Source organism: Onthophagus taurus, chromosome 7 (genome assembly GCF_036711975.1).
Source record: "Onthophagus taurus isolate NC chromosome 7, IU_Otau_3.0, whole genome shotgun sequence".
NCBI classification, from domain to species: domain Eukaryota; kingdom Metazoa; phylum Arthropoda; class Insecta; order Coleoptera; family Scarabaeidae; genus Onthophagus; species Onthophagus taurus.
In genome coordinates, this window is record NC_091972.1 from 36820213 (window position 1) to 36961780 (window position 141568).

A 141568-nucleotide genomic window follows, 5' to 3' on the forward strand; every position below is an offset into this window, starting at 1 on the left:
TCGACGTAAATTTGAACAGCGAAATGTATCAGGCTTTTTTGGAGAACGATCTACCTCTATTACTTGAGGACATTCCTATTCAAATTAGAAAAACAATGTTCTTTTTACATGATGGTGCTCCCGCCCATTATGCAAGAATTGTCACGAATTTCCTCAATGAACAGTATCCAAATCGATGGATAGGTCGTGGTGGTCCCATTGCTTGGCCACCGCGATCTCCGGATCTCACCCCACTAGATTTTTTCATGTGGGGACATGTGAAGACACTTACGTATTCAACGGGAAAGCCTAATAATAGAGATACAAAACATTCATGCAGCGTTTCGAGAGGTAAAAAACAATATGGAGAACTACAACTGGAAACGAGAGCTTAGACAAAGGATTGAATTATGCATTGCACAAGGCGGTGGTCACATTGAGCAGCTTTAATATTTGCAGTGTCATTAAACTTTTATTAAAATAAACCGCAACTTTTCCATAGCCAACCTAGCAATGTGTTGTACTGTTTAGCATCCTATTCATACGATCTGTCAACTTCAAACCTCGATATCTCAACAACCGTTTGGAATTCGAGAAAAGTGAATAGAATCATTTGTGCTTAAAATTAATTATAGAATTCATATACAAAGTTTCTCGGATACCTCAGCGGACACCCTGTATAAGAAGCTAGAAAATGCCAGAAATGCCTACAAAAAAAGTAAAAGTTATATGCAAGCTTCGAAGCTGGGATATCTCCTAAAACATTACAGAGCCATAATCAAACGGGAAAATTAGAGTACTGTTACTTACAACTTACAAATCTCTCTCCTTCTCCTCGCCACATACACTCATGTCGTAGTGAGTTCATTTTATCCAGCAGTGTATTAGTTTTCAAAGTGATGCATGAAAGCTTCAAGAGTTTAAAGTGTCTAAAGTTTTCAATTTTTTCCTAAATAGATTACAGAGATACATTCTGAAGGATGAACAACGCTCAGTGCATCAGGAAATCTCTTTGTTAGAGATCACTGTTATCTATGATATTCTTCAAGCCTTTTTGTCTATGTTGGTTATATATTTTTTCGGGTGATCTATTCAGCAACTCAATCATAAGATGGTTTTCATCAAAACCTTTTATAATAAACATGGACTAAGGAAGTAATAACAACATAGTTTTTGCAACGGATGGCAACCGATTTGCAAATGTCCTGGAGGAAACAAATATGTATTTCTTCAGTTTCCAATAATCATATCATTATTTAAACCTTGCAAAGCATGTCTAAGTTCCTAAAACATTGGGGCCAACATTTAGTAGCCTTGTTGCATATTAGCGCACTATGATTATCACGCAGAAGACGGCAAGCACGGCTTCACTTGAAAGTTTCTAATTCTAGGACAAGTATTAGTTCTAATAATAGTGCTAGTGTTAGGTCAATGTACCAATATGGTGACATATTGCCTTGGCTATAAGCAACCTCGGCTTAGCTATTACAGAGAAGTATGACACTGTTTTATTAACCCTTAACCGGCATTGTGAAGTCCTTGGTGTTCTAGCAGCTAACGCGCGGTATTCAGTAGCTTACCACGGTAGGGTTAAGCTACAATAGACATCGATTTGGAGGTAAGGCAAGTGTACGAACAAAAATCCTAATTAACAATTATATAAAACAATCAAAAAAGGATTAGACCTACAGATCCTGACTTTGAGGAAACCGTACAAAGATGGTTTGAAGATAGTGATAATGAGAGAACTATTTCTATTGCGAATGCTGTCATATCACGAAACAGTGCGTAAACTTTGTGATAGTAAACGTGATGACCAAAAAGAAAAAATATTCTATGAAAAGAACAGATACAAATGAGCTGTCATTAAACCAAGCCGAAAAGTTAGAACACCACAACATACTGAAACTACCGAGAAAAATTTATTTCTCGGTAGTTTCATTTTGTTACAAATTGAACCACTTGAAGCAAGGGAGCAAATCTTTTTCACCAGATTCGATTGGTTAATTAGTATAACCAATTTGAAAATTCAGGAATTTGGTAATATGTCAATTAAGATCGCATAAAATCTGGGGCTTCTGCTACCTTCAAACCTAATAATGAGGCTATTGAATCGATTTTTTCAATAGATAGGACTGGCCGCGAAATGTTTCGCCTGGTGATGTCAGTGAAAACATTTGCATTTCTTGATTGAGGTTCGATACTCACAAAGAGAGAATGACGAGAATAAAAACAGATCAAGCTACAATCGTCAAGGAGTTAATGTAACTATTGACGGCTTTAGAGGTAGATGCAAATTTAAAATGTATTTACGGAGTAAACCTGTAAAATATTGTTTAAAAGTCTAATGCATTGCTGATGCGAACTCATTGCCTATATAACACATATATTTATTGTGGCAAAGGCACCGACTCATTAGAGAATATCACAGATGAGGAAAAACGGTTTTTTATTCCAACGCAAGCTGCTATTCACCTTTGCAAGTCACTATTTGGAACCAACAGAAATATCATCAGTGATAATTGTTCCTCTTCAATAGAGGTTACAGGCTATCTTCTTAAAAATATACTTACGTTGGAACTATGAAAAGATACTAACGGAAAATATCCAAAGAATTTCTTGGGCTTTACAAATAATTGATTTTTAGAGTGTCGAAGAAAAATAAACCAGTCGTCATTATTTCTTTAATGCATCAGTCGAAACAAGATGAAGACTTGCCTGAAATTTATTAATACAAAGTCTGGTGTAGATGCTGTAGACGAAAGGAGCGGTAAATACTGCTGTAGTAGAAGAACACAACGTTGGCCAATGGCTCTGTTTTATAGAATTGTGGATATGTCGTTAACAAACGCATTCATCAGTCATGTGCTGACGCAGATCATCTAGAGAGAATTGCTTTTTTGAAACGATTGGCCAAACATTTTTAACAACCACTTCTTCGTGACAGATCTGAGAAATCGAATTAACCAAGAGAGATAAGAAGCGGTATTTTCTATTTTCAGAATTTTAAAGATAGCACCTCCTGAGGCACCAGGTGACGGTCAAAACGATTTGCCTAGAAATCAGAGAAAATATTGTTTCGTTTGAATCTTCTAAAATTGTATTGAATCAATGTATTGAAAATACGGAGTCCTAAATATTTTAGGGAATTTTTAAACGATTGTTAGTTTTTTAGTTTCATTTTAGAAGTTAAACTGTGATCATGTTTTGTAGTTCAGATGTTACCAAAGATGTTTTCAATATGAAAATTATTTATTCTATTTATTTTTTTTATTTTTTAATTTAGTTGGTTACTCAGGTGCTTGTAAATACAAAAGCTTATTTTTTATGTATATTTAATTAATGATAGCGGTTACATCAAAAACACAACAATTTATGGGAATAAAATTTCATTAATAATAAAGATGTCTTTGGTAGAAGTACTCATACTGCACAAGAACTTTATGAAATTTGGCGTTTCTTAGAGTTACAAGCACCCTGTGTTTATAACCTGGTAGCACCATGATTGTTCACCCAACACCTAAATTAAGTAGATATAAATTATCTTAATAAAACACTTATTAGTCATCTTATTTATCATCAAAACTTGCAGTACACATGAGATACTTCATTCCGAAACAGTCTTAAAATGTTGCAAAATTGCAGAAACATCAACATAAGCAAGATCATGCTTTAATTTAATACCTTATAAGCATCTGTCGAAGACCAGAAACAAATTGTCTCATAGTTCCGGATTCGTAATGTGACGTAGAGTGAATTTTATATCGAAAAGTTTGTAAATGTGAAAAAGTACAAAAGCATGTAACCTTCTGTCATTCATGATCTCAATCAGAACCGCTGCTGAGATACTACTGAGGTACTTCATGAGTTGCTCGTAAAAGATGTGTCAGAATTCATCAAATGTACTGACAATACTGAGATTGGTCAAAAATTGGTTCTCCTTCCACTGTTCGGGAAGGGAGAAATTGTTACCTGAAAAATTAATTAAACGAGTTAACGGAAGGAAAAACATCAAACTTATCACAATATTACCTTGGAATTAATTAGATCAAAAAATGTCTAAAAATAAGCTGTTTTGTGATACTAACTCTTCCAAAATTGGCTTGAAATCATGACATTTTCAGAAGTTGTAATAAAAAGAATTTGTAAAACTCAGAAATTGAAATAGATGGAGTCTGTAAATAATAAAGTATACGATAAATTAAAAAAATAAGACAAAAGATCTAGCGCGGCACACGAAACAAAATTTTTGTGAAATAAAGAAGATTTCTTGCAGCCCAGTAGCTTATTACTGCTTATTAGTATGCAATGTTCTTATTACAAAATTCTGTTGGGCGAAACTCCACTTACAAAGATGCAAAATTTCACTAACAGTTGTTAGTTCTTAACATACATCAAGTTTGTGTACATCATTATAGCGATTGTGACTAGCAGTTTTTGAAAAAGTAGTTTATGCACCTCGACACTAAAGCTGGGAAGTAACGTTTTATACGATATTCATTTCGTGCAATAATGTTCTTAAAATTGTTATATTTTATCGATGTTGAACAATTTTTGTTTTAACCGCATCATTTTTTTGAAATTTTATCGACAATCCAAAGCAAAAGGCTAATAAACAAAAATTAAAAATTTAATTGTGTTGTGAAATAGGAAAATTTTGTTTTATCAATATTTAACTTGATTTGTGTTTATTTTTTTGAAACGCTTGAAATACACACATAAACTGAAACGAACAAAACATCCCACGTACTACTACTACACGTTTGTTGCGTGCATAAACTGTTCTACATTTTGAATCCCAAAATACATTTCGGTCCATTTCGAAGGTTTCCTTTTATCTTTGAAATCGTGGGACGACGAAAGTGTCCGGTGGTCACGAGCAAAAAGAAATAAAACGACAACGACACAACCACTCTCTGTATAAAGAACAACAAAATCTGAACGCTTTGAAAACTCGCTCACATTAATTGGCAACATTTTCTTTCTGAGATCTCCCCCTTCTTATTTATGTCTATTTATTTTCTTTCGTTCTTTCAGTTTCGTTCTCGTTTTATATCACGAAGAAAACTGCTATTATTAGATTTAAAAGCAAACAAATTTCAGTTGAATTAAGGAAAAACGGTCTAAATAAGTAAACGCAAATGTTTATTCATAATTTATTTGATCTTAAATTGATATACTACCACGATACAGTAAACGGTAATACAGTAAAACGTACATCATAGTAGACGGAAGTTAACACAAATTTCGAGATAACATCAAAAATATTTACATATACGTACAATATGTACAAAATAGTTATTTCCGCTTGCACTATCACGTTCACCTTTTCACGATTAATTCAATAACTGGTTTTAGAAATAGTAAAAAAGATAAGATTATCATTAAAATGTTTGAAGTTGAATTGATTGTAGAAGTGTTGGCGTGTAACATGGCTGCGGGATTCTCTTCTGAAACAATAAAGAAAAGTCAAAAATGATTTTATAAAATAATAATTTCATTTTTAATACATTGGACATAGTGTGATACGAATGTAATTAACTGAATTTGATATATATCCAACGGACCGCTTTGGTAAATTTAATCAACTGTTGCAAAGTTTAGCGCCCCACCAGCTTATTCAGTGTAAATGGAACAACACAAATAAAACAAACTAAACGTACACAAAGCAGCGGGCAATCAACCTCACCACTTAAAATGTAATTCAAGTAGTGACATTTCTGGGATTTCTCTAATAACGAAGGCTATTGTGCGAGGTTCAACAATATCTTTTTGTTAGTTATATAATGAAAGAATTTCCAAACAATGGATTTTCTGTAAATTATACAAATATTTATGCTGGAAATAATTTAATATTTAAAAATTTTGCAACAGGTGCAGTTTATACGAATATAGTACTCATTTTACACAATACTGTTATATTTGTAGTGCCTCGCAGATTTACTTATTATTAAAAATGTTTTATATACTCAATAAATTTTGTTACAAAGATGATATTCTGTATAATAATAATAATAATGTTTATTGCCTCAAAAACAAATATTTACATAAATATATACATTCATAACAAATATAGACATGACAAACGGATCAATTTATCACAATAAGCGAGTTCTTCCAAGAGACCCAACTGGTAATAGTGTATATGTTTTAAATAAATAAATTATGGCTGCCAAAAAAAGTAATACTAAATGATGTGCTAATAAAACTGAGCAAATGACCATATTTGAGTTATGTAACGGATCGACAGTCAGTTACTACAAGGAAGGAAATAGACACAAAAAGAAAGTGCAGTAAAAGATAGATTTAAGGCATTTTTAGAACTTATTAAACTAGCTGCATTGCGAACAACGGCAGGCAAATCGTTTCACAACGCAATCGACTCTACTGTAAAAGATCTCTGGTAGATTTCAGTACTATGGACTGGAAACATGAGTGTAGAGTCCGACATTGATCGAATTGGCAAGTCTTGTGATGCTAAAAAGTGAAAGGCATCAGACAAATAAGCAGGAGAGCAGGTATGGACAATTTTGTACAACATAGTAAGCATACGAAATGATCTACGACTCTGGCAAGTTATCATCTGCAGGTTGTTACGATATGGAGTAATGTGTTGAAACTTTCCTAAATCAAAAATGTACCGTATACAATTGTTCTGAAGTCTTTCCAATTTACCCCGAAGAGCTGCGGACAGATCGGGACACGCAGCATCAGCATAATCAATGTGTGGGTAAATGAGAGAATAGCAAAAACTACGACGTACAACAGGAGGAAGGTAGCAGCGAAGTTTTTTCAAAGTATAGAAACAGAAGTAAAAGCTCCTACAGATTCCTTCAACTTGTGGCCGCCAAGATATCGCCGAATCCATTACCACACCAAGATTTTTGACCGTATTAGAAAACGGAATAACGGTGTCGCCAAGCCTCAGTTGAAGGGTAGTTAAGGAATTAAATTGTGCCAGCAAGGGGAGAGTGCCAAATGCAATGGCTTGCGTTTTACTTGGATTCAGGTTAAGTCCATGACGTCCAGACCAGTCAAGCACGCTAGAGAGATCGTTGTTAAGATGCAACAAAGCATCTGGAAGGTTGTTAACAGTTGACGAAATATAAAGTTGAAGGTCATCTGCATACACATGATAGTTACACGAGATACCATCATTAATACTATTTATGAAAATTGAGAAGAGCAATGGATCCAGCACACTGCCCTGGGGAGCTCCACATTTGATGTCAACAGGAGAAGAGTACAAATTCCACGCCGACATGTACAGACCGATAGGAAAGGTAGGACTGGAACCAAGATACACAAGAAGAGGTAAAACCAATAGCAGAAGGTCTAGTTAACATAGTTAACAGGAGGGCATGGTCCACAGAATCAAAGACCTTAAGTAAATCAAGTAACACTAGTAAGGTAACACAACGCTTATCACAAGCAGATCTAATATCATTGGTGATCTTAATCAGTGCTGTAGTAGTATCATGCCCCTCACGAGAACCAGACTAGAACTTGTTAATCAGATTAAACTCCTCAAGATTTTTTTGAATCGGTAAATAAGCTAAACGTTTAATAGCTTTTGACAACGTAGATAGAAAGATATCTAAAGAGAAATGGGTCTAGAAATGGGTCTAAAGTCACCAACATGGGACGGAGATTTAATTTTTGGGATAGGAATAACATAGGCGATTCGCCAGATTGACGGAAATATAGATTGTTCAAAAGAACAGTTGAAAATATATGTTAGGGGAGTAATAACTATATCCAGAATGGGTAAGACGAATCTGAGTCCAACACCATCCGCTCCGATACTAGTGGACTTGGAGTAAGTTAAAGCATCCCAGACCTCAGCATCTGTAAACCAAGCTGAATGAAAAGGAAAGCACGTTGGTAGATGCAAGAATTTCGTTAATAGTATTCTGCCTAGTTATATTACCATCCACCACAGGAGGATCCGAAAAATACTCCGCTAGAGCAGTAGCATCAAGAGTGGGTAGATCTATGGGAGCCTGTATAACACCAAGTGATCGCATTGTTATCCAAAATGTCTTATGAGTGGCTCCAGACAATCACTGACAGTACTGTAATCTTTTAGCGTTTTTGCATCGATGATTACAACGGTTGCGCAGCACACGATAATGTTCCCGATTGGTAGCAGAAGGGCTACGTTTGAACAATAACTTAGCTCGTGCTCCCGCATGGGAGACCTAATCTCATCATTCAGCCACCTGTCCGAAACGTGCTTGTCATAGAGATCAACAACCCTGGAATTAAAGTACTCCACCTTAGCATCTATGTCAGCCAATCGTTAAAGTGGCTGCCAATCAATTTCGATCGCATCAGACATCAATAATCTGCAATCTATACTTTGAAGATCACGGTAGATCACAGAGCGCCGGGAAGCAACCTGACGTCGGCGGCGTTACTGCAACGCATAGTAAATCAAGTCATAGTTCGAAAATTGAAGTGCAGGCAACTGACCCTGCGTAAGAATATTGTGCGGACGAGACGTGATAATAAGAGCAAGGAGAGTATGAGAGGATGATGAGCGGTGAGTCGGCAGAGAGGGTAAGATCGATAGATTTAGTGACGAAGTTATAAATTGTAGTTTTTCACAACGTGCATCATTTTTTAATAAGCAGGTGTTGAAATAACCCATTAAAAGGATTATATCAAAATGAAGAGAGTGTCTCTAAAGGATCTCCTCCACCTGATCAAAGTAATTGGCGCCAAATAAAACCGCATTGCCTGCACATTTTATCTCCACAAGTAGGAACTCGGCAGCCTGCGTTGACCCGTCCGAGATCTCAACAATGGTGGCATGTAAATTAAATGTAGACATGTATTACTAAATAAGATCTAGATTTAATTTCTCACAGAAAAGATCCAAAAATTATCCGATTACTATTATACGAGAACTTAAAAGTAAGAAATATCATGATCATAAAAGAAAGCAACTTGAGCTTTTATAAACATTTTAACTACCGATCCAATGTCCAGATAAACGTGATCGAATAATGACAGAAACGAAAAATGATCATTATAAGATAATATTCGAAGGATTTCAAGTGCTTATGCAGACGATCTAATGTATTGTTTGTTTCAACACATCCTTTGCAGATGAACGCAGTGTAGGTTAATAATAAATGAACATATAAAGATAATACTGTCGGTCAACATCAATAAGAAGAAATAACTATTCTCCACGAGGAAGCGGAGCATAGACATATTATGGCCACCCTCACAGAGAGTAGACATATTATGTAATGGTAAGTATTGGCCAATCCTCCATCTGTGTAACTTTTACATCTTTAAAATTAAGAATCGGCGAATAACATAGTCGTAACTTTTAATGATAACCTTGTAGTATGCAAGATCTTATTAGAACGACCCCTCAAATCGAATGTCATCAAATCCAAAATCGAATGTCACCAAATTGTCATTCTGCGAAAAGGTTAGAAACTAGAAGAGGAAAGCTTAAACCTTACCTATAAAGTAAGTCTAAAGAAAGAGAGAATATTGGAATATATTCACCAGCGATATGGAGTTTGTACCGACAAACGTGGTGTCAAAGAAAGATTGTCAAAAATATTTTCACTATACTTTACCGCGTAGAGTGCACCTGTAAGCGCAAGAACTGTTAGCAAGATAGAAGTCAAAGACAAATTTGGAAAACTAAAAAACAGAACATCTCTCGGAACCGACATCATACCTAATGAATTGCTCAAATATGGAGGAACAGAGCTAATAGAAAAACTGACCCAGTTATTTAGCAGAGTACGATGACAGTCGGAAATACCAGTGGAATTCCATAACAAAAGGAAATCTGTACAACATACTATGCTGACGTCGCTGGGATAATCTCTAATTCAAAAGATGACCTGCAAAGACAACAAGCGGTTCAATCAAGCGGACGAAGCCCTGAACACATTTATCTTTATTTAAAAAATTAAATGGCCCTATTGCAATGCAAGAGAGCCAACAAGATGTAAGCACTTGTGATAGTCAACAACACCCCCTTCTTAAACGTAATGGAGTTTTCCTATTTGGGTGTACACATTTCATACATTTACGTCCTGCGAAGTCAGACCAACAAAGCGTCCGCATTTCAGACTGCTTATAAAATACTGTTTGATCGAATAAACTCCTGCATATGAATAGTAAAGTATACAAGACCTACATCCTGCCAATAGTGATACAAAGAAAACTAAGACAATGTTAAGACTAGCAGAAATGAAGACTCTGAAGACAATCGACATTAGAGACCAATACGGGGTTGAGGACTTTGTAGGATGAGGAAGCCAGCTCAGGAGATACTCAAAGCCAAGTACAGTTTATTTAAATTGTAAAATGATGTGATAATCATAACAAGTTCGTTAAAACATTCAAAATTTTGCACTCGAATAACATCATCTTTAAATCATTTCTATTTGTACTAATTCTCACTACCACCATCAAACTTCTTAATGAAACTTGGCATCCGCTGCCTGATGATTATTAACACAGATTCCGGTACACAAATTCTCCCACACAATATATCTCGTAGAGTCGCACTTGAACCAACTTTACCTCAAGAGCCACTACATCCAGGACCTGACGACAATGTTCTTAAACTTTCGATAATTAAATTAGGCAGACTTAAGATTAGCAGAACTTCTAAAGGGAAGATGATGGACAGTGTCAACAACAATTACGGTCTGTAATGGCCTACAAGATTAGTTAAAGATTAAGAAGCACTTTACGGAGCACCTTATGATCTAACGAATTCAATTTCATATCTACGTCGTTAATTTTAATCTCACAATCGGATATCTTTCTTCCTTTCATTTATTCTCATATTGGACAACCCTTAGATATCTAGCTCCCCTACAATCCCCTTCGTTGACAAAACCTAATGTTAAGATGATGTCTGCAAAGAACCTAATGACTGTAATCAGCGCAAACTAGAGTGAAGTCTCTGCTCCAGGACAGACAAAGGGGCAAGTAGAAGAAATCTTTTCTTAGAAAATTTTTGCCCGTTCAAAAATTCTCAGAATTTGAAAGATTTCACGAAAATATTTGTAGCAAGCTCAATACGAATTTATATGTATAACCCACGAGTCCATGATAAAAGATATTCAAAAGATTATATCGAATTTTGTGATTATTTCATTGTTAAAGTATGTGACTTCAGAATATCTGCAATTAATTTTATATTATTTAAAAGTGATAGAATTAAAAAGAACTTTTAACAAAATGTTGTGGAAAATATCCCTTTCATAGCCATATTTATCATTAATAAAACAAATTTACGTGATGTCGAGTAATTAACTCGTTCGATTTTGTTGGTTTAAAGTCATGAAACATCTATAGAATTATTAATGATTTATCCATTGTGGCATAACTTACTTGTATATTCAGCTTTTAAAATTCAGAAGGTTCAAACTTGATATTAACTTTATAACTTTACTCCAATGAAATTTTGTAATAAAAAGCTGTTATGAAATAATTATGAAAATGGGGATTTAGGTTTCAGTTTTAAATTCTATAAATAAATTTGATGCTATAATTAATTTAATATAAGTGGGAGGGTTATTCTGAGTCGTCTTTTTTAACTACATCTGAATAATAACATGATAATGATTAACAAGTTACAAGTTTCACTAATTTCCCTGATTTTTCAATGATATTTTAATGTCGGTACAACTGTTTCTCTAATCTTTGTTAACATTGTAAAGATTTTAAATAAGATTAAAAACAACTCAGGTTTTTCATTCCAAGTATTGTTTGAATGTGTTTATTTAACTTTTCAATAAACGGGCACAAAATCAGCAGATATATGTATAAAATAAAGCCTTTCAGTTTGTGGTCCGATATCTGTCCACCATTCGATGACAAAATTTGCGGTAAAGCTTGTAGTAATCACTGATCATTTCAATCGAGTTTCAGGGATGTCATAAATTACTAGAATTTCAACAGGTGATAACTGGATATATTCTAAATGCGAGGTGTATTTCATTTTCTTCATATTTCGTATAGATTCGCGAATTCTCGTGGTTTAGTAGGATGTTGTTCTATCGAAATCGGCTGGGCGGATTTCAACTTGGTTCATGAAGATACTTATCTCACTTTCGATCTTGCAGCTGCAAGTGTTTTCTCTGTCGAATCTTGTACGCGCTGTTTTCGGTGTTTAATTTTTTGTTTAAAAATCAATATCTCTTTTCGTTTCCCCACAATAAAAGGGGAAATGAAAAGCCATATCGATTTTCTCTGTTGCTTACAAGCTAAAATATTAATGGTTACTACAGGAACCATGTTTATATAAGTGTTTATTTTGAAATAAAAAAAAGTTTCAATTTGAATCAATTGGGTGGTTAATATGCTTTCTTCAACATTTTTGCAAGATAGCGCATCCCAATCAGATATATACGTCGAGGCCGCCACATCCACGAGGAAATGGAGAAATTTACGACTCGCCTGCAGATCGTGTTTTAACAAGAGTAAGACATCGCCACCCAGACCGACAAAGCCATCATCCGAAGTATATCACTGACAACATGCGTCACAGCAAGATAAAGACTATTCAAAACACTATGTGGCTGATACTAGTTTTGATGACGATATCGATAAACCGGTCAATCTAAATGATGACATGGAATGAGTCAGATTGCGGAAGGTAGCGGACATTAACAGTCACAACCTCACTCAGCTTGGACTAAAGAAAATCATTTGGCTGGTTGACGTTTTTTCTGAAGATAAAATGTCTCATTTATAGCCAATCTACAGCCCAGGCCACCATCATCATGACGACCGTGAACGATCGTTGGATATTCATAAAGAAATTTACATTCAACGAATACCTGCGTGTGCTATTTCAAACGTCAAAACATGCAGATTCATTGCGTTAGGTTTATATCCATCTCCAATACCTTCATTTGTTTAGGTAAAAACTCAAATGTGCTTCTAAATCCATCGGGAACATTCAGATACCATTGCTAGCGATTCCGTCAACTTTCTTTTGTACTCTCCTAACAGTTTTATTATCTTTGGATATTCTGTTGTATTCTATTGAATAGTTGTTGAATGTGTTCATTTCTAGATTTTTCTAATTCATGTTTTCATTGTCTATAAAATGTGTGAATCTTGAAACATCAAAGGACCTATCCCGTGGAATAGTGTTTGCAAACACTGGCGTATGTATGTTTGTCGAGTTTTTAATTCTTTTATATGCTAGCCCCACTTTTTCTATCAATTTTCTGATATATCTATTTGTTTCTTGTACTATATAATAATAGAGTATTCCAAAAATTTTCAGTAAGAACTTTTTATAGCTTTTTCAAAATTGTGGGATGATACACAGGATTAATTACAGGTGTTGCAGGAAATTATTTCTTATCAGGTTGACTTTCTTCTTTCTCCCAAATCCATCATTCTTGCAAGTTCTTGCTGGTGACATTATTAGATTCACTATCAGATGATAAAGGCACATTTTCGTATTATTTTACTATCCACACTATCATTTTATAATTCATTATACCACTGTCTATACGCCTACTTGTCTCATAGGTTATTATACTCGCCAACACGGCTTCCAAGTAGACTTGAATGTCCTTGATGGGTGTTTCTGAACCAATTTACTGCATGCATTGCAAATAAAGCATTACAAAATTTTTGTACTTACTCGGTAAAGTCAATCCTGTTTATTAAAGCTGCCATTTTGATTACCGGCTCTTTCTAGATATTTCTGTCTGTAGACATTTCCAGTTTATTATCTGAACACCACATTTACGCTACAAATATTGAATTTTCTGTTTTTTTTTCTGCAAAAACTGTGATTGTCAGCCTGTATGACTAAGAATAATGCGTTTGCATATACTAGAACATTCTTTTTGTCGATATCCACGTTTTTAAGCAAGTCCTTCATCAATTCACATTCTGGTTTTGATGTGATCTGCCATTAGCTCTGTTTGATCTTGCAGTCTGTTTCACGTATTTTTTCAGGGACTTATCTGGGAAGACTCAGGTCTTCGTTTTTGTCATCGTATAACGCGAGGTGGTATAGTTGATCATCCCATACTCGTATTAACTTATTGCCCTTGTTCCTACATATATCAACCTCGACAACTTCTAGTCTTAATTCAACGCTCTCTTTTAGTTTATTCTCAGTTTTTATAGTTTTAGACTTATCCTACATGTGGAATATTTGTCATTATCTTGTGTTATTTTTGTTCTTTTTATTTCACATATTTTTTGATGCTCTAAAACGTTAAAAATATACGATGATCTAGCCAATTATCTCGCCAGCGATTAAACTATCAAGTTCAAGAAAGGTATTCCACACATTATGACCTTCATTTCCCAAGTTTCCATAAAGGTTATGATCGTTCCTATTTCCTCCTATTTCAATTTTATCCACACTTTTGAACTTGTTTCTGAATCAGGTCAATGTTGCAACCTTCAATTTTTTCCAATTCATTTCCATTCAAAGATAATCCTTTTATGTTTCACTCTTTTAATAATTTATTAATTGAATAGCTGGAAAAACGATATCATTCCAACAACTTTTGAACTGAGAAAAATGAAAAATAAACAGTTTTACGGAATAAAGATAAAGCAACTTTCTCCCTAAACTTCAAATTTATGCTAGAATCCATTAGTAAGTTATTAATTTTTAAATGTTATTGTTTTCCCAACGAGTCCTCAGAGTCAACACATTAATGAAATATAAGTTATTTGAGAAACTGGTCATTGAAAGATCGTTGCAACAATAACAAAATATAACATGTTGGTTGTAAATTCTACTTACTATACACACAAAATCAGTCAACCTCATTATTTTGCTTTCTATTAGATTGGGATTCGTTACATAAGGTTGTCGTAAAATGACCTACGTTCCTCTAGTATATTATGAAGGATCGTTGCATTCTATAACATCTTGTCATTTATGATAACTTAGTCTTCGTACAATTTCTCTACAGGAAAAGCAATATTATCCTTCTTACTCAACGTGAAGATACCTAATATTAATGCATCTATGAACTCCTTGGCGTGCACACTCTTAAGTTCAGTTTATACATTATAAGGCTACCAGTCTTTAAGTTCATTTTTACTTGGAGCCTCACATACTTTCGAGTTTCATATTATGTCGTCACATTTCTCTCAAAAATAGATTCGATTCAGCCTACAAACACAACGTTTAATAGTTGCGAAATTTCTATCGAAAGTATGATTATGTAACGGAATATATTGATGTTTAACTTAAAATCGACCTGTCATAGTCCATGTGAAAGAAATCTCGATAGATTATCTAGAGGCATGGATATTTGTAAATTGTACCATAGTCTTAATGAAGTTGCTCTGAATGAAGTCTCCTTCTGTATATGTATGTATATAAGATGAAGTTTCCAAAGTCTTTATCATGAATAATAAAAACATAAGATAAATAAGGTCTATGAAACAGGAACAATACAAGCAGAATGGCTTCGATTAATTTGTAGCAATTCCTAAGAAGCAAAATGTTAAAAAGTGTGAAGAACACCGTTCGATAAATCTAATGAGCCACACACTAAAGATTTTTCTCAAAGTGATCCACCGTAGGATCTAAAAGAAGATGGAAGGAGATATGGCTGATACCCAGTTTGAGTTTAAAAATGGTTTCTGGACAAGACAGGCTTTGTTTGTCTACAATGTCTTGATGCAGAGATGTCTTGATGTGAACCAAAATGTATACGTCTGCTTTATTGATTATAATAAAGCATTTGATAAAGTGAGACACATACAGTTGATGGAAGCGCTGGAACAGAAAAACCTCGATACACAGGACATACAAATTGTAGTAAGATTGTACCTAAACCTTTTGGAAACTTTCGAGTTATGGGCCTACCTTGGGATGCTGAGAATATCATGGACAGAACCAACAAGGTGGTTCTGAGAAGAATGAAGAAGGACACGGATATCTTGCAAGAACTGAAAAAATGAAAACGGCAGTATCTCGGCCACATTATGAGAGGTCGCAAAAATTGTGGGAAAAAGATCGATTGGAAGGAGAAGAATATTCTGGAATAGGAACCAGCAAAAATGGTTTAAAGTTAAAATAGCAACTCCGAAATGGAGACGGTACATGAAGAAGGAGAAGAATGGAAACATAATACAACAATTTTCTGAGATAAAACATTTCCTTCACTGGCATAAAAGACAAAGGCAAGTTCTGCATGTAATCAACAAACAATAGCCATCATGCCATCACTCTGTTTACTCTCGCTGTTATTTCTGCAATTTTGTCTATAAAACTTTTTGCTTCAACTTAAGTCAGAGTATTTTTCAATAAAAAGTTGATGCGTTAATGGGAATCGTTTTTTGGAAATAAGCTGATAAGATCTGCTATCTTCACAATGATTTCCGGATGTAGTGTTTGCAACGGCGACTGTTGTTTTAAACACTTTTAGTAAGACGCTGTAAGAACTATTTCGATATTCCATGTAGATTCAACAAAACACTCCGACAGAGTTAATCCCACTTGAACTCTTAAGCCCACATTTCGTGATATACCACAAATTGTACAGAAGGACCCATTGCAGTTATCATTACACAAGATATAGTCGCCTTCGCTGAGACTGTAAATCACGTATTCGAGGTAATCGTCGTAAATATGTCGGATCTTTGGAGAGAGATATAAAAGACAATCCTAAAAATTTTTGGCACTTTGTTAACATGAGTAGAAACAACTCGAACTCCCCAAGTGTTCTGAAATGGAATGGTAAAACCATAACCGATTTACCTACTATAGTAAATTTATTAGCTGACCATTTCGAAACTATGTATAGTCGTACCTCATTCGGTGCCTCCAATAGTCATCATATCAATCCTGTTATGACTGGGGTTTCTTTCGGTATCTTTGAATTTTGCTATGGCGAAATGGTGGAATCCTTCAATAGATTTCATAGTTGTTCACGGTGATTCTTCACTTTATATCCAGACTGATCCCGAATTACCCATATTTTATCAAAATAATGTAAACCCTAGAGTGCAGATAATGAAAGCTTTTATGCCTGTTGATGAACATGAAGTATCTATAATAATTAATAACATTAAAACTGCAGCGGTGGGTTCTGATGGTATATCAATCTGGATGATTGACTTGTGTACCCCTTTTCTCATTCCTTATATTACTCACGTAATAAACGCTGCTATTCATCAATCAGTTTTTCCGGATGCCTGGAATATGGCTGAAGTAATTGCGTTACCTAAAGTATCTTCCCCTTCTGCCCTAAGGGATTTTAGACCGATCAGTATCCTACCAGTAATGTCAAAAATTTTAGAGAGAGTCTTGGAAAAGCAACTTAGAGCACACTGCGAAAGGTATAGTATACTGCCAGATCAACAATCTGGGTTTCGTTCGGGTTTCAGCTGCGCAACAGCTTTATTGAACCTTGCTGATGATGTATTTGCTTCTAGAGAGGCCGGGCAAGCCCCACTTTTGTTATCGTTGGACTTCACCAAAGCATTTGATACAATAAATCATAATATACTTGCATCTAAACTTAATTATTTTGGTCTTGGAAATCAAGCTGCAATTTTGATAAAGTCTTTTTTGTCGGACAGGTCTCAGGTTGTGAAGATTGGTCAAGAATGGTCAAGTGTCGAGCGCTCTGTCTGTTACTCGTGGAGTCCCTCAGGGGTCCATTTTGGGGCCACTATTGTTCTCTATTTATACATCTGATTTTGACCAGGTTCTTGAGCATTTGCAGATTCACTTGTATGCAGACGATACACAGCTTCTGCTGAATTTTAATCCAAATAATTGGGTTGATGCCTGCATAAAATTTAACTAGATATAGCATTATTTTCTGATGTTGCGAAACGCCATGAACTTGTGCTAAATCCATTTAAGTCTTCTGTTCTTCTGTTTTGCGGTAGTGTCACAAGGAGAGCGATTAAGCCTTTGATATCCGGTCAATTTGTGGTGGATGGCGAACCTCTTACTGTTTCTGATGATATAAAAATTTTAGGAGTCACATTGGATCATCAGTTGAGGTTTGAGGAGCATGTGGCCAGGTGCTTGAGGGGTGGGTATGGCGCCCTGCGTCTCTTGTATGCCCATAGGGATGTCTTAAGTAAAAAATTAAAAATTATGCTTTGTCATAGCTTGGTTCTAAGCAAATTAAATCACTGCGACGTTGTTTATGGTCCAAATTTAACGGAGGCGAGTGGGCGTCGTATCCAGAACCTCCAGAACGGTTGTCTGAGGTTTATTTACGGAATTCGTAAATATGACCATATTAGTCATAAGTTGGCAGAGACTGGGTGGTTGAACATGAAGAACAGACGTAAACTGCATGCATCTTGCGTTTATTATAAAATTATTAAAAGTCAGCGGCCTCCTTACTTGCTGCAACGCCTTTCTTTCAGAAGCGATGTCCATAACATTAATATAAGGAGGAAAGATGTATTGACGGTACCACGCCGCGCCTCGCACCGATCCTTTTCCTACCAGATAGCTAAAACGTACAATGATCTACCGAAGAACCTTATAGAATTGAACTGTATTTCGTTCAAGAGTAAATTAAAATCCTCCCTCCTGCTTGAGTCACCATGATTTTTTTTTTATTATATTCTGAGTTACTAATGTATCGCTTTATACTGGCATGTCGTCGTATTTTGTTATTTTGTTTTTTTTTCATTTTGTTATTAGTATTGTTAAAAACATTCTCATTTTTGCTTTATATATACCTATATTTTCTATATATTCTGGATTAAGTGGAAGAGCAGTTGGTTAATAACCAAACTGAACTTCGTCCAGAAAATAAGTCTATTTTCTAAGAGTGTATTATTATTTTCTTTCCTTTTTTTTGCGACTTATTAATAAAGGCATTATTATTATTATTATTATTTAAGGCAAAAAATATAACCGGGCCAGATGGCATTCCTGCATTTATAGTTAAAGACTGTGCACCTGCATTTCTGTGACCACTGCAACATATTTTCAATCTAATTGTAAGGAACTCTGAATTTCCGGAAACCTGGAAATTGAGCAGAATTTGTCCTGTTTTCAAAAAAGGTGATAGATGTTGTGTGATGAACTATCGGCCAATAGCCGTTATAAATAACTTCGCGAAGCTGTTTGAACAAATCATGGCAAACAAGATGGAATTCTACACCAAAGCGCGAATGTCTAAACATCAACATGGTTTCTGCAAAGATAGATCCACAGCCACTAACCTGTTGAGTTTTACCGAATACGTATCTAGGGCACTAGATCGCCGTGGACAGGTGGATGTCATATACACGGATTTCTCACGGGCCTTCGATTGTTTAGATCTCTTCTTGTTGACGGAAAAGTTGGAGAAGTTTGAGTGTGATTGTTCTCTTACACGGCTTCTGTCATCCTATGTGTCAAATAGAAGACAATACGTCGAGTTTGCTGGTATTAAATCGAGAAAAATAAGCGTTACTAGTGGGGTACCTCAAGGATCCATACTTGGCCCTCTACTGTTCAATATTTTTGTAAATGACTTACCAATGAGCTTTAGCACGAATGCCCTATTGTATGCAGATAATCTGAAGTTGTTTACTACTATTGGTAGTGAACAGTGTACTACTATGTACTACTATTGGTAGTGTACTACGAATAGATTGATTCTGAATACTTCCAAATATCAGGTAATGACATATAGCCAGAACGTAACACCATCAATTTTGATTATGAACTTGGGGCTGACTGCCTATCGCGCATTTTTGTGGTGAGGAATCTCGGTGTGTGGTTCGACCCTGGTTTGTCTTTTAATTTACATGTTGACAAGGCGTCGACGAACGCCCTCAGAACACTTGGATTTATAACAAGATTTATAACACAATAATAAATCTCTACTTTACACTCGTAAGAAGCAAACGTGAGTATTGCTGTATTGTTTGGTCACCATCTTATTTAAGGTACATCATCACCATCGAGAGGGTATAACGTAAATTTATTAGATTCATGCATTTCCTGGACTTTGGTCATTATCCGCCTCGAGGGAAATTGAACTATCCATATCTCTTACATCGTTATGGACTCCAGAGCCTTGAAGACAGAAAGAAGTGTATGTCAGCAACGAAGTTTTTACTACCAATCGCGGTCACACAAATATTGGACTGAATTCCCCATTCAACAAATTAATGCGAGCTGCTAATACGACCGAATGTGTATCATTCTTCGATGCTTAACTTAACAGTTTGTTGAATTGTTGTTATTTGTTTTTTCATTGAATGTGTTTTCTTTCTTTTTCTTTTTGTTTGTATACATTTACTTATTGTTATGTCAATTAATGCTTAATTATGTTGTTTATAATATTATCTCTCTTCTTTCTGTTGGGATAATAAAGTTATTATTATCATATACAAAAGATGACGTCGTCTGCTTGCATTTGATGGAAACTACGCGATGTCTGGCAACGTATTTTCTTCTCTTCATTCATTGAATTATACCTTAAATGCTTATAATTAAATTCAGCCCTTAAAACCTTTGTTGAAATTTAATTAACATCCAAGTAATATAAAGTTTATATACTTAAAACCTTGAGATTAAAAAAAATATGTAAACACACATTACCTACTAATAAGAAACTTAAAGAACTTAAATATTTTCGTGTTTCCCACATTCCTCAAAAACACCCCTAAAATATAAAATGCACCCTCCACTACATAAACAAACCTAATCATATTTTAGTGAAACCCTTTTCCCAACTCACTCCCTATATTTTTTTCTTTGCCCCCTCAAAAAAATAGGTCACAGAATATTTTATCTCGAATTTCGACAGCCAGTAAAAGCTGTGTTTTACGAACCTATTCGGTTATAGCTGTTCGTTGCTCGGGGGTTTCCTCCCATTTTTTTTGTATAGATAGGCAACAACTGGCGAGGGCGCAGTTATCCAACACGCGCTAAATTTATGCGTATGCGTAAACAACGTGCAAGAAGTCGTTGTATTTTCGATCGACGATCCCAAAACATACATCCTGCGAGCGCGAATTTAGTCATAAACTCTCCGGTTGTGTTTATTTATTCTCCGGTCGTGTTATTATTGTTTACTTTGGAGTCCGAACGACATAACTCTGCGTGTTATAAAATTACACGTGGTGTATTAGAAAATTTGTGTTATTTTATTGGTCGTTAAAAAGTTTTGAAACGATTTAATATTTTATTACATAATTTACAATTTTTTTTTTAAATTCTTACCTTCAGTTGAATTTAACACATGGACGTTGATTGACGCAGGTAAAGCGTTTGAGGGATTACAAGTGTAGTTTCCATCGTGACTCTTGTCCGCTCCAGACACCTGAAGGATACTCGAGGACTTCTCCAGTAAAACGTAAACACCGGGGTCGTAATTGATCATTTTGTCTTCGTGGTACCAAAACACGTACAAAGGATCTTCTGTAGAATTTTTAAACGTGCAAACAAGACGGAGTTGAGAACCAGCGTTTAAATGAATATCCGGGGATCCTATTATTTCAGCTGTTGCCTCTGTAATTAATAGCAAAATTAAAATAAATATTTTGTTATTACAATTTTTCTTCATTCATACCCGCCACTTTGAGTTCAATAAAAATGCTTGTTGGTGGGTGAGTGGAAACTTGACATTCATAAAGACCAGCGTCGGACCACTGCACCTTTTTGATGTGAAGACCCCAGTTTTGCAAGTGCCTCACGTGCTCCACAAGGATTCGCTCGTCTGCGCTGTAAGTGTTGAGACCGACGGTCAACAACGAAGGAGTCTCTACTTTACGAAGCCAAGAGACCTGGAAAAAGGGAACGTCATACAGAAGTTGGAGTGCACGAGACGATCTCGAATTACAATTCCAAGAAAAGGCAATTTTCAACAGGAGAACTAAATGGAACTAAAGGGAGAATTGAAAAATAAAGGGAGGAGATGAATTTTCAAGATATCTAAGGGACTAATTGACCACTTATGTTTGAATAGCACAGCGTGTATTCGTAATCTATTCAAGTAAACCCATTCTTGGAATATACGAAAATTTAAATTTATTTGTAGAGATCTTTCTTGATACTTACCACACCATTACTGAATTTTTTAACGATGCAAGGTAACGTTGCTGTTCCCCCAAGTTGAACTTCAACTATTGTTGAGTTTTCAGTAGCAAATATGTTGCTTCTATCTACACTAACGACGTTGCCATTTCCTATCCTACCCTTGGAATTTTTTGGCAATTCATAACTACGTTTCAATCGATGATAATTCTCTGAATCTGTAACCAAAAATATAATAATCCTAAAAAATAAATCAAACAAAACAAAATTAATGAAATAGGTCGAAAACTAAGCGGGATCGGAAACAGAATAATGAATGCAGAAGCGCATAGAACAAACTTTCAGTTGCAAATACCAGAAATGGAAAAATTATTCGTTACATTTCTGCTCTACGCAATTTTCACTTCGCTAACAAGCAAAATGAAACATACATGCGATATTTTTAACAACAACGTTACTTTTATTCAAAGAGAACTGTTGTGGTTTTAGTTCAAATTTTACCTGGAAAAAAACAACTTTTAAAAATTATTAATGAGAAATCCCACATTGGGTTTTATATGAATTTCGCGAAAGGCCCCTCCATTAAGAAATGTGGTTATTAGACTTCGATGTAACAGGAGATTCCCGCTAGCAGACGTATAAACATAAGCATTATTATGACTGTTGATGAATGCAAATATCCTGCTATTGTTTTTAGTCAAGAGATATAATGCTTTGTTTTTTAAAATTTGATAGCAAAGTTATGAACCCAGACGAAATGTGACCTTAAAAAATCTTAGTCATAACACCAAGATAACGAAACCAAACAATTTAATGTAAAAAAACCTGCAAACATTTTTTCCGGATGGAAAAATTATTTTTTCTGTTTTTAAATGTAAGAAACAATTTAAAGAAATTTTATTTTCGGAAAAGTACTATGTATATAAACGATCATTTGTATCATGATAAAGTTGATGGGGCGACTAGGGTGCATTAGATGTCGAGAAAGTTTACTGTTGACTCCGTTTGGCAAGATAGCCTGCTAACAAAGATGATCGAGGCCATCCTGTAAGGATCCTAGTCAAAGGCACGACTTCCTTTCTGAAGATTGGGTACTTCCAGGTTAAAATGGGAGAGAAAGTGTCCAGGGTAAAAAAAATGAAAAAAGGTCTGCTGCGGGGATCTTGATGCCATCACAAGCCAGAACTGCACCGACACTTCGAATGCTGAACTGGTGCTGTAAATGATGGCGAAATGCATTGAATACGCAGAAGAAAAGCTACTTGAATGTCTCGAAGAACATATAAATCAAGAAAGAAAGCTGCTAAGAAGCCAAGCATTGTGAAAAGAACGACAAATATGCTATACTTTGTTTTAAGAAGACTTGCAGCAATAACAAATATAAAGATAATAGAGTCATTCAGTACTGAATACTGCTTCAAGACGCAGACATACCGGAAGCAATAAAAAAGAAAGCGGTTTATGAAATGCTAAAAGAAAAATGTCCAATTTAATGAAAAGCGTGAAAGAAAATAAAGATCTGTACATAGTAAGAGTAGGACAGAAAGGAGGACAAGAGGAGCCGGCGATTCAACCTCAATCCGACATTACCCTGCTGTTGATGGCAGAGAGTTTAGTAGCAAATTACCAATTCCCATACCTCAATGTTACCTCAATGTAACCGTCGGCACACTGCAGATAATAAACTAACGTCATAATCGAAATAGTTTTGGTATTAAATGTTTGCCAACATTGGGAATCAAATCAATACCTACCCCCCATTCTTCATTGCATCTTCAAAAGTTGCCGAGATTATTGTCGGCAAGATGGAAATTGATCTGTACATTTTACAGTTGTTGAGGATTACTATAAAACTTATTACCTCAACGTCATCATATTATTCATTATTCAGCATCGATAAAAATAAAAATCATGATTAGAGTCCGAAGAAGATACAAATTGTTAAAAAAATGGTGGGATATTTGTTTCTATCAGTTTTGCACAGATTTGCAGTAACTGTACTTAACATGAAATATGACTCAACAGTTGGAATAATCTGAAGTGTTATTCAGAACTCCTCAATTTCTTTCCATAAACTCCCAAGGATTATGATTACTTAAGCAGCTAAGAATTACGAATACTTAAACCGAAATAAAATTTCCTAAGACACTGAATAGTGTATTGGAGCCACTCGAGATTGAAGATGCCCTGTCCGGAGTGAACGACAGCTAAACAAGAATTTAGAATACAAAAAAAAAGACCACCAAGTGTAATGGCTGGTACGACGAAGAATGTAAAAAGCCACCGTTATAAAGAATAACGCATATTAGTAATGCAGAATACAAAAACGCAAAACATAACACGGAGCTTTTTAAACAAGAGAAGACAAGATAAACTGATTCATAAAAGGAAGAAACAAGAATACGTGAACAAGCATAACAAGGAACAAGAAAGTGTGTAATGTGTCTAAAAACTTTGAGATACATCAAGGCCTAAGACAGGTTGTGTACTTTTCAACCTGACACTCGAGGATGTTACACGAAGCTCTGGCATAACAACGTCTGGTACAATTATTAACAGGAGTGTACATCTAAATCATGTACACAATATGACCTAGATACTCACAGTACGCCCGTAATACGCAGAAAATCTGAACATCATATATCCTAGAGATGTTAGAGATCAACCAAATATTGTTAACTTCGTCAAAGTATGCCACCTGAGATGGGTGGAGAATGAGCGAACAGGAAATAATATGAAAAATAGTAACATAAATACACCAGGAACAGCGAAAAAGGGGACCAAAGAAACTTAAAAATCAGGGGATAAAGACGTATTAATGTTTTTTGACAATATTATCTTTGATCAAATCTTCGTCATCATACAAAAACTGTTTGTTGTACTGTGTAATAAACTCAGAGAACAGCACGCATGTGCGATTAAATTTGCTCAACGTCTTTTATCTCAACTTAATCGTTTTGAAAAGAGAAAAAATTCGGTGAGACATGAATGTGCTACCGACATGTTAAAGTTTTGGGATATCTTGTTAGCGGTGAATTTTTGTCTGAAAGAAGAACCATAAAGTGTAAAGAAAGAGAGTTTCCAAATTTCGATGTGTTACCATTCTCGAGCATATTATTAGCTAAATTATTAAACACATAACTAATATAGAATATAATAGGAAATAAAACGAATTTAATTACTTCTTTTTTGCATTAGAGAAGTAGGTAGTTTCAACTAACAATATCAGACAGGCCACTGTTTGTTAATAAGTAAAAAAATTGTTTGCATTTACTAAGGGGTTCATGGTTAATATTGATTACTTGGCTATGTAATGATACATAAAACTTCCACGGAAACAAGTACGTATAAAAAACTTTTTGCAATAGCTTAATTTGAATTGCGAATTTTCGTCATATTCTATAAGTTTACCTATACACTATAAAAGCAAAGAAAAAAACGGAATTGCCACTTCAAATAAAAATAGATCTAAAAATTCCCGTTTGACCCTCGTCAACCCGATGAACTTTGAATGCAAAGTACATAAAAAAGTATGTGAAAATTGAGCTCAATTTTTAACAACCCCATTCGAAATCTATTTTCATCAGCTTGCGTAAACGACTTTTGAAGCTCAAATTACAAAATTTTAATAATTGGCAGATTATTTTTGGTGGTACAGAATGTAGCTTTTCGCTACTTCATTAGAAATCGAACAAACTTGAGAAGATGTTATATGTATAAATAAGATAATTTTATATAATTTTTAACACTTAAATTAGTTATTTCTAGACACTTTTTTACAACTTTTCATATTTTTAAACAATTTCAACGGTGGTAAGCTTACGGCAGTCGCTGTGGCGTTGTGGTGTGTTAATAATATTTTCTTGTCAGAAATATAAATCCGTTAGGAATGACCTTCATTTTGAAATTTAACAGACACATGGCTAAATCTTTTTGCGGGGTGAATTGGAAGGCAGAGTAGGGTGTAAGTACATAAAATCTCAAAAGTAGTGAGAAGGAGTGAAGGTGCTCCGATTTAGGCCGCGGGGAAGAAAAACGATTGCTACCGATTTACCCATATTAATGGATAAGATGTAATTCGAAAAATTGGTGGCCCTTAGCTCAAGAAGAAAAGAGTGCTTCAGAAGAGAACAGTACGTTAACACCTTTAGGATGATCGAACGGAAATATACAATCGTGATCAGATCCGCCTACCACACAGTGGCAACAGATATGGTCGAGGCAGTTACAGACGGCATCGGTGAATAAAGGAATTGCGAAGACAGATATACACCAGCAGGTTATGGAATGGACATTTGCAGGTAATTTTGCACAAAGCTAGACTATCCCTGTGAACTTGTCGTAGCCTTTGTGGAGAAAATTGGGGTCTTACCCCTGAAAGACTGTACTGGCTCTATGTGACTGTGGTTAGACCTATGATCACACACGGAGCAGCAGCCTGGTATAGGAAAATCCGACAGATTTCAGTTATCAGTAAACTTTCAGGAATTCAACGAGTAGCTGGAATAGTAATCTCTGGTGCGATAAGCACAACGCCAACTCTAGCAATGGATGTTCTGCTTGGTCTATCTCCTTTGCATTTACAAATAGAGAAAGTGGCTAGAACTACCATTTATAGATTTAAGCAATATGCTCTAAACTGTCCTACAAATGGGCTGCGGAAGACATTATAAGCACTGATACTGTGTTATCAAGGCCGTCAGATTTGGCGGGATCACTATCAGTGATTAATGCTCGATACCAGATTGTACTGCCTGAACGGCAGTCCTGGATCGAAAATGAAAATTCTCTAGTGCAGACAGATATTTGCAGAGAGGGGTGAAGAATTGGGCTGTGCGGTGAAATTTGATAGCGATGTCTATCGAGGTACAAGAGATCCTTAGGGTCGCGGTGCAAGGTTGGTTGGTCCGCCTACCCGATATGTAAACTATGTAATGTTATGTAATATAATACACCAGCAGGGCAAGTCTATTTATCAAAAATTTGTCAGTATGGCCGAATAAAAATCTTCCACAGATCAGTCCATAAGACAAGCGAGCATTGGTCATGACAGCTTTGGACATACATACATAAAACTAAGAGACTCAAGCATGACCGGTGCCGGTTTGGTTAACAGAAACGTAGGTTGCTGGTGCGTAATGTATTTTATTCTACTCAGATCCAAGAGTTGGGTTGGGTTAAATTTGGTTGAGTAATCAATAAATAATAGATTATCTGCAACAACGTAACCATTCGAGAATAGTGCTAGTGACGATTGATTCAGAAATATGGGACGCATCTTAGAGGGATAAGCAGCTGGGGTGACTTCTTCTAACCGGACGGTGGTCCTGGTCTTTGTGTTTCTGTCCATTTAGCGATTCGTGTCGAGCTCAAGCAACATGGACCCCGTTGCCAACGTCGACGTAGGTATCGACGTAGGCTCTCAATATGTCCACGTTTCGTACTCTGACTCGAATTGTAATGCCTTGTATACTCCTTAAGGTTCTCAATTCTGTAGTCCTCATTATGACTTTTCTGTGGAATGTCTCGGCTGTGGTCATAGTCACTCATAGGTGAGTACATGTCAGACACAGGTCTCGAATATTCAGACTTTCCATTCTATACCTATGTATTTGTGGTGCCATATTATATCTCTTAGGCAACCTGATGGTCTCGTTGCCTTATTTGCCTGATTCCTCACCATTTCTCATCTATCAACCGTCTGTTGCTCGATGTTTCCACCCTCAGGTAGTTAAACGGCATTACTTTTACTATTATACGATCATTCACAACTAATTTGCGTTTTGTTTTTAGCAATTACCATCGATTTGGTCTTCTCGCACGCTATTTCCATATCAAATTTTTTTTTCTATTCATGTAAATTTGTATAGTATGCGTTGTAGGTCGGCATCGATCTCCGCTGTTAGTATGGCATCATCTACATAACAGGATTCGTAGAAGGCGGTTACCCACTTTGAATCCGGCGTTAAACAAACATGGGCTGAGATTAACGCCTTGCCACATTCACATTTCCTTCTCTCAGTAGGTTGATAATGTTTCCTACCCTTATTCTGTTGAAAGCTTGCTTCAAGTCTACAAAACAGACAAACATAGGTTTGTCGTACTCAATTGACTTTCCTATCAGTTGACTTATAATGAAGGTAGTGCCTAGTTTTTTCGGTAATTTTTTGCGTCAATATTTAATGATTAAGGTTAATAACTTTGCTATTGAGCTCAGTAGGGTAATACCTCTGTAATTCTTTTTCGCCCTTTTTTATATATGAGAATCGTCAATCGTCGTTGGAAGACAAGCATCCAATCTTCTGGTGTTTTTACCACCTTCAGATTCTGATATATTGCCTGAAATTACAATAAAATGTAAATGTTGCAAAATTTTTCGGTTGATCACTAAAGAATCGTTGTGATTTAGTTCAAAACATGAAGAACGCTATATGGGCAAATCTATTTCATTAGAACTCCATGAATTGGGCTGGAAAAATGGGTAAGCAGCCTTGACTCATGGTGCTTTGTCAACGTGCTTCAAATGCCTTATTTAACACAATTATACTATATTGCCAAGTGGTGTTTTGTCAGCTATCAACCCTATTTATGAAAAGCTGTGCTTCTAGAGCGAAGTGTTGGTTTGGCAGCTATCTCGCCAAACAACGAATGATATTTTTGGTTTAAAATCAGAACGTTTTCTATAACATACATTAAAATATTCAATTAATCATCAAATAAAGCCTTAAATCAAAAATTCCATCGTTATAGTAGAAGTTAAAAGGAGAGAGACAAACATTAATTATCTCAAAATCCGTTACTTTAAATACACATTAATAAACATCACTAAACCTTTTTCATAATGACTGTTTATTATATTTAGTATATATTCATTAATATATTTATTTCATATTTTAATAAGAAATATGTGCTCGATTTAAATTAATACATAAACAATTCCTTTATGAACTCGCAAAAAAAATTTTGTTATGAGCACATAGTAAATAACTTCCCTTTTGAAAATCTTATTAAGTCGACTTAATCTTCTAGTCGTGATATTTTATTCAGAAAACACAATAGCAGACAAAAGACCTTGTTAGGCCTGCGCTTGAAAACGGCTTAAAGTATGCAAATAAGTGCAGTACTGTATAGCGGAGCGAGTCGACGTCAAGGAAGAAGAGGTAAGTCTGCCGTTGCAACTGGCGAAGGCCAAATTCGCCTCCTCTGGCAACAAGTAATCCAATTTTCCGAACAACGGACAGCTCCCGAGCTTTCGAAAACGCCTCTCCCGACAAACTTCTTTTTTACTATCCTTTTTATTACCCCTTTATCGGCAATATTAATATCGCATTATGCCCCCTTCCTTGAAGGCTTTTCTTTTGCCCGGGACCAAGCATCAATGGAAGCTTTTTCCCGAGGCCATTATTGGTCGCCAACATAAAAAGAGACCACGGCATGCATACCCAATGGCTTTTTTTTTCCTCTAGGCTTTTACATCTCGAAGGCTCGAGGCAATCTTTTCCTTCTTCTTATTCTTCTTCATCTCGGGGGGAGGGTTTCGTCGCGTTTATGAATAGATAGTATGCTGTCGTTTATCGAAAGGTTCTTAATGTTCTTGGGTGTGACCGCTTTTCAAAAACGACGAGCCGAGACGTGTTAAGTATTAATAAATACCCATGACTATAAAAAATCTCTCTACCTTCTTACAAATTTTAATAAATACTAATTTAGAGTTCATTTTTACGGCGATTTGAAAACGGATGTTCTTAAAAACCCGGAAGACGGTCGTATGCAAATACAAGTTGAGCTAGAAAAGATAAAAGAATCTAAAGTAGACCGTGTAACGCACGCGATTTTCATATTTAACTGTTGCTTTCCGTGTCGGTAGGTTGCATTGTCCGCACGTAACCGCACCATCTGTACATTTTTTTTCTGTGTGTTTCGAGTTACACGACCAAACCGCTGTTTTAAATCGCCGTTAATTGTATTACGACTGTTGGTACAATACTTCATGCGTAGTAATGGTGCATAATGTATAACGTAGTTCGATTCAAATCTGTGGTATCACTTTAGATTTTTTAAAAAAGTCCATTTGCATATTTAATCGAGTCGTTTAGACACGAAAGAAAACCTAAAAGTAAACTGTTTAATTAACCCATTACAACTTTTTTTTAATTATGTTTACATTTATGGTTTCGATTTCACATTATGTGCAAGCTACTCATTAAAACTTTTTCAGTCAATATTTGATAGAGTTTCTATTTACAGATATAAACCATTTAAGGCATAAAATCTTTAATAGGTTCTCAAAACCGAACGCAATCACGTTCTCGTTTTTAAATCGTACCTTTAAAAGCGATCGTATAATATACGATCCTTTAAAAAAACGGGCTGGTTTACTTTAGTAAAACACTTCGGCGGTGAAAAACTGATTTCCACAGTTCGAGAGTAAACTGGCATTTTTATAATTCTTCTCTCGTCTCGCTATTGCCGTAATATCCGCTTTGATGTTTACGCTGATGGAAGCATTTAGGTTGGTGATCATTACCTTATACGCAGACCGTAATAAGGATTCCTAATCCTTTTGGATGCCTGAAGGTTTAATATCGTACCCAACGCTCTTTACTTTTAACAATCTAGAATATCTTCCCATTTTCGCCATCTGGTTTTCATAGCACCTTTTTACGAAAACGTCTTTTACAAAGAATTAATTAATAATTAACGATTTTGTATATGTAATATACAGAGTGAGAAAATTTTATAACGCATAGAAAGATTCATTTCTAAACCTTGAATTTATATCTAATCGTAAGATGACGTGTACGAATTAAAGATGTATGTAAATAGAATCGAAAAGAAAATTCAAGAAAACGTAGATATTTCGAATGCACAATTCATAGAATAAAACGGGCAAAACTGAGAAGGAAAGTTTGGAATCTTCGACACACTTCTGTTCTGAAAGAACAGAAAATTTGTGTAAGTCCCATGAATAGAGTCACGTTACTGTCGAAGTGACTATAAACTCGAAGCTGAACTTCACAGATTGTATACTGCCTGAAATACACTGAAAGACTCATACGGTATATTCTGCAAAACAGTTTTAGAAGTCATCAACTTTTTTACAACCATTACGTATTCTCATCATTAGCTTTGATTGGGAGCAGAATCTTCAATCCAACCCAACGCATCACAAACGTTTCAAGGAATTATTATTATAGGGATAAAACGGACGGTGTGATGGTTGAGTGAGATTACAGACATTACCTAAAGAAAAAAAAACTACGGCGAGTAGGCGATTTTATAGAAAAGAGATAACTAAGTCAATGCGGTTATTTGCAGCGAATGCAAAATGCAAGCAAACGTTATAGTTGGCAAGAAAGCAAGGAAGTGGAAAGAGAGGACCATGTCAAACTTGAGTCAAGGCATTAAATGACATAATTATCAAAATGATCAATTGTGCAGAAAGGAAACAATTTTGCTGGAAACAAAAAGGTTGGGCTAAGTTCATACACGGTAGATTGCGTACTTCAATGTGTCAGCATTTATATTTGGGAACGACACTGAGCTCGGATGGAAGGGAAACCAAAGATATTATTAGAAAAATTACCCTAGCTAACAGAACTTACTTTGCATTGTCCCACATATTGAGATGAAAAATACTCGGACTTCTACGTTATTTTTTTAACGCGCATTTTTTGAAATAAAATTGTAATGTACAGATGTTCCAAAATTGAGATATAGGTGTTATAATTTTTAAATATTTTTGTTGTATTTATGCATTCTACGTAAAATTCTGAGTATTTTTCATGTAGCACGCCCTATGTCGATATCCAGCTATCATCCAGATATTCATACTGCCACAATGTATACCAAAATTTATGGTAAAAAGGGACTGAAGTGATCATGGCACTGAATTACGAGTAACAAGAAGAAATCTCGCAAGCAACTATACCTATTCTGTAACAACTGTTTTCACAAACTAAGAATAAGACGTTGTTTATGAATGAATTCAATGATGAATAAAAAGATGTTTTGTATCAATAGAAAAGCAAAGACTAAAAAATGAAAAAATTTATAACCCTTAATATTATGTTGGGTAAGTAATTAGCCGTATTACCGGGAATGTCTTTCAAGATTTTTCTATCAAAGGCGTTAAACGATAATAATGCTAATCCTAAAAAGAGGATTCAATCTTAACTTATAAAGGGCTATGAACAGAAGAAAAAGCATCAACTTTTTTTTATATACAACAATTAAAACTGGTCTAGTTAGAGCAATCATAGATAATAAACAGGCTGATTCAAAAAATCGCTGACATATTTCTAGGGCAGGTAATACATCAAAAATTAAGATGAAAAGTCTTAATATACATGGGCTTGCAAATGCCACCTGAATGAGATATAATGGTGTCAAAGTTTCTTTAAAATTAAACATTATCTGCAATAAAAAAGGCTTTTTTAAAAATATTTTCAACGCCACTGCTAATTTTGTCAATCAAACAAGTATTTTCGTGTAAAGTGATCAATTATCTATTAATTGGTCTCTTACAAATCTTTGATTAAAGCAACAATTTTTGATTGGATTAACAAATTTTCTACAAGCGTGTTTTTTTTAAACTATTGCTTTGATCAAAGTTTTGTAAGAGACCAATTGATAGATAATTGTTCACTTTACACGAAAATACTGCCCGTTTGACTAAATTAGCAATGGCGTAGAGAATATTTTTAAAAAAGGGCTTTTTATTGCAGATAATGTTTAATTTTAAAGAAAGTTTGTAACTTTGCTTTATCTCATTAAGGAGGCATTTGCGACCACATGTATATTAAGACTATTCATCTTTATTTTTCATGTATTATCTACTCTAGAAGTCTATCAGCGGTTTTTTGAATCTCCCTGTATATATCTGAATTCTTACAACTTACACCAATGAAAGACTCTAAAAAAGTTACCCATATTTTATTCAACACTTCCACATTCTCATGTAGGTGGAGTAGTTCTTTGTGCTTCTTTGCATACCTTTTGATTTCTTCTTTGACCATTGGGATTTTAAAATCTCTGTATATATCCTTATTCCTTATATACAGTGTAAGGAATCATGCGTCTGTATTACTTGGATATGGTTCCCTTTCGCACACCCTTAGAGTTGTATACCATATAACCATACAGGTTTTAAGTTCTAAATGTATACAATAGTTTTGTTATATGTACAATGATGATCTAAATTTAATATTCATTTATTTCTTTTTCTCTCGTACAACAACTTAGTCTTCAATAAACATAGGGTACCTCAAGGTTCTGTATAGGGTCACATATTATTCTTAATCGTTATGCAGACAAAAAGTATTCTTTTTGCTGATAACACCACGACTTTAAATGTATCTGCGTCCTTACAGGAAATGAGACAATGGATAATGCTATCTCTTAATTAAATGAGTCTAAAACACATGTTTTATATTTCTCTCTGAACTTGATTTAAACTATCAATCTGAACTTATTAAATATCTCGGTATCTATTTAGATTCAAAACTAACGTGGGATGCACACGCCTTTAAGATTACAAAAAAAATAAACAAGAGCATATTTGCAATAAGAAATTTAGTCAATATAGTACTACTCGAGGTAGTAATAAAGGCCTATTATGGCTGTTTTTATCTTCACTTATCTTATGCGATCCTGTGCAGGGGGCACTGTGCGCATGCGTTACAAGTATTCCGAACTCAGAGGCGATATGTCAAGGTGATGGCTGGTATAGGTTTTGCTGAGTGTTGTCGACAGAAGTTTATTGATTACAAACTTTTGACACTGCCTTGCCTGTATATACTCACTTGCATGATGCACGTTAGGAAAAATCTGCCTTCTTACTTAAAAAATAATGACTGTCACAATTGCAATACCCGAAATATGAATGATCTTATTACAAATTACAACCGGGCGGCTAGGGCGAGAGATTGTCTATACCTTTTAGTTTATTATCTTGTGTCTGCTAAATTTTCTGCAAAGGTGTCAACTTTCTGTTTGTTTCCTCCTTCCCATTCTTCTAATTCCTTAATAATGCCTCTTGGGTTCACATTCTCTTGCCAGTGGCTTCTTGCTACTCATTTATCTTTGACAAGGTCATGAATACCTGATAACTACTTGTTTCTTTTCGAAATATGTTTTGTTTCTCTGGTATTATGTTAAGCAAAAAGCTATATATTCCCAAATCATATTTCAAGGCAACTTCCACACTACGTGTGCATATCACCCTTAGCTAATCACTGTCCAGCATTAATCTGTCTTCCAATTCCTCATATTCTTCTTCTGCGTTACCAATCTATATCGCGGGATCACCATTCGATCTTCCTCTAAGAAATCTTGTCCAATACTCCATCTTTGTTTCTAGAATTTTCTGGTTACCCGTTTTTCTGCGTCCTCATCTCTTTCACTAGGTCCTTAATGATCTTTTCATGCTGGCTTTCTTCCCCTCTGCACCTCCCTCATTAGTCTCCTACAATCTTTGCCTTGTGCCTATGAAACTCATAAAGTTAACTACTTGGATGAATCCGTCATAGACTTACCAGCCCTAAGAAAAACCCCGAAGGTCTATACGTCATGATGGTGTACACAAATAAAAGGGATGTTTTAGGGGTTAACAAAGAATTAAGAGTAGTTCAGTATAACTTGCACGAATAATTCAATTCTAACAACTTATTTGTGTATGTAAACATGTAGGAGTTATATACTACTCCAATTTAGCACCGATGTTATGACAATTAGGAGAATCTTAACCCTTAAGCGCAAAAAAACCGTAATTATGCTGGATTGAGCACTAACTGGCAGTTACAAAATTATGGTTACGACTTCATTAACTACAATTTTATTTTTATCATATAAAAAGTCTTCCGTAAAGAGGCAGGATGCAGTCATGTCACGAATTTGCAAAATGAAGAACGAAGAACAGGAAGATTTTAATACGGCTAATAAACTCTTCAAAATAAGTCTAAACGGAACTAATACAAGAGTAAGCAGTTGAAATAAAAATAAATCATAAAAAACGTGGGATGCGTAACAGGATGTTTGTGAAGAAATCCAGCAAAGTCTCCCGCTTTAAGAAGGTGCTGGTTTCGAGTGCAGAATGACGTTTTGTCTCATTAAAGAAAAATGATTATTTTTATACCGATACCCCTCAAGAAAGTCTTCTGAGGAGTCTACATTTCTCATGTGTAAACAACTGAAGATGAATTTGGACAAAACTTTTACTTCGATTTTTTATTAAATAAAGAATGAAGTTTGAAACTGTTCAATTCCATGTTTCAGGGTTGAAACTTTGTGAAATTAATGCAGTGTTATCTGCATATGCAAATATGTGGAGATATAACTGTAGAATGTCACTCTTGTATATGTTGAATAAAATAGGGATGCCAACAGCAATATTTTTAATAAATTATTTACACATAACATTAAGAATACCACTGTAGATATCGATATTTCACTAAATTATTAATATCCAACATCATATACGTAGTTGTTAAATTCATTTCACGCTCGTAGTAAAAGCATAATTATGTCGTATCGTATGTAGTTAATTATAGCTATGGATTCTAGCTCAAACGTTCGGTTAAAAACCTGCACGGGCTCGAATTGTCCCTGTTAACATCGCCTGTTATTAGTGAATAATTTATCACATGGAACGTTGACAATGGGAAAGTGTTTAACACGATACAAACGCTATCTGAGCGTATGAAAGCCACGGCTCATGCAACTGGAAGAATCAATTTTTAATGAGGATTAATTGAAATTCACGTAGCTAAGCTTTTTATTCTCTTGTTACGGCCATGCATTAAAAATGGTATAAAGGAACTCTTTTTAATAACATTTTTAATAAATCAATAAAATGTGAAACTTACCGGTAAATTGATATGACGCACTAACAACTAAATTAGCAACAAGCATCAGGCTTATTACGCCACAATTAGTGGTAAAATTAGTCGTCCAACGTTCCCCCCGTTTCCCCATTGCGTTAAAATCTTGATGCCGTCGCCGCCCTATAATTTAGAAGGAAATTCATGTTGTATTGTCGTCAACGTTGTTCCACCAGATAAACGCCTCCAACGTTTATTCTACTCGAAAACAAACCACTCAACTGGCTATTAACGTTCACTTAATGGTTCACGTTTTTAATAACACTCATTTTCTTTTTCCCATCTCGACCTGAAACAAAGAGGAAAAAAGTTATCTCTTATTTCGATTTATTAAGCGTGTCTTCGTTTTTGTTTCGCGTGTTTTGAAATTTTTAAATTTACGTTCGTAGTTTTTAAAGGCGTTTGTTACGGGGATTTTAAGAAGTTGGAAACGGCGACAAACGCCGGAAGTTTTGAAATTTCAAAGCGAGTTAAGTATCATCAAAACTGCGCCCCGTTAGCACAGGTAGTGATAAAAGTTTGAAACGGAGATATCTGGTACTTCGTAACCGGAGAAATCGCTGTAAAGGACCGATTACTACCTCTTCGAATCGTTCCGTGCACTTTTGGGATACCTCTTTGGTATTTAGGATGCGATAAAACCAAGGATAAATCACCTCCTAGGATTTCGATACCGAATAAAACTAATAGTTTTCGTTCAATTTACTATACCCATAAAAAAAGTGTACACATTTTTTGGCTAAGTCTTTATTATCAAATCAAATATGATTTTTTACTAATTCGTTAAATTGATACATTCAAATCACAGCGGCTATGAATATTTAATATCTCATTAAATTAATGTTTAAAGTTCACTAACTTTAATTCATTAGATCAACATTTTTAACGAAACATTTTAGTGTACTTACGTTTCATTACATTAACGATGTGTTCATTAAGGCAACACTTTTTCACATCGTAGGGACATGTCATATTTACGCTAATATCATTAGTACCAATGACATTAGCGTTGTGTTACTGGAAAGTAATAAACATTCCATTTTTGTAATATGTGTTAAATTGATTAAAGAAGCTACCTTTTATAACGAATTCTTCGAAATGTCTGTAATGATTTTAAATAAAATAAGTTTTGTAATTTAGCCGTTACATTACTCAATATGGTGAAATACAATGAGCTAATTTCATGATGGGAGGTATGTCATACCATCTGATGCAAGAACATCAATCAATCAAAATAGCGCAGTACCTCAACTAGAGGTGTTAACCGATACTTGTATCTGTTCCTTTGGAACAAATATTTGTATGTTGTTAAAATTTATTAAACGCAATGATGCATTAGCAATATTTTTATTCATAACATCCTTCTGATATAGAAGGACTTATCACTAGTTTTAGTGCTTACGTTATAGTTGATATTATTCGTCCAATTTTGACATTTTGTAATTTATACTATATCACTAGAAACTGGTGATAGATAAATATGAAATAATTATGGATTATAATTTCTTGGTTCATTAGGAATATTTTTTATTCATAACGTCTTTCTCCATCAGTTTTGATACTTAAATTATAGTTGATTTTATTAAGAAACATCGTCCAATTTTGACATTTTGTTATTTATGCTATATCACTAGAAACTAGTGATAGGTAAATATTAAATAATTATGGATTATGATTTCTTGGTGCATTAGGAATATTTTTTATTCATAACGTCATTCTCCATCAGTTTTAGTACCTACGTTATAGTTGATTTTATTAAGAAACATCATCTAATTTTGACATTTTGTGGTATATGCTATATCACTAGACTGGCGATAGGCAAATATGACATAATTATGGATTATCATTTCTTAATATATTAGGAATATTTTTTATTCATAACGTCTTTCTCCATCAATTCAAGTACCTACATAACGTTATAGTTGATTTTACAAAGAAACATCGTCCAATTTTGACATTTTGTAATTTATGCTATATCATTAGAAACTGGTGATAGATAAATATGGAATAACTATGGATTAGGATTTCTGAACGCGTTAGGAATATTTTTTATTCATAACGTCTTCCTCCATCAGTTTTAATACTTAAATTATAGTTGATTTTATTAACAAACATCGTCCAATTTTGACATTTTGACATTTTGTGACATACATATGCTATATCATTAGAATCTGGTGATAGATAAATATGGAATAACTATGGATTATGATTTCTTGATGCATTAGGAATATTTTTTATTCATAACGTCTTTCTCCATCAGTTTTAATACTTAAGTTATAGTTGATTTTATTAAGAAACATCGTCCAATTTTGACATTTTGTTATTTATGCTATATCATTAGAAACCAGTGATAGGTAAATATGAAATAATTATAGATTATGATTTCTTGGCGCATTAGGAATATCTTTTATTGACTACGTCTTTCTCCATCAATTTTAGTGCTTACGTTATAGTTGATTTTATTAAGAAACATCGTACAATTTTGACATTTTGTGATTTATGCTATATCACTAGAAACTGGTGATAGATAAATATGGAATAACTATGGATTGTGATTTCTTGATGCATTAGGAATATTGTTTAGTCATAACGTCTCTCTCCATCAGATTTAGAACTTAAGTTATAAATGATTTTATTAAAACAAATCATCCCATTTTGACATTTTGTAATTCATGCTATATCACTAGAAACTGGTGATAGATAAATATGAAATAATTATGGATTATGAATTCTTGGTGCATTAGGAATATCTTTTATCCATAACGTCTTTCTCCATCAGTTTTAGTACCTACGTTATAGTTGATTTTATTAAGAAACATCGTCCAATTTTGACATTTTGTGATTTATGCTATATCACTAGAAACTGGTAAACGATAAATAGGGAATAGCGATGGATTATGATTTCTCGATGTATTAGGAATATTTTTTATTCATAACGTCTTTCTCCATCAGTTTTAATATTTAAGTTATAGTTGATTTTATTAAGAAACAGTTCCATTTTTACATTTTGTTATTTATGCAATATCACTAGAAACTGGCGATAGATAAATACAAAATAACTATGGATTATGAGTTCTGGGTGCATTTAGGCATATTTTTTATTCATAACGTCTTTCTCCATCAGTTTTAGTACCTACGTTATAGTTGATTTTATTAAGAAACGTCGTCCAATTTTGGCATTTTGTTATTTATGCTGTATCACTAGAATCTGGTGATAGATAAATATGGAATAGCTATGGATTATGATTTCTCGATGTATTAGGAATATTTTTTATTGATAACGTCTTTCTCCATCAGTTTTAATGCTTAAGTTATAGTTGATTTTATTAAGAAACATAGTTCAATTTTTACATTTTGTTATTTATGCAATATTACTAGAAACTGGCGATAGATAAATACAAAATAACTATGGATTATGAGTTCTGGGTGCATTAGGCATATTTTTTATTCATAACGTCTTTCTCCATCAGTTTTAATACTTAAGTTATAGTTGATTTTATTAAGAAACATCGTCCAATTTTGACATTTTGTTATTTATGCAATATCACTAGAAACTGACGATAGATAAATACAAAATAACTATGGATTATGAGTTCTGGGTGTATTAGGAATATTTTTTATTCGTAACGTCTTTCTCTATCAATTTTAGTACCTACGTTATAGTTGATTTTATTAAAAAACATCGTCCAATTTTGACATTTTGTGATTTATGCTATATCACTAGGATTTGGAACTGTTACTTTTTAGAAATAGGAACATATTATATCAGTTCCCCAAAAATACTAGTTCGTAACATCTCTAATCGCAACCGTAACCCTCTCTAAAACCAAACTAAGGCTTTAGGCAGAACTATTGGTTAAACAGATATATGTTTGCATGCCTGAACACATAGATAAAACATTAATCTACATTAAACTCCTTAATAAGACTGCGAAATTTGTTGGAAATAAGAACAACGATTGCTTCTTTTTAATTGGAAGGAATTATAAACAAAATATTTCTGCCTAAATTAAATGCTACCTATAAGCATTGAATCTCTATTACTTTGCAAGAAAGAGAGCAGCCTTCCTCGAATTATTTTGTTCTGCTTTGTTTAATAGTATGTTATTATATGTAACGGTTTTTGTAAAGTTTTGACGTTTCCTAAATTGGAGAAGCTGATTGAAGACCACCCAAAAATTCGAAGACGAAGAATTGTAAGTATTGTTGGACGAAGCCCAGACTCAAGAGCAGTGTTTTGATAAGATAAAAGTGGCTCGACAAGCTGTTTCTCTCCGTTTGCATGAAATGAACAAGATCCGGAAAAAATGAATATGGATTCCATATCAACTGATTGAACAGCACATAGAAATGTGAAAAACAACATTGGAAATTTTGTTGGAAAGGCAGAAAAGGAAAACTTTTTGCATTGCATAGTATCTAGGCCAACCAACACCGTTTATTGGTACTTATACAGTTTAAAAAAAAATTCTTTTCTTGTTTCAGTTCTTGAAACTTCTTGTCAGCTTCTAAATGGCGCTTGAATTTACTTGGAAGCATAAACTCCGTTGCCAAAACTTTCATATAAGATAATGATGACTATTTGCTGTAGACGCCTCACTGAATTCAGCCGACAACTGTTGCTATTAATCTAGCAGCAAGCTCTTCCAGAACATTCTAAATCCGCCGCGAAGGGTCTACGCAGCTATTCGTATGTAATGGAAGTATATGACATAATCGAGAAGACGTAGCGTTGCCTGTTGGTGGCTTCACGGAGGTCTTATAAAAAGGTTGTGGTTCCCAAAGGTACCTTCGCCTTTTTTAACACATCAGATTCTGACGAAATAAATTAGGGGTGGGTCGTTTACTTGAAGTGTCACGACAACGTTTTACAAGCTTGGTATGGAGATTGATATGGCAATATAACTTTCTGGATAAATGACGCTATATTAGAAAAACGTTTGTGGAAATCGACATTTATGTGTTATACGAAATGTGTTCAAACCGATTTTGAAGTAAATATCAAATTAGAGTATCTTATACTTGGCTGAATTTTATCTTGGTATTTATAACTTTGCAATTGATGATAAAGTAAGTTTCATTACATAGAGTTTCTAAAAAATCAGAGCGTTGATTCGAATTTAGATTGTGCATAAAGTAATTCGCTTTAGTACTTAGTGCTAGAAAGTGTTAGATGTAGTGGTCGAATCAAGTACTTGCAACGCATGTTGGATAGTTCAAGAAGAAAGTGTTAAGTGTAGTGCTTGTTACGCATATCACAAGGATGAATATAGTAATGTACCGATCACAAAGGAAGTTTTGCTAAAATGGAAGTAGATGGCATTCTAGAAATGTTCAAACGATTTGTGGTTTGATTTGGCGTGAAATTTGCGAAGTATATCGGCGATAGCGATTCAAATACTTTTAAAAAAGAGCAGGAAAAAAAACTACAACATAGTTCAATTGTTTGGTGTGACTATCTTAGATTGAAATCCGAAAACAAGGACCCGATTTATGAGATGTTTAAGGTAGAATATACAGAACAACCATGAGTCTCTCAACAGCTATCTGTAGAATTTGGTTCCTAAGTATATTTTTACACACTTCTCATACAGTTTCAGCAAACTCAATGTAATCTAAAGACATTAACAAATAATTTTGATATCAATGTTGATGTCTTGTACCCATATGTATATAAAACATTGAAATTATGTAAATACAATTTGTCACATAACATCCAGGTTTTTAAGTTTAAAAAAATTAATATTTAGTAATAAATCACGTTATCTACGTTAAAAGATTCAGTGTAACATTAAGACTGTTCTATATTTGTTGTGTAGATGAAGAAAGCTTGAATAATTTGCTGCACACAAATCAATACTTGGAAAAATGGAATCTCCTATATCCATTGAAAAGGAAGTAACAAAGCAAGAATGGAGAAAGAAATTATCACGGTCCATTGGATGGGTATTATACATGATACTGTTCGAAATTTCACAAAAGACGGAATCCTTTTTAAAATATTGATACCAGGAAATCGTTTTTTTATTTATAAACAAAGAAAATTTTATATAGTACATAAAAACGAATCAAAATTTATTCATACATAATTATGTCTATCATTCAAAAGTTTCGATATAAAAGAAAATGAAAGCTCTTTGTTCGCTAGTCGAAAAATAGAAGTAAAAGAAAATATGTATTCATCATTTTTGGGAAGAGAGTAACTTTAATCAAGAGATACAGACTTCTTTATATAAACCGGGACGGAAACTGCAATTTTAATTTGTTTGAGTACGCTAACCCCGCTCTGCTAGAACCACGTTCTAAGTACTCGATTTCCGCAAAAAAAAGACCCAAAAAAATTTGGTAAATGACCCCAAGGAAATTTCATAACCACCAATTTTCAGCTTTAATTATCTCCGAGTTTTCTACTTTATTAAAAAATAAAAAATAACCGAAAATATTCTCCGGCTACTACATAAATTATTTCGCCAGAACAAATTAATTAGCATGCAAATGAGATATTCCTTTCAAAATTTACATTGGTTATGTAAATTGGTTATTGGAAACCGATGATTAGACTCGATAGATTAATTTTCATACTAACACTGAACTAATCAAAACGAATTAATGGATGAATGATCGCCCCCTGTTTAAAATAAATCTCTGCCAAACTAAACGAAAATCTATTTTAAGTGAAATACGATCAAAAGTTATTTTAAGATATCTAAAAGCTTTCCACTTAAAAGAACTCGACCATTTATACAAGGAAAATCTATTTTTTTTATAGAAATAATCTCTACAAATTAGCGAGCGACATCTGTTCTGCCAATCTTCTCGAACATGTGAGTCCTCGTATAAGATTACCTTTGATATGTTGGGATCAAGAGCCGAACGGACAACGTCTTGTTTGTCCTCCTTCTTTGTGTCACTCAGAGCAATTAGTGAGATATTTATTTTTAGTAAAAGAAGTTGACGGCTGGGGATTTATTTTCTTACAGATTTATTTTCTTATTTTTAATTAATTAAGATTTGATGAATACTTTTGTAGTCGTATCTCTCACAACACAAATACAAAAGTAAATACATCTGTCAACGTTGTCGTTTTCAGAATTTCATGAACGCAATTCTAAATCCAAGTTGGTTACGGATCGATGGTGTGCCGCACATAAGCGTGGAACTGTGAACTGCTAACCAGAGCGTGTCTCGGGTTCAGTTTTCCATGCACACCACCTCGTCATCCCTTTCTGTACCGCGGCGTTCTCTTTATCCCGTATCCTCCTCATCCCGATCCGAGCTGGCACGTGGATTTTGTGTTCCCTCGTTGTGCATGCACAACACTGATTAATTAACGGCTCCGGTGGCACGTGCGAAAGCTAATTGGGCGTGAATCCAACAGTACACCAGATCCAAACCTAGCTCGCATAGTGACGACGTTTCATTTTGGATTTATAGATAGACAATAACCGAATCAATATGCTAATTAATTAATTAACCATCCGACTGAGGTCATCCTTTCATGCAGTGTGGTAAAAGAAGCCCCTTAGCTTAAGCCCCTGTTCTGTGGGATTTATATCGCATTAAGCTTTGACAATTCATCCGAAACGTTGGAAGCAACATAATATAGCACTTCAAAGCATGACATGAAGAAAATGGATTGATATCTCAATAACTGTGTGCGTACATTTTTTGGGTAAGGTTATAATAATTCTCTTAATTCTGATAAATTGGAACATGTCCAAACGCCTAAAGTTAAGTATAATATACCTACTCCTAAAACCCATATCCTGACGACAGATAAATAGCCCTAATAATAAATAATTCGTACTGGGTGCTACCGGGAAATTTACAACACTTTCTGTTATCCCCAACCCTATAAAAGATGTATTTCCGGAAATATACCTACTCCTAAAACTAAGTAAATAAATAAAGACCAAGGGAATCCCTGAAAATTCACCCTAAATATCTGATCAAATTTCGACCGTCTTTTGCAGCAAAAGCGTGATGATTTTCTTTTAACACGTTATAAATTAGCAAGGGATTCAACCCATTAAACGTAGACATAAACTGCCGTGTAATATTAAGCACATTCGGATTAAACATGTACGTGTTTGTAACATGGTATATATTGGTACTAGAGATGATGCGGTTGTGAAGGGAGTAAAAGGGGAAGCCAAAGTGCACATAATCAATATTTTACGATGTTTTATGTATTCGGCTTCGAGTTCACCGCATTTGGAGTCCCGCCTGTTCCTCTTCCACCCTCTAAGCCGGTTAGAAGGGCGTCGAAATTAAATATTGCCGAGTCTGACGTGTCTTACGGACGGCGTTGCATTATTTACGTCCACGTTTCACCGTACGCGACTCCAGTGGATGTGGAGATATTAGAATATTTTGCCCCCGCGAAAAATTGGATTGCATCTACCGTCGAACAGATAGGGAAATCGATATTGAAAGGAATTCGAATTGCACAAGTTATGCGTACCCTATATCTTCAGTTGAAGTTTAATATAAACCACATTTCAAAACTTTTTAAACATCAATATCTAGGTTCCCTTAGAACTAGAAAATCCCAAAACATATTTAGATTTAAAATAATTTCAAGAGTACTTTTAAATTTTCAAGGTGTTACACAAAAAATTGCAAAACAAGCATTGCTTTCGCAGAATCTGATGACTGGTGATTTTTGTATTCAAAAATCTAGCCCAAGTAGACGAACATGGTATTTGGATTCAAGTCATTCATGATGATAAACCTAAAGATTTGACTCGAAGAATTCTAACCTTACCATAAACACCATGAAGAGGAATCTTATAAAGGAGAATGCTAGATAGAAGATATCACGACCTCGGATTCGATTAATATAGATATGGAGGTAATCGATTACAGACGAGAAAAAAGAAGTAAAGAAAACATGGTAACCTGTTTCATCTATTTTGATCTCTTAGCTTCAACATAAATTAAATATAAAACATAATAAATCAATCCTAATAAAGAACTAGAACTTGGATTGTTAAGGAATAAGTACATTGTGAGATAGAAAGCTTAGAGAAATTAAAATTTTGTGATCTTCATTAGGATTAACTATTGCATAACCAGGCTTGGAGAAATGGCAAGATGAAATGTAGCGGAGGTCCTAACTTCTATCGCACATTGAAACTAAAATTTTGTGTTGTAGAAGTATTTATCGTTTGTGTGGCTATGAGATCAATTACCAAGAGGAAATACTAAAAAGAACGTTCACATTAAGATGATATTGATGATATTGTGATACACTAGATCTCTTTAGAAGAATATATTGCAATGCTTAAGAAAGTATTTGACAGATTCATAGATTCTGCCTCAACCTAAAATTAGAAAAGTGAAATTTTCAAAAGAAAAACTTAAATGATAGAAACACGTAGTTATTGGTAAAAACGTCAAGTTAAACCCAGAGAAAAATAGTGCACAGTGCACTTTTTGTTATGATGAGAGCAGTCTTTAACACAGCTAAAAGTTTTACGTTAGAGTTCGATTGGAATTGCTATAAAATGGTACTGTGGTAGTGTAAAAAAAGTTTTTTGGAAAACGAAAGAAGCTCGGAATAAAGAATAAGAATACTTAAAGGAATACTTGCTTCAGACTCGAATTGACGAATCGGCAGACTGAACAAGACCTGCAGTTAAATAGAATACGGTCTGAAATAAAATAGAAACGTCAATCCAGTTGATCAAAGTGCTTTTATTACCTCTTCTTCTGGTACAATCGAATTACCAAAAGCTGTTATGATAACTCAGGATAACGTAGCAATGAGAGTGAATTAGTTATACGACTCAAGAGTTTCCTTGGCAAAAGAAGAAATCGTATTAATACTCCTATTTTTCCATGTTTCCAGGGAACCAAATTATTACGATGAAACGATTCAACGAAAAATTATACTTAGAATCAATCGAAAAACACCACATAACACGTTTAGCAATCGTCCCAACAATGGCTTACAGTTTAGTTAAAAGTGGATGAGATCTAGAATGAGACATGGTTGGAGGCGACGGAGACAGTGAAGAAGAAGCTATGGAAGGTAATAAATGACGTATGGCTGGGGGAGAGGTTTCCGGACAGGTAGAGGATGGGGATAATATGCCCACTGTATAAAAAGAGGAGTAAAAGGGTGGTGAGCAATTATAGAGGGATCGCCCTGTTGGACACAACTTTCAAAATTTCTGCAAAGATACTGCTGAGGAGGTTGGAAGAGGAAATGGAAAGGGGGGAATTGTTGCCGGATGGGTAGGCGGGATTAAGGAAGGGAAGAGGGGCAATTAATAATATACAGGGTGTATCTGAATGACTGCAACAAACTTCAAGGGTGATTCTTTAGTGAATTTTAAGGAAGTCCAACGAACTTGCCATAGTAGACGGTTATTTTAGAAATCTCGTAATAACAAGACATGAAGTCATTAAACTTTTACTGATTTATGATGTGGTAGAGTTATAGTCTACAGAAACAGTATACAGAAACTTACCTGAATATACGAATTGCCCCCATCGCACACCTGGAAAACATGCTAAACCCACGACCTTTAAAATTACACATTGAGTCAATACGTTGATTACCATGTTACGATTACACAAAGTAAAATTTTTTAGGAAGAAAATTTCCACTGAAAGTAGAATACTCGAGAGAGAGGCATACCAATCATACGCAGGCAAAATTGACTTTTACAATGAACTACAAATCAGTTTCCTTGTATAGTGAGGAGAACATAAGTCCATGAAGCAGGTAGAATTAAGATGACTATTGTTAACTTCAACTTCGGAAGTAAAATCATTTACGATTATTACCAATACTAGGCAATCTGCTTTAGCTCTAAATGTTAAAAAGATCATATCTGAGCTGGTTATAGACTTGAAGACAATTGTCCCATCTTTAATATCGTATATACAGCGTGTATCAGGTATGAGTAGACAAAATTTGAGGAGTTATAGGTCTCCTTTTTCTCAATAGAAAATTCTTATATCACAATGTCCCATTCTTTATCCTTCTTAAGATATGATGCGACAGAGTTAAAGGTTCGCAGGTTTGAGCAGATTTAAATATAAAGATTTTTTTCTTCTGGGGCTACTTAAAATCTTACATTACCTTACTATTCACGGTATCATTTCGAGTCATTGTAAGATAAAGAAGAACCTAAATAACTTAAATCTGTATTAAGAAGTACTCTGTGTTGTGATTGTCAACAACCTAGCACTATTTCTTCTTATCATGAATATCTTCCTATATCCTTATTTGAGGCATAAATTCTGCTTGATTTCCCATTTCCCTATTTAAAGGGAATTTACTTGCCAAGTATGTGATTCGTCTCAGTTTGCTCAACGTGCTTACCATTTAAAGAACTTTGCACCAATCCGATTTCCACAGTCTTGTTTCTTGTTCGTAATTTTTGGTTATTCTCTAGTACTAGTGGTAACATCTTGTTTCTTTCGCGCATCTTCTTGCTATTATTAAACTGAAATACTGCTTGTTTAAGAATATTCTATATATTGCGTACATTCCACAATTCCCCTTACTACTACTTTCAAAACTCCTTCAGTTCTGCAGTAAGTTGTTTAAATTTTAATTACAACCCTTTGAAATTTTTTAATTTTCTTAAATATTCGCGACTTGCCGTAATGAGCTTCATTCTCTTTTTTAAGACACATAATCGGTTTTAATAACAATAAGCTTTTATTTTAGTATCTTACGCAACCGTACTCTCCGTATTCCAGTTATTATGACCATTACGCTATATGAACCCTCATCATCATACACCCTACACATTTCCTTCTCATCACACAGTCAATAATATATGCACCCTCTTCTCGTTACCACATTGCAACCTTTCCACCAGACTTTAATCTAGCCGCTTTAATATACTTTTTCGATATCTATTCACCCTTTGTGTAACAACAAAATGTTAATTACTACAAATATTTGAAAACAAGGTATTAATAATCAAAATAAGAAAAATCCCTAAATTTCCGAATGGACGATTTTGGTAACTACAATTTATAATAAATCGAAAACTAAAAGCGGTGAGAAAAAATCTTTATTAAAAAAAAATGTTTATAACGAATCGTAAAAATATCATCCATAAACGGTTTAAACTTATTGTGCATTATCAGCAACTTAGCAGGATCGACTCACAAAGGAAACAGCAGTGCTTTGTGCACCCCAGTTGTAAACCGAGTAGAATTGCTACAACTTTGAGGTAAGCGATGATATACCATTTGTAGACTTTGTAATTAATTTTGTCGAGAAGATGAGTCATATTTTCATAAGTTTCCTTCAATGGACTACGTGACCAACCGGGATGAATAGATAAACGTTTCCTATGTGAAGAAGGTCAGTTTTTAAACTCATTTTCGAAGTATCGATTTCTCTGGGTTATGTTGATGACCTAATGTCAGCATCAAAACATCGACATTATGGCAGAATGAAAGACCTTCTTTGGTTGAAAAATACTGCGACAGTTCTTCCTGGCGATTACAATACATAGAAATATGTGTGCCTGTAGTTAACAGCTTCCATGCATCCTTGAAGTCTAAATCCTAGTATATCCGCTTAAGATTTTGACAAATTTAGATCTAGAATAAGGTCATTTAATTCTGACTGATTTACTACGTGAGGTTCGCTCTCGTAATAACTCGGAAATTTGTTCTTCTACTTCTGTAATGGCATATTCTTCATTGAAAACATTTATAGGTCTTGGTACTGGCAAGGTTTCTGAATGAGGTACTGGATGAGTAGCAGAAGACACACTAGTGTAACTAATCTTGTTCTTATTTTTGTTGGAAAACCCGAAAATTTTCGTACAGCAAAGTAGCAATCAGACAATTGATCCGTTTGTTCACGCCAAATCATAGCTCTTGCAAATGGCAAGATTCATTCTTACAATTCTTACAATTCCTACAAATTCCTAATTTCATTGGCTTTACAACACAAATGGGCATGATTGAGTGAAACAGACCGTAAAAGTAGCTTAAAAATTCTGTAAAATTTAATGTACTTTTGAAAAAGCTATCCTGACGTGATAGAGCTAATTTAAAATTAGTTTCAAAATCAGCATGAAAAACGAAATAAACTACACGTAATGGTGTATGAGAACAAAAATATTGTTGGGCAGTGTAATGAATCATAAAAATATCATCCATAAACGGTTTTTTTAGCCATTGTGAATTCTCAGCAACTTAACAGACTTAAAATCCCAAAGATTTTTCCAATTTAATGTGTTCCAATTTAACTGTTAATCTCTACATAAAACTTCCACCACTTGTTGTTATAGTTCTCGTTTAAGTAAACAGCATGTGTCTATAAAGTCCACATAACGTAAATATGGTAATAATAATAAAACAATACTAAACCACTAATCTCATTTTGACGATAATCAAAATAGAAAGCAATAGAGACATAATAAATAACGAAAGGGTGAGTTTATGCGGAACAAACATTGACGTTTACATTTTAACGGGAAGTAAATAAACAGAAAGAGCAAAATAACCGTACTATAACCTCGCAAATTCGAGCTCTACTACGATAAACTCTTATTTATGGATGAGCAGTCGTCCCCAGATGCAAACTAACGTCGCTGTTACGAACGTAATTATTGATAGCAGCTATACAAGTTTGTTCTTTATTTTTAAAACATTCACTCGATCTTTTCGAATGACTTTATTTCCGAAACTACACACCGATAAAATTTCGCTTTATATTTTCTGAACGGTAATTTTAGAAATGTTGGTCTCGTAATAAATTTGTTAAGAGTTCTATAAACCTTATTACTGAAATATCTGACCATTTCTTGTTTAGTGGCGTTGCAAAATTAAATATTAAGAAAAGTAGAATTGCAATTTGAGAAAGATGTTGTGACATAAATTTTAACGAAGAGCATGGTTTATCTACTTCAATTAGATAGAATTAAGGGATAAATAAATAATCACACGATTTACGATAAGAAAAAAGAAGAAAAGGAAAAAAGTAAAGCTCCTGAAATTCTAGGTCAAACGGAGTAATTACGTAAAAGATCAGGGCTTGCATAGAATTCCTTTGAGATTCTCGGAAATTCCATGTCGTTTTGTTTCCTTTTTGTATTTTCAAACCGCGTGTACTCTCGGATAACCAACCTGAAATAAAATCACTCAATTAACCCCTGCGGATATCTCGGCTCTTGTTACGGAAAATTCAATTTTAAAAATGAAGGAGATGCAAAAATATGTTGTCTACAAATACTTTAAAGTGGTCAATTCTATTTTTGTTCAAAAACAAGTAAAACTATTTATAAGTTGGTAATCTAGGGATCAAGAGCGAATGAAGTGATCCAGAAGGAAACGATGAATCAACCGTTATGTAAAATAAACCAGCAATGTATCCGTTTAATCTAAATTAAGTAGCAATTTCAGAAGAAAATTGATTTTTTTAAACATATATTAGATTAAAGCATCTTTTAGATGGAAATTTTTAACCATTTCACGTAACCAAAATACGTAATTAAGCGGATTCATTGAAATTAAAAGTTTCAGAGAAATTTACTTAGTATTTAATATTTTGAAGATTATTTCTTGGAATCTTCAAATTTCGGAGTTATGATTTTCTGAACGCAAAATTGCATAATCTTAAACATAAATATTAGGATAACTACCCAACTAACAATTTCTTATTTTATTAAAGCTGTAAAAACGTTTCCGTGATAAATTTTATACAACATATTTAATTTCAACAACGTAATAAAAATGTTTATAAAACAACTATAACACCAAAATAGGCACAATTTACATAATCTTTTTCAATTATTTTATAGCTGTGTCTTGATCTTCTATAAAAAAAGTTACATAAACATCTATAAAACCACAATAAAAATTGTTTAACATGTTTATATGTATAATAATTTTATAAATATTGTATAATTATGTTGCAAAATGCGTTATAAACTGTCATAGAATATTTATAAAATATTTAAATAAATGTTTTAAAATAACTTTTATATGTATTGTTAAATATCAGGTCCACTATTCACAGTTAATTAAATTAAATTTTAAAACCTGATGCACAATAACGAGACACATTGGATTCATTTTGAACTATTGAATGAATGAAAAAATTCCACCTCCCTAAATCCTAAGCTTCTATAATCACAAAAGCTGTGATTTACGCAGTATAATGATCAGTTTCATCGAAGTTTTTAATTAATGTTATCTGCAATGCAACGCAGAAACCCATTAAAAACACGTTTAGTTATATACTTCAGATAATGTCCCTTGTGTTATGTTCAGCAATCTGAAGCTACATTACGCTACATTTTACGCTTTTGGGAAGATCTAATAAGACTATTTTGTATTATAAGCTGTGTGGTTATATAAAATCTGAATGATGATCATTATACAACATATACAAAATTATTATATAGCTATTTTATAATTTTGTTCTATAAACGTTTGTTCCATTTTGTTCCAATAAACATTTATATAATACAATAATAAATCAGTTCAGTTTTCGGAAGTAAAACTATCATCGGTGCAGCTTTAATTAGCTTTTCAAATGCAACAATAAATTAACAATAAAATAGAAAAATTTTATAATTTTAAAATTATAAAGCATTTTGGTAGTAGGGTAATCTTCACATATCTCAAAAACTCATTGAGATATCGTTATGAAATGAAAAGCAATTTAAAGCATAGTGATATAGTATTTAACATGTTGATGATCATTTCTTGGAATGTTCAAATTCCGGAGTTATGATTTTTTGAACTCGACCTTGCATTATCTCAATCATAAATGTTAGAATATTTAATCTTTACGTATCTCAAAAACTACTTGAGATAACGTTATGAAATAAAAAACAATTTAAAGCAAATTTATTTAGTATTTAATATTTTGAAGATCGTTTCTTGGAATCGTTAAATTTCGGAATTATGATATTTTAACTCAACTTTGCGTAATCTTAAACGTAAATGTTAGAATAATTAATCTTTACGTATCTCAAAAACTAATTGAGATACAATCGTGATATAAAAAGCAATTTGAAGCAAATTTATTTAGTATTTAATACGTTGAAGACCATTTCTCGGAATCTTTAAATTTCGGAGTTATGATTTTTTTAACTCAACCTTGCATAATCTTAAACATAAACTTTAGAACAATTAATCTTTACGTATCTCAAAGACTAATTGAGATATCGTTATGAAATAAACAGCAATTTCACGCAAATTTATTTAGTATTTAATATATTGAAGATCATTTCTAAAAATCTTCTAAATTTCGGAGTTATGATTCGTTTGAACTCAACCTTGTATAATCTTAAATATAAACTTCAGAATAATTAATCTTTACGTACCTCAAAAAGTAATTGAGATATCATCGTCAAATAAAAGGTAATTAAAAGCAAATTTATTTAATATTTAATATGTTGAAGATCACTTCTTGGAATCTTCAAATTTCGGAGTTGTGATTTTTTGAACGCAACCTTCCATAATCTTAAACAAAAATGTTAGAATAATTAATCTTTACGTATCTCAAAAACTACTTGAGATAACGTTATGAAATAAAAAACAATTTAAAGCAAATTTATTTAGTATTTAATATTTTGAAGATCGTTTCTTGGAATCGTTAAATTTCGGAATTATGATATTTTAACTCAACTTTGCGTAATCTTAAACGTAAATGTTAGAATAATTAATCTTTACGTATCTCAAAAACTAATTGAGATACAATCGTGATATAAAAAGCAATTTGAAGCAAATTTATTTAGTATTTAATACGTTGAAGGCCATTTCTTGGAATCTTTAAATTTCGGAGTTATGATTTTTTTAACTCAACCTTGCATAATCTTAAACATAAACTTTAGAACAATTAATCTTTACGTATCTCAAAGACTAATTGAGATATCGTTACGAAATAAACAGCAATTTCACGCAAATTTATTTAGTATTTAATATATTGAAGATCATTTCTAAAAATCTTCTAAATTTCGGAGTTATGATTCGTTTGAACTCAACCTTGCATAATCTTAAATATAAACTTCAGAATAATTAATCTTTACGTACCTCAAAAAGTAATTGAGATATCATCGTCAAATAAAAGGCAATTAAAAGCAAATTTATTTTTAAATTTCGGAGTTGTGATTTTTTGAACGCAACCTTCCATAATCTTAAACAAAAATGTTAGAAAAATTAATCTTTACGTATCTCAAAAACTACTTGAGATAACGTTATGAAATAAATAGCAATTTAAAGCAAATTTAATATTTTGAAGATCGTTTCTTGGAATCTTCAAATTTCGGAGTTATGCTTTTTTAAACTCAACTTTGCGTAATCTTAAACATAAATGTTAGAATAATAAATCTTTACGTATCTCAAAAACTAATTGAGATATCGTTATGAAACAAAAAGTAATTTAACGCACATTTATTTAGTATTTAATACGTGGAAGATCATTTCTTGGAATCTTCAAATTTCGGAGTTATGATTTTTTGAACTCAACCTTGCATAATCTTAAACATAAACTTTAGAATAATTAATCTTTACATACCTCAAAAACTAATTGAGTTATCATCGTGATATAAAAAGCAATTTAAAGCAAATTTATTTAGTATTTAATATTTTGAAGATCGTTTCTTGGAATCTTCAAATTACGGAGTTATGATTTTTTGAACTCAACTTTGCGTAATCTTAAACATAAATGTTAGAAAAATTAATGTTTACGTATCTCAAAAGCTAATTGAGATATCGTTATGAAACAAAAAGTAATTTAACGCCAATTTATTTAGTATTTAATACGTTGAAGATCATTTCTTGGAATCTTCAAATTTCGGAGTTATGATTTTTTGAACTGAATCTTCCATAATTTTACAATTAAACATAAATGTTAGAATAACTAATCTTTACGTTGAGATACTCCAGGTTCATTGTGTGATGATTATAAGGAATGAAATCTTATGTAGATAACAGAAATTCCACAATGATGTATATTTATTCAGAAGTTATGTACAACAATTGTTTCGCCCTTTTAGAACGTCTTCAGGTACAACGTCAATCAACGAGAAATGATCAAAGGATTGTAACACTTGTGCATCATGTGGAAAAGAATTGGAAGGATGGAACCTCAAACAATTCAAAAACCGCAAATATCACTTCATCGTCCCACTCAACAAGAAAAAGACTGAAGGCGTGTTAAATGCAAAATGCTGAAGACAAAATGAGTGAGGCGATGCAGCGAATGTACAGTTTTCAAAACAAAAATAATCTAAAATTAAGTGCACTTAACTTTAGATTTAGGGCAAAACAATTGTTGTACATAACTTCTGAATAAATATACATCATTGTGGAATTTCTGTTATCAACATAAGATTTCATTCCTTATAATCTTTACGTATCTCAAAAACTAATTAAGATATCATCATAAAATAAAAAACAATTTAAAGCAAATTTATTTAGTATTTAATACGTTGATGATCATTTCTTGAAATCTTCAAATTTCGGAATTATGATTTTTTAAACTCAACCTTGCGTAATCTTAAACATATATGTTAGAATAATTAATCTTTACGTATCTCAAAAACTAATTGAGATATCGTTATGAAATAAAAAGCAATTTAAAGTTATTCAGTATTTAATACATTAGAGATCATTTCTTGGAATCTTCAAATTTCGGAGTTTTGATTTTATGAACATAAAAAAAAAGAAAATTGATTTTTTTAAACATATATTATATTAAAATATCTTTTCGATGAGACTTTGTAACCATTTCACGTAACCAAAACACATAATTAAGCGGGTTAATTAAAATTAAAAGTTTCAGAGTACCCTCTAACGCAGCATGAGCGGTGAATGAGAATTTATAATAGGGGAAAGTAGCCGAAATAAAGGGAAGAGATTAATTTGGAACTCTATCGTTTCATTTCCAGCAACCTTTCTATCCTCATTTAGTTCCATCCATTAAACTTTTGCTTCATATTTTATAACTCGATGAAAAGATGGAACGGTCTTTTTTTCTACTTTTTTTTTTCAAGTGTTTATAACACACCTTCTGAGGGGCATGAAAAATTGAATGAAAACATTCCGGTTTTTTAGATCCGATGGAGTTTGTTTTCACTCTAAACCGACTTTTACCTCCCGCACAAATTGATTTATATTTAAACGGGGCCTAGATATACCTCCGTCAATATTCATAAACATAAATAAATACTAAAATTATAAAACAAACACGATGTAAATTAACATTAATAAACTCGACACAAAATTTTCAGCGCGTGCATCAAATTAATATATCAAAAGTACAGCGTGTTTATTAATTAATTTTATCCCGCTGGCCATAAAATAAAGTGTAATAAATAATCACGTCGAATTCATCGATCGTTTAATATGCAAATTATAGCGTTGAAAAAGCATATCGAAAATTTGCGTACTCCCCAATATTAATATAGGGGCGGGATTCACGTCATACTCATAAAGCGCTACTGGGATTTAATTACTCGTGCATTTAATTCGACACCGGATTTAAATTAGGAACGGCTTCTATCGATTAGACACCCTATAACCAATAATTATTTTAATTAATATCTACCACCGATCGAATTTTAAAAGATCATCAATATAAAGATGTATTTAATCATGTTCATTTAGCAAAATAATCAACCGAATCGATATAAGGGGTTGATGAAGGGGTGTTCCTTCGGTGGTTTGAGGGACGACAAGAGGAAACAAGTGACAATCACGGTTCCCTTTCAGCACAAATTACCATAACAATGACAGGAGGGAAAGGCGAAGGACCTATAGCGTTCCGGAGCGGATGAGTAGCAACGTTCACGAGGCCCTTAATAGAGACGATGCAAAAACAATGGAACCGAAGTTTCCTCCCTGCTAGACACTCCAACTAAAGACACTTCTAAATCTTCCTAATGCGATATTTGACGTTCATTTCGACATGTACACATTTCGACAAGTTCCCCTGTACTTACGTTTCTTGAATTTTGCCTATATGCGATGCTCATCACGATTTTTCGATCAAAGACCGGCAGTAGTTTTACTTATAAAACTAAAATGTGCATACTTAATACTTACTCCACTGGAATGTATACCCAACATCATTACATCGTAGTTATAGTAAAAATATCGGATGGGTTTTTGATTTCCGTTATTTTTAACGTTTTTAGTGTCATAAAGTAAATTTTTAAGTTTGATTAAACTAAATTCTTTGTCAGGTAAGTTGTGCATTCATTTCTCATAGTACAATTTGACAAAAAAAATAGTTGGCACAAAACCAGCTAGAAACTTTGTCCTTGGCGATGAAGATGTTTCTTTTGTTGTTAGTAATAGTATACTGTTACGTTTTCCCATGCTTGCTATCGTTGGATTGTCAAAAAGACAAGAAGAACCAATTTACTTTTCAGTTGTCTTCACTTAATACAATGGTATGTAATTAAAAATATATCTACAGTATGTCCCCGGATCGAGTTACAAAGAGGAAAAAAATTTTGTTACTTATTTTTCAAACTTATCTCAGCATAAATAATGCGTCGGATATGTTCAAACTACTAAGGCCCACTTTTACCACCTCTTGATAAATTTAACCGATAGATAAATTGGTGCTCTTACCAATGAGAGCGCTTAAAACCGCTGTAACCATGGTAATTATCTATCGGTTAAATTTATCTAGAGGTGGTAAAAGTGGGCCTAAATCGCATACATTTTATACTCCAACTATAAAAGTTAACTAATTATTCCCATTTTTATGAAAAAATTGGACTTTTCTCTAAATTGAAAATTATTCAAGTTCAATTTATGATATGTAACCATAGAAACCATAAAAGTTATAACTTATGTTGGTAAGATTAAGTCTTTTCATGCGATGTTAACCGTGAAAGAGAGAATTTATTTAGTACAGTGCTATGGTGCTGGTGAATCATGTTTTCGTGAAGTTATACAATAATTCCAGCAAAAATATCCAACACAAAAATATCTCATGTTGGAGCTCGCAAACTTATGAAAAAAAATTTGGAAACGGGAATTATCCATAAAGAAGCAGACAAAGAGACTAAATGAGGAAGACGCTGCTTCTCTAATAACTTTTCAACAAATAACGTTGTTTTTTCCCAGCATTGTCGTTATTGGAGTGATGTAAATCCAATTGCCCTTAAATTTTATACGGTCAGTGTACTTTCAGCAAGACAGTTGCTCAGCTTACCATTCACACATTGTGCCAAATGGTTAAATTTACAATTTCGTCAAAAATGGATTGGACGAAATGTTCCTATTTGATGGCCACCACGTAGTCCTGGTCTTACAATTATGGATTTTTATGTTTGGTTACGATTGAAACAAATTGTTTACAGTGGCGGAAATTCGTAATTCTTATAAAGAAAGATTTGTTCACTTACAAATAAATAATATTTATTACTTACATAGTGTGTTATTACATTAATTTACATTAAAATTTAAAATATTTTATTCAATTAGCCATATTTTTTAATTTGATTAATTTAAACTTTTATGGTTTCTATTGTTACATATCGTAAATTGAATTTTTGCACAAAAATGGGAATAATTAGTTAACTTCTATAGTTAGAATATAAAGTTCGTGCGATTTAGTGGTTTGAACATATCCGACGCATTGTTTATGCTAAGGTAAGTTTGAAAAATCAGTAATAAAATTTGTTTTCCTCTTTGTAACTCGATCCGGGGACATACTGTATATAAGTACTTTCAAAGTTTATTTCTTTCCTTTTGCTAATGGTAGGTACTTGTCACATTTTATTATCTATTTATTATTGTTAATAATATTGTAGATAAATAAAATTAGGTGTAGTTACTAATTAGCCCAAGGTACAAGCCTGTATTGTACCTTGGATCAATTCACATTTTTTCTTTTAAAGAATTTTTTGCCCATAATATGAAGTACTTTGTAATTGTGACTATAAATTTTATAAGTTAAAATATTGCAGAATCGATTTAAACCTAGAGATTTAATTAATAACTGATAATTTTTGAAATATTAGCTATAGAAACAAAATGATCAGGTACAGCCCCTCCCCTATCGTTTTTATTCCATATTCAGATTCTTTATACAAAAATAAGATGAGTTTGATAAGGATTGTTAATACTTAGAGCAGTAATTATAATAAAGTTGAAATATTAAATGTCCACGTGATCTCCTTCTCTCTCTATGCACGCGTTAGTTCGCTTATTCATTCCGCGGGATAATTTTCTTAGATACGATTCTTGATGTCACTAAATACTCTTCATTCTTAAGGTTTCCTCCATGAAAAAATCATACGGCGTCAAGTCTTATTTAACAGTATTTAACAATTTCTTGTTTCTTTTTTTTGATTTATAAATTTAACAATTCATTGTTTAATAATTTTTTCCTGAAAGTTCAATAATATTATTTTATAGTTTATATATGATATCATAAACTAGAATCTATAAGCTTCAATTTAACATACACATCACGTCATGATTCATCAAAATACAGTCGATATGATTTTTTGAAAATATCATATTATTTCGGATTTATAAATTTGACAATTTCTTCATTAACATTCTTTTCTTGGAAATTTCGATAATATTACCTGATAGTTTTTATATCATCTCGTCAACTAGAATCTTTAATTTACAATTTAACATACATATCATATTCTTAAAAACACAGTCGATACGATTTCTTAGAAATTTCGTATTATTTTTGATACATATATAAATTTGACAATTTTGTCTCTAATAATTTTTTACTAGAAATTTCAATAACCTTACCTAATAGTTTATGTAATACATCATAAACTAGAATATTTAATCTTCAATTTAACATACACATCATATCATGATTCTTCAACACACAATCGATATGATTTTTTGAAAATTTCGTATTAGTTCGGATTTATAAATTTGGTTATTTCTTCATTAAACAATATATTATATTATTCCTGCAAAATTTAATAACATTATCTTTTGCTTTTTCTATCATATCATAAACTAGAATCTTTAAGCTATAAATTAACATATATATCATATCGTAATTCTTAAAATACCATGATTTTTTGAAAATTTTGTGTTATTTTTGATTTGGCATAAATTTGACAATTTCTCCTTTAATAGGACTTTCCAGCAAATTTCAATAATATTATTTTATACTTTTTATATCATATTTATAAACTAGAATCTTTAAGCTACAATTTAACATACATATCATATTATGATTCATAAAAATACAGTGGATATGATTTTCGAAAATGTCTTGTTATTTTTAATTTATAAATTTGACAATTTCTCCTTTAATAAGATATTCCTGGATATTTCAATAATATTATTTTATACTTTTTATATCATATCATAAACTATAATCTTTAAGCTACAATTTAACATACATAGGTACCATATTATAATTCTTATAAATATAGTAGATATGATTTTTGAAAATTTCTTTGTTATTTTTAATTTATAAATTTGAAAATTTCTCCTTTAATAAGTTTTTCCTGGATATTTCAATTATATTATTTTATACTTTTTACATCACATCATAAACTAGAATCTTTAAGCTACAATTTAATATACATATCATATTATGATTCTAAACAGTACAGTCGATATGATTTTTTGAAAATTTCGTGTTATTATTGATTTATAAATTTGACAATTTCTTCTTTAATAATTTTTTTCAGGAAATATCAATATTATCTTATATCAATTTATTATACATATCATATCATGATTCTTAAAAATACAGTCATGAAGGAACCAAAACATAAATTAACTTGTGACGCTCACACAAAACGTATTAAATGATTTCTTGTCAATTGTCAAATAAAATAAGTACTTCCACGTCGTTCAATTTTACCAGGTGTACCCGAAATCTCAAGTTATCGGTTTTGTATATGGATTTTGTATCTTCTAGATATCATTATCACTTTTTATAAAAGTCTCTGTCTTATTTATGTAAAATATAACATCGATTTCAACACAGATATCGGTTGAAGATTAACTAAGGTTCGAAACTAATTTCGATTCAGTAAGGAATAAAAATTCATAGATATGAAGATATTTCTATTCTCCACATTGTAAGCATATCTCCACTATTCACTTATCTCCTCAGAGAATGCAAGTGGTACACATACCTATTATTGTCATAGCATTGGAATTACACTCTCAAGTAAGCACGTCATACCTCTATCATCGATGACATCTGACCCTCTATTAATATGCTCCATCTGCTATCAATAAATTATATTTACAGTAATCATGATTAAGTATAATCAATGTATGATCAAACATAGAATGTGATTTTTATACTACGAGATGTGATTTACAATTAATGAATAACTCAAATTTCGAGTTCACTTCAGGAACATTTTAATCAAAAACTTTTTTACTTATAACTTCATGTGTGCTATAACCTAACGTTAAATATTTCTTTATTATACCTAACCTAAACATTTTTTTACTACTTCAAAACTTTATATTATTCATTGAACCACCAATTTGGGCAAAAATATTTTATAAACTTTCAAAGCCACAAATTTGAAATGAGCTATTTATATAAAATTTTATATAGAAAACAAAAGTCTAATTTCTCAAATCTAAACTGTATTGGTGCTTTTAGCCTGGTTTTCCAAGAATGTCTAATTGAATACGGCGATACATATATTCAAATTTTTATAAAAAGAACTGCTCAACCTGAAAATTAAGAAATTGGTATGACTTAACCACAACCAATTGTTTATAACCTCCTTTTGTTTTAAAATCCTAAATGATTTCGGAGATAAGTTTAGTTTTCTATAATCTTACTTACAATAAGCATCAAATTTATATCTATCCTTTAAAATTGTGGATGAGAACACCGTCAAGGCTGAAACATAAAAATTGGTATAATCTAAATTCACATACTAATAATTCAAAAAAGATTTTATTTCGTATTTTCTATTGCTCTTGGAGAAAAGAATAGTTTTCTATAACCTTATTTTGAATAAACGATATATTTTTAGAAAAGAACTCTCCATCCTAGACTTAAAAATCAACTTTGCAAGAATAATGCCCAACGAAGGCATGACAGCACGGGAAAGATGAGAATAATGTAGGATAGCTCTTAATAACTGGGTCAAAAATTATAGGACGTACACAACGGAAAAGAAGCGATTGGTTTAACACCGACTATAACAAAATGGTCCAGAAGAGAATAAGCGGAAATATCGAAGACTACAGAGAGACGAGAAAGTTGAAGAAACAGAACGGAGAAGCGGAAGGATGAAAGCAGACAGATGGAGAGGCTGAACCACAAAACAACCAGAAAAATGGCAGAATTTAAATCGAGATCAAAAAATGCGGTTGTTCCAACATCAAGAAACCGACATCAGTGTCATTTCTTGTTATTCTGTGAGCTGAACAACCTTAGGCAGCGGAACGACACGAGAATTTTCTACGAAAACTTCAATGAACAAAGAGGTTCAAACCCATAGCCACGTTATGCAAGAGTAAAGATGGGAATTGGTGGGTATGGTAGCGCTACTAGCCACTGCTTGTAGAATAGTTTGCACGCTTGCTTTAGGGTGGGTTAGTGTGGCTTTCTGCGGGGGTGGAGGAAGCGCTCCATCGAGTGTCTGCCTCCTCGTGGCACCACTGGATGTGTGGCTTCCACTACTCCTTTGGGGTAAGGGAATTCACTAACTAAATGGCACTCCAACGGCCCTGTCCAAGCTGTCGTGTCGTGGCTAAGGACTTGCACGGAAGGGTAACGGCGCCGGCTGCTGTTTACAGCAACCGTCATACCATGTGCTGGTTTCCAGCACGGGGGATCTTGGCTTAACCGCCCGGATCAAGAGGAGACAACCTCAATAAAAACCCCAAAGTCAAGGTGGAACAGCTTATGCCGAAGACTTTTATCGCTTAATTGCGTTGGCCAAGAGGGAAATACTTGGTTCCTAATAAGCGGACTCTGGATACCTGGGGACCTCCAGTTTCAACAAAATCCTCTTACTGCGGCATGCGGGGCTCTGTCGCGGCGGACCTCCTTTCCCTAGCTACTCGTGGGACTTTCATGGAACAGAGTAACAAAAAAAACTTTAGTAGAGGTAGATGCAACTCCGAGCGCATCAAGGCAAAAATCGCCTTCAACTAGTGAAAGCGTAGAGGACATCACACTGTCCCCCGCTTCCTCCAGTGCCAGCAGCGTCTTAACGTCTGCGACCATCGAACTTCAGGAGAGCATAGAGAAGCTCCAAGTCAAGGAAAAAAAGTTATGTGGTGCAGCACGGAAAAGGCTCAGGTGGCTGCTCAAACAAGGGCTGACTCTCGAGGAAGCCCGAGCAAAGGCCACACAGCCTATCAGTGAGGAGGAGAAGAGGGCTAAGAGACCTCGCTCCGAAAGCACAACGCCTAAAGGGCCCGACACCAAACGAGCTGCTACTGAAAGGCGTAGCGCTCCTAGCGGAGGCAATCTTCCGCAGGGGCAAAAGCCTACAGTTGCCAGCTTCAAGCAGGTGTTGGAAGGTAAAAAGATGGGTATTGCAGATTCCCTATTTCCAGAGGTGAACCTCACAACAGCCCAAATGCAGGCTATTCAAGAGGTCATCATCTCAAGAATTGTGGACCTTAGCGAGGGACATGAAGGCGACATCAAGCCTAAGTTCCTCGGCACCACATTTAAGGCAGGATGGCTGGTAGTCAACTGCGAAAACCAGGAAACAGCGGACTGGATAAAGTCCGTAACTCCAACCCTACAACCATGGGAGGGCGCATCCCTAATGGCTATCGATGAAAAGGAGCTACCTAGAGCGACTATCATGAACGCCTATTTCCCCAACAGTGCGGATGAAAAATCAGACCGCATTCTAAAAATTGTTAAAGGCCAAAACGAAGGCCTGAACACCAACGAATGGAGGGTGCTCAAAAGGACGACCGAAGGCAGCAGTGCCTTTCTTACGTTGTCCGTTGACCATCCCTCCGTAGAGAACCTTAAAAGAACAAACTATAAGGTTAGCTACAAGTTCGGGCAAATCACCCTGAGGCAAAAGAGCGGCAAGCCTACGCCACAGAAAGAAGAACCCGAACCAACACCTGGAACTTCCGGAACCGCCAAGGACCCCAAGAAGGGTAAAGGTAAGGTTAGTTCCGAAAAAAAGGGTAAGGGCAAAACTGCCGCTCCCAAAATTGCACCCGCCAAACAATAATGGCGGGTGTAGGCTTCATCCAGGCCAACATCCAGCACTGTAAAAGCGCCTCCGACGTGCTGGTCAAGGGCTTCCACAGCCCCAACATACATGTTGCGTTGATTCAGGAACCATATGTATATGGAGGAATAGTCAGAAGACTATCAACAAAAGCAGGTAAGTTATTTTATTACAGAGGAGAGTGCCCTGCGCGAGCAGCGATACTCGCTAAATCCTCTTTAAACTGCCTACCATTAACCCAGTTTATCTCTAGGGACTTGGTTGCAATGTCAGCGGTATTGCCGACGCCGGGAGGCAAGCAAGAGGCGATTATAGCCTCGGCATACTTCCCCGGTGATTCGGACGATCCACCGCCACAAGAGGTAAAAGACCTCATCGAATATTGCAATAAGAGGGGAAAACAACTCCTCCTGGGCTGCGATGCGAACGCACATCATCTCGCATGGAACAGCTCAGACACAAACAAAAGGGGTGAGTATCTTTACCAATACCTTCAAACTACAAATTTAGATATCCTCAACAGAGGTAACGTACCGACTTTTGTTACCAAGAGTCGACAAGAGGTGCTAGACATAAGCCTAGCCACGCCTCGCCTTAGTTCGCAAATCGCAAACTGGCATGTTTCGCGTGAAATCACTTTAGCGGATCACAAGCATATTCGCTTTGTCATTGTAGCAGACATGACAAAACAAACAGAATTCAGAATCCCCTCACTCACTGATTGGTGCTCTTTTTGTAGACACATCGGCGAAGAGGTTGATGAAATCAAAACAAAGATTGAAAGCAGAGAGGATCTCGAAATAGCCTCTGTTCAACTAAACAATCTCATACATAGTGCGTATGAATCAAGCTGTCCAATAAAACACAAAAGAGCACAATCCAATGTGCCTTGGTGGAACAAGGACCTTGAAAACCAGCGAGTCATGGTTAGAAGACTATATAATAAAGTCAGGAATTCCAAACTCGAGCAAACATGGGGTGTCTATAGAAAAGCCCTAACGGAATATAACTTGGCTATCCGCAAAGCCAAAAGAAAAACCTGGCGTAGCTTCTGTGAAGGCATAGACAATACGCCTACAGTTGCTCGTCTGCATAAGATCTTGGCAAAAGATCACAACACTGATCTAGGCCACCTATGCAAACAAGATGGTAAATATACAGAGGATGCTAAGGAATCGTTGGAACTCCTACTGAGTACACACTTTCCTTCCTCAAAAGTCTGCCCCCATGCAGATGCCGACCCTGAAGTAATGGACATAACCCGTCCATCAGGTAGGGTTCGCAGCACAGCTGGGAATATTTTCACACCCAACAGAGTAAGGTGGGCTATCTCGAATTTCAAGCCCCTAAAATCACCTGGAGGAGATGGAATTCTGCCTATCTTTCTGCAAAAAGGCTTAGAAGAACTTCTCCCAATAATAATATCCCTATATATAGCTAGCTACAGCTTTAGCTATATACCCACTCTATGGAGGAAAGTAAAGGTGGTCTTCATACCCAAAGGTGGTAGGCGTTCAAACGCGGACCCCAAGGCGTACAGACCAATTAGCCTAACTTCATTTCTCCTCAAAGGGATGGAAAAGGTAATCGATCAATACCTAAGGAACGGAGTGCTTCTCACAAATCCACTCCACCCTAGCCAACATGCTTACCAGAAAGCAAAATCAACAATTACCGCTCTCCATGCTTTGACTAGCACCTTAGAGGAGGCAATTGCAACCAAAGAGGTAGCCCTTTGTGCTTTCATAGATATAGAGGGTGCGTTTGATAACACCTCATATGAATCCATAGAGAAGGCTTTAAACGCAAAAGACATACATCCGTCGACAATCAAGTGGTGTATAGCCATGTTGAAAAGTCGGCAGATCACAGCCAGTCTGGGAGGCGAGTCGCTGACTATAAAGGCGCTAAGAGGATGTCCCCAAGGGGGAGTGCTATCACCTCTATTATGGTGCCTGGTAGTTGATGACTTGATGAACATCCTAACTAAAAACGGATTTAAGATACAAGGGTATGCTGATGACCTGGTAATCACAATCCGAGGTAAATATGATTCAATCATAACTCAGCTAATGCAGAAAGCCCTACTACTCACCAGTACTTGGTGCAGAAGCAATGGGCTCAGCATCAATCCCAATAAAATCGAAATAGTCCCTTTCACTCGGAGAAGGAAGCTACAAATAAAAGCACCCTCCATTGAAAGCAGAACTATTAACCTCAAAACAGAAACTAAATACCTAGGGGTAATACTTGATAGTAAACTAAACTGGAACTCACACTTAGACAAGGTGAGGAAAAAGGCCATCATGGCAAACCAGATCTGCCGCAGGCTCCTAGGAAGGAACTGGGGTCTCAAACCACGAATGGCTCATTGGGCCTACGTAGCAATAATCAGACCCATGGTCGCCTACGCCTCATTGGTTTGGTGGCCAAAAACAAAACATAAGACAGCTCAACAACAGCTGGCACAAATCCAGCGGTTAGCATGTCTTAACATAACGGGTGCAATGAGATCCTGTCCGACGGCTGCTTTGGAAGCCCTACTTGGTCTCACACCGCTCCACATATATATACAAAAGGAGGCAGCCTTAAGTGCCTTATCACTGAAAACAGTTTCTTCACTCAAGTTGATGCAGGGTAATCTCAGAGGACACCTCGAGATCCTCAAAGACCCATGTCTAAATCACCTGATTGAAATTAAAACGGACCTTATACCGACGGAATACAATTTCAACCAACCGTATAAGGTCATATTTAGTAGCAGGGATGATTGGGCGAAAGGAGGGCCTCAACTAAAAAGAGGAGCCCTAGCCTGGTACACCGATGCTTCAAAGACAGTAAGATCTGGAGTAGGCATGGGCATCAGTGGACCAAACAGCCACATCAAATTGCCCCTCAGCTCGGACTTAACAATTTTCCAAGCAGAAGTTCTTGCTATAAACTTCTGCACCGCTTTGAACCTACAGAAGGGACAAAAAGGTGCATCCATAAACATTTTCACAGACAGTCGGGCCGCCTTAAAGGCAATTCAGGCCTACACGTGTGGCTCCGCACTGATCAGAGAGTGCACCAACAACCTGAAAGAACTCGCTAGGGGCAATGATGTTACCTTATGGTGGGTTCCAGGTCACAGCAACATTGAGGGCAATGAGAAGGCCGACAAGCTGGCCAAAGAGGCAGCAAACACGCCCTTCATTGGACCCCAACCTGGATGTGGACTACAAAAAAGCCACCTAAAACAAATAATCAATAACTGGGAGGCTTCAAAGATAGCCTTACGCTGGAAAGAACTTCCAGGTCACAGACAAGCGAAGAGTATGATAACTCCGTCGCAAAACAAAACCAAAGAGGTTTTATGCCTCAGCAAAGGGGATCTAAGAACGCTCTCAGGCTACCTAACCGGCCATGTGCCCCTAAAATACCACCTCTTCCACATTGGACAAGCTGAGGATCAAACTTGTCGACTATGCAACGACGAGTCAGAAACTGCTGAACATATACTGTGCAATTGCGTCGCCAGAGGACGTCTAAGGCACAACGTCTTCGGTAAAACTACCCTGTTACCTACCGACATAAAGGTTCAAGACCTTAGGACAATACTAAGGTTCATTAAGGACCTACATTTGCCCTAAACCATTGGAGGGCTAAAGTTACAATAGATCTTATAGGTCGCGGTAACGAGAGGGGCCGCCCTCCTCAGCCCGGCAGCAATAATAATAATAATAAAGATGGGAATTTGCGGCAAAGCTACTATGAAACAACAGACCAAATACTCTTTCTATGCCAAATTTGGGAGAAAGGCCTAGAGATACCATCCTGCAAGCCAAACTATATGATAACATATAGTTTCAAAAACATTACAGTGAATATAGGAGTAAGTAACGGACTACATCAGAGGGATGCGCTGGTGAGACTCCTGTTCAACGTATGCCTGGAAAATATGGTGATGGATGCTAACATAGGTACTAGAGGCATAAATTTACACAACTGGTCGTCTATGCAGATGACGTTGACATCATCGCTAGAACTTTGCCGCAGAAGCTAACAATTATGGCTTACAAATAAATATACAAAAAATAAGGGTCATACCAGTAACCTCAATACGTATCATTCATGACCTCAGCGAAAATTTTGCAATTCGCATTGAGAATTTTGAAGTGATGCGTTCCAACAACTCTCCAGTGGTAACATTCGTAACAATTTTCAAAGGAACATGGGAGAACGGAATATGGCGATGCAGATACAACTTTCATTTATACCAACTGTTAGGAAAATACGAGGTACCTACCTATATGCCAAAGAGGATCAAGCATGCCAAAAAGAAATGCTGAAAAACAGCTGCACAGAATAAATAGGAATGCAGAAAGAAGAAAACCCCTTTTAAGTTTTTGTGTAAACTATTTAATAAATTAAAGATATGATCGTTTGTTTTGATTACCACATGATTTTATATCTGTAGTTCTTCAACATCTTGTTTTGCTTGTTCCAATTTTTCATTAAAATAATGTTCTAAAATATCGTTATCACTTTAATATTCGTAAATCACTGAGCAGATTTATGAAATCCCATAGATTGCTCTGGTATTCATATCTTTCCACAAGAATCCTCAAATTTTCGCATTCAATAGCTTGGTTGATCTTGATCTTCGTAAAATTTTTCAACATCAAGTTATTCGTCCAGCTGGTTTTTTTAAATCCAACTTTCTGGACACAATTAGAAATCATTTTCTCGCTTACTTCAAACTAAGCTTTCCTAGCAAAACGAATAACCCGCAAAAAGATGTTTTCTCGTCCAATCTCTTCTTCCATACATTGCAATATGTGTTTCGCAAAAAACTTACAGTAATAATAATTTATTGTTTCCAAGCAGGTCACAATTTAAAACTACAATACCAATAACTTATGTAATTCCAATCCCTTTCTCCAGCCTCTCCCTGTCTCCCTACGTCTCCTCGCTGCCACCACATCCCCCATCCATCTCCTTTCCTCCGCCCTCTCGTCCAACCCCTACCTCCATCTTCTCCTCTCTCAACTCACTACACTCCAAAGAATTTACAATAAGAAGCTTTCAAATTTCAGATAACGCCTTGATTAAGCGACTGTAATTAACTTGTGTGTGCAGGAAGATACAAAACTTGAACATGACTGATTTTCTTAATCAACAATTGACCACCAATCATTCTTGAAAAATAATAGCAGTCATTCAGGCGTTTTAGATTGCTTTGATTTTCCACTCAGAAGCAATGACAGTTTCGCAGCTTCATCCATCAACAAATGGCCTTATTAGGAAGATACTTAAAAAACAACAGAGTCTCATCGAACTCCAAGCATTAAAAACCGTTTTATCAACAGTTTAGCTCTCACGGCAAATTTTTTGCTAAGCTAAATTCCTTTTTTGAAACCTACCAACCATTATTAGCGACAAAACTTAGCTGAGATAATTTCTTCGTAAAATTTAAGGCCTTTTGCTTCAAATTGGTACAATTTATAACATTTTTTGAATTAAACTAAGATTAGAACTAAAACTAGAACTAACACTAGAAACTTTCGGGTTTTGCCGTGCGTCTTTTAATAAAAGGTTTGACGTTTCGGATGCCATGTTGCAACCTTCTTCAGAAACTGGTTCGAAGTGACTAACTTCGAACCAGTGACGCACGGCAAAACCCGAAAGTTTCTAGTGTTAGTTCTAGTTTTAGTTCTAATCTTAGTTTAATTCACACCGGCCGTGAAAGCCTTCGTACTTATTTTTTGAATTACACAGTTCTATCCATTTTATTAAACACTTCCAAATTTGTAACTCTTCCGGTCAATGCAAGCTTTTAAGTTTTCTGTATGCTTTTTTTGATTATTTGTTCAAATATTTATTTGAGTTGGTTAAATTTCGACCAAGAGTTGATGACAAATCTTATTAGTTCATTTCTACACTTTCCCTTTTTATAAGCATTAACGATTTTTACTTTGTTATTAATGCTTAAACTTTCGATAACATTCGATGTATTTAATGATCTCACAGTCGGACAAAAACAACAACCTGTTTATGCTCGTACAAGTCCCATATAAAATGCAAGATAAATTAATAATACAGGCATTGAGTAGTTTTGCAAATGAAAAGTTTTGCTTGGAAAAGGTGACGTACTTGTGATATAGTAGAAACCACGAGAGCTGGCAGTGACAGATCGCTTAAAAATGATATGAATCAAGATATGGACGTACGACATAGATTATTTCACCACATACATTTAAATGTAGGTACGTTAGTAATGGAAGTTGGATGTCAAACATTGTCAAAGATATTATTTAATGATTTTCCTTTCAAAGAAAACATTTTCGGCTTGTGAAAACACCAACAGATTCATGGCAACGCTCACAAGACGTTTCGATTTGAGGTTATAATTATAGAGTTACATCCCTTAGAAGAACAGACGTACTTTTTCGACGTGGTCATTTGAATTGTACAGCAGCATATTAAACTAATGCTATCTCTTTCTAACGCACATTACTCTCTAGCGGTTTGTGAACTACGTATGGCATTTGTAAGAGCGGAAAACGATGATTTACTGCCAGCTCTCGTGGCGTCTACTATAACAATGAGTTTCCGTCTAGTCTAGGTCTAGTGTTAGTTTTACTTTTCGTTCAATAAAAATATACCATAATCTAACGCTGAATAACAATTAAAACTAGAAAACATTCTAGAAACATTTGGGTTTAGCCGCACGTCTCTCAATACGGCTAAACCGGAATGATTCTAGTTCTAGGTCTTGTATTAGTTCTAGTGATAGAGCAAATGCAAAACTAGAACTAACACTAGACCGAAAACTAGAAACATTCGGATTTAGCCACACGTCTCTCAAGACTGCTAAACCCGAATGATTTTAGTTCTAGGTCTTGTGTTAGATCTAGTGATAGTGTAAAACCAGAACTAACTTACTAAAAGTAGAACTAATGACTAGACCTAGAACTAGAAACATTCGTGTTTAGCCGTCTTAAGAAACGCACGGTTAAACCCAAATGTTTCTGGTTCTAGGTCAAGTGTCAGTTCTACTCTAGTTCTAGCGTTAGTGCTAGTGCAAAACTGGAACTAACACTAGACCGAGAACTAGAAACATTCGGATTTAGCCGCACGTCTCTTAAGACGGCTAAACCCGAATGATTCTACACTTAGGGAAATTATTCTTGACTCTCAAGAAAAATTGATTCTTGAATGTATTTATTAGAAACAAGTATAAGATACTCTTAAAACAAAAATATTTTTTTGTTTTAAGAATAGAAATATTATCAAATGAAGTATGTCATATTCTTAGCATCGAAGAATATCAATTTTTTGTATAAAAAAATCCATTCTTGCGTCCATAATTTATAATACTCAAATGAAGAATTATACAAAATTGTTGTTACATGAATAAGTTTTTCTAAAAAGAAAGACACATTATTTTTGACTTAAGAAATCTATTCTCGATACGAAAATGGGGTTGTTGACGTAACACTAAAATACTCTTTTTCAAGATTATTGATTTACTTTTACTAAGAATTCGTTTTCTTGGGAATCAAGAATGTTTGTATACTTGCTTTGAGAATATGTGGTTTTTCTTCACTCAACAAACTTGAGTGAAGAGTAATAATCTTCGTTCAAGAATATATTTCTCTCTGTGTAGTTCTAGGTGTTGTGTTAGTTTAGTGATAGTGCTAGTGTAAAACTAGAATTAAGAGAGGTACGGCTAAACAGAATGTTTCTAGTCTAGTATTAGTTTTAGAGGTTTTACTGTAAAGTCAAATTATATTGCTGGTTTCTATGGAATATATATTTTTGTATATTGCATCTTAAATGAAATTCACCGTATATAATTAAATTATCCTAGTTAGATGTCCAAATAAAGGTAATATTAGAAATTATAATACATAGAAATTCTAGTGATTTCGTTAACAATTTCATCGAATTAAATTTCTTAATGAAAATTTATAATGTACCTTAGAAGAAACTTTGTAATAGTTCAACACGTTTATAGTATTGTTCATAATTGAAAGTAACTTTTAACCCGTGCCCTCGCAAACAAATTGCGTGAAGTGAACCAAGCGCTGCCGGTGCAGACGAAAATTTATGAAAATTCGGTCTGTTTGTTCTTAATTAAATTCCAAGTGTACAGTTGGCGCGCATTCGCTCTAATTTGACGTTGTTAGCTTTGCGGGACGATGTGCTTAGAATTCACGTGCGACGCGGGTGTAAATATACTACAAACGACCGTTCTCACTCATTTCTCGTTGGAACTTATTACTACCGCAAATTGACGTGTTTTGCTTTCTAAGTACCCCCGTATTTCTTTTTCTCTGTCATTTTAAGCCATTTTTAACACGTACGGTGTAAACCGGCCGTTTTAACCCGGTTAGTTCAACCGTGAAGCAGTCATAAAACCAAAACCTAGTATGCTCATTAATTCCTATTTCGAGAACTAGTACTAGACGATTCCAGGATGGAGATAACCGAAACTGTCAAACTGCGTGCCAGGTTCTCATATAACGTCGACCATAACGGATGGTTTTCTTTTTTCGAAAACGCGAAAGCTCGAATGTTCCATTTTAATTACCCCGGAACAAAATTACTAACGCGAAACGTGTTTGTGCGGAGGATGGGTGGACATCGAGCGCGAATGTCATAAATTTGCTATTAGTTTGGGAAACCGTAGTCCCAGCTGGTCCATTTTATCTTTTCCACCAGTTTTGTGAAGGGAAACTGAAATGGATAGATGTCACGTCCGCGAACAACCAAAACGTTATTTACTCCTTTTTTTACATTAGGATCGTAATATCATTTTTTTATCCCCCGAGGGTCATCTATTCCTAGACGACACAAGTATATATTTTATATATATTTCTTTTTCGAACCGAAATAATTCTGATTGTTATGGTAGATTACAAAGGGAAATGCAGTAGCGGTAAATATAATCAGGAACTGGGGAACACTTGATCATGGAACCGTTGCAGTTTATCACTCTCTGTAATCGTCTGTGGGCACAGTCGTGGCCAATTAAGTTTCTTGTTAAACCGAGAGTAATTTCATTCTACGTTTGAACAATCTTCTACCTCACTTAACCTTCATTATATTCGTTAATTAATATCCTCTCAATTTAATCGAAATAATATAATATTTGTATAGATAACCATTATGAGTTTATGTCATATAATAATTCATCAAATGGAATTTAATTCGATAGAAATAAGTTATATTGAGGTGTAAGTAAAGAATTGCAATATATCAAGTCACATGCACCGTAACGACGTGAAATATAGAGCAACGAAATGATGTATTCAGAAAGCTCCCTCTGAACACTTAACTTCTCACCATTGGGGGAGAGCTAATTTCTTTGGTGCGTGATGTAGACATGTTAAATTTATGTGTAATAAGGTTCGTACAAACACTTTTAGCTCCATAAACTATTTAATGTATATAATGTCAAAAACCATTATAAACTAGCATTTCTTAATACATATTTATAGGTATACATTATGTATCTATTACATAGAAATTGGAAAGGTTGAAATGACATAAAATCATATTAGAAACATATTAAGATATTAATATGTGGTATTATCCAGAAATGAAAATCCAAACAAGAGATATCTGTCTTCGCTGCTTAATGTCAATGGGCTTCATCAGCTGTATTTGAAGGATTGCAGAAAGAAAAATTTGAATAGTCATATTTTTCAAAGCAAAAAAAAACGATCCATGGAGTTCGCTATCTTACCATGTTGGAAGGTTATTTAATGTTGGCCAGAATAGGATTTCTTTTCAATACCCCAATTATTCTGTATATTTTTAGATACATAATTTTAATGTCCTTATTGAAAAACCAGACATATCAGATGAGCATCAAAAAGATTGGGAATATGCTTTTAATGGGGTAATTTCTAGAAAATAACTATCCAAAGTATTGTACATATAACGATGGATTTTTGAAGCTTTCTATTTAAGGAAGATGTGGGTTTATAATATTAGTAGCTATCATTGTATAAGTATCAGATGAGCATCAAAAAGATTGGGAATATGCTTTTAATGGGGTAACTTCTAGAAAATAACTATCCAAAGTATTATACATATAACGATGGATTTTTGAAGCTTTCTATTTAAGGAAGATGTGGGTTTATAATATTAGTAACTATCATTGTATAAGTAACTCAGGCCACAAATATACTTTTTTAATTCCAGAGGCGATATTGAAAATCGAAGCAACAATAAGATTAATAATTGCTTGTTAAGATAATTTTTTTGTATCAATATTTAATATTGAATAAAGTTTTTCAAAGTATTCAAGTCTATTCGAGATTTTACTCGCTAAAATATTTTCATTCACCTGCAAGTTCGAGCCATAGTTCATGTTTAAATATGGAATACTTTTTTAATAATATCGAAAAGCTTTCAACAAAAGTTCGTTTAGTATATAAAAAGGTAGAATGGAAATTCAAACCGGAGGGGTTTCTGAATGCATTATTGAATATGGAAAAATCTCCAATTATTTTGAGATAATTTAATCAACTTTCTATTTTTTTGTTTCTCTTTATTTTTCTTCCTAGATTTTGAAAGCAGTTAATACGATTTTTTAACCTACGCCCGACTAAAATAAACAAACAAACATTCCCTACCAAAAGAAAATCAATATTGATCTACTCTTTATATTATTTAACCGTATACAAAATGATTTTAGACTGTAAGAACAAGATTGTAATTGAACAAAATCTTCAACAAGATGCCTATCCAATTGTACTGGATAGATGCCACACTACAAATAATAAGTAAATACATTTGAAATTACTCTGATTACTCTTCAGAAACAAGTGCAAATCTACAATCTAAAATTATAAGAAGCAGACATCATACAGCATAAAAGTTTAGCCTTACTCTAGTCAGAGTCTATACTTTTGAAAAATAGCAGGAATTAAGCTGAGCTAATACTAAGTTGTAAGAATAAATCTATAATAGCACTTACCGGATTTTTGACTCTTAGTACATGTCTGTACCTACACTGCCAATATTGTACACTTTGAGTGAATGTTTAATGTTGTATTGGATATACGCCATACTGCCAGAAAAAATCTGAAATGACTCCACTTAAAATTCAAACTTCAAAAGCAAGTCTAGAATAAAATTGTGATAATCCGATACTAAATAGCATAGAAACCTATTGACATACTATAGCTAAAATAATAACATTTAGAGCATTTTTGACTTTAAGTACAAGTCTGAAATTACACTAACAAGACTCTAGATTTTAAGAAAATGGCTGGAATTGAAACTGATAGATGCCATACTGCAAACAACAGTCTAAAATTACTCGAATTACCTTTTAGACGACTAAAGCAAGTTTACAATTATAACAACTAGATACTGTACAACATAAATAGTTTAGTCATCCAGCAGCCAGAGACTAATTTTTAAGAAAATGTTAGAAATAAAACTGGCAAAATTGAACTGACTAACATAATTTTTAATTTTACGAAGAAGTTTGTAATTACCCAAGCAAGTTTGAAATGATCATCATACAGCATAAAAGACTTTGGACTGATTTTAACCATAAGTATAATCTTAAGAAAATGTAAGAAATTAGACTGGGGGAATTTAAGATTAATCTGAAGAAGAATAAATCAGTAATAGTGCTTAAAAAAAGTTTTGACGATAAGAACAAATCTGTAATTACAATGGCAATACTCTACACTTTAAAAAAACATCTGCAATTGTATTGAATAGAAGTCATACTTGAAGTAAATAGATGTAATATTCTGAAATTACTTTGGTTACACTTCAGACTTCAAAACCAAGTCTAGAATTATAACAACTAGACATCATACAACATTAAAGATCTTAGACTTATTATGGAAAACGTCTAATTTTTATGAAAATGACGCTGGACGCATTCAAAGTTGTAAAAAGAAATCTCTTATAGGAATTTTAACGATTGAAGACTCCAGACTATAAAGTAATCTCTGGATTATACTGGATAGATGCCATAATACACGCAAAAACCTGATCTTGCTCTTGCTACATTTCAGATTTTAAAAGCAAGCCTAGAATTATGACAACCAGACAGGATAAAGTAGTTTTGAAATACTGTAAGCAAAGTCCTTATTTCAGCCAGAGTTAAAATATTTAGTTAGTTAATATAACTGACTATAATTACAAGTATCTAGAAACGCTTATATTAATACTTATTCCGGTGTTTTAACTATCAATTGAGAGAATACATGCGTAGTTTTCTTCCACTACGCATTCAACGTTTTTGTTTATTTCGGAAACACAGTCGTTAGCATCATTTGCAAGCAGTTCTTCTTCAAAAGAGCTGCTTTAAAAATTTTGATTTGTGCCTGATGAAAACGTTGAAATGAACTTTGAAGCATCCAAAGTTTCAACAAAAAAATACGATTTTTTTAGGAAGAAATAACCACAATTAAAAAGTATTCAAAAAAATTGTCCGAAAATGTACAACATTGCCATATCAGGATCAAACTACATCGGTACTCTGATTATACTTCAAACTACAAAAGCAAATCTAAAATTATAACAGCTGGACCTCATAAAAGATTTTGGATTGATTTTAGCGATAACCTAAACTTAAGAGAATGTAAGGAAATAGACTTACTTAGGGGGGAATTCAATATTGCAAGAATAAATCTGTAATAGTGCTTAAAAAAAGTTTTTACGAAAAGAACAAATCTAAAATGGCAATACTCTTCACTTTAAAAAAATATCTGGAATTGTAATGAATAGACGTCATACTTGAATTGTATAGTAGTAGTCTGAAATTACTTTGGTTACACTGGACTACTTTGGACATACATGAATTTTAACGATTGACGATTCCAGACTTTAAAGTAATCACTAGATTGTACTGGATAGGTGCCATAATTCAAACAAAAATCTGAACTTTTTCTCTTGATACATATTAGATTTTAAAAGCAAGCCTAGAATTATAACAACCCGACACCATATAGTAGGGAGGAGTTTGAAAATGCTCTAAGTAGAATATTTTTTCCAACATTATTTCAGCCAGAGTTAAAATATTTATTTAGTGAAGATATTTGCCTATAATGACGAGTATCTTGCTGGAAACAAATACTTATTAATACTTATTCCGGTGTAGTAACTATCAATTGAGAGAATCGTCTTTTTACAATACGCATTCAACGTTTTTGTTTATTCCGGAAAAAAAATTTGCATCATTTGGAAGCAGTTCTTCTTCAAAATAGCTATTTAAAAAGATTTTAATTTGCGTCTGACAAAGTGAAAAAATGTTTTCTTTCGGCACTTGAGATTTTTGACTCTGAAGTACAACTAACTACAGGAATGTTATTAGAGACTCGTTATATAGCCCTAATCCCATTTAACGTTAATAATAAGATTTAGTTTTTGAGTTATATTCACTTTTAAGAACAATTAATTAATGTTATAGAGATAAATTAGTTATATAAACGGTTTAGAGGTGTTTAAAAGGGACAAAGTGAATCTGTTATACCTGTTCAAGCATAGCTGTACATAAAGTTGAAACTGATTTAATCTGACTAACTTCTGGGTAGTGTGTTAGACGTCACTCGGTAACTTCCTTATAGTTAAAACATTTGACCCAACTGGTCGAGGGAAGCTTTCACATATAATCGCAACAGCGATTTCGCTTAAAGCACTTAATAATTAAGTGTCAAATCAGGACGATAACAACATGACCACAGGGAATTTACTTAAGGTGCGTAACTATTAATTGAATTGTTTGTTACTACATTATTAATTAGCAATATTGTAAATTTACAGTTTTGAATCATATGGGAAATGAAAAGTTCTATTTAAACAAAGAATGGTACAAAACAGAATATGTTTCGTCGGAGAAACATCGTCTGTTAATTCGGTTACGTGCGCTTGGTGAACACCAACGTCAAAATTAGCACACCGACGAGCGCCGGCGTTTCTCGTTGTTTTTACAGTTGTCGTCGTCTGTATGTTTTCCAGGACAAATTTTCGCTTTCGCGACCACACGCCATAAAATTCATTTACTGCTCCGGTATTATAATTTGATTTTTGTCATTGAACGTCCCGCTTTTTTGATGTGGAAAATTGCTGACAGAGAGGGGGTCGCTATTGATGTATCGGAAAAAAGTTATTCGGACGATTTCCCGCGATCGGACCATCGATAATAAATTTGCATTTAAATTGGAACCGGGACATTTTTGATTGTTTTATGAAGTTTAACGGTTGTACCAGACATGATATGTACATTTTTATTATCGATATCAACGATATTTTTTCCGTTTAATTTATAACACCTCGTTATTTCGCGACAATCATTGAAAATTTCCTCCAATTATTGCTGTAGTGATCGTTATTTTATATGGGCGTGAATAATATGGATGGTTAAAATGAATTTTTAGAGATAATATATACCGACAATACCGACGTGTTTTATTAAAAGTTCTAAGTTTCAAGAAGTTAATCATTTAAATTAATTACGTAATGAGTGATACGAAGGGATATAGAGGCCGGAAACGTGGACGACTCAAACGAGGAACTACATCACAAACTAAAAGACCTGATCTGAAAATAACATCAACGAAAAATCTGCAACACGAACCACAAACCACAAAAGCTGGATTTTATAAAACCAGGTAATAATTCAACAAATAACACACAAAAAGTAAATGAAAATACAAATAAACATATTACTTACTCATTTAATGACAAAATGAAACCACTAATCAAAGAATTCACTACGATTTTTGAAATTACTCCAAAATCAAAAACTTTAACAAGAAGCCAGTTCTCTCTCCACTGGAGCGAAATTCAATTTACAAATGATATAGTTCATAATGATATAATTAGCGAAACCAAACAAGGTTTTCTAATTAAATCAAAAGAAAACAAAAACACAATATATAAATTACTAAACACATTGAAAGAAAAACAAATTATCGACGATTTTATAGAAAGTAAAGCAAAATCAACAACAAAAAATACACTAAATAACAAATCCAACCCATTTTCCGTAATCATATGCGATGTGGAACTAGATATTCTAGATGAAGATATTAGTAACTTCCTCAATGACAAACTTATCTTTCATAGATATTGTAAATGAAAATAAGAATCATAACAGGTGAAGTCAACGCTTTCCAAAAACTTGTAGTTATACTAGACACAAACATTACAAATAGAAATGTACAAGTTTCACGCACACCACCGATGCTTGCAAAAAAACACAGCGATGTGGTAAATGCAAAGAAAACCACAAAACTACCAACTGTACTACAGACCTCCCTGTATCATGCTTAGCTTGCGGGGAAATAGGACACCAGGCATAGTCTTTTAAATGCAAAAAGCCCCCTCTTCAACCCATCGAAGGGCTGCCCACAATTAAAATAAAATCCGCTAACAAAAAGACTGAGAAAATCAATGAAAAAGTAGTCAAAACTTCAAGAATTCATAAACCAATATCAATCCATGACTACATAATTGACACATATACGAATTGAATAAACCAGAAAATCAGAACAGAAATGAACTAATACAAAAACCAAGAGCTCGTTTCGCGGACCAATTCCAGATAGATACCTTTGTCAATATATCTGACAACCGTGCTTATATAATAATGCTGGATCGCCTAGATAATGACGCACCACCAGCAACAATTCCCTCTCACGGACAACAGAGCAACATTACCTTAACATCTCCAGAAATGGAAGACACTAATTCAAATGCCGTCCTCATAGCCGAATCAATCCGCGATATTCAAAATACGATGGAAATAGCAGAGACAAAATCAAGAGAACCTGGATACATATAGCAACTATCAGAAATTGAAAAGAATTTATAAAAGTCATATATGCAAATATTAACAGCTTTAACAATAAGAAACACTTAATTTACAACTATATACAAAAAAAATGGCATAGACATGATGCTATTTGTAGAAACTAAAACAAAGGCAAAACAACATATTAAATACAGAGACTGACAAGCAATTCAAAAACAAGGTTACATAACCAATAAGACAAGAGGATCCCTCATATTGCTAAAGGCTACAACCTAACCTCTAGGTAAAGCAAACCCGCCATCGATTAACAGACCTCTCAATGAATGTCTCCACGTCACCATCCCTTTCGATAAAGAATAAATCCACATCTTTCTTGTGTACATCCACCCACATCAGCCTCTTGAAAAGAATATTTTCTCTAAAGCAGCACAATACAAATAATAGGCGATTTTAACCTTAACCCATTGAAACGCAAACAATTGCAATCGTTCTTAGACAACTCCTATTTCAAAAAAAGACATACAGACCTACATTCCTAATGCTGGCAAACAACGACACAACTTCGCATATTAATCCACACTGAAAATGTTAGAGAAATTGTAAAAGACATAAGTCTTACAGGTGATCTATGCTCCGACCACTTGGCGATAACGTTCAAAATCTGCACAAATCAAATCCCACCAACCCAGACCGAAAAGTCAAAATATAACCTAACCAGAACCAATGTACAAAAAGTAAGTGAAGACATGACAACCTTTATAAACAAATCCAGAACAACACAAATGAACGAGAACTTCATACTAGATTTTCACAACTCCCTTACACAAGCTATAATACGCCACTCACCGAAAATAAGATACTCCATATACATGTATATATACACTCCCCAACAACATACTCGAAATAATTCACAACAAGAAACGAATATACAGAGAATATAAACGAACAAACAACATAATACTAAAAAATGAACTAAACAGAGAAATCTGACCTTTTGTCAACATGCATTACTTATTCATTTATGTTTACATATATATTATTTTTCTCTTGTATTAACTATGTGGCAATAAACTTATTATTATTATTAAAGAAATCAAAAAAATTCAAAAATTAATCCAAAATTATCAACTGGATCGTTGGTAAGAAACATATTGGCAGAAAATCAAAAAAGTGACAAACTACAAGAAGACCAGTGACGTTCCGACAATAACGTACAACAATATAGAATATAGAACAGATCAACAGAAATGCGATATACTTGCCCAACACTTTCAATGTGCGTTCACCCCCAAACCAAACCACTATTACGACAATCATCACCAAGAATATATTAACAAATGGTACACAAGATTTCTAACTTTGCCTACCCACGCATAACGGAATACTAGAAATAACTCAAGAAGAATATGATGAACACCTATCAAATGGCAAAAGTTCATGCCCCGGATTGGATTTAATAACCAAAAAACTACTGAGACAACTAAACCTATAAGTACATAACTTAATCCGTAATTTTCAATTTCTGCATGCAAAACCTTATATTCCCATCAACGTGGAAAAAAGCTACAATTATAATAATCCCCAAACCTGGAACAAAACATTCTCTTCCACAAGGCTACCGCCCTATCACCCTACTGTCTGTAATTGGAAAAATCTACGAAAGTATCCTTAACTCCAGAATTCTTCACCTTATCTAAGACAAAATCCCTATATACCAATTCGGCTCCGAACAGAAACAAACAATTCATCCACTCATTATTCTCACAAATAACATACAAGTTTATTTATTTGCCGTTTATTTATTGTTTTTCTTGTATAACTTAGTATACTGCTGATTGATTGGGTTGTTTGGAAAATATCGCTTACGCGATAAATCGACCCTCTTGCCCGTATTTATGCATTAAGTTAAATGTATACATTTTCTTTAATTTGTATTTTTTGTTTCTTATTATGGCAATAAATTTATTTATTATTATTATTATTATTACAAATAACGAACCTATATCACCGAAAACCCGCGATCTTATTTCTTGACATAAATAAAGCCTTCGACACAGTCTGGCACCAGGGCCTTCTATACAAGATGGATAAATTAGGAATACCTACACATTACCTGAAAATTGTAGATGAATATCATCGCGACAGGATACTGAGAATCAAAATTACTAATGCTACATCCTTCCATTTCTCCCCTCTCCAAGGACTATCTCAAGGATCTCCAATCTCACCTACCCTGTACAACGTCTACTGCTATGATATATACCCTCCAACCCATCCAGATACCAACTATATTGATCCGGATAGTTACATACTTCAATATGCAGATGATAACGCTAATATCGCATGGAAAAAACCTTCAATCGCTCCAGGCGCTATACAACAACATCTATACATCATCATGGTTCCACAAATGGAGAGTCACCCCCAACCCCACACTCCAGAATCACCGAACAATCCCAACACATCACGACAGGCACATCAATTACAAAACCTACAAACTTGGTCAAATATTTGGGCATAACCCTGGACAATAAGTTGAAATCAAAGCACACTACAAAAAAATATAAACAGCGGTAACAAGACGAGCAAAACATTTTAGATCATTGACCTACAAAGACAGGGGTATTTCTGTAACATCGGCGACACAGATTTATAAAGGTATATGCCGACCACTCCTCGATTATGGACACCTCACAACTATATGTTCCCGGAAGTCAACAAAAGAAGTAATCAGGAAAGCAGAAAGAAAATGTTTACGAATTCTGACAAAAATTAGACAGCCGAACAATCCACTTCGCAACATAAACAATGAGGATCTACATTCAAGAACGGCAATAAAACCAATCTCAATGAGGTATAAAATCTAAATACTGAAAGAAAAATTCTCCAAAAATGCCGAGCAAGACACCCTACATCAGATGTGCAAGACTCGAACGAACGAAGAAAGACCTAAAACATTATTTTATAATTAATGTAAGCGAAAAGACCCTATAACGGTCGATAGCTGAATAAAGTTATTTTCTCTCTATTATAAATAAAAAATAATAGTTATTTATATTACAAGTGGGGTAGAAACATAATTACTGTACGAGTGTGGAGAATTGCACAACGAGGTCGTAGACCGAGTCGTGTAATCACACGAGTACTGTAATTATACTATAGCCCACGTGTGATGTATAGCATTTTATCTACGACTGCTAAAAATTATTAAAAAATCTATTTCTTTAAAAAAGTCTATTTGGCATTTATAAAAATATTTTGAAATGATTGTTGACAATTTTGAATTGTTTGTTTCAACAACAAGTTTACTCATCTGGAGTAATCTGGATAAGTGTTTCGAAATGTAAAAACATAACATGTTTATAATAAATAGTATTATTTCTCTGTAAGTAGATAGCACTTTTTCTTTTGTATTGTTACTCGTTTCAATAAATTAAGTCTGTTCTGATTAGACTAAAAATGCGTTACTTAATGAAACCAGTGCGGTAATGAACTTCATTACGTAACTCAAATCACCTCAAATGAGTGCGGTAATGATGACTTATCCAAGCAGTCGTAGATAAAATAACATAAAAATAACGTAAAAATTCTCTGGTCTTATTTATTTGGTTGTAAGGTTTGTAAAGCATATTTCGAAATTCAATACATTGTCAGCAAGAAAATATCACCTTAGATAAACAGGAATATCGATTCCGCGACAATACAAGATCTCGTTTATATTTCCCTGTGACGTTTGAACGAATGAAGGTTTATTTGAATAGATCTTGGAACAAATGTCTTGAGAGATATTTTTCATATCCTAGTCACGACCGAATATGTATCATAGAAAATAGTTTTTAAATCTAAAAAATTCTCACACATTTGATGATTCCATTTAAAACTAAATTCCTTTTCATTTATTTCCTTTAAATAAACAGATAAAATAGGTTCGGTTAAGGATAAATTTCATTTGAACCGTTCTGTTCGTTGGGTGCACGACAAATGAGCTTATTCATTGCGTTGTGTATATATGAAGGAAACTCCTAGACCTCTCATACTGCACTGGCACTCAACAATATTGCGTCTAGGATTCTGTTTACAAGTTCCTCTATTTCCTAACGTTGACTATGTCGACGACGACGACGACTACGACCAGGTGGAAAACTGGGCAACTACGGCCCTTTCATTGCAAAAAGAGAACGTACACGATCCTCCCTCCTCGTTGAGTATCAACAGGCTCGTATACGAAGGGTTGTTTTCAATTGCAATCGTTAACTTAACTTTGAAAAGACGACGGTTGCTGTTGTACACTGCAAGTTGCCCCAATTTATGGTGTACAACACAATATTAAAGGATTAAAGACAATTCATTCAGGTCAATTCACACAATTTCTAAAGAATTTCTGCAATATTAATCAAAAAACTTTAATTGAACTATCACAATTACCCATTAATAATTAATAAATACTTTATTAATTTTCGTTTCTCATCGTAGAGCTGAAATTGTTGTTCGTAGAGTTTTGGTCCGGACGCAATCTGTGATATACGATAGTCGTGGGTAAAGTTGGTTATCGCAAGCTCTGGGAAGGAAACTTTCGCAGTTTCCGCTAATAGTAATAGTTTTGGGAATTTCGGAACTAAACAATTTCAGAGGCCGGTAGTAATCGAATCGAGCGCTTCGGTAATTAAGTGATTCCAGCTATGGAGGACAAATAACTACCTTAACCTTGTTGAACCTTATGTATGTAGGTACGCGATTGGCCGCCGCCGAAACACTGACAAAGTGATATTGTTGTTGGTAGCGCCGTTAATAGATGTTGTCGGTTTCGGCGACGGCGGCTTTGATCATAGACTTAGCTGCTGCGGCTCGCGTATCGTTCATTAAGCGGCTCGGATATTAGTTCGTGTCGGGCTAATTCTGTTACACGCACGGAGCTGATGGTATATGAGTGCGGACGTGTCGAGGTGGGACGTGCGAGAGAAAATTAGGCACGACAAGGATTTACTGGATAATTTTATTTAGCTGCGTGGGTGTAAAATAGTAATGCGTCCAAAGTGTTTGTAAATTCAAAACGTAAATAGAAACTTATTAAAGCTCTTAACTTCTCTTATAGACACTTTAAAGTAAATTGCAAAAAATATATAAACTGATTTTGTCAAACATGCACAGATCCATGTAACTGACAAAAAAAAACAAATCGTTGAGTAATAAATTTACATAATATAATAAAAGAAATTATGGTAAAATGTCAAGAAAACAGTACGTTTGAAGCAGAGAAAGATTCTCCTTTGAAGTTTTTCAACAATTTAAACCACACTCTAGCGAATTTGTGGATATCGATTGTTCGATTTCACTTCAAGATATTCAAGAGTATTTACAGAAAAAAGACTGAGCCATGTACATCACAAGAAGGTGGTTTGTTGAGTATAAAATATAAAATGTACGCTGTAAGTTACTCCAAGAGAACAAAAAAAACATAACTTTCTTTGGACATCGTACTCAGTAAATATAAAAAGGTGAAATCTTTACAACTCTACCATTGGGGACAATATTTAGAAAGTGGAGGAATAAATAGAGAAAAATTAATTGCTTTTTCTGAACTTTTGTTAGCACGATTTTTTTAATCTACTGATTCCAAAATGATTATTCACGACGTAGATTTATGCATAATACGTTTGTATATACCGAATAATACACATTACAAAATCGAAATTTCGAATTAGATAGAATAAAGTAGGAATGGATATGAAATAAACAAAGCGAACAATTACGACGAGAGGAAAAACGACAAAGTAACAAAGTACAAAAACAGTGGTAGAGAATGACGAATTGGGAATGCCAAAACAAGGAAATGGTACACGAGGTATTGAGAATAGTATGGAAGTAAGAGATAAGAGATATAGAAATGTCGGAAAAAATAGTATAAGGAAAAATGAGACATGGAACATCCAGGTCTAAGATTAATAGAAAGGAAATGGAATTGATGAAGGAATTTGAAGATAGCGGAATAACTGTATTGTTCTTAACGGAAACGAAAATGTACGAATAAGAACTGGTAAATATAAGAAACAACCGCATATTATACAGGGTGTTTCAGAATTGCACGGCACTATTTTACAGATGTATTATAAGTATTTTATTATTAAAAAAATTACCGTGCGGTTTTGCCAGTACGACGGCGAAACATCTTTTGTAGACAAAATCTAAACAATTTTTTTATTTAAATAGTTTTAAACAGTGTTGTTAAATACCCGGGTATTTATTATTAAGGATAAATATCCTGGATATATACCCGGGAGTATTTACCCAAGATGAGTATTTTGAGGTACTTATAAATTTAATTTAAATTGAGTTGATGGCAGTTTTGCAAGCATTTCAAGAATGCAGAGGCGCTTATCGACATACCAAACTTATTTATAACATCTACAAGAATGCTACAATGACGGTAAAATTACATGAAAGTACTGAAGAGAGTAAAAGTAGTAAAGTACTGATTGTGAGTAAAACAAGGCGGGACACTGTTGAACTCAAATTGTTCATCACAGTCCTCAGAGTGCATTTAAACAACTGGATGGGACCCAAAAAGGCATAAACATTGATTGCAAATGCTTAAATAATTTGGGCTACGCGGACGATATAGTTCTTATATCGGATAGCCTTCGAGAGATTAAACTAATGATGAACGACTTAAAGGAGGTGTGTGCAAAAGTCGTGCTAAATATCAACAAGGAGAAATCAAAATTTATGATAAATCTTGTTCCCAGCTCTAACATCAACATTGGGGATAATGAAATTGAGAGGGTTCACAGCTATGTATATCTTGGCTATGAGGTTCGTGTATCGAGAGATAATCAAACAAGCGAACTAAACAGAAGAATCTTAGAGACATCTTGAAGAGAAAAGGCCAAGAAAGGCTTTCAATCAATGCGTTTATGCGGTTATGACATAAGGTTCCGAAACTTTAACATTAACGGTAACCACTGCCAGGAGGGTCCAAGTAGCGCAAAGATAGATGGAGAGATCGATCCTGGGTCTAACTCTGAGGGACTACATACGAAATGAAGACCTATGAAGAAGAACTGGCGTAAAAGATGTGGTCAACATTGTGGCAAAGCTTAAGTAGAACTGGACGGGTCATGTCGTGCGAATGAAGAATGCGCAGTGGACAAAACGGTTGCTTGAGTGAAGACCGCGAGCGAATAGACGAAGTAGACGTCAAAAGAATGACCAATAATTGGATTCAAACAGCACAGAATAGGGAAGGTCTATGTCCAACAACGGACGCAGAGGGCTGCTTGGTGATAATAATTATAATAACTTGATCTAATCTAAATTACGGCAGATTCGTCTAATGATACGTCTTTGATTGTTGACAATTCCTTGTCTTCCTCTTCATTTTTATTGTGGGTATTTACCCTGGGCCGGGGTAAATACCCGGATAAATACCCATTTTAGAAGTACCTACCCGCCGGGTATTTACCCAGCGCCCATCACTGGTTTTAAATATTATTCATCTATAAAAATTGATATATAATTATTTGGAATCCATCTGTCTCGGATGGTTGATAACATTTCTCAGAATGAATTCAGAATTTGTTGCCAAGCAGTTTTTATGCAAATTTAGTTTTATCTGTTACATTTTAAAACAATTCAACCAATTAAGTCTCTGAAAGCGATATTCTGAAAATGCCGACATAAGCAGTTCCACGAACCCTTGTTTTTAATGCCTTATTCTATTATTAAATTGACAAAGACGGAGAAATGTTGGAGCCTTTTAGACCTCTTTCCAAAGGTATTTCCAACGAGCCAGGTCACCCAATGTACCTCTTCTAGATTTTTTTTGTTGAGCAATCTTAAATAGTATTCTAAGAATTAAGAACTAAAGACAATGTATCTAAGCGGGTAGGTAAATGTTTAAAAATACATAAATCCTATGTGTTCTTACTAGATTATAAACGTTAGTTAATTGTTTCTGAAGAAGTTTCAATTTTTTTCAAAATATGTTTTGTCATTGTACTGGCAAAACCACACAGTAAAATTTTTTTATTTTTTTTTTTTGATTTAGTTTACTTTTATCCACAGATTCAGATTTTTCAATAAAATATATAGGGTGCCATTTAAAAAATTGGTCGTGACCTTCATATAACCTTGAAAATAAGGTCAAGGTCCAAAAATGTTATCGTCATATGGTTTCCCCCTTCGCACAGAACAACTTTCATTTGGTTCATTTTTATTTAAAATGAACCGTTTTCGAGATAATCGCTTGTCTCACGTTAAATGGACCAGCTTGTATATAGTATATCGGAGTAAAACAAGAACAGAGATCATCCGCCAGGGTAGCATGTATTGTAAATGCTAAACATGAAAACAATATAAAAGATTGGAGGATGTACTCAAAAAGAATACTAACAGTGGTAAGAAAACAGGGAAAGGATAAGAAAACTATAATAACGGTATACAGACCAAACAAAGACGATAAGACAGAAAACAAAAACAAAGTTTTGGAAGATTTGACGCTGTGGTGAAGGGAGAAATTAGGAAAATAGATCCATAAAATACATAAAATTCAACATAAAATATATCTTGTGAGATTTTAATAGTGGGATACGGAAAGCAGAGAAGGGTTATACCCATCGAAAGTTATAAAAGGATCAGAATGGGATGTGAACATCATAAAAATAATAACTCAAAAGCATTACAAATAGATATAATAAAAGCATATAAGTTAAAGGACCCTGAGATTGCTACAAAGTACCAAACACGAATAACAAGAAAAATCGAAAGGATGAAAGCGACAGAAGTTGATGAAATCGTGGATTCGTTCTGCTATACGGAAGAAATTTAAAAACTTTGTATTAGATTCTCTCTCTTTGAAATAACTAAAGTAGTGTGTAGCATTAATAAGAAAAAAAAATAAAAAAGCAACACCATGGTGGACAAAAGAGATTAGAAGATGTGTTAAAATAAAGAAAAAAATTTTTTCGGAAAAAGCAACGCGCGCATATGTGGCATATAAAAAAGAAAGAGGAAATGTAAAACGACTGGAAACAAAAAGAAAGGAAAATGGAATTAAAGAAAACCAAACACTATGCTATAGAGCAGGGGTGGGCAAACTTAATACTGGTATCATCGACATTAATTTTTCTTATTTACGCGCTATCGACTTAGAAAATGGGTTAAATTAAAAATATTTTTCTTTTGGTAATAAATTCCAAACATAATTTTCATTTCCACGTGCTTTCAGAATTATATCTGATTGTATTGTTAAAATTTCTAATTGTAGAGCTCTGAAGAGATAGAGATAGAGATCTGAAAAGCATGAGCTAGATTTGATGAAATATTCTTGATATCGAATTCTCCAAAAGGAAATGAAATAAATTCAAAAATCGGTTGAAGATTATTGAGATTTTCGAATCGTCTCTCAAATTCTTAATTAAAATCTTCCAGTTCAAAACAAAACATTTCAATATTACATTCACCAGTAAGTTTAATATGTTTTTCTAAATATGGAATATATTTCAAATTTTGAAAAAAAAGTTTTAATTTTGCTTTAAAAGCATTTACCGAACTGAACAATTCAATAATATTTTTTTCTTTTTCGTTGTAATTGTAAATTAATCGAGTTGCAATGGCCCATAAAATCCGTAAGAAATGCAATTTTTGTTACTCATACTGGATCTTCCAATTGTTCATGTTTTTCTCCCAATGTGTCCAAAAATGCAATAATGCCTGAAAGGCAAAAGATTTAGAAATCTTTCCAAAAAGCTTCCTCGGCTGAGCCTCCTAACATGACAAAAAAGAAGTAAATCTTGATATTCCGAGTCATTGTCTTCAAGTTCACTACGGAATAGATGCTTCCTTAAACTTCGCGCTCTTATCGATTTAGCAATTTTCACTGCTACATCCATAATATCTTGAACATCAAATATTTTCTCTCATAAGGCAGTTGAGAATAATGCATTATGTGCCTTATTATGCAATGAAATGTTACAAAATCAGGAAACTGTTCATTTTGTTGGCAAATGGCTAAAAATCCATGATTTCTCCGTCAGTAGACATAGCAACCAATTATCGTTCTGAAATTATGTGGCACGATGAAACAGCTGTAATCATGCTTGACCCTAGGACTTGTCTACAGTGCTGTCGAGTACTGCTCAACTATATGGGATGTATAGTCGACAAACCGACAGCTTAGATGTCCAACTAAATACCACCATGCGAACAATCAAAAGCTACTCCCATACACTGTACAACCACAAGTAGCTGAGGGAAGGAAGCCTTCCCTCAGCTACTTTCCACCGCCCAAGCTGAAAACACAGGACGTCTGAGAATACCAAAATATATTGGAGAATGGACAACTCGCAATCAACATGTATACCCAAACGGCCAGCTAAGACTGTACACTGAGAACTTTAACATAGAGCCGACACCTGAACATATCTTGTAAGCTAATTGGTTTTGATTTGCCTCGCCGCATCTAGAAAGTCGCTAACAGGATCCGAACAAAGCACGGAAAATTTTATGTTGATGTGGTCGATAATCTTATCTAGAATCTTATCTTCTAGAAGAGTAATTAAAAATGAAGGTCCAATGTGCAAGACTTACGTTGGACATAAAAATATGCTTTAAATATAAATCTCCTATTATCCAAGAAATCGGAATAACAAGTAGTTCGACAATAGGCAAAAACGACATTCTCAACCAAATTGTTTACAAATTGTATTAGAATCTGAGACGTTGGCGTACGCTGACATATAGAAATAAAAACGGTTAGATAAAATTTTAAGTTACCGAATTCTCGTAAAGTAAAAAACTTTAGTTATTATTCGTTTACCTCCGGATGTCTTATATAGGAACAAGAACGGGTGGCGATCGATAGATGGTCGTCCTGAATAAATTCACGGTGATAGGTAACCGGGTTTACAAGTGTTGTAACTGATTTAGACCCATTTTTACCACCTTTCGATAAATCTATCTAATAGATAAATCCAGCTCTTAGGTCCATTACTACCATCTTTTAGTTAAATTTATCTTATAGGTAAACCCATCTACTAGCCAATCAGAGCGCGTGAAATAGCCGTAACCATAGTAATAATCCCATAGATAGCTTAACCAGAAGATGGTAGTAACGAACCTTAGGCTTAGGCTCGTTACTACTAGCTTCTGATAGCTTCTGATAAAAGATGGTAGTAATGGACCTTAGCCAATAAGGGTACTTAAAACCGCTGTAACCGTGGCAACTATCCCTTAGATAGTTTACCAAGAGGTTGGTAGAAGTGGGCCTTAATATAAAAGCTTTACGTTATAAAGTCATAGATTAAACATTATCTAATCGCCAATAAGAATCGATTTTAAACTGTATTGACTCATTTACACCCGCAATTCTTAAAAACTATTATTATTAGCTACCCCAGAGGTGTTTCTCAAAAACTGATAACTCTTTAAATTAATTTAAAATAAAAATGTATTTTATTTAACCCTTATCCAGACTTCCTCCCTCAATTATGTGTAAGTTTTTGTCATCGTCGCGTTGCCGAGAAATTATCTAAGAATATATTATATAGCAGACGAGATAGTTTAAAACGTCATCTTTATCACCCATCTTGACATACAAGTTCCTGTTCTTTAGACAGGAACCCCTAGTTGCCTTTGATATTTGCCAGCAAGCCATCTTTCCAAACGGAATTTACACTTCCTCTACGTTCCATAAACCCAAATTGATACTTCGGGCTTTTTCTTGGATTTCTATCTGTCCAAATTTTCACCATAATTTTGAATAATCTGTCAATAGACTGATAACTCTCTTATTCCGAATGGGTTGCAACTAATTTTCCATTAACTTCATGACTTGCAATATTATGACTTCTGGAAGTAACTTAGACTATCCTTCTTTTACCACAATTTTGAATCATTGTGGATTTCTTGCCGGTGTGTGCTTAAATGCAGTGTATACTACATCTTAAATACTTGTATCAGTGAGAAATCTAGTTGGACAATAGGCGGCTTTATTGTCCAACTGGATTTCTCAGTCTCTTTGTACAGCACTTTCTAACTAATTACTTACATATAAATGATTGTATTTTTTTGAGATGTAAATCCATCGCTTGGTTTGTTTTTATTACATTTCCTTGCAGATTGACATCAATCATCTTTGGCAGCAACCTACCTTGCCAAACGGAATCGTAAGCTTTTTTGACATTTAAAATATGTGTCTTCTTCTGGACAAGTTCCAAGATATCAACAAAATTCGTAACTTCTGCTCTATATTCTTTGAATTCAATTTCATGCTTAGAGTATACGCTTTTCTCTTCCTCTTCTTCTTGTAGTAGTTCTAGCTGAATTATTTTCTAATTTTAAATAACACAGGACTTGGTGGACTTCCTGTTCTTGGGTTGAAATGAATTACTCCCTTGGGATTGTTTGTACTAATCGCCAGTTTTCATAAAATTTGAAATCTTGCTGTTTTCGGAAACATCTTCAATTTATTAAAAGTATTGTCGTTCATGTGAAAATAATTTGTTGTAATTTTTTGCATCAGTCTGCAGAATTTCTTCAGATTTATTCTTTTACTCATCGCTTACGCGAAACGGCACCAAGTGTTCATAAACTGTAATAAAATTTTCTGGATTGTGTAACAGCTTCAACCGTTGAACACATTTGTTAAAAATAAAGCGAATAGGAACAAATTTATCTCGTTCGCTTCGGAGACAGCGGCTGATATCTTTGATTCCACGAATTATCATAGTTATAGGGAAAATTGCGAGGACATGTTTACGTCAAACGGTATAAGCAAACGGTTCTCTTGTTTCTTGTTCAATTAAGTCAATATATATAAGAATACGCGTCGTATTCTTCACTTATTTCATCTTCAACTTTATTCTCACTTAATATAAAAATCGTCTTCGATGTCATCCATTTGGTAAACGTGGAAACCAAGTTTAATAGAAATTAATAAATAATCGAAGATAATTGATGACGAGATTAAAAACGAATTAAAATGATCATTTAAAAAATTACTAGCTAGTTTAGAAAACGATATATTTAGTTGAAAAGCTGGTACAATGATTGTAAGTTGGTTAAAGTTTTATGAAGATATCGATTTTAAATAAATATTTTAAAACGATATTAACCTTGTGGTGATTAATGACTGCATTATGTTTGATAAAAATATTCGTGAAAACTAAATTTCTAAACATTGAAAGTTGTGATACTTCAAAAATTAAAAAGAAAAATCAGGACTAAAATCAAAAAGAAACTGTTTTCTTTAAAAATTTTAGATTGACTTTAAGGAAACTACATTAAGTTGATTTTAAGTACCTCGTATATATCTATCTATAATGACTCGAGTTTAAATGGAAATTTATGGATTAATAATACCCGTTCTATATGTATGAAAGTAATACACTCTGTATTAATAATAGGACGAGGTCGATTTAAATTACTTTTGTGTCCGTTCGGTTTTTCGGGGGGAGGCACCGTTTATATGCATTTTTTCCACCACAAAATATGTCTTGTCACGGCATTCTCCCATAAGCAGCTATGTATGCAAATTCAGCAAACCCCTGGATTGCTGCGCCACCCAGTGACGACACCATAAACTTTCGCTTCTTCTTACTTTTCAAAATTTAGGTTAAAACGACGATTTTAGGTACACTTAATGTTAATGTGCCCATTTTCTTGGAGGTATTAGTTAAATTTAGCCGAGAGATATAATCGTTGTAATCATCTTAATCGAAGATAATTTATTTTAGCTCAACAATTAAATCTTTTGTTGCTGAAATATTGTTCAAATATATCTTAACAACTCAATTTATAACAATAATGTATTAAAATATTTATAGGAAATGTCAGGACAATCATTTTTAACAGCTGCATCAATAATTGTATTGTCGACGATATATAAGCTCTACAATCCATCAACATGCACTGACACTTCTATTACAACATCCGCTAGAAAATAACAACCAAAAAATGAGGTATGGTGTGAAATAATATATTGATTATTTATATATTTGTTCACTTTTTTAGGTTGTTACGGACCCTATTTAAATCATCAATTTTTTGATTGAAAACATAGAATGAAACTAAGATATTTAAAAAAATTATTTAAAACATAATCAATACTTAAAACATTGATCAAACCCTATAACTTACCTTACTTAGGCTTTCATTTTCTCTTTTTCTTAATAATTTTAAAATCACCGAGAAAAAAGAATCTTTTTTTCACAAACACATTCCAAAATACATCGAAATTGTCTCTTTTGATCTCTAATGTTTATAGATTAAAACAATAAAAGTTTAATTGTCGATTATTAGTGTCACTTAAAGTTTAGATGATTAATAATAAATCAATAACAAATAGATTGTTTATCTTATGTTAGAATTTTGAATATCATTTGAACGCGAACTCGTTCGCGCCGGAATCAATTTCTTCTCTACGGTTGTGCCGTAACCGCGGTTTAAACGCAACGACCCGACACAGCGGTCGCGGACAGACTAAATGCCGTTTTGAACGTTAGCGACCTCTCTCGGTTAGTCGGTACGTATTCCAAACTGGCGCACTCCTGAAACCACCTAAGAAAAGCTACCCTAAAAAAAATAACGTTAGAATATATTTCAAAAGGTAAAGATAAAAAACTAATAGATGTAATAAACGTTAGGATATGTTTGATTAAAGTTAAGTAACTTGCCAAAATCATTTTTTTATTGTATCTTTCCAAATATTGTTGTTGTGTGTTTTTCTCTTTTGTTTCTAATTTTATGTTTTGTCGTTTAGTTATGAGAAGGGCTTTGGGTCTATTAGACCGAACTATTAAATGTTCCTAGTGCATCCCCTGCGTTGTAACCATACGGATACTTCTATTCAGAGAAAGTCCTGAATACAAGAAGTACAGTGTGTTAATTAATTATCGTACCCGACGTCATCATTGCAAGTACTAGGCACTATGTATATGACCATATACTTGGGTTTTGTTAAACTTAACCTTAAGCCCATCTTATCCACCATGTTTTTCAACTTTGTCAGGTATCTATGTTAATATCTATGTTATTGGCGAATGCCAAGATCTGCGTTGACTTGTTGAAAATGATTCCAATGTTCAGAGTCCTGCATCTGGTACTACCTTTTCCAGGGCAATATTAAAAAGCAGATATCTCCCGCCAGCCCATTTCCCTGTCGCAGACTTTCGTGGCTTGCTAATGTTTTCATGATAGATCTTGTGTTCTTACTTTACAGAAAACCTTTTTGAGAGTTAAAAGTATCATTGCTAGCTGATAAGGAGAAAATTTCTCTCTAAAACCTGGTCATATACTACATGTGTGTTAATTAATTATCGTACCCGACATCATCATTGCAAGTATGCAACCAATATCACAGTATTGGTATTGCAATACGCGATTTGCGTATGATGCGTATTGCACTGTGATATTGGTTGCATACTTGCAATGATGACGTCGGGTACGATAATTAATTAACACACTGTATTTCTTTCGCTTGCTTTTGAATAAGTAGGTAAATTTTATTTATCTGTTATCAAGGAATTCCTTTTCTTGGTTTGTCTACTGTAGAGATGTTCCATTTTAGGGTAATCCATGTTCTTTAATATTATTTCTTAATACTATATAAATGAAGGCAAAACGTTTTATGTTTAGTGTGTAATAACATGTTATAAGTTACTTGCACATAACGTTTTCTACATGTAAATTAATTATTTTTATTTTGTGAAATGGATAGTTACGAACAGAAAATCAATGCACTTACCGATTAACCTGATTCCAATTCCAGACGTTAGTAACGAATCTGATTGTGCGGGAGTTACTGAAGATGTAATTAATGAAGATAGTACTGATACAGAACAAGAAGAACCAGATGAAGAGGAGAATCCTTGTACTAGTACTGGTAGTACCCGATCTCAGTATTTTTATGAAAGTAACAGAACTAACAAGGGAAAAGCGTGCTCCCCCTCGCCGCGTTCGGAGAAGACAGCAAAATATCGTTACCACTTGCCAGAAAGTAGCAAGAAAGGCCAACAAGCCGTTTCAATATTGGATGCTCTTTTTTGAAGAAATTTTAGATATAATTGCAGTAATCATCAAAAAGCATCAACAAAATTCAAGAGTAAATACGATGTTACACTTACCAATAAAACAGAAATGAGGAGGATTATGGAAATGGAGGCCATAAAGAATTAAGTGAATTTTGGTCCGAAAAAGGTTTAGGACTGCAAATGTTCCCTGTTATCATGTTTCAACGTAGATTTATTTTCATGATGAAGTGCATTCGTTTTGACAATACCGATACAAGAGAGAAGCGACGGAAACTAGACAAACTTGTTGCCATAAGGAACATATTTGAAAAAATTTAATCAAGTCTGTAAAAAACATTGCAGTGTGAGTGAATATGTGATGCGGAAGATGTAGCTTTAGGGTCTACACTCCAAATAAACCAAATAAATATGAGATAAAAGTGTTTTCTATAGTGGATGCAAGAACCTTTTACACATCGCATTTGGAGATTTATGCTGCACTGCAACCTACAGGATCCTTTCAAGGGAATAATTCTGCAGTCGCGGTCATTATGAGTATGACGAACCATATTTCGGGAACAGGACGAAATATTACCATGGACCGCTGGTTCACTACTGTCGAAGCCGTAAGTCGATTGCTGCATGAACATGGCCTAACAGTAGTTGGTACAATTGAACTAAAACTAGAAACTTTCGGGTTTTTCCGTGCGTTTAACGTTTTGGATGTCATGTTGCAACTTTCTTCAGAAACTGGTTCAAGGTGACAAAATCGAAAATCGGGAACAATATACAGGGTGTATCTGAATGACTGCAACAAACTTCAAGGGGTGATTCTTTAGTGAATTTTAAGGGTACTTTGATATATGAACCATGGGCGACTTCGGCTCCCCTAAGGAGCTACAGCCCTTCAAAAATGGCGGAAAATGTTGGTTTAATTTTTTTTTCTCAAAAACCATAAACGTTTGGAAAATGAAATTTGGGGAATATGTTTAACTCATAATAGGGCACGTTTTGACCCTATTTGTACTTTCAACCTACCCTTCTAAACTACTAAACGTAACCACCCCCGTTCAATTTATACCGAAATTTTTTTTATGAAAATGATAAATACATTGGAAAAGTTTGAGTTAGATAGATAAAACTATTCTAAAACTTTTTTCTACCGCTGGTAGACTCCCGCTCCATTTAATGGAGTTAGAAATAATATAAGAATAATGGAATAAGGAAATAATACATAATGAACTAGAAAGTTTCTAGTGTTAGTTTTAGTTTTAGTTCAATTCACACCATAATACAATGAGTGGTGTTGATGTAGTTGATAGAATGATTACATCTTACAACGTTGCTTGAAAGACAAGGCGGTCATAATAAATAAAAGTAATAATCCTGATGATGAATTTTCAAAAAGCAGGCGACTGTTTTTGGAGGAGCTGGGCTAGAAATTAGTTTTAGAAAATATGAAAATACGAGCTAATAAACCAAACCTACCGTGGAAAGTAAGAGGACTAGCTCAATTATCAGGACTCCCAAATTTACAACAATCTCCAACGGTTTCGACTGATCGACAAAGGTGTAAATGTTACCACACGTCTCTCAATACGGCTAAACCCGAATGATTCTCGTTCTGGGACTTGCGTTAGTTCTAGTGATAGTACTAGTGTAAAACTAGAACTAACATTAGATCTAGAACTAGAAACATTCGGATTTAGCCGTACGTCTCTTAACACGGCTAAACCCAAGTGATTCTACTTTTACTATATAATCTAATATACGTGCTTTTCTAATACGTATATTTAACCTTTCAATTACTTCAATAAAAATATACAACAATCTAGCTGAATAATAATTAAAACTAGAACTACTATCCTTGATTTATACATCGTATAGACAACTCGGAGAATACCCCTAGTTTATCTATGAACATCGAATAGAGCAACTTGAGGAATAACCCGTGTTGGATTCTATCTACGAACGCTAACATTTATATTTAAATATACTGATGTATTAAATAGATAATAGGTACTAATACTATGACTTAAAAGTATTTTGTCTATTATATCCAAATTCCGTTCTAACGAGGTTGGTTATATCGAGGTTTTATTGTATTACTCGATCGTGCTAAATTGCACTCCAGATGTAAGCCATATCGAGCAAATGACGCTAATTATTTGTTTTGTACAAATTGAATCTGACCAAGAAATTTGCATAAAGGAGAGGTTTTTGGGATTTATACCAGTAAATTATGTACATAGTATTATTACATAACATTAATGTATAACGATATAGTTAAATTATTGTGCTTTAATTAAAGATTTTTTTAGTATTAGGGAAAACCGAATAAAACAATAAGAGGTATGGGTTTCTCACTGCTTCCAAAGTCAAGAAGAAATCTACACCTGTTGACTCTTCTCCTGGTATGACCATAGAGGCGTTGATGAACATTGCTTCATTAAAAAATACGTGTGCACAGAACAGCAGCTACTAGTAACTGCTAATAAGTAAAATAGTAAAATATTTCTGGAATATAATTAAAAACTCTATAAACCACAAACCTAAAAACCTTTTACAACTTCTTTGCCTTTGTTGCAAGCAATCTTGTGTCCAAAATAAATAATAACTCACCAGCTGATCTGGGTAACATACCTATGCAAGGTCAATCAATCTTTATGGCGCCTGTAACGGAGAGTGAACTTTTTAATATTGTACACAGTATTAAAGACAAAGGTACGGTTATGATTAAATCCCAATAAAAATAATTAAAGGTTCAGCAAAAAAACAAAAAGTGCAAGATAGAAAGAGTATCAGAGAATTTCAAACTTGGTGGACAGAGAAATATGGCATGATTAGTAAAGGTGACAAGGCGGTGTGTGTTTTATGTTCTGGAACATCGTCTGTGAAACGACATTTTGAAACAAATCACAAATCCGTTAGTCAAAAAAGCGAACCAGAGCACAAAGAATTAATTGCAAGTGCATTGAAAGACAGAAATAAACAGTCAACATCTATGACTAAATATGAGAGCGCGGCAAGTTACGCGGCTACAAATGTCATTGCTCGGCATAGTAAACCTTTTCAAGAGGGAGAGTTTTTGTAGGAAGTCTGGTTAGCATGCCCGCCCTCTCTTTTGATGATTTCGATAATAAAGATAAGATAATTCAGCGCATCAAAGATACTCCTCTGTCCAGAAACACAATAAAAGAAAGAATCTTAAAACTGGCCGAGAATGTAACAGATCAACAAAAAATTGACATTAGCTCTGCTTCATTAAGGAAGAATTAATTGCGACAAATCGTTGATGTTGCTCCAAGTATGGTGGATAAAAAAAACGGTTTCATAAGTTTATTTCAAACAGACGTAGGGCATTCGATTCTTCAATTCCACTGAACAAGCCTTGTGTGCTAAGAGTGGTTTAACATCTCTTGATAATGTAATGGCGGTAGTCACAAAAATAATCAACCTCATCTCGTCGCAGGCTTTAAACAGGCGAAAGTTCGATGCTTTGTTAGATGAAGTCAACTCGGTGTACAATGGCTTACTGATGTACAATAATGTTCGCTGGTTGAGTCGCGAGAACGTACTTCAAAGATTTGTTGATTGCTTGGAAGAAATCAGACTGTTTCTGCAAAATGAGGGAAAAGTTGAAGAATACCCACAGTTGTTGGATGTTATGTGGCTTTCAAAATTGATATTTTTACAGACATATGCCAACATTTAAATAAGTTAAACATGAAGCTTCAAGGCATAAATAAAACAATTATCGCCATGGCTTTTCAGACTAAACTGCAAGTTTTCAGGAACGATATTATCACAAGAAACTACAAGTATTTTCCAAATTTGAAAAAATATATCAATGATTTGGAAATACATGAGAAACCAGACGAAGACCAAGTTACTGAAGAATTTATTTCTGTGATTGATTCAACTCAAGCTTATTATGTACCCTGATGTGACGTCATTGGATAAACTGAATTTGTCCCAATTGCATTGGTTTAAAATTGAAGAATTTGAAATGCACCTGATTTATTTCCAGTCTAGTTCAATATGGATTCAAAAATTTATTGAAACAAGGAAAGAGTTAGAATTAATTGAAACAAAAAGATTGACAAGTAATATAAGTGAAAATGCTAATAACAAAATTCTGGAAACATAGAATGCGTTACCAGACACATTTAATTGTTTGAAGAAGCTGGCTCATGCGATTTTAACAATATTTTCATCAACCTATGCCTGTGAGTTATTATTTTCAGAGATAAATAAACCGTTTGACAGATGACTCCAGTTCAGCATGCATTCTGCTAAAAGAAACATCTTACAACCCTAACATATGTTAGTTGTCATCTAATCTGCAACAACACAAGTCACACTAATTTTACTTTAATTTAAATTACGCGTATAATTGAAACATTGCAAAATGTTCCTATTTTTTTGTAGTAAATAAAGAGTTTTGAGTTGATAAAGAGTATTTATTACTATTATATTCCCAATAATCACAAAGTCAAAATTTTTTATGGCAGGTCTAAGACCATATTAAACATTTCTTTAGAAAATTCCTCGCCATCCCTGTCCTAGATTATCGAGAAAGTTATTTACGTACGCTTTTTGGGGTAATAAAAGATAATTCTTTATTCAGTGAAAGACAGAATGGGTTTGTACTTGGTCGTGGAACTGATACTGCTCTTTTTGAACTTTTTATGAATATTCTAGATGTCTAGGAAAAAAATGAACACGTTTATACTATAAGCTTGGATTTGTCTAAGGCTTTTGACTGTATAGATAGACAATTGTTGGTGGCCAAACTTGAGCGTTACGAGTTTAGGGGTCCTGCAAAACACATAATTACTTTGTATTTAAATAATAGATCACATATGACGAAAGTTACAAGCTATGAAGGTGGTCCAGTAATATCAACTACGAAGTATACAAAGTATGGAGTACCACAGGGTATACTGGGTCCTCTACTTTTCGTCATTTTTATAAATGACCTGCTATTACACGACATGAATTGTTATTAAACAAGTTATGCAGACGTTACCAGCGTATCAGTCACCGGTTCAACTTTAAACGAAATGATGGATAAAGATGATAGTAATAATAATAATAATAATAATAATGTTTATTAATCGGATAAGATATAATATATGTACAAATAGAAAAAATTATAAAAAGACAGTTCCGATTAAAGAGGGTCATGTCAGGTCGACCAAGTGACCAAGGCCCCTTTGTCGCACTGTTTTTCAATGACCCTCAGCAAAATAATAAGACAAAAATTGAAAAATAAAATTTAAATGAAATCAAGCCGATTATAAGCGCAAAAAAAAATTAACAAACTTAAAATACACAATAAGAAGCATACTTACATATAACAAGCATACATATATAAATCTCAATCTCTGTCAGCCCCCAATCCTCCCCCCGGCTATGAAACCATTTCAAAATAAACAAAGAAGAAGAGTGCTCAGTCAACTTGCCGCTGATTTAAATAAGCCCTAACCCTTGGCTTAAAGGAAATCAGAGAAAGACTCTTGAAGGAATCAGGTAGCCAATTGTATAAGTTAGGCATACAATAGGTAAAGCTGCGTTTGAAAATTTCTAAGCGGTGGTGAGGTATAGTTAGCGTATGTTTATGCCTAATATTAATATTATGGATATCTGTGCGAAATCTAATTTTATCATAAAGGTAAGGCGGATTTTTGTGTAAGATAATTTTGTGGTAGAGACATAAGCAGTGAACAGTCCTTCGCCGTGTCATGCTCAACCAACCAGCCCATGCCAGCGTATGTGATATGCGCTCCCTTCTACGGATACCATATATAAATCGCAGACAAGAGTTTTGTAACTTTTGAATTTTAGCAGTGTGAACGCTGTCGAGGCAGGAGTGATATATTACGTCACCGTAATTGAAGATGGACAACACCAAGGCATCACAGAGATGCGTTCTAAGGTTCTGGTTCAAAATGTATCTGTTGTTGTAAAGCAACCTAAATGTAGAGTAAGCTCGCCGTAGAAGGGACCGAACATGCCCATCAAAGCGAAGGCGCTCATCGAAACATATACCCAAATTTTTTACATTTTCCCCAAAGCTAAGACGACTTCCACCCATCACCAATTGCAAGTTAGTTTTTACAAACTCGGATGAAGCTCTACCCCCAAAAACCATAACCGATGACTTACTAGAATTAATCCGTAGACAAAGCCTGCCAGCAAGTTCTTCGACCTTAACTAAATCATGATTAATTTTGCTTTCAGCGTCTTCCATATCACACAGTTTAAAGAAGTAGAGCAGTTGAGTATCATCAGCATAAAAGTATGGCATACAGTGATCCAAAACATTAGCGAACCCAATTGTAGATATCAGATATAACAGAGAACCCAAAATAGAGCCCTGTGGGACACCCGATATAACATCTGCGGTATTGGATGTACCACCATTAAGTTTAACCAACTGCTTTCATCAAGATGACGGCGAAGTCTGACCGCCATGACCCTCTCACAAACCTTGGATAATATAGGCAATATACTAATTGGCCTTAAGTCCCCCAATTCATGAGGATTTTGGGTTTTTGGAATTGGAGTTACCAGGGTGATCTTCCAAATATCAGGGAACACAGAACATTCAATGGAATAGTTAATTATATGGCACAAGAAGGGCAAAATTGTAGGACAACACATTAAAAGCATTTTAACACTTATGCCATCCATACCAACAGAGTTTGATTTGATACCACATAGAATATTGAAAATTTCAGTTTCATTTGTAAGAGAAAATGTTAGTTTTTCTGTAACTTGTGGAAGTATGTTATTCCAATAAAAGTTAATCAACTCAGCACTTCCCGTTGAATTAGTTTGAGTGCTGAGAAGGAAATTATTAATAGTATCAGCATCAAAACCAGTATCAGTCAATACTTGAGTCTTATTTTTGACAACACCCAATTTCCTAAAACTCATCCAAAGATCACGAGATGATCGCTCCTGAAACAATGTGTTTAAAAACGCCCGTTTTTCTCTCAGAATGGCCGAGTTAGTGTAATTACGTAGTTGTTTATAATACTGGAAGTGATTGGGACACCTGCTCTGGCGGAATCTACTATAAGCCTGATCACGAAATCTCATAAGGAGCTTGATGTTATCAGTCACCCAAGGGCAATAGTTTTTACGGATGGAAACAGTACGCAAGGGCGCATGACGATCAAAAAGATTATGAATTGAATCAACAAAAAAGGCCAGCTTATCATTAATAAGGTATCCGGCACCAGGGTACTGACAGCAAATCCGCAGAAAACATGTCAGAATTAAGGTGTTTGAAATCACGAAATGTAAGTTTCGGGTATACATTTTTTAATGTTCCATGCATCCCGAGATCAACGAACACCAAATTATGATCTGCAATATCATGAATAGGTGTATCATGAATAGTAATAATCTAATAATGAACGAAGATAACAGTGGGGTGATAGTCTTTGATAATAAATTGGTTAATAAACCTTCTACAATCTACGATATTGAGGTACGACAGGAGATCAAGATTTTTGGTGTTCATCTTGATAGTGTTATGAAGTTTAAGTGTCACATGGAACAATTCTGTTATAAGCTATCAAAATCTATATTTGGCCTTAGACTGATTAAAAATACAACTAACAAAAAGATTGCCAAGATTTTTTATTCTAGTAACATCGAATCACAGCAGCATCTGTACAGTTCAGTAATGTCTTTAAACTTTGGAAAAAAGCGATAAGAGTGTTATGTAATCTTAAATATATTGAATCGTGTAGACATCGATTCCCAGAAGAGAATCTCTTAACTTTACCGGCGATTTACATTCTCGAGTGCTCAATATTTGTTTTCAGACATAAAAACTATTTTCAACAATTTGTTAAGACAAACCAATATGTTACTAGACACAATCATATCTTCATGCTGCCTAAACATAGGTAGTATTCATGTGTGAAAATCTGGAATAACATCCCTGTACAAATCAAATTAATAATTAGGTTAAACTTATTTAAGACAAATATGCGATATTTACTTTGTAATTTAGCACCTTATTCGCTCGATTAATTTTATAATAGCCATTGAATTTCGTTTTCTTTTTTGACGCTAAGTGAATAGTAATGAGATGTGCATTTTTTGTTGTTTTTGTCTCTTTACTTTCTCAATAAAGTTTATTTATTATTATTATAATGTAGTTTGTTTGACTGAGACGTGGCTGCATTCTGGAAGTTTTTCCCACTAATTTCCTAATTATTATCCAATAATACCTTACCTTTTCCATGCAGAGGGGTCGCACAAAGCTTTCTGAATCTATCTTCGTATAACGACACGGTTGCCTCCAGTGCTTATGGTGTATATTCACTGTTTGCAACTTACTTTAACTCAGTTTTCAATACTTTACAGCCTGGAGCTGCTACTCTGTCATTTTCTAATGGTTCTTCTACCGGTGTGGGGTATTTTGAGCAGCCAGAGGTTGAGGAAGCATTAAGTGGCGTTGACGCTAAGAAGGGGCATTCATTATTATTTTTGTTTTTATTTTATTTGTTATACTATTGTTATGTTTATTGTTATCTTTATAATTATGTTACGCTATTTTTCACGATGATGTTTATATATTTTTGTTCTATTTTTTGTTGTAATTTTTGAGGCACAGCTTTCTCTGGGTTTATTCTATTCTGCGCCCAACTTATTGTGTAAATAAATAAAAAACCGACAAAGAATTATTTTGGAAAATCATGTATTTTAGAGGACTTTATCGATGTAAATCATTAAATTTTTAATACATTTTTTTCTGAAAATTCTAAATCTTTATAACTTCTGAAAAAGAATTCTTTATTTGCTTCATAATCCCAATTCTATGTAACCCAGAAAAAAAGATACACTTAATTACTTCCATGGTACGGAATCACAAAAGAGCTTTTATATCCGCAAAGTGGAGTGAAACGAACCCAAAAAGAATACAACGAGAGAAAAATGACAATGCGACGGATTTGTGTAACATTTTTTGTGCGCAGACTTCCAACCGCACCCACAATTCCATTAAAGAGACTCCCAAAAAAATATTAAAATCACAAATTTATGTGACACATGCATAATTTTATTTATCTTTCTTATTCTTTTTTAATCCACTTAAATATGAGAATTTGTTTATTATTATATCCTTCAGTTGGAAGATGTCTATTAACAAAAAGAAGCGTCTCAAATCTAATCTATACATAAACAAACTTCAAGCAAACAAATACCAGAAACATCTGTTCAATAAAACGAAAAGCAAAGGAAGCGGCGAAGCAAAAAGAAAACGTAGAAGACGATATTGGATGTAAAAGAGATACTAAGCTGCCGTAAAAGGCAAAAGTAAACGTATTTAAGAAACCCATCAAAAAAGAATACCGAGAGAAGGATGTAGTCAGCACGAGATTACCAAGCAGTGTGCATGTTTATTTTCGTCTCAACTAAAGAGCTTTAAACGGCTCGGCCTCTTTGAACTTGAATATACAGTTTTAATTTCAATCGTGGTGTAAATGAGGACGATATTGATGTAATATTTTGTTTTTAAATAAATATATCCGGTACATAAAACTTTTTATTTTTAGATCAAAGACAAAAACTTAAATATTTTGATGCAGGATTTACATAAATATTATTTTTCGGAAATAGAAGGCAAGTTAAAAGAAAAACTAATTTAAACCTTTCAAAAACAGATTTTGAATTTAAAAAACGTTGATAGCGCCATCTCTTAAACATAATCCAAATTTTCAACAATTTTATTTAAATAAATAAAAATTTTAGAATTATTTACTAAAATTAATCATAAATCTAAAATAAATATTTAAAAATTAATATGATATTTAAAAGTAATTTCTTTTTCATTAAATGTTTAGGGAATTCTAGGGATTTCTAATTTATTTTTATTTAGTTGGTAGCTTTGTGACAGAATAACCGTTTTGTTAAGCCGGAAATCTTTCAAATAATATTCTGGTGAAACCAAGGGTTAAAACACTCACATGTTCCTTTACTTTATCAAAAAAAGTGTCTCTTAATCATTAAATTATCATATAAATCTAACCTCAATCGAATATAATGGAGATTTCGGACGATAATTTGCGGACCCTCGGAGATTACCTACAACAAACGCTAAGCCCTGATGTTAATATACGAAAACCAGGTAAAAATCAAATAATTAACCGCTTAAAAGAACATTTTTACATAAACAAGTATAAATAACCCTTGTTTACATTCTTATTTGTAGCGGAAAAGTTTTTGGAAGGAGTGGAAGTGAATCAAAACTATCCACTTCTCCTATTACATCTTGTCCATAAAAATGAGATTCAGATGGAAATACGTATTGCGGGATCTATTGCCTTCAAGAATTATATTAAAAGGAATTGGAGTGTTGATGAGGATCAACCAGATCGGATACATGAAAGTGATAGAGCTGCAATTAAGCATTTGATTGTTACGTTAATGTTGAGTTCGCCGGAAATGATACAAAAGCAACTAAGTGATGCTATTAGTATTATTGGAAAGACTGATTTTCCATTAAAATGGCCCGAATTAATTACTCAGATGATTGAAAAATTTTCTACCGGTGATTTTAATGTTATTAATGGAATTTTACGTACAGGCCATTCATTGTTTAAGAAATATAGGTATGAGTTTAAGTCCAATGAGTTATGGACAGAGATTAAATATGTTTTGGAGAAATTAGCTCAACCACTTACTGATTTATTATTGGTAATAATTATTTTTATTATAATAAATTATTTTATTAATAAATTACATTCTTTTTTAGGCAACTTTAAATTTAACTCAAGTCCATGCCCAAGATGCAAATGCTTTAAAAATTATTTATAGTTCTTTAGTATTGATGTGCAAAGTTTTTTACTCTTTAAACTCTCAAGATTTACCAGAATTTTTCGAAGATAATATGAGTACTTGGATGAATAGTTTTCATACTTTATTAACGGTTGAAGTAAAAATATTAGATACAGGGGTAATTAATAAATTTTATATGTCACTGTATCTCTATAATAGTAAGGCCTAGAGGTTTGGAAAAAAATCCTTATTAACAAAGTTGATAAAGGAAATATCTGGAAATTATTTTCTAGTTTGTAATTCCACTACTATGGGGTATAACTGGTATAAGGCAACATAAAATTCCTGTAATCTGACAAAGTTAAATGATGAGCTTATAACTTTGAAAACATCATTTAATAGGTAATTTTTGTAAAACCGTTTGATTTAAAACAAATAAGCTAGAGGGCGTTATCTGCAGTGATTACATAAAGTCCCTAGATTTACAAAGTACCGCGGTTTGCCGCCATTTTGGCTCGAAAGTCTAGCGGGAAATTTAAAACTATGTCGTTCTTTTGATAACATTACGCCAAAACTCCTTTCTTTTTTCCCGTGGTATTCTTAAGAGTCGAAAGTCCTTCTTACTGCCATTTTTGCAACTCCAAAGGCAACAAGACGGCAATATTTTTGTAAATAAGTGGTGAGATGCAGTGACAAGCTGTCAAACCGCCATTTTGGCTTGAAAACAGGCTTCATGAACCGCGGCAAGGTTTATATATTAAAGGTTGTCTAAGTTCCTATGCTGCAATGCTTTGATTTTAGTTTGTGGGCGAGGGGCAAGAGCAGGAGTGTTTCGTGACGTAAACGATCACGGATTGCGCACGCAACCTCATGGCCATGTGGTGCTCCATGCCTTTGTTTAATTTGAATTGCTTGGCGGTATTATTTTCCACATGTGACGTAATGCGCAGTATGATTGCGTACGAACCTAGACAACCTCTTATATATAAACCTTGGAACCGCGGTACTTTGTAAATCTAGGGACTTTATAATTACATATTTTTGAAAAAAGTTAAATAGATTGCCACTATTTACATGATAAACCTTTAGACACTATAAAATTTGCAAAATTTTAGTATCTTGGTATTTTCACCCTTCTTGAATTATGGATGAAAATGTTAAAAATTCTTATACCTTAATTGGACCTTAATCATCAAGTTAATATACAGGTGCCCATTATGTATGGAAAACATTTTGTACAAAAGTTGTTTAATATTTTATTTGCTATAATAAGACTGCATTCAATTGTTTTTAATTCAGAAAACAAATGAGCAACGAATAACACTTGAAGTTTTTTAAATGGCTATGTACCCTTTTGTTAGGCTCATTTGATAGAGCTTATATCAGAAAATTTTTGAAAAAAAGTAAAAATTGTTTATTAAGAAATTTAACTAATAACATTAATCTAGATATCCGAGATCGCCAAGTACCTCGAAAATTAATTTCCAATAAAGAAATTAATAATAAATTTAATTTACAGTAATAATTCGAGATACTTGACAATCTCGGATATCTAGATTAATGTTATTGATTAATTTCTATTAATAAACAATTTTTCCATTTTTCTCAAACATTTTCTGATGTAAGAATACAAAAATTTTACGCCATCGTAAACAGAAAAGTAATCTCTATCAAATGAGCCTAAAGACAGAATACATTGCCATTTAAAAAAATTTAAGTATTATTCCTTACTCATTTGTTTTCTAAATTAAAAACAATTGAATACAGTTTTATTATGGCAAATAAAATATTAAACAACTTTTGTATAAAATGTTTTTTTATAAAGTTGATACCTACCAAGATATATACAGGTTGTCTCACATAACTGGTTCGTTAGAACATTTTTAGGTTCCACTATTCGTAGAGTTTAGAAATTTTGGTAGCGTGGGTTGTTCATTCGGAACTTTCGATCTAAAATATTTTCAAGATGGCCGCCACTTCCGGTCTACCGGAAGTAGACCATAACTTCGTTATTTTAAATGGAATGCTATAGTTTTTATTACACCGTTTAATTGTACTTAAAAAAATAGGTTGACTTTGATAAAAGTTATTGGTACCTAGCGTTTTTCGTTTTCGAATTATTTTGGTTTTAAGCTTTTTTTGGTAAATTTCAACATGCTCTTAAAACTCCATATCTTAGCCAACGTTCATTCAAAAAAGATCTACGTTGGCACGATTACACTAAACAATTCAGTAAAAATTTCCGATGGTACCCGAACGCCCATAGACGTCCGTAATACCGGACAGACGGGGTCTCCATTTTTTCGAACAAAAAAACATTATTATATGTTTAATATTATCATATTAAAAGTAATTAATATATTTATCACTAATATCTAGGTACAATCAGCAATTTTAATTAAAATAACTGGCTCCAGCTCTCTTATTGGTTCGAAGATCCGCAGCAAACTTTATATACGCCTTCTAGACATGATAAGAAATATATTTATCGAAATATACGACGTATTGCCTTAAAAAACACGTCAGGCAATACGTCTCGTATTATCGAGTATTTTCGATCGTCTTGTTGTATAATATATGATCATTACATTTGAGATAAACTTGTTTTCTAATCAGATGCTTTTTACACATAAATTCATAGCACTCATCACATTTTTTTGTTGTATAATTATTTTTAGCCCTACCACATAATTGGCATCGTTCTCTGATTTTTCTTGAATGTGGATCTGTTTGCTGCGATGTCGATGGAGTGTCTATATCTGTTGGTTCTTGGAGCTTTCCCTTTTGGATTTTAACTACCCTGTTGGTTCAGGGTAGTTATTTGGCTTCTTTCAATCAAAAATCCGTTCATCTTCAATGCCAAATTTTTTAGAAATCTTTTCTAAATTGCGGCTTTGCTTTTGTTTTGTCGCTGAAACTGTACAAAATGTGGGCATTTATTCCTGCCATATTTATTGTCGAAAAAAACGAGGATTCAAATTCGAATTTATTTAGTATAAATATTAACAATATTTATATAAATACGTCAGCAGTCTTAACTTTAGTACTTAACAAAAAAATCATCGAACATCCAGTTGTTTACAGAACAAAAACATTAACATTAACCACCAAAGTCACGCAAGTGTATGGTGTCGCACAAATAGTCAGAGTACGAATAGTAGGCCTTCCGAATTAAAAAAGTTTTAATTTTATTCTTGAACAGTTCAGGAGGCAGCCGAGCAATGTCGTTCGGTATTTTGTTATAGAATTTTACTCAAAGAAATTTAAAATGGCACTGACTTCGACCTAGTCTACAAAAGGTCGGTCTCAGTTGGGTACCGTTTCTAGTCCGATATTTATGTAAAGTGTCATGGCTAATAAAGTCGTCGAGATTTCGCCTTACAAATATTACACATTCCAAAATGTACAATGCCGGAAAGGTCTGTATATTATGATTTGTAAAGGACCTACGGCAATCATCCATGTATGTTAGCGAGTTTATTATGTCACGAACCTCAACAAATGTTGCTTGATCAATGGAAAACCCACAATCAGCAACATTAATTTTTTGCAAAAGGCAATCAAACTTATCGTCTATGTTGGACTTTTTTAAGCCATTTAGTAGTTCAAGAGGTACCTTAATAAAGTAATCATTAACATCATTAGGATCGAATTTGGCTTTAGTTTACCCCCGCGGTCCCTATGCAAGTGGAAATTGTTAACGGATATTTGATTCTAAGGTAGTCTAGATCACTTGTGTAAAGTTTGGTTCGGATCTTCGACCGAACAAGGGCGGTAGGGGTAATTAAAATCTACTGGTGGGTAGTTCACCCCCGCGGTCCCTATGCAAGTGGAAATTGTTAACGGATATTTGATTCTAATGTAGTTTAGAAGATTTGTGTAAAGTTTGGTTCGGATCTTCGCCCGAATAAGGGCGGTAGGGGTAATTAAAATCTACTGGTGGGTAGTTCACCCCCGCGATCCCTATGCAAGTGGAAATTGTTAACGGATATTTGATTCTAATGTAGTTTAATAATATAATAATAATAATAATAACTTTGTTAGTGCTCTATGCCCAAGGCTTACACACGTCATTTTAAACAGAATAAAAATACAGACGCAGGAGCCGAGAAGAAAATACAATAAAAATACATTCATACAATGACAATATCACTCCTTAAAAACTCCTCGGCTGAGTAGAACGCACCCGTCATCAGGAAATTCTTCATAACAGTTTTAAATTGCTTGTGTTGTCGTGCTCTAATAGATTGCGGTAACTTATTATACAAAATCTGACCAGTATACAAATGACCTTCCTGCGTTCCACTCAACTGATAAAAATCTACGCACATGTTCGTACGGTTTCTGGTAAAGTAACTGTGCACGTCGGCGTGCGTCTTATACTGTTCATCATTACTATGAATATACAGCAAACATTTCAGAATAAACAATGATGGAAGCGTTAGAATATTCAAGGATTCAAAGGCGAGGCGACAATCTTCCCTATAACTAAGTTTTGCCAACACTCTCACAGCTCTGCGTTGTAAACCAAACACATAATTACTTGCTGGACTCCCACCCCAGGCAATAATACCATAGTCAATCATTGAGTGTATCAGCGCATAATACGCTGTTTTGGCCACCTCGACAGATACCGAGCTCACTAGTCTACGTAGTAGAAAAATGTTTCTTGAGATCTTTTTACCAATTTCAGCCACATGCACATCAAATTTCAGATCTCTGGAGCTCACCGTTATGCCCAGTAATCTAGCAGGGGGGAAATCACCCACACAGTCCCGTTTTAGGGTGAAAAGTGTCTGAACCGTTTTGTCTTTATTCAAACATAGTTCATTAGCTACACACCAGTCGTTCGCAGCAGTCAACAGTTTGTTTGAGGAAGACATTACCTCCTCGTAGTTTAACCCGGAGACAAGCAATGTGGCATCATCAGCGTACAACAAACACTTTACACCCTCTCCCAGGTAACCAGGAAAATCATTAAAGTACAGGAGGAACAAAAGGGGCCCCAAAATAGATCCCTGAGGGACACCCCTCGAGATTGGAAGTTTTCCAGATATTTTGTCTCCACATTTAACCACTTGAAACCTATCGGACAGGTATGATTCGATAAGAGCAACACTATTTAAATCAAAGCGAAAAACAGACTTCAGCTTCAGGAGAAGAATACGGTGCAACACACTATCAAAAGCACGAGACAAATCAAGAAATAGAGCAGCACAGTACTCCCGATCTTCATACGTACTGTGACAGACATTCATAAAATTAACAATCGCATCCCCGGTGCTCCTACCAGGTCGAAAGCCGAACTGATTCTCGAAAAGCACATCATACAATTCCACGTGTGCCATTATTTGTTTGTAGATTACGCGCTCAAATATTTTGGACAGTATCGGGAGAATGCTAATGGGACGATTTAGAAGGTTTGTGTAAAGTTTGGTTCGAATCTTCGACCGAATAAGGGCGGTAGGGGTAATTAAAATCTACTGGTGGGTAGTTCACCCCCGCGGTCCCTATGCAAGTGGAAATTGTTAACGGATATTTGATTCTAATGTAGTTTAGAAGATTTGTGTAAAGTTTGGTTCGGATCTTCGACCGAATAAGGGCTGTAGGGGTAATTAAAATCTACTGGTGGGTAGTTCACCCCCGCGGTCCCTATGCAAGTGGAAATTGTTAACGGATATTTGATTCTAATGTAGTCTAGATCACTTGTGTAAAGTTTGGTTCGGATCTTTGACCGAATAAGGGCGGTAGAGCAAATTATAATCTACTGCGGGGTAGTTCACCCCCGCGGACCCTTTGCAAGTGAAATTTCTTTCGATAAATATATTTCTTATCATGTCTAGAAGGCGTATATAAAGTTTGGTGCGGATCTTCGAACCAATAAGGGAGCTGGAGCCAGTTATTTTAATTCAAATTGCTGATTGTACCTTGATATTAGTGATAAATATATTAATTACTTTTAATATACTGTAATTAACTTCTTAAGTTGATAATGTAATGTTTTTTTGTTCGAAAAAAGTGAGCCCCCGTGTGTCCGGTATTACGGACGTCTATGAGCGTTCGGGAACCATCGGAAATTTTTACTGCTGCCTTCACACCGGTATTCTCAAGTCGGTCGAATACTCCAGGAAATATTAAAATGTAAAGATTAGAAAACACATTGACAAAGTAAAGTTACAAAATAACCTCTAGGCGTTACATTTGTCGAGATACATCCGCTCTGTACCCTTATTGGAAGAGCTGTATATATTTTTTTAAATTAATTTTTTGTATCAAAAAATAGGATGATGAAGAAGCTGGTGTAATCGAACATTTAAAATCGCAAGTATGCGACAACATTGGGCTTTACGCACAAAAATATGATGAAGAATTCCAACAATATCTTCCCCAATTCGTAACGGATGTTTGGATTTTATTGGTTTCGACCAGTTTACAACCAAAATATGACCTTTTGGTTTCAAATGCTCTCCAATTTTTGTCATCCGTTGCTGAAAAAAATCATTATCGGAATTTATTTGAGGATAATAACGTTTTAAATGGGATTTGTGAGAAAGTTATTATACCAAACATGGAATTTAGGCGTAAACTGTTTTAAAATATTTCCTTATGTTTTTTGAATTAATGATTTTAATTTTTAATATTTAGAGTCAGATCAAGAACTTTTTGAAGATAACCCTGAAGAATACACAAGAAGAGACATTGAAGGTTCCGATATTTTTACAAGACGCCGAGCTGCTTGTGATTTAGTGAACACTTTGAGTCAAAATTTTGAAACTAGAATCATGGAAATTTTCGGCCAATATCTTCAAGTAATAATTTACTCCTATTTCTATATATACATTTTTTAAATTCTATTTATCTTAGGTCATGATTCAAAAATATACGGAAAATCAACAAACAAACTGGAGAAGTAAAGATGCTGCATTATACCTAGTTACATCATTAATAAGTCGTGGTCAAACTCAAAAGCACGGAGTTACACAAACGAGTCAGTTAGTTTCAGTTCCTCAATTTTTTCAACAGCACATCGTCTCTGAATTGGAAAGACAAGATGTTAATGAGTTGCCAGTTTTAAAGGCAGACGCGATCAAATATGTTATGACGTTTAGGTCAATACTTCCAAAAGAAATGGTCATTGGAACTTTACCTCAGTTAGTTAGACATTTAACATCAGAGAGTGCTGTTATTCATACTTATGCTGCATGTACTATTGAAAAAATTTTGGTTATGAAGGATAATAATAATATGCCAATGTAAGTAACAAGTTATTAATTTCTTTAACGAAAGTTTGCTATTTAACTGATTTATGCCCAGAACATATTTCTTTTTATTTCAGAAAAAATTTTGAAAATAGTATGTTTTTTTTTATTTATGTTGTTAACAAGTTGGACCAATTTTTATTAAAAATATAAACTAAAATATAATATAGTTACACAATGTGAACTAAACTTACTAGGTCTGTTATAGTATTTGCATCTGTGTCAGCATCATAATTATCAGGCATTATTATCGCATCTGAAATTATATTCTCCTCTTGAAACTTTTTATCTTCTTTCTTCAACTTAGCATTAAAAAAAACTAACGATCATATTTTCCTATATTTGAAAAATAAACAAAAAGAAAATTATTAATAGTGTTTGTACACCATTACTTCAGCAGAATCTGATATCTCTGTATGGTTTAAACCCCCAAGCAGCAGTTTCTATGAAGATACATCTTCAGCCATGTAAGCAGAAAAGTAAAACAAATTACACCTTATATGTTAGTGTTGTCTGGAATGTTACGTCTGATGGTTTTCGCGTATTATGTTAATCAATTATAACAAACATGCAAGAGCCTCCAGTACTTCCTAAGCTCAGATAAAGTTGAAGGGGTATCTAAACAGCAACTCACCCCTACTACCGGCCAAGCTCTTTGGCAGTTAACTCGTTTGGTATAATAAATTTCTTCCGCCACGTTTACCATGTAGTGACTCTTAACACGGGAAACTAGAGTGTTGGTGGGCGACCAGTCATTGCCAATTGACTCGGCATCGCTACTTTTGTTTTCTGGTGGTTCCATCACGTGAGGTTGGGTTTGTATACTCATTTTTCTTTAGTCACCATTATCTCGTCGTATTGTGATGTACCTTTTAAATATGACACGAGTTGTTTTAACAATCTATATTTGTCATCACTTTGCTTGTGCTGAAATTTTAGTTCGTAAATATAGAGATGGACATCAAGAAGGAGGAGAGGAGATGGATGTTTCTACAAATGGTAGGGTGTAAAGGTCGCCATAGAAAAATGGTGTTGCTGACATGGACATTCGTTTGAAGTCTGAGATTGCGGTGTGGATGTTGGATCTTGAACAGATTAATTTAGAGTCGTATAAAAATTCCCTCTGTAAGTTTTGCCTCGATTATATATATATGCCTCGCTTACACCATCATCAGAGACATTAGGAATATAGATTAAATATACATATAGATTAGTCTCTTTTATGTATCCATCCCATTTGATTATTTATTTTTATCAGGTGGGCGCTAGTTAACAACAAAATCTTGGTTTTACGTTTCCATAAACTTTATTATTAATTACACTTAAACTATACATATAAATTGCGATTTGTTGTGGCGAGAGTTATATAGGGAGGATTATTGCTCCGCGTAAATTGAAGGGGTACTGTTTCGGTGTGTGTTAAATCGAAGACTGAATGACTGATACGAGTTGAGCTCGCAGGCTCCTTCTTTATTTTAGGTCATAACTAAAAACCCTTACCTAAACACCGAAATATACATCCCAACGCATTCCCACACTTAACTCAACCCAATAAATAATGCGATAAAAAACCCTAATCTTGCGACTCGAGACACTTCAAATTCAGACTAAACAAATGAGGCGATACAAATAAATCTAATATGAACGAACTAACATAATATAAATCTATCAAATCTAATATAAATTAACCAATATAATATAAAATCTAACACCATTAGTGCCCGTCAATCCAAGTTTTATAGTATTGTTTTATATTTTAACGTGTAAATTTTAACTTTTAACATGAGTTTTAATGTGTTCATATTTATAATTTTATCTTGTATACCTTTTCTGTCTTGCATACCTTAGCCGTTTACATTAACAACTAAATGGAAAATAAGTTGCTAAAATCTAATATATATTTCTAATGTCTCTGGTGATGGCGTAAGCCGAAACCGGTTAGACAATAAATTGAAAAAGACCAGAAAAAGTATTGCTTTTTATTGAATTTATATTATATTAAAAAAAAATAACTGGTCAACATGGATCAAACTCTCTCATCTAATTGTCTTAGCTGCCAAGCTGGCTCTTCCACTAAATAACGCATTTACAATAGTATATATTTGATTTGAATAAAATGTTAATGTTTATTTCTTTTGAATTAATGCCTTAGCTTTCTAATTGCACTGAATAATATGTATTAAACCCTGCTTTTCCACTATCTCAGCAACATGCAACTAGGTTCAGAAATTGAAATCAAAAATTGTTTGAAAACGACGATAAACTTTAATATGAAGTAAGGTAGTATTTTAAGAATGTATCACCTTTTACAAAGAAGGTTTACAGAAGTTTGTGGGATAAGTACCTTAACATTGGGGGTTATGTTAAAAAATAGCTAACGGTTCACGCTTTTACTTAGTGTATGTTTAATTTCTATGAATAAAGTAATCCACAAATGAACCTTAGAAACTGGACATCTGTTGTATCTCCTAGTTCTCTTTGTTTGCAATATTATTAAAGATTACCAAAACATATTACTTAGCAGTGTCGAATATTTTTTCGAAACAAGTAAGATTTTCCTTTAGGTTTCGTTTTTTAGCAATATTTCCATTCCACTTGCTTATATCGCTTGCTCGTTTCTTGGCAACTTATTTTTTCACAACTGTTTGATTCTGTTCACCTTCATTACTTTTAGAATCACTTTGGTCTAGTGATGAAATTTTAGTTCTTCAGTACTCCACATTTGCACCCTACAGGTGTTTCACTTAAAACTCCCAGGCCAAGTATCTCTGGAATGGGTTGAGATATTGTAGTTTTGTAAGAAGTTGTTGCTTGAGTTCGTAATCTTCAGTTCTTAAGTTTTGTTATTATTCATTGTACAAAAATGAAGATGGCGCTGCAGTGAAAAGACACTTTTTCTTCATCACAAACTTTTTATTAGGTGCATGTGATAGAGCATCTAAAATTGCAACTTTCCTTATCAACATTAATTTGAAAGACTTAGCTTTAGTATTAATACTGAGACTATTAAGAAGATAAGTTAAATATGATTTTAATTTATGGTGAATGTCGCCGAAATTCTTCGGAAGTGGTACGATTATAAATTACCGAAAACGTTCATAAATTTATCCACTAATATTACCAATTTTGGAACATTTAAGAAACAGAAGCGACAGAGAAAAACGAGTTTGAGCTGATGAAAACTGCAATGGTCTTGCAAATAATAAATGACAACTCGCATAAATCGTCGCAAATTTCTGTTACATGTCATTGAATTTAAAAAACAAATACATTTTTGCCGTATAAGTGCAATTTTGTTCATCATTTACAACCAGACGACAAAATCCGTTGAGTTCAGTTTTGGCATAAAGATACAACTTTATGCCAAATGAATCAACAACTCACCGTGACCTGGAGTTTATGCAGAACAACCTTTCTGAACTGCTGAATGTTTTGCTGGACGCATTGAAAAGATCGACTTGGTTTCAACAAGATGGTGCACCTCCACATAACGCACAGATAGTGACTCAGTACTTCCGCAAGTTTCCAGGACGATGGATTGGTACAAATAGTGCTGTGAAAGTATATAATGTTGACTTGGTAAGGCGATTCGAATTGTGCACGAATGAAAATGGAAGTAAATTTGCAGTTATTATACGTTTCTTTTTGTTGTTCCAATTATTATTATGGTGAAAAATGTATTTGGTAACCTAAAATGTAATTCTGTTGCTTAATTTTGTTAACGTTTTGTTATTTATGTTAAAAAATAATGTTGTGGCTTGGTTGTGACCACCTTGTTGGTTTATATGAATAATTTTATTTCAATTCTTTTCTTTAATATTAAATATCTTGGAATCTACTAAGTTTTGAAATCAATGTTAATAAGGAAAGTTGCACAGTTTTAGATGCTCTATTACATGCAAAAGAAAAGTTTCTTTTCACCGCAACGCCATCTTCATTTTTGTACAATGAATAACAACAATACTTAAGAACTGAACAACTGACTCTAACAACAACTTCTTACAAAACTAAGATATCTCAACCCATTCCAAAGATACTTGGTTTGGGAGTTTTAAGTGAAATATATTCATTATATTTCCCTTATGAGTTAATTTTGCTCCAATCAATACAGGTGTCTTCAATTATACTAATTCATCAACATTTTCACTTGCTTTAAAATCCTTTTCTTGCTAAACATAGATGATTAAATGACGAAATGATTCAATGATTGAAATTTGCATCATTCTTTTTGCTTCGTTCATCAACGCTCATCAACGCAATAATTTAAGTATGACTTTGATTCCACACAGATAACAATTATATTAATGTTGTTGCAGTTTCTTAAAATGACAATGATAAAAATTAATAACAAAATGCGTTGGGCATAAACAGGTTAAATAAATAATGTTAATGCATTTTTTTCTAGTATTTAAGCAATAACAAGCAAAATTTGTATTTTATTTTTAATTTCTTCTTAATTCTTTTTTTTTTTTTTTTTATTTCAGTGTTAACTCAAATGATTTCTCCGGATTGGCTAATGATGCTCTGTCAAATTTATTTGCTGTATTAGATAGGCCTGTTTCTGAAGAAAATGAATATGTCATGAAAGGTGAATATATTTAAATTACAGATTGATTATGAGATATCTAACAAAAAGAATCTTTGTATCCTTCAAACCAAATTTTCTTTATATTTTAGCAATAATGCGTACATTCTCCACATTAAAAGACAAAGTTGTGCCATACTTAGGAGTAGCTTTACCTAAATTAACAGAAAAACTACAAGCGGTTTGCAAGAATCCATCAAAACCACATTTTAATCATTACTTATTCGAAACGTTCTCACTGGCAATACGGTAAAAAATTTTGAAATTACCACTGAGTAATTTAATCTTAATTAATTTTGTTAATAATTATATATTAGAATTGTATGCACTGGAAATCCAACAGCTGTGTCATCATTTGAAGACGTCTTATTCCCAATCTTTCAAGGAATTCTTCAACAAGATATTCAAGGTGAGTATTAAATTTTTATTTAAAAAGAAACATTAAATAATTTTTGTTTATTATAGAATTTATACCATATGTGTTTCAATTACTTTCATTATTAATGGAACTAACTCCACCCGGTGCCATCCCCGATCCATACATGCAATTATTGCCCCATTTGTTGGCTCCCGTTTTATGGGAACGTCCTGCAAATATCAGTCCGTTGGTGCGATTATTGAGCGCGTTTTCTGTGCAGGCTGCACCACAAATCGTTGCCCAAGATAAATTGGTATTCATTATGTTCTTTATATGTTAGGTTTTTAAAATATATTATATTTTTGTGTGATTTCAGAGTGGGTTCTTAGGTGTTTTTCAAAAATTAATAGCTTCGAAATCTAACGATCATGAAGGGTTTCATTTATTACAGAATATAGTACTTCATGTTCCAACGTATGTATTTAATAAAATCTCTTTGAGTGTATTTTAATATAAACTATTTCTTTATTAGGGAAGCTTTAGTTCCCTTCCAAAAACAAATATTCTTCTTACTCTTTCAACGTTTATCATCGAGTAAAACCACAAAATATGTTATAAATTTAATTGGTTTCTTCTGTTTGTTTATGGTGAAACACTCCCCAAGCGAATTGGTTGTGATTATTGATGGGATTCAAGCGCAGTAAGTAATAAAATGGTTTCGTTTATATTTAGTTGTAATTTTTAATTATTATTTTTAAAGAATGTTTGGAATGGTGTTAGAAAAACTATTTATAACTGAACTACAAAAAGTTTCCGGTGTTATTGAACGAAAAGTAGTCGCATGTGGTATAATAAAATTACTTTGCGAATGTCCACAAATGTATACAGGATCGTACGAGAAATATTGGCCCCAATTACTGCAGGCTTTAATATGTTTCTTTGAAATGCCCCGAGATGAAAGCACATTTCCTGATGATCATTTTATTGAACTCGATGATACCCCAACGTTTCAAACTGCTAGTGCTAAATTAAATTTTGCTAATAATGCTAAATTAGATCCTTTACAAGGTAAATTTTTAAAATTACATAATTTATTGAATTAAAATTTTTATTTATTTTTTTAGCTATTTCTGAACCAAGACAATTTTTAGCGCAAAGTTTGGGTACTTTGGGCTCTTCTCAACCCGGGCGATTACCTGTTCTTGTTAATTCCATTAATAAGCAATCCTTAACTATTTTAGAAGGTTATCTCGCAAAATTTAGTGTTCAACTTGTTTAAAAAAAAGTTTTTGTTTTGAGTTTTTTGTTTATTATATGTTGCCTAAGACTGGAGTAATTGTTTTTAAAACAGTCATTTCATATCTATTTAATATGTACTAATGTTGATAAGAAAATACATGTAATTAATTAGTTTTCTATCTAATAAAGGATTATTTAAAAAAAATAATGCCAAAACAAAACCTCCAACCAAACGAAAAAGGGCATATTTATTAATTTACAAGAGCATTAATCTAAAACATTTTAATCAAATAAGCAAGATTCCAATTTTGTTACACCTCAAAGTATCATCCACTGGTCCTAAATATACTGATTAATGAATCCTTAACAAACAGTCGGACGAATCTACAGTTGACCCTTGGCATGAAGCAGCGGACACAAACGTGCAACATTAGAACCCTCCTGGATGCGACACAGTTGGCTCAAATTGCAAAGGAAATGGAGGCCTATAAGCTCTTTATACAAGGACTTAGTGAAGTCAGATGTGTGGCAGAACCCTAATCTACTCAAGAAATTAAGAAGGAGAAAACCAATGCAACGGAGTGGGTATATTGATGAGTGAACATTCAAGAAGAAGTATGATAGACCCCAATATCTGGCAGAACAATTCTAGCGCACTTTCGCACAAACTTGAGAAAACTGAGCTTGATACAATGCTACGCGCAGACCGACCAATCTGAGGAAGAAGGAAAGGAAAATTTCTACAACGTACTCATACAAACAATAAAGAAAGGTGCTACAACTCTGGTAATGGGTGACCTGGACACAAAGGTGGGACAAGAGAATATTGGCTTGGAGAACATCATGAAAAAACAAGGCCTGGGAAATAGCTACAACAACGGTGAATTATTTGTAGACTTCTGCACAACGACTTAGCAATTGGAGGAACACTCCTCCTACACAACACACTAAATAACTTGAATCTCACCATATGGCAGAACACAAAACCAAATACAACATATAACGATAAGCAGAGTGGCGAAGCTCATTACTAGATGTGCAATATAAAGGGGTTAAGTGATCATTGTTGATCGCAGATATCCGATTGAAGATAGCAACAAGCAGAGGCCAATACAACAGGTTAAAAGATTATAAAGGAACAAAACACAAACAACAACCGAAAGAGGGAAACAGAAATAGAAACATAATTGAGAATCACAATCAACATAATGGAAACAAGTAAAAGCAACTGCTCTACTAGGGGGGGAGGAGAGAACTGAATAAGGAACGCATAACACATGACACGTGGAGGTTGATACAGTTGAGAAAAAAACATGAAGCAGAGATTCAACCAAACAGATGACATAATCGTGAAAAGGCAACTAAACGCAAAATACCAGAATCTAAAAGAAGATAGGGGTAAAGAGATCAGATAGAAGATACAAGAGGCAGTGTGTCGTCCGGCTTATGAAACAAGCAGAGGAAGCGGGTGAAAAGAAAAATATGAGGGAGATGTACAGAGTAATTAAACAGGTAACAAATAAAAGCAACACCTACAATAAACCAATAAAAGACAATAAGGGTATCATTATAACAGCAGTAGTACGAATAAACGTACCAGAGTTACGAATAAACACTAATGCTTAGAGCAGACACACCCACAATAACCACACAACTACAACCGATACTCGAAAAAGTGGAATAAGGAAATTATACCGAAGAGTTGGAAATAAAGCACAATTATCAAACTTCCCAAAAAAGAGACTTAAGTAAATGCTATAACTGGCAGCAAATCTTAAGAAGTAGGTTAGAAGTAGTCATAGAGCCTAACCTAAGGAGAAAATAAGCAGGAATCGCAAGAATGGAGATCCCGCTATACTTGTTAACTTTAAAAAAACCTTTGACTCACTGAAGTATGCTGCAGTATGGATAATTTTGGGAAAGATAGGAATCCCGACGAAAATCGTTGACATAGCGCAAAAAGCAAGGTGCTGCTAGGGGCAAGTTTTGTAACCAATAAGTCAAGACGGGAGTAAAGCAATGATGTCCGCTTTCACCCCTATTATTCAATATTGTACTAGTTTGGGTTTTGAAAAAATGCAGATTTTTCAGACGTCATATACTAATAATATATTTCGAATAAAATGGTCAGTTTTTGTACCAAAAGAAGATCTACAACAGGCGAAACTAGAGGAAATTCAACTAGAGATAAGGTAACGCAAAAGAAAGTGACAACAATGTCGCGAAACTGGAATCCACATGGTATCCGACTAAGAGGAAGGTCCATGACAATATGGTGGAGGAGTATGGTGTGGGAGTTGGACGGACAGGGAAAATATAGGGCGAACTAAAGCTGATGGCACGGAGCAGAGGTCAATGGAGGATGTTTGTCGAGGTTCTATGCTACAGACAGGGAGTTAGAGGATTTAATATAACAATAAGTTCATCAACGTTAACGCTAAGGATTCTTTTCCAGGGTTGCTCTTATTTAGAGACCCTATTTTCCAGGAGTACAAATAGTTTATTTTGGCAAGAAGTTCCTAGTTTATTAACTGCACCCATAAATGGTTGAACATCTTTTAAAAAAAATACATAAAAAGGAATATACGTGACAAATGGCGAGTATTTTACAGGGAGTATATACAGGGGAGTACTGAAAAATGGACTATGGCGCACAAGACATAATTTCGTGCTCTATTCAGCATATAAAAAGCCTGATATTGCCTTTATAAAAATCAGTCGTTCCAGACAATAACAAACGATGATACCCCCAAAAAAATATCAAATCAAACTCCCGTCGGAACAAGGCATAGAGGCGACCCAAAACAAGATAGTTGGATCAGGTGTAGGACGACACCTAAGGCGTTGACATCGGTAATTGGAGAAGAATGTCTTGTAACAGATCGGCATGGCGGAAGATGCTGGAATAGGCAGACCCACAGATGGTGACCCTCGGTTGTTTGATGATGAGTTAGTTTCTTATTTAATTCTTTAAACATCAAGATACAAGGTGATTCTCAAGCTATACGTATAAATTTGGGCTTTTATTCCTCGAGACAAATAATGGGTAACAGGTGAAAAAAAAATTAGTGAAAGTTTTTTCGTTTCATCGATATCAGATATATGCGGTGGCAAATACATAAGGATTCCGAAATCAGATACAAACTGCTGCCGAGACAAACTATCTCATCTGTTTAGAACTGATACCACCACACTTATTTCATGTTCTGCAAAAAAATGTTTACATACATTTGAGTCTGCTGTTTGCTCACGTCCTTCTGATTGCAAGAGTTGCCTAGACAAATAATGTATGGCAAAATTTAGTAATTCACATAATGTTGAGAACAAGATCAGAACAACAATCAGATAGAACTCCGGCGAAAAAACGTCATGCGGCCTTCATCTGTTTCGTTGATCTAACTATTCTAACCAAAACGTTCGAGAAAGTAAGGATAAAAGAATGAGAACAGGGCAAACATTACAAAGCATGTAATGTCAAGATTGACTGCTATGCAGATGATGCCGTCCTCTTGGCTGACACTGAAGATGGCATACAGTGGTTAATACAGGCATTTAACATTGCAGCTGAGGAAGTGAATAGTGAGCAAGGATTGCGAAATCAGATAAAAACTGCTACCGTGACAACAGCATGGTTTAGGCCGCGCTAGTGTATAGAAGATATTGGAAACAAATTGGAACACTTGCTTTGATGTCATTTTAAAATCTTATATGTATTCATTTGAAAGTAAATATCATGGATATCTAGGAAACTTTTGCTACAATTTTCTTCACCTATTTTATTAGTCATTATTTGTCATAAGGAATAAATCCCCAAGTATATGCGTATAGGCATACGTAAAACAAAAAGTGCCTCATAGACCAAACCCTGTATCTACACAATATTGGAGACACGTGTAGGGACCAAAGATGGTTTTATAAGTTCAAAGTTTCTAAAGCTGTTTGGCTTATCTACATCATCATGCTTTGGCTCTAGAGCTCGTTGTGAACCTTGGATCCTAAATATACGATTAAACATCTTCATCTTGTCATCCCTAACTTCCAAATTTTCTGGTATGTTTTCAAAGCCAGAGTTTGACACTATATGACCGTATACTTGTCTACTCATTCACTTTATTTTCTGTTCTCCCCATAATATCTATGTTATCAGCAAAAGCCAAGATCTGCGTTGACTTGTTGAATATGATTCCAAAGTTCAAAGTCCTGCATCTGGTTCTACCTTTTCCAGGGCAATATTAAAAAGCAGATATAGCAGCCCATCTCCCTGTCGCAAATTTTCGTGGCTTGTTAATGTTCTCTTAATAGATCTTGTGTTCTGACTTTACAGAAAACCTTTCTGAGACTTAAAAGTGGTCATATACTACATTGTGTTAATTATCGTACCTGACGTCATCATTATAAGTATGCAACCAATATCACAGTATTGGTATTGCAATACGCGATTTACGTATTCAGTGTGATATTGGTTGCATACTTGCAATAATGACGTCGGGTATTATAATTAATTAACACACTGTATATGTGGATTTAGCGAATATTGCAGGATCAGAACCCCACAAACATGTCCCTATCAAATCTGGTTCGGTCCTGATAGAGTTAATAAAGGTTTATTTAAAAAATGAGACCAGACTCCAACCTAGCAAAAAAAATCATGTTTATTCATTTTAAAAGAAAATTAAATTATAAAATATTTTAATTAATCAAATGAGCAAGGTTCCAATTTTGTTGAACCTCAATAGGACCATCAACATTAACCCCATCCGGTGTGATAATAGCCAATTGATATTTGGGAAAACTCCTTGCGTCGCGGTAGAACAAAACTTCCATACATTTATGTATAAGTTGTCTTGCATCTTGTTCAGTTGGGTTAGGATTCTTTTCCAGGGCAGCTCTTAAAATAGGGAGAGCCATGTAAGCTCCATAACCAGTGCAAATAGTTTTATCTTGGTAAGAAGTTCCAAGTTTATCAACTGTACCCAAAAATGGTTGACCATCCTATTAAAAAATTAAGATTAAAAATAAAAAAAAATAATAATGTGGAATTACTTGAAGTCCCCCAACAACGAAATTATTCCAGAATGGATCAAATTTACTTCTTCTGTTGTATAAAATTCTCGTTAACCAACAATAAAGAGAATTTGGTTTTAATGTGAATCCATCATCCAAACATTGCTCATCAATTCTAAACAAAAACTTATTTTTAATTTCTCTAAACCATAAATTGATTAAAACCTTACATTTTTTGATCAATAAAATCCTTAACATACTGAAAATCACCATAATCTCCACCAGCTCCCAAAATAATATTTTTATTAACTTTCATAACCCTTGGACAATTACGATATCTAGCTAAAGATCCGTATGAACCCAAAAGATCACCGGCGATTATCACCCCCTTATCAAAAACCATCGAAATGATCGATGTGGCTGTAGTAACCGGGGCTCTAAGAAATATAAAGAAAAATTATGATGAAGCAAATTTATGAAATTTTGAGGTTAACTTACTTAGAGCGTGTGAAATAATCCCCATTTCCGGCTGCATTTCCCGGAAAATGGTGAATTGCCCCCGGAGCGGGACCATTTTGCCAAAAAGAAGGCGCCGAAAACGAATCGGAATTGAAAAACATAATTTTAATTAAGTTGCAGAATGACAAGTAACTTTGAAAACGTCGGTTTTGTATGTTGATTTTGACGTAACTAATTTCATATCAATACCAACTAAATTCCTTTAACCTTTTAATTTCGCTTTTCTTAAATAATTGATTAAAATATTGATAATAATTTAATTAAAATTGAAATAATTATTAATATATACATTAATATTTGTGTTATTGTAAGTATGGATTAAATAAGCAGAAATAAAGATAAGTATGAATATAGCAACTTATTACAGTGACACTTAATAAATAAAAAAGATTTATTTAGGTTATGTTTACAAGAATTAAATAAAACTTAAATAATATATTAAAATAATTGGTTATGGCTGATCCCGGTTCTTCAACATGTACGTTTATGTTTAAAAAGCGTAACATAAAATCTCGCGAAGCTAGAAAACGTAAAAACTCTTCATCAGAAAACGGTAATTTTTTTATAGGTTATGTTTACGTTTATAATATTTTTTAAAATTTTCTTCTATTGAATAGATAAAAGTGAAGAAGAAGAGAGTAGTAATGTAATTAAAAGAGGTCATAGAAAAATCAAGGCTAATCCTAACGTTCAAAGTACTGCAAGACTGAAACAGAAAGCCGGAGGTGGTAACGATACTACTAGTAGTAGTAGTGAAGAAGATGTGGTTACTGTTAATTATAAATCTAAGAAAAGTGTTATGCCAGAAGGGCCGAATGATCAAGGTGCAACAGCTACATTGGTAAGTAAATAGTTATTAATATAAATATGTAATTGACTTAATAATTGATTGAAAATAAAGTATAAGAATCACCATGTTGTTTAAAAATCGACAATTTTTTTTTAATCGACGGGAAATCACTCAAGCCATTACAAATTAATCAAAAAGTGTAAAACTTATCGAAAAATTATTTTAAAGTTTCGACGTGACGTCACTTTTTATGGCGTCATCGACCGTGCTAATCATATATTTTCGCAGCACATTTGGTGAAAACGCATACTTTCGGGTGAAATACGGTGTTTCTTAGGTTTTAACTATATAACTTAAAATATATACCTGATGCCCTACCCCCTCTTTAACTTATTGGTTCCTGAATGCTAGATACTGTTGGCAAAAGACTAATTATTGCTATCAGAAGATTAAATACTGCTAGTAAAAGACTAAAAATTGCTTGGAAAGAAGAAATACTATTTCAAAAGGTTACCTACTGCTTCTAAAATGTTAGATACTGCAGGAAAAGACCACAACTTACTTGGAAAAGATTAGATACTGTTTTCAAAATAATACCTATTGCTTCCAGAACATTAAACACTGCTGTTAAAGGTTTTGACCTACTTGGAGAGGCGGAATACTGCTTCCAAGACCACTTATTGCTTTCAAAGACTTTAATAATTATTTGGAAAAGAGATATGCTTTCCAGAATGCTACCTACCGGTTCCAGAATGTTAGATACTGCTGGAAAAGTCTAATAACTGCTTGGAAAGAAGAGATATGCTTCCTAATGCTTCCAAAATGCTAGATACTGGTGGAAATGATTAGAATCTGCTTGGAGAAGACTAGATAGTGGTAACAAACAACTACAAATTGTTGGAAAGACGAGATACTGCTTCCATAAGACTACTTACTGCTTTCAGAGCGCTATATACTACTAGACAAGATTACAACCTGCTTGGAGACGACTAAATACTACTGGGAGAAACTATTGTTTGCTTGGAAAGACAAATACTGGTTTCAAAAGACTATTAAGTACTTTCAGAATGCTAAATATTATTGGAAAGACTACAAATTGCTTTAAGAAAGGTAGATATTGTTGACAAAGACTATTTAATGCTTTCAGAAGACTTTATAGTACTGCCAAAACACTAATAATAATAATAAATTTATTGCCATAATAAAAAAATATCCAAATTAAAGAAAATGTATACATTTAACTACTTAATGTATAAATATAGACAAAAGGGATATCTTCCAGAGGACCCAATTAATCAGCCGTATACTGCATATACTAAAAAAACAACAATAAATAAATGGCAAGCTGCTATGTTACCATAGGTTTATTGTCACTAAAACGGTGCATAATGTTAGTTGCTAGAATAAAAGAAGAAGAGAAGAATAAGAAGAGAAGTAAAAGAAGAAGAAAAGGAAGAAGAAGGAAAAGAAGAAGTTCTCAGGAAGATACTTGGAGAGCAAATAAATGACGTTTTAGATGGTTTTTAAATGCCATAAAGTGAGGAATATTGCCAATCTCAGTAGGCAGATTATTCCAAAGGGTTATGGCCTGCACAGTAAACGATTTGTGGTAAATCTCAGTATTATGGGTCGGGAACATAAGCAGAGAATCTAACTGATATCTAGTGGGTAAACTATGCGACGACAAGCGTTGAAATATACAGTACAGATACCCTGGTGTTTGATTGTGAAGAACAGTACACAGGTGTTTCAGAGTTTTGTAGCAGACTTTAACAGTCCATTGGTTTTTTTTAAATTAACACAAAAACTTCATATAAACATAGGTCGACAAACGCTGGGTGTTCAAATTAAATTTTTAAATTGTATTTTATCTAATATTACACGTGTATTTCAACCGATTCTTTTCAAATTTGATATACGGAGGTTTTTTGGCTTGAGAAAGACGATTATAGTGTCTGTTTTACTATAGTCGGTAGAGGGCGCTCTTCTTTACGGATTAAAATAACAAAAACTTTTCTGACAGTATTCTTTTTGGCTTTTTGAATAAAAATTCTGATTCTCGGTACTTTTTTAAGCAAAAAGGGTACTCTTATCAAAATACGCTAAAGTTTATCGTTTTCAAGATAATCCGCTTTTTATTATTCGATACAGACCAATATTTTTAGAGGATAGTTAAAGTTAAAGGTAAATTAACTAATGTTTCAGTTTATTCATGTTTTTTAATCTAAATGATAAAAAAATTAAAGAAATTGTTGAAAATGTAAAAAAATTTGGTTGCATAATTCTGACCGACGAATTACTGATCGAGTAATGGTATTTAACGGCCTTATGTCATTACAAGCATTCCTAATCCTATTAAAAGTTCATCCCTTGTGGGAACAGGTGTCTCATACAATTTTCCTTTCAAATATCTCCACACAAAAAACGCATTAAGATCTGCAGATCATGGGGCCATTGTTTAGCCAATTTCTTATCACCCTACCGTGATAAGTTGCAAAATCATCAAGTTGAAACCAGGCCTTTCTTCTTAAAGCTAAATCAATATCATCCCACATATTGGCATGTTCAGTTACTAAAAATTACAAGAATGCCGCAGCGGTTAGTTGTGGTGGCAAAAAGTATGGCCCGAAGAGATGATTATTATTGTGAAAGTTTACAATCCCACGTCTTATGAAACACGATTCAACATTCCACATTACATTATTTAAAAAATCTCTATTGTTGGCTGATGCTTTAGCAATCCACCGTCAAACCGTTACACGCCGTTCTTCATCGCCTGGTTGCAATCCAATCCTTGCAAGGGTTTTAAATGATAAGCATGTCTATGATCATGTTTTAAAAGGCGATAAACACGCGCCCTAGAAATTCATAAGGCATTCGAAATTCTTCTAACACTCGTAGTGGGGTCTCCGTCGAACTCACGCAAAATTCTTCTTCTAAAGTTTCTTTGCAGTCCAACATTGTCATTATTACGATCTACCCGTCATTATTTATTCCTTGTTCAACTATTTGTCTATGCACTATCACAAACACAGAAGGATGCGGATATCTTCTATTTGGATATCTCGTATACTCTAGGGCTACTTCTGCTGAATTTCCGTTTGCAAACACATAAACTACAAAAAGCAAACAAAAAATTAAAAAATAAAAAATAAACAATTTAACACGATTAGGAAAAAGAGTAATGAATTTAGCACATTAATAAACAAGAAAATTGAATTTAACACGTTAACGAATAAGAAAAATTAATTTAACACTGATCAACAACTACTGGTGATTTGACACTTGATACAATAAACTAAAACATTAGTGAACTCTTTAACAATCCTCTAAAAAAATTGGTCTATATCGAATAATAAAAAGCTTATTATCTTGAAAACGATCAACTTTTGTGCGAATTTCTCAAATGTCGGGTTGGGCATGGAGCAGAAGGTGAGTTATAAATTCCGGGTTAGGTTAAACTCGATACTTTCTAGTTCTAGGTCTAGTGTTAGTTCCAGTTTTACACTAGCACTATCACTAAAACTAACAAAAGACTTAGAACTAGAATCATTCAGGTTTAGCCGTCTTGAGAGACGTGCCACTAATTCTGAATGTTTCTAGTTCTAGGTCTAGTGTTAGCTCTACTATTATTGATACACAGTCTATCGAACGACAGGTAGTCAGTCGTTATGCATCGAAAGCCCAAAAAAAGCAAGGGTGTTTCATCCGAAAATATAAGTTGTAATCTCACCTAGTTTAGTGAAAATAACTTTACTTTTAAGTTTATCATATTGATTTTGTGTGTGGCTATAAAATAAACAATTTGGAGGTGTTGACCAGTTTAATAGGAAAATGCATGGTTAACATTGCTTGTGACGTCACGTCGAAACTTTAATGTGATTTTTCGGTATATTCTACACTTTTCCGCACTTTCTTTTTATTTTTAACGTGTTTTTTGGGTCATTTCACATTGATTAAAAAAAATCCTCGATTTTTAAGCCACATGATGATTCTTGAATTTTTCCAAAAATAAAGGAAATAGAAACAGAAAAAGATCGAGATGCTCAAGCAATTTTTGAAAAACGTTTAGAAATAAACAAAGAACTTGAAGGTCAAGCCGATGATAAAGTTTACCGTGGGTTAAATAATTACGCCCAATATTATAAACCGAAAGATACCGCAGCAGGAAATGCAAGTTCCGGTAAATATATATAATTAGATCCAGTTTATACCTCTTGGTGTACGGTCTTTTTTTATAATTTTAATACATATGAACAAATTGTTCCATTTAGTTCCTCTCCGTGATGAAAAGAGGGGTAATCTTTTTAAGAATCTTCCTTATTACATCTCCCAGGTCTCATTTGGTCGTCCTCTTACATCCAGTTCTTCTCCAACCCTGTTTCGCCTTGTTATATTTGTTATTCTTATATATTAATTAAAAATGATTCAAATTTTCTTAAAATATTTTAATTTATAAAGGCCTTGTAAGACGTGGTCCAATTAGAGCTCCATCGAATTTAAGAGCAACAGTAAGATGGGATTACCAACCAGATATATGTAAAGATTACAAAGAAACCGGTTTCTGTGGTTTTGGTGATTCATGTAAATTTTTACACGATCGCAGCGATTATAAACACGGTTGGCAATTGGAACAAGAATGGGATGCTGGGGAATATGGAAAAGAAAGTGATGAAGATAAAAAGTACGAAATTGATTCAGATGATGATGATCTACCGTATAAATGTGTTATTTGTCGTAAAAAATTTGTTGATCCAATTATAACAAGGTGAAAAGAAAATTATTTTAGATGTAAAATTTGAGATTTAATTTTGATTTTGTAGATGTAAGCATTACTTTTGTGAGAAATGTGCGGTTGAAAGGTATAAGAAATCGACGAGATGTTTTATTTGCAACGCACAAACGAGTGGTGTCTTTAATCCTGCGACGCAATTGTTGGCTAAAATTAAAAAGGCCAAGCCTGAAGATACGGATGATGAAGAAGAAAATAGCGATGATGATAATAAAATTAAAGATGAACCAGTTGGTTCAGATTCCGATTAATTTTAATTAAAAAATGTCATTTTTATTATTTATAAATAAAGATGAAATTGGTTCAAAACCTAATTGGTTTTGATTTATACTTTTTCCAATCGATTTATCCTCTCTAAAAAGAAATAAATCATTCAATTAATGTATTTATGTACAATTCGTTCAAACGAAAGAACGTCGATGAAGATAGATAGACTGAGTTGGATGAGGTTTAATATGTTGTTCACCCTTCAAGATCAGTTTTTTTTTCATAATACTTATATACGTTTGGTAGTGTCAGCATCAAAAAGGCATTGCAGATTACCTTTCTGGTAGTGACATTAGTCTAACCTAGTCTACAAAGTTAAGGTAAGATTCAAGAACGGTACAATTTACAGGAACTGGTAATTCCTTTGTTCTTCTGTCATCCAAAAAATGACGTAAGCAGCGGACCACTACGTCATACCATGTGTCACGCCGAGTCAGCTGATATGGACAAAATATACGATACGATAGTTGTCAGTATCAACTATCGGCCTTGTGTTGATATGGTGATAATTGTATCGCCACGGTCTAATAAAATGAAATCATGCATGTCAGCTTATTAAGTCAAGGCTGCTTGTAGCTGATGTGACATGGTGTTAACTGTAGCACCTCGGCCGCAAGCACCATCGGCTTAATACAGTTACATCGTACATTGCAGTGTATTAAGCTGAGGCTATTTGCGGCCAAGATGGTACGTTGTTTAACACCAGTCTTTTGTTGATATTGTAACTCGCCTTCGTCGAACAGGTTGCGCATTCTCCAGTACGTATAGTGGTCCGCCATATCATTCAAATAGCATTTTCGTGTATGTTTACCACATCTTTAAATTCATTTTTCATGTTTTGATTTAAGCTTTGTTTGTTGGGACTGCACTTCTTGCACTAAGCAGTTTAGTGCAGATGTTATGTGCTCGTTGGGGATAGTGTAGTTTAGTGCAGTTGCACTCATACTGTGCATTGGGCCATGGGCAGTACAATTTCGTGCAGTCGGTGCAAGTTAGTGCAAATTTAGTTGAACCTGCTTTCTGTGAAGTTCAACAAATGCAGTGTAACTCAGTGTAACTAAAATGGCGAAATATTTGGAAGCGTGTTTTGTAATAAATGAAGATGGAGATAAAATCATCGAAAAGATTGTTATTTGATTGTTGTAGGTAAGTAGCTATAATATTATTATTAATATTAAATATTAAGAAATAAAACCTTATAATAATTAATATTTGTTGTATTAGAGAACACAGTGCATTCAATGCCAGTAGAGGCAGTAGAAAATGGACAAGAATGTTATAATTTTGAAGATGGGCGTACAATACGATTAAGAAATGATGAAGAAGAGAATAAAGAAAATGAAAAAATGGATTGGGATGATGCCAAAACAAAATTATTGCTGCATCTCTATTAGAGATTGCAATACCGGGATCCCAGACAATTTTTGTCCTGTATTAAAAACCGGTATTGATGGCAAAATTTTTCGGTATTATTTTTATTTAGTGCCCTCGATGGCCGGAGGCGGCCGATGTCTTCGAAAACGGCCGTGCTAGTTTGAAGTTGTGCTGGAAAATGACGTAGAGGATTCTTGTTTGTTATCTGTCTTCTGTCCTTTCTAAGTTTACATTTTCATGTGACATTTTTTGTCGTTTCATTAAAAAAATGCTAGCCGGAGGCGACCGATCGAAAACGGCCGTGTTTGTTTAAAGCTGTGCTGGAAAATGATGTTGACAAAACAGAAATTTGTTATCTATCTTATGTCCGTACTAACCTCATTTTTTCAAGTGACATTTTTTGATTAGTGTGAGTACCATCTACAAGAAATATCATTTTGCACTCTGACAGAATGTTGAAGATAACGAAGACTCAACCTTTGATGACGACAACTTAATGTTCGTGTTCAATAAATTTGTCATATCTAGCCAACAATAAAATACTCTCTGCGTACAACTATTTTTGGAGTTTTTACTCCATAATGGTGTTTCTGGTCAGTTTGATTCGTGTAGTGTCCCACCAAGTATAACAGTAGTATGATAAGTCTGACAAACTACCTTGAGCCATTATGTTAAAGTATCTTTCTTGAATCTGCTCCTTTCCAGGAAATTACAAAGCAGGAATTCGAAAGAATTCCACAGAGCTTCAGATGATGAAGTGTAATTTCATTTTTTGACGCGGCAGTGAAGTTGAACCTTTGGACCAACTGAAAGACAACAAAACAATAATGGTATCCAGACCTTTAAGTTTATTGGTACTTTGTACAGATTCCTAATATCTTTCAATTTTTTTATTATCTTCTCAGATTCTGTATCTTATGCTTTGTTGCCAATCTAAAAATATAGTAGTAATTAACCAGTTGTTAGTAGAGGTGACGCCGCAGAGGGGAAAAAAATCTTACAATTAGATATATTTAGTGATTGTAATTTAGTGAGTAAACTTTTTTATAATAATACCGGTATCCCGGTTTAAAAAATTTTGAATACCGAATCTCTATAAAGAAAAAAAAACTTTAGTTGAAGCAAGAAAAATAAAAACTTTAAAGAAAATGTGGAATTTGATAGTGATAAAATGAAGGGGTAAGGGGACATTGCATCTCCTCTCCAAGTAAAGAATAACTGGAAGAAAATGGGGAATATCGATGATCTGGAAAAAAAGTGAAAACCAGATTGTGCAATAGAAAAATGCATAGAAGATGAACCAATTGCAGGACCTTCGAACGTTTCGGTTCCCGAAGCCGAAAGATGCTTTACACCAACAGTAACAGAACCCCCAATCAATTTAATTGACCAAGTGGTGATTCAAGAAATACAAACTCCATCCCAGAACAGAAATCGGAATCGCACCACGGCTGGAGAATTAAGTAAATTAAGACAATTGCAAGAAGAAATGTTTAAATTTAAAAAGGAAAATGAGGAAAGAAAATTTAAACAAAGCCAGGAGTTAATCGAAGAAATGAAAACTATTTCGCTTACAATCTCCTGTTCGTCCGTTTCAAATATTATACACTTTCTTGATAAAAACCTGTTCGTTGCTACCACGCTAAACACACTTTTCTAACCTGCACTCAGTTGACATAACCTTACACTTACTTACACTTAATTGCACTATGACGTCATACTAGTGCCATGTCGTGCAGAGTAGGGAAGACCCAACGAACAAAGCTTTAATATACGTTTTATACAAATTATGAGCTTTTTTTTGAATCGCCATTGGACGATTACAGAACGGTTCCCGTGAGGTTATTATAAACATTTCGAAAATAAAAATCGCTTCAGAATAATGTATCCTTCAACCGTACAATGCTCTGATCCGGAAGATACCGGACACCTGTATATAAACCTTGAATCAAACCTGCTTTCTATTCCAATATGGCGACTTCAAGGACACGTTAGGTGAACTAAAAAAGGATCTAAGGTGATCACCGACAGTTTGCATTCTGATTGTGATATTCTGTACTAGAGCCTAGGCTTAATACACTGAAATATCGTACATTTCAGTCACTGTATTAAGCCAAGATTCCTTGCGGCCGAGGTGATACGTTATTTGACGACAGTCCTGTGTTGATATAGAATTAAGTAGGCGGCAAGCAACCTTGACTTGATTGTTGTTTGAAACCAGCCTTGTCTTGTTATGGTATTCTGTAAACTGTAGCGCCTCGACGTCATTCAACATCAATTATTGGTTTGTGTTGGTGTAACGAACATATGCAGCTGAATCTGCTTCAGTAAGAGGCTGATGATCATTAGGTACTCTTCTTCAGCTTTTATCACATCGCTGCGGTTATTTGAAGTATTCGTTGCTGAGATGGGCCAAGATCCTAAGATGATTGTACGTGGTGATAATAGATGTGCTTGACATCAGGTTCTAGATCATCAGCGAATGTCTACCAATAAGCAGCACTGACTCGAAATACCGAGACGACAATATTCAAATTTTTATCTTTTTAAAATATGGTATGAGGTTAAAGTATTCCTCATAGTGTACTAATTCATTGCTATAAAGAACTCAGTGTCACAGTAAAAATGCACGTTTAGCAAACAATAAGTATACACAACTACTTTGGTGTTTGAGGTACAATCACGGGCAACCGTTCATAAGGCCAGATCAATAATTACGGTAGAGCAATATGAAGTATCTAAGGAAAGTGGTAGACAAGACTATAAGAGCCTAAAAATTAATAGTGGAGGAAGCAGAAAACAAGGAACGCATAAGGATAGACATATTGTCTGTATGAGAGTTGAATCGTACCCACGAAAAGTAATAAGAGCATAACATCAAGAAGCTGATAAGGAAACAAGGAAAAACAAGCTAGCAAGTACGGATAATGTCAACGCAGAAGATGGATCGAGGTTCCAACGCAGTTTGCAACAAATGGGACAAGGAAAAAAGGAGTGATTGAGTTTTATCATGTATGACACTTATGTTATTGTGAATGAATTTAATATTCCAGTGTTTGCATGTCAACAATAGGTTGCTCGATCCAGATCTCCCACCTTCTCTGACTATCTAATGATGAGAGTTACTTCTTGGCCATTAATAAGACTGGATGATAAGTCAATGAGTTTCTCTACTACAACAGAGATATGTACCCCCCAAGATATGTACTTCTTTCGGGTAAGGTTACGCGTTAAGGTCTCTTACTTAGGAGGTGATAATAACATTCCTTACTAACTTATGGACATACGTTAAAATCACACATGGTAATCAAAAATTCATGGTAAAATTGTACCATTGTGGGAATGTTGTTGCTCAGTTGTATGATAGCAATTTTCTTTTAGTTTGTGTTGTACTAGATGATGTTAACTTATTTCACCTTTCGTTTTCAGTCTTACCGTTGACAAACAAAAAAGCGATTTTGAAAAGTCTTCGAATTGATTCAGATGCAATTAATAAACATATTTTTATCCTGGTTGATTGTGATTATCAATTTGGTCATGCTATCGTAGTTTATTTATGATACACTTGTATGAGGCAAATAGTTGCCATTATACACAAGCTCTTTCAAACTATTTGATGTGTTAAATCATGACTTGAGAAGAAATTAGATTGTCCTAGTTCTTGTAGATCTTATTAAATCCCATGTTTGAGATAGTTAATACTTTGTGAGTTACGGTGGTTTATTTTGATTATTAATCAAAATAAGAATCCTAAAGTACTCGTAACATATCAAACTTAAATATATTAATATATACAGCGTGAATTATATATCTAGGAATAATATTTAATACTTTAATTCTGATAATTCTTACTAATACTGCCATAAAGATTTATTTACACTTCTATACATCAACAATTTATTGCAAGTTAAGTTGAAAAATTTAAATTCTACAAGGCTGAAAATAAAAGTTTCAGAAAAGTGTTTAAATAAAAATCGTATTACAGTTTTAAACTTATCTATTTGTAAATAATACATTACAATAACACTTTATGTGTGTGTACCTATTAAATTAACGGTAAACGAGACAAAATTATTATGATTAACTCCGTAGCTGTGAAAATTTTAATAATTTATCATGGTAATTTTATCGATTTTTCTATTGGAATTGCTAATTTTCGTAATAAAGCGACCGCATACGAGTTATATAAGTTTTATACTTTATATTATACTTAGAAGTGCTGCAAGATATATCTTCTTTTTTAATTGTTTGATCTTTACCCATTTACACCGCATTCGAAATACAATTTTCGAACACAAATAATCTTGGGAATTATTGAAATTTCGTTAATAACAAGAAAAAAACGAATGATTCAAATTACTTTAGAAGATAAACGGTTCGTCAAGTTTTTTCATATCCTTCACACATTCTCACATATTTCTTGATAGTTTAAAAAATATTCTAGCAAGTCTTTCGTAAAGAATGTACGTTTTCAAGGAAAAAGGCGCTGATATCTTCGAGAAATAACCAGTTTATGGTGTTTCCTTAACGATTAACACGATCTCAAAACGAACTCTTTTTTATAATTAATACATATTTAATTTGCATTTGTGAAATGTTTAAAAATAAATGATTTAGATTTTGAAACACTTAAGAGATGTTTAAAGGTCAAATCAAAAACAATAATAAATTTATTCGCATAATAACACGTTTAAAGGAAACACAACTAGAAAAAATGGAAATAAGAACAATTAATATTTTAATTGGGTTTGAAATAGAACTATACAGGATGCTTTAAAATTAATATCCCAAATTATTAAAAACCCCGAAATTATTACTAGCTCGAAATAGAATTAAATTGAGAACAAGAACGTAAAAATTTTTAAATGCTGCGTATTAGCTTCTATTTATACTTAAAATATCTTTATATTTATGCAGGTTCAAACTGATTTGAATACCGAAATTGTAGAAAGAAAATAGATCCAAAGTCGGTAATCTTTGGACTTTGTATAGAAATTTATAAAAAAAAGAATTTAATTTCTCATTGTATTTTTTATCTTTTGTACGTTCCAAAAAGAGTTATTATTTTCTATTAAAAGGAATAAATTAATAATACATAAACTTTTACAATCGACAAATTAGACGTCATGCAACGAAAAAAGTGGAATCTTAAAATGTTTTCGATGGAATAGAGAAGATGAACGTCAAAAGTGACGGTTTTGAATCCAATACAATCAAGTTATAATTTAACTTAACAAAACAAAAGCCGTGAAGAATATAAAATGAATTAGAATATTTCTGATACAAGAACTTAATTTGACGTGTTCCTGAAGATGTATGATTAACGCTAAAATCGGTTGGATGAAAATTAAATAAATATCATCGAAAGTTACTCGATATCGAACAGTTACTTGATAACGAATTAATTAAAAATATGTTTTAAATATAGACATTTTTATCGAACTCATTAGGAGCTCCAAGAAGCGTAACCCCCTGTTTTGAATAAACATTTTAATTCAAGATGTTTTTCTCGAATCTTACAATTAGATCTAGTTTTATTATTTCCTCTTGCAGAGAAACTTCTGTGATTTAACATTTAATGAGTGACCCTGAAGATACTTCCAAGGCTTCCCGATAAGATGGGCTTTCGAATTTAACGTTTGAAATTTGAATCAGGTATAAAAAAAAGTAATGAATATTTTTTTGAAAAGTAGAGTTTTTTTTTAAACATGGAATCTTTGCATTTAAGGATGAAACACAACATTTTTCAAATGACTGCCACGACTGACTCTGCAGTACGTCATGCAGATCAACCTAATTTTCAAGTACTTTATAGATCGGGCTTGAATTTCATGAATGGCAACTTGGGTTTCGTGTTTCAAGATCTCAATCATCTCTGGATGATTAGCGTAACATTTATCCTTAACGGCTTCCCCAAAAAGTAGTTCCACGAGCTCAAATAGCAGCTCTCAGGCTGCCAATTGACATCAGAATTTCGGTTGATTATTCGATTTTTGAAAACGGTTCCCAAAAGTTCAATTTTTGTATTGGCTGAGTGGCAAGTAGCGCCGGCTTGTTGAAACCAAACGTTGTCCATATTATCTTCATACGGTGACCCATTAATTGACTCTGGAGGAGGAATGTTAAGTTCTCTAGAAATCAACTTCTTATAAAATTGAGTGTTTCTTATTGCCCCCCCTCCCATCCGTAACTCTACCATTAGTACCAATCTCACACCAAATAAACATCATAATTGGCATATACACATGCCATCAACACCAGACTGCGAAAATGCTTATAATTCTAGAAAAAAGATCCATTTCTGTGATCTAATGTCGCCTGAGAATAGGCGACATCAGCATCCTGCGCATCCAGTAGTAATGCACCACAAACTACGCAAAAAAAATTCAAAAGACAAACTGTCTAAAGCCGACCAAGTTTTAGACAAAATTGCAAAACAGAAAATGTCGTAATACCTAAAGAACGGTATACGTCGTGTGGAGATCATGTGGCGGAAAAACTTCGATATATGCCTCCTGAGATGGTCTCTATTTCTCAAAAATTAATTAGTGATATAATTTTTCATGATGAAAACAGGCAACTTAATATGACCTCCCGAATAGTGATCGATTTTAGTGTGAGTCATCCTATCTTCGATAGTCATTGTGAATTTTCCAGAAGCTCTTGTAGGTACTACTTCAAACACTATTATGGAATTATTTTGAATTTATAATGTTTCATGAGTTATTTATTAATAAATAATAATATTATCTATGTGTTATTTTTAATTACCTATACATACTCCTTGTAATTTATTGTTCTTAAAAAAAGGAATTTAAATGGCATGGATTAAATATTAATTACAATTAATAGTTACTATGTGGATGTTATACAGGGTGAATAAAAAGTCTGAAATATCTTCAAAACTAGTTTCTTTTTGAAACAATCCTTTCAGGTGTCAAAGACTATAATAAATTTGTCGCCTTTTCCTATGTCTAATTTTTTTTACAGTGGCGTACATTTTCGGTTTCAAAGGGGGCAACATTTTTTTAAATGGCTAACCCAATTTTTTATGCGATAATGTGAAAGAATACATTTTTTTGAGTATCCTAGAGCAAATTTTGCATTAGGTTAGATAAGAAAAAATTTGCGAAAAAAATTTTTGTTTATTAATAAATATTTGATTTGGAAAAATTTCTAGTATGCGTTGCAATTCCCATTTTTCATTCCATAGCATGCAAGGCCACTTGATTTTAAGAGTAAGCTTTGTATTACGTTGCCAAGTAATTGTATGAAGAGAAATACATTTAAAGCAGAAAAATTGATTTTATTTACATGCAAAAGAAAACAGAAAATGTCAATGAATAAGATGCTCAAACTGTTCTCCATTTACTATTTGACAGTGTCCTAACCTAAAAATAAACTCATCTTGCACTCTATCAATTATGTCCGGTTTTTGCCATTTTTGTGGAAAAATATTAGCCAAATACGTTTGAACGGGAAGGGCATAATAAGGTGGTGCGCCGTTCTGCTGAAACCATAGTTCTCCTGTAAATATTGCAAATATCTAGCGGCTGTCAGATTTTCATGAAAAAAAATGGTCCCAATATTCCGTTTCTCACTATACCAGCCCAAACATTAACTTTTCTTGGAAGTGTGTGACTGTGTATGAGTCTGCTGCATCCACCTTTGATTCTCTAAGGACCAATATCTGCAATTTTGTCGGTTTACGGTTTCACTTAAAGAAAAGGTAGCTTCGTCCGAAAAAACAATATTTTTCGCAAAGATTGAGTCATTATGATACAGAATTTGCATTTGTTCGCAAAATTGCAGTCGATAGTCAATATCATCTTCTACTTGTGTCACTAATTAGTGAAATTTTATAAAGATGGAATAGACAACCTAAGCCTTGACGTCATAGAGATGGGCGGAGCTTATACTGACTCAAACATTTTCGTTACTAACTGTGTTGCTAACGGTAAATCACCATATGCAATTTTTCATTAGTGTTAAAATAAAATAAACTAAGTGATGACATTTCAAATGACATTGTTTGGCGATTTATCTTAGCAACTGTGGTTAGCAACGAAATTGTTTGGAGTCAGTATAAGCTCCTCCCACCTCTGTGACGTCAGACTTAGGCAATCTATTTTTTAAGTCAGTATAAGCTCCGCCCATCGCTGTGACGTCAGACTTAGGCAGTCTATTTATGTCGATGTAATACATTGAGAACAATACTTTGACTCAAATTCATTTCTAAACCTACGTCACGATCCGTATGAGGATTATCAGCAAGTAAATCGATGAAGATGAGAATCATCGATTGTGGGACGACCAGATCTTGGCAAGTCACGCACATGCCCATGATCTTTGTATTTAGCAAGAATTTTTCTCATCCTAGATCGCGACATTGCTGGGCGATCGTCATGTAGTTCATTAAAAAGTAAAATGATCAAAATTACCAAACAACTATTTATTTGTTTGTAAAAATATCATTCAACGTAACGATAGCTAGGAACAAAGCAAAGCCACTTGGATTATTTCGGTAAGTTCATGCCATCGCGATAGTTTGAAAGCATTTCCAATTATTTTCAGCGCCTCCTAGAAATTTTTACAAATATAACGTTTATTAATAAAAAAAAATTTTTTCGCAAAATTTTTCTTATGCAACCTAATTTAAAATTTGCTCTAAGATACTCAAAAAAGTGTGTTCTTTCAGATTATCGCATAAAAAGTTGGAGTTGCCATTTAAAAAAATGTTGCCCTCTTTGAAACCGAAAATGTACGCCACTGTAAAAAAAATTTAGGCATAGGAAAAGACGACAAATTTATTATAGTCTTTGACAACCGCAAGGATTCTTTCAAAAAGAAACTAGTTTTGAAGATATTTCAGGTGTTCCAGACTTTTTATTCACCCTGTATGTATTAATAAGATAACAAAAGCACCAATGACAATGAACTTACCTTTAAATAGCCGCTTAAGGGGGATGAAATAGCTGTCACAAACTTGAGCTCTTCATTATTCATACTTGTGGCCGAAAATCGCAAAGTTGCGAAAAGCCTGTCGTGAGGGCTATTACCTAATACTTTCCCTCATATTGGTATTTTTTTTCTGAATTACCGGCATTAACAAACGAAGTAATTGGAAATAACACTTTTCATTCATCCTCAAATAATTTTTCCAGTCAGAAGGTTTCAAGGTTAATCCATTAAGCAAATTAAGATGAATGTGTCTTCTTCTATTTAGGAGCCATTGTTTCCCCATCTGTTTTTTACGTACAGACATACAGCCGTAGATAACACAAGAAAATTTTCATCCATATTGCTAAAATTAAAAAATGCCAGTATAGTACAAACTACTGCGGCAGAGTGATTAGAACGTTCGTGAATGATCCCTAAAATTACAGCTCACTTTTTGATCGCTTCATTGGAGTGATTTCGCGCCACGCCATTCCATTTGGAACGCCCATGAATAGCCAGCTTAACGACGGCTCTTTGCTCACTTTCGAAGAAAAATGGACCAATGATGCCACCGTGAATCCGTACCAAACAGTTACTAGTTTTGAGTGCATCGGCTTCTTAATGATGACGTTTGGATTTTCTGAGCCCCAAATGCGAAAATTTTGCTTATTCATGTCAATAAGCAAAATTGTCGCCTCCGATGCAGTGCTGCCAAGCGATCTTCAACCCATTATGTGAACCGAAAACTCATGAGGCTTCAGTTCTTGGACTAATTAAACTTTGTAAGCCTTCATACCGAGATTTTCATACAAAATTTTCGTCAGTGAAGTACGAGAAACGTTCAGTTCCTCAGAACGATG

At 34.0% G+C, this 141568-nt stretch overlaps 5 protein-coding genes and 1 long non-coding RNA gene across 9 annotated transcripts; 3 read left to right on the plus strand and 3 right to left on the minus strand.

Annotated features, from left to right (window-relative positions):
• Positions 1–5121: 5121 nt before the first annotated feature.
• Positions 5122–93232, minus strand: LOC111416977 (limbic system-associated membrane protein-like). Of its 4 annotated transcripts, XM_071197758.1 has the most exons (7): positions 92908–93232; positions 73972–74078; positions 35842–36145; positions 22001–22194; positions 21513–21726; positions 21164–21451; positions 5122–5429 (listed from the first exon to the last, which is right to left on the minus strand). In XM_071197758.1, the coding sequence occupies exons 3-7, from the start codon at positions 35948–35950 to the stop codon at positions 5302–5304; spliced, it is 933 nt and encodes a 310-aa protein (XP_071053859.1). In that variant the 5' UTR covers positions 35951–36145; positions 73972–74078; positions 92908–93232; the 3' UTR covers positions 5122–5301. The 4 variants fall into 4 exon arrangements, with proteins under 4 accessions (XP_071053859.1, XP_071053860.1, XP_071053861.1 ...); XM_071197759.1 differs by lacking the exon at positions 73972–74078 and having other exon boundaries at positions 92913–93232; XM_071197760.1 differs by lacking the exon at positions 73972–74078 and having other exon boundaries at positions 5122–5426.
• Positions 57867–58481, minus strand: LOC139430373 (uncharacterized). The gene is made up of 2 exons (XR_011640851.1): positions 58410–58481; positions 57867–58205 (listed from the first exon to the last, which is right to left on the minus strand). It is a non-coding gene; the product is annotated as an uncharacterized lncRNA (long non-coding RNA).
• LOC139430496 (uncharacterized) lies at positions 61308–62996 on the plus strand. Its single transcript, XM_071197557.1, has 2 exons — positions 61308–61317; positions 61894–62996. The coding sequence occupies exons 1-2, from the start codon at positions 61308–61310 to the stop codon at positions 62994–62996; spliced, it is 1113 nt and encodes a 370-aa protein (XP_071053658.1).
• Positions 93233–104688: 11456 nt separating the features above from the next.
• On the plus strand, positions 104689–119262 carry LOC111424395 (chromosome segregation 1). Its single transcript, XM_023057909.2, has 14 exons — positions 104689–104931; positions 105016–105500; positions 105559–105759; positions 111865–112162; positions 112227–112390; positions 112446–112834; positions 117325–117428; positions 117518–117674; positions 117743–117834; positions 117891–118096; positions 118160–118257; positions 118316–118483; positions 118544–118851; positions 118908–119262. Exons 1-14 carry the CDS (start codon positions 104847–104849, stop codon positions 119060–119062), a joined length of 2910 nt encoding a protein of 969 aa, XP_022913677.2. The 5' UTR covers positions 104689–104846; the 3' UTR covers positions 119063–119262.
• Positions 119263–123656: 4394 nt separating this feature from the next.
• LOC111424420 (proteasome subunit beta type-4) lies at positions 123657–124712 on the minus strand. Its single transcript, XM_023057946.2, has 4 exons — positions 124525–124712; positions 124257–124463; positions 124066–124201; positions 123657–124014 (listed from the first exon to the last, which is right to left on the minus strand). The coding sequence occupies exons 1-4, from the start codon at positions 124644–124646 to the stop codon at positions 123712–123714; spliced, it is 768 nt and encodes a 255-aa protein (XP_022913714.1). The 5' UTR covers positions 124647–124712; the 3' UTR covers positions 123657–123711.
• A 193-nt stretch (positions 124713–124905) lies between these two features.
• On the plus strand, positions 124906–130441 carry LOC111424412 (RING finger protein mdlc). Its single transcript, XM_023057933.2, has 5 exons — positions 124906–125098; positions 125163–125386; positions 129353–129518; positions 129797–130103; positions 130159–130441. Exons 1-5 carry the CDS (start codon positions 124999–125001, stop codon positions 130376–130378), a joined length of 1017 nt encoding a protein of 338 aa, XP_022913701.1. The 5' UTR covers positions 124906–124998; the 3' UTR covers positions 130379–130441.
• The last annotated feature ends 11127 nt before the right edge of the window (positions 130442–141568 follow it).

What these genes read in the sequence shown, in the direction of transcription:
- LOC111424412 (XM_023057933.2), top strand. Translation starts at nt 124,999, where the DNA reads ATGGCTGATCCCGGTTCTTCAACATGTACGTTTATGTTTAAAAAGCGT. An exon ending in AAACTCTTCATCAGAAAACG is followed by an intron (nt 125,099 to 125,162) that starts GTAATTTTTTTA and finishes TCTATTGAATAG; the next exon opens with ATAAAAGTGAAGAAGAAGAG. An exon ending in AGCAGGAAATGCAAGTTCCG is followed by an intron (nt 129,519 to 129,796) that starts GTAAATATATAT and finishes TAATTTATAAAG; the next exon opens with GCCTTGTAAGACGTGGTCCA.
- LOC111424395 (XM_023057909.2), top strand. Translation starts at nt 104,847, where the DNA reads ATGGAGATTTCGGACGATAATTTGCGGACCCTCGGAGATTACCTACAA. An exon ending in TTTTCGGCCAATATCTTCAA is followed by an intron (nt 112,391 to 112,445) that starts GTAATAATTTAC and finishes TATTTATCTTAG; the next exon opens with GTCATGATTCAAAAATATAC. An exon ending in AAATGAATATGTCATGAAAG is followed by an intron (nt 117,429 to 117,517) that starts GTGAATATATTT and finishes TTTATATTTTAG; the next exon opens with CAATAATGCGTACATTCTCC.
- LOC111416977 (XM_071197759.1), bottom strand. Translation starts at nt 35,950, where the DNA reads ATGGGGAAACGGGGGGAACGTTGGACGACTAATTTTACCACTAATTGT. An exon ending in TGCGTCATATCAATTTACCG is followed by an intron (nt 22,195 to 35,841) that starts GTAAGTTTCACA and finishes TTTTGGTTACAG; the next exon opens with ATTCAGAGAATTATCATCGA. An exon ending in TGTGTTAAATTCAACTGAAG is followed by an intron (nt 5,430 to 21,163) that starts GTAAGAATTTAA and finishes TTATTGTTTCAG; the next exon opens with AAGAGAATCCCGCAGCCATG.
- LOC111424420 (XM_023057946.2), bottom strand. Translation starts at nt 124,646, where the DNA reads ATGTTTTTCAATTCCGATTCGTTTTCGGCGCCTTCTTTTTGGCAAAAT. An exon ending in GATTTTATTGATCAAAAAAT is followed by an intron (nt 124,202 to 124,256) that starts GTAAGGTTTTAA and finishes GTTTTTGTTTAG; the next exon opens with AATTGATGAGCAATGTTTGG. An exon ending in TCGTTGTTGGGGGACTTCAA is followed by an intron (nt 124,015 to 124,065) that starts GTAATTCCACAT and finishes ATTTTTTAATAG; the next exon opens with GATGGTCAACCATTTTTGGG.